The sequence below is a fragment of the Ammospiza nelsoni genome, chromosome 3 (genome assembly GCF_027579445.1).
Source record: "Ammospiza nelsoni isolate bAmmNel1 chromosome 3, bAmmNel1.pri, whole genome shotgun sequence".
NCBI classification, from domain to species: domain Eukaryota; kingdom Metazoa; phylum Chordata; class Aves; order Passeriformes; family Passerellidae; genus Ammospiza; species Ammospiza nelsoni.
The window spans coordinates 52,201,913-52,346,091 of record NC_080635.1 but is presented as its reverse complement, the minus strand read 5'-3'; positions in this window follow the sequence as shown (position 1 = coordinate 52,346,091).

The window sequence follows — 144,179 nt, the reverse complement described above, 5'->3', positions numbered from 1 at the left end:
TCTCAAAAATGGCTTAGTTGTTGCTTTCATTAGTCTAATTTTTTCTGGTCATAGTGAACACTGCCTATGTAATTTCCCAATTAATATTACAATTCTGTGACTGTAATTGAAGCTTTATCTACTGATCCATCAATTCAGTACAGAAAATGATCTGAATATAACAACTTGATTACATTTTCCTAAATAGCCATCAAGGTTATACATTCTAGTCTAAATATATTTGCACAAATCTATGTAAAAGGGATTTCTTTATTACTTAAAGAAAACGTAAACCGATTACTCAACAGCACAATACTTCTCAAAAGCTAAACTCATTTCCATCATTAAAATCAGCCCCTCAAAGAGAGGACATTCCATGTAAATTTTTTTTCTCAGTTGGCAATACATTGATAAAAAGGATAAAAATGCTTAGTTTTACAAACCCATAAATTTTAATATTAAATACAGCTAGTTCCACTTTTTACTATTTTCCATATTATTTTCTTTCTCCAATTTGCTAAAACTTGGAAGAATTCAAGAATTCAGGTTTTTTTGCAAAAAAAAAAGCAAACCTAGGGCTCAAGTTGTTGAGCACTTGATGCCTTTATCATTTGCACTTATGCCTTTATCATTTGATGCACTATGTAACAGAGAAGCCAGAGTGTAAATAGATCATCAGAGCATGCCTGGTGTCATAAAGCTAAAATAGTCTTTGGATAGCAGTTCCCAGTCCAAAATAACTTATTTATTTGTTTGTTTATTTATTATTTTACACACAAATGTCCAAAACCAGGAAAGCATCTTTCCCTCAAACTGTGTTTTGGGGGTTTTCACCAGAAATAACACCATAAGTGATCTTAGGAACTTCCTGGGAAAGAAGATAGATTGTCTTATTAGTAGAACTAGTGTTTTGATATGATCACCTCTCAGCATTCAAAATCTTCTGTTAGACACTATAAATAGATTTTTTTAAAAAGACTATGAGAAATATGATAGCAATTGTCTGTAAGGAAGCAAAGGTGATAGACTGAGGGAAATATGGATTAATGTAAGGAGTTTTTGAAAAGGATAAGTTAGCACACAAAAAAAAATAGTTCCATAATCATGAAGAACAATGTTTTGTAAAAGTCCATTAGCAAAACAAAACAAGACAGGAGACAGAAATAGGATATAGCTATATCTACCTATCTATCTATCTATCTATCTATCTATCTATCTATCTATCTATCTATCTAATATTTCATAGATCTAAGATAGTAGGTGTACATAAATATGATTTTATCTATACATATATTTATTATATAGATGAGAAATATAGATGAGAACAGAAAATAGCCAGCAAAATAATAATTAGAAAGGATGAAATTTTGAAAACTGGTAAGGAAATGTAAGGATACCAGAATAATTCTGAGATAACCATCTTAAAGCAATATCCATTGCAAACTAGGTATGACAAAATCCTTACTAGGAGTTGTTCAATAAATGAAAAAGAGAGCATATTTGTTATAAATATTCCTGCTTGGTATAGCAACCAAGAAAATAAAACACAAAAAATGAAGGATAAACTAGCTCTGCAATGATAGCAAAATGTCAGGGACTGTCTATTATCAATTCACAAAGAACTAAATGAGGAAAGGGGTGAGGTTATGATTCCAAACTCAGGAAAATGGTAATACTGAACAAGATACTGCTAAAAACCTGAGACTTGTTGTTTCCAGAGATCCTTTCAGAGTAACTTAAAACTGCTGTCCTACTCCAGTCAAGTTAAATTCTCATCTTTGTGGCAGCAACAGAGCCTGGTTCCTGCTGTGAGGACCTGATGCCTTTATCTTGTCTCCCTGTGAGGTAGTGACTTCATTTCTCAGAAAAAAAAAAAAATGAGAGCATATTTTACATTTTAGGATATAAAAATGATGGAAAATCACAGCACTTCACGCTGCTAAACTTCAAGCATCATCTACCATGAATAAATATATTCAATTAAGATAATATTCAAGAGTCCTTAAAAATTGGCTGAGGAAATGTCTGCTTCTCTGATGTTCATTTTAATAAATCTCCAAACAAGAAAATTCCAGCAGCTTGAAGAATTTTTAATCTGCCATAGTGTCAGTAGCTGGTAAGCCTTATATCAGTCCTAAGCAATAGTGGAAATGCTGGTATAAAATTCACTGATAAGAAATTCAGCGATAGGAATGTAGTTAATGCTAGCCAAAAAAAATTTATATAACTTAGATCTCGTCAAGTAAACCTGATTCTAGTGTTTGATGAATAAAAAAATTGTCTAGGATAAGTAAAAGTACAGATATTTTATATTTTAACCATGATAGGCATAGGACACAGTGTGACCCAGAACTCTGATTAACACTACACAATATCAACAGATCTCATTGGAAAATCCAATGGATGCATCTCAAAAGAGTATGTGTCAATGGGGAACAGGCACTACATTTTCCAGTGGAACTCCACAAATATTAGGTTATTTAACATCCAAGACTTATGCAGCATACCTAGAAATGTTCAGAAAAAAACCCAGAAATCATGGATAAAACTGATGGATGTTGAACAGATTGGAGCAATTAGTAATAAAGATGAAGATGCAGAAATAGAGTCTATGAATGATTTCTGAGTAAAAAGGGACCATTTACGCACAGCCAGATCCAACAAAATCAAATAAGAAGTCAAATGTCTTGTAGTAAGTGGTGCAGGAAATTTATACAGAAAACAGAGCTGTTAGTAAAAATCAAGATTCCAGAGAGGAAATAAGAGCCATAGTGGACAAACGAGTTAATGTCTCTTGTCAGTGAGATGCTGTGGCAAAAAGACTAATGGGAAGAGCTGAAGCAAGACACTGAAATTTTTCTTGTAAGATTTAGAGAGGTTTTAATATTGGAATGCCATTCACAATTCCTATGTTCCCACTTGAAATAAAGCTGCAAAACTGAACCATTTGCAAAGAACTCAGCAAAGTGACACAAAAAACCCCCTGCGAATGGTGATACTCTTCATGCTTTTGCAAAGCAAGCTTCAGTGCTTGTAAGAAGATGGAGATGTCAGCTGATTACAGGGTACTTGTATTTCAGTGGGAAAAAATATTGGTGATTATCAGGTTCCTTAACAGGTCAAGGCATTTGCTTTTCTTATATCCAGAGTCAGTACCTAGAAGCTGAAACCATCCATTCAAATAAGAAAAAAGCAAAATATTTGATAGCTGTTGTTGGAATCAGAGCTATTATAAGTAGGAATTGTCTTACTATGGATAACTGGGCTCAGTTCCATCTATTTTCTCTGTCTGAGCAGATATGAATGTTGTTCCTTATTGAAGTAAAAGAAACAAAAGTTACCTAAAAAGCCAAATACAAATAATCTTTAAGGAAAACTTCTGTTACTCATGTAAATGCTGGAGTTGATGGTGACAAACTTAAAATCACCAAGCAGTTTTAAATATATTTGAAGACATCAACATATGGTGTCTTCAACAGATTCTCAACAGAATTAATTGAGTAAATGAATACTTGCTGGAGGTTGAGGTATAGTAAGTATGTGAAAATATCAATTTTTTATTAATTTCTGTTGAAAAGGTAGGAAAAAAACTGCATTTCTATACTACTGTTAATTGCTTTAAAACTCCTTGAGGAAATTCCCAAAATTTCATTTCTAAGAAATAGCAATTCCACAGATGGATCATTCTCATATCCTGTGAATATTTAATTTCAGGTTACAAATCCATACTGGAATATTGACTTTAACTTCATACAGAACAATAGATCACCGGAAATGACTCTTCAAAAAGCAGCATCATATACCTTAACGTAGCAATTTTTGTCAACCATATTGGCAGTCCTTATTCATGTGTTTGCTAGTAAAAATACAGAAATCTGTCCCAGTTTTGGAGACATTATCATAGCGTTTGCTGAGTTGAAAGGGACACATTAGGATCCTTGCGTCCGACTCCTGGCCCTGCACAGGACATCCAACAGTCACACCACGTGCCCAAGAGCATTGTCTAAACACTCCTTGAACTCTCAGAGGCTTGGCGCCTGACCACTTCCCTGGGGAGCCTGTTCCAGTGCCCAACCACCTGCTCCATGAAGAATCTTTTCCTAATATCCAACCTAAACCACCTCTGACTCAGCTTCATGCTGTTGCCTTGGGTCCTATCACTGGTCACAAGAATGAAGAGATCAGCATCTGCCCCAACTTTTTCCCTCACAAGGAAGCTGTAGACTGCCATGAGGTTTCCCCTAAGCCTCCTCTTCTCCAAGCTGGACAAATCAAGTGACCTTAGCTACTCCTCATATGGCTTCCTCTCAGGGCCATTCACCATCTTCTTGGGCCTCCTTTGGACGCCCTTTAATAGTTTAATGGTTTTTTTATATTGTGGTGCCCCAAATTGCCCCTAGCACTTGAGGTGAGCCTGCCCCAGCTCAGAGCAGTGGGACAATGCCCTCCCTTGCCTGGCTGGCCCCAGGACAGGGCTGGCCCTCCTGGCTGCCAGGGCACAACGATTCAGATTCAACACAATATGCCCACGCCGAATCTTTGTATCAGTCTTCCAGTTTCAGTCTTTAGTGGGAGACATTATCTTACATTCCATATATTATTTCCACTCATATTGAGTCTCTCATCTCAAAAATTTTGTGATGAGAGGAATTAGACTTCTGGGAAACTGAAGCTGTAGAACTCAGATTCTCATTTAATTTATGAATAGAAGCCACTTGTGTTTCTTTCCTATGTATTATTAAACAATAGAAACCATTCTCTGATCCAGTATGCCTTATCTGTGTGGCTTTGATTTAGGCTTTTTTAATGACTGTAACATGTATGATTTTGGAGAACTTCAGAATAGGACTCACCTTGAAACCATCAGAATTAACATATCTTCCTGTGTTATTTTCATTAAAAATTCCATTTGAAAAACATTCTCAAAAATTTGCAGAACAAAAAATTATCACTATAAGCCTATAACAAATTATTTGTCTGCAAGGATGGTGTTTTATGCCTTTTTTTTTCACTGTGCATGCTGCTGAATCCATTCTTCCTAGAAAATATATGCTGGCTCTTTCCCATTTGCTGCCTTATCCGTCATTTTTTGGCCTGTGTTTGACATGACAAGCAGGAATTGAATGAGGCATAACTATAAAGGATTCTATGCCTGTTGTTTAAAATTGAATTATTTGCATGACAATATATCCTGGAGAAGTAGAAACCAAGAATTAGGGCAAGCCTGAGTTTAAACAGGCTGCTGCTTGGTGTCTGCTTTAGGATGACCTGAATCACTCTTCGTGTTCTGACACAACTAAAGACCAGAGGCACCATTCAATTGACAACAACATTTGATGTGGGGACGAGAGTAATAACACAGGATTTAAGAAAGTTTCATAGCTCTCTGGCTGTGGGATTTGGATGCTTATTGGGAAAACGGGAACTGCTTCTATTGCACTAAATGACAAGGCCTAAGCAACTGAGCTGAGCCCTAGATTGTTGTTAATTGTATTAACTGAAGGTCAACCACTTACTGCACATGTGTATCCTCACTAAAAGATGCCTACATTTAGGATTATTAATTTGGAAATTAATACCAATTCAAATCATTATTGCCCTACCAGTCTGTTTAGATTACATGTGCAAAGGTGAAATGTTTTTGATACATAATAATTTTTTCATTGAGTCCCAAAATATTTTCTATATGCAGTCAGGTTTTGGGAAGTAAACAGAAGATTGACTATCTGAGCTTTATCTGTAGGTAAAGTCTTATCCAGGTCTTGCAGCTCTGAGACTGAGCTCCTGATGAAAAAAGAAATGTCCTGGAGTAAGGCTGTCTACTTGTGTCAAGCCCTAGTGAGCATTCACATGTGAATATTTGGAAAGAAAATCCCTCTCTGTTTGGAGACAGTCAGACCTCATGCAGAATGCTTGGTTTCAGCATTCCCCCCAGCCAAATAGTAAGTCTTTACTTCTCTATCTGTACCAGACTATTTTAGTGAAATTCTTGCACAAAAGAAACCAAAACAAAACCAAAAACCCAGAAGCCCCTAACCCACCCCAAAAAATCCCAAAAATCATTCACTCTGATTTGTTCTGAGAAATAACATTCCTTTTTTTTTTATATCTGGAAGAAATCAATGCAACCCAAGTTTACGGGAAAACTTCTTCTGGTCCAAAATTAATATTTTAGTTTGGCAAAACAGCAAGCAAAATCAGTTTTATAGTGACAGGCTTTACAGAAAAATGACTATATAGTCCTCAGCACAATACATGTACTTCACAAAAAGAGTGAAATCAATCAAAAACTATTGGAAATTTGGATGGAAAAGGGAATTTTATTTTTATAAATCTGTTTCAGTTGAAAGGTACTATGGAAAGAGAAACAGAATCAATTGTGTCTCACAATGCTTTATTTCATGTTTCATCCTGAAATACCAACTCCTGGAGTTGTGAATTTATGAAAATTGCTACTAACTTTAACTCACCATCACCCCCATTACAAAAACAGAAGAGTGGTCAGAACTGCCCACTAACTAAACTGTTTTTATTGAAGAGAATGGTTTGGAAAGTCTTCTGGCAGTTGTAATGCTGCAATTGCTAAAAAATAAGACTATAAAACATACTGTGATTGCTCAAGACTCAGACTTAAAATGAGAGACACGTGAGACACCCAGATATTGCAGAAATTGTGCTTGAGACTTGCAACATTGTGTTTCTAATAGTGTCTTCTGTAGACATAATAATTCTAAATGAATTAAGTAGGTGTACAACAGAGCAATTAGCAGAAATCTAGTTGAAAATCATGGGTATTCTTTATAGCACTGCACTGGGAAACTGTACACACACATTTTAAAGTAATTTTTTAATATATTCCAGTTACTTTTGTTAATGCAAATTTCAGAATAATTAGACATTGTTAATGGACACTTTTGTGAATACTTTATGTATTAAACACTTCAGAGTGTTTAAAACCTCCTTTTTTGAAATTCGTCCTTCTAGAAGAGAGCCAAGTCTCACAGTATGAAACAGATTTTAAAGTGAGATATAAGAATGTGACACAATAAGTTTAAATAGTAGTGAAGACAGCACAACAATTTAGATAACTCTTCTCTGCTCAATATTCATTGGAAATAAATGTAAACTTTGCATTATTTGTCTCTTTTTTTAGCAAGGTCATAATGAACACAATCAAACGTTTTACAGCATTAAAAATAGAAAAGGCAGAAGAAGCTTTGAGCGCTATGTTCAGAGTAGAGAGAAGCAAAGGATGCAGCATATTAATTTTTCAGAAAACATATTTCTGCTGTAACTACCTAGCACAATATGCACACAAAATGACTTGGGATGTCAGATCTGTGAAAATAGCACTTCTGAGGAATCATTAGTCAGGACAGCTGTATTTTTATTAAAATAATAGCTTGAATGTATCTGTGAAAACTATAATATAAAGTTAATATTCTGGAAGCTCTGAAAAACCCCTCACCTAATGTCTAGTTTCTAGTAATTTAAGAATACCAGCATAAGAAACAGATGGCAAAATAACTCAATATCCTTTGGAAAATCCTCTGTTACCATTAAAAGTTGCACCTGCTGAAATGTGTGATCTTACTTTAAATGTAGAAAAGCATTAATAGGAATGTACAGCAGTGTGGTTATATCTCTTAATTGGTATACCCTAGTGGAAACAAACATGCTAATTAAGCGATCATCCTGATTATAAGGGCCTTATAGAAATACACAGTGCTGGGAGATACTCATTTCTATTTCAGCAATGGCTTTAAAAATAATCATAGTTAAATGATTGAAATGTTTATATTATGTAAGTGACTCACTATAGGACTCAGAATGAGCATGAAGGAAAAAGGATTGAAGTAGAGATTGTGATTGTGACACAAAACAAAGTTACAACTTCAATCTCATCCATAGAATATTGTGGACTATACCAAATAGTCACTTTGATTTGACTAGATTTGTCATTTTTCTACTCATTAGAAATTGAAATTCATTGCATTCAATAATTGCATTCTGAACTCATTTCATTTAAGGCTTTAGTTTAATCCATGTGCCAATCTAGAAACTGATTTTAAAGGTCTTGTTCAAAGCTCCTACTGCAACATTAATCTGGAATGCTTGATTCAAATTCTTCTACTTCTCCTTTAGAGGTTTTCAATAGCATTCAATTAAATTTGCCTCCATGCTCAAATAGACTCCAGTTCCACATTCACTTTTAGCTGACTGATCCCAGACTCAAAGCAGCTGCTGGATACAGCCCAATGAGAGAGCGTCAGAGCTTCCAGAGCCCTGGTCACCAAACACAGCAGATTCAGGTAACAAAACAGATGTTTGGATCCTTGGAACTTTCTGGTCTATTTTTGACTCCAAAGAAAGAGAGGTAAAAAGAAATAAAATTCAGTTGGAAGTAGGCAATAGGGATAGAAACTGAAATGTTGTCTTCTGAAAGAAAGCATTTTCTTGTGGAAATACATGCTATTTCCTCAAATCCAACAAGGACTAAAAAGAACAAATGATTCCCTTGACTGGAATGCATGCTTTTATTTGAACCATATGGTTGAGGAGAAACAAGATCAGCATTTATTTGATACTTACAATGGCATGTACTAAATAGATGACAAAAGACTACAAGAAATTAAAAATGTTGTCAAAGTATGTCTTATGGAATAAGGTCTGCAATAGAGCATTACTTTACATGTTGGGTTAGGAACTGTATTTGGAGGCATGCTTTTTCCTAGAAGAAGAAGAAGAAGGAAAAAGAGCCAAACAAAGCATAAAATTACAGCTAAATTCTAAATCTAATCTATTAAATCCAGTATTTTGTAGGAAGTTGAACATTTTACCACAAATTCACTCTTAAATTTAAATAGAACCTAGAGAAAGAGGAAGATTCCGTAATTTTATTAACAATAGTTATCGTCTGCTATTAAAAAAATCCCAGCATCTAGCACAACATAAAATTTCTGATAACAGTTTTATTTCTTATTTTATGTAGAAGAAAATAAGAACATGGCCTTTCCTCTGTTATGGGTCAACAAATAATACAGTAATTGTATTTATATTGAAAATTTCACAAAACACTTAGCATTGTGGTCATGAGCAATATAATTGCTCATTAGCTGGCAAAAAAATATATTTGTTCCTTTCTTTTCAAATAGAATTAATAGAATAAAGCTCTAGGAATCCTATCACTTTTCTTTGGCAGGTCCTTTCTCATCTCACTCCAGCTGATTCCTGGGCTTTAAAACTATGTGCCTGAACCCTCACCCCAGTGCATTCCTGAGCGGTAGGAAATCTGCTCAGTGCAGCCTGAGCTTTTGAAGATCTGCTGGAATCTGTTTCTTCAAGATTTCAGGAATAGTTTACTATAAAATCAGATCTGAGTCTTTATATTTCTATCTAATTCATCAGGTATCTCCATATAAGTTAAGGGTTGTGGAAGTAGGTCAAAATAAAATAATTTTACTGTTTGCATATTAGGATTGGTATAAAATTGTTGCTGAATTGCCAGAATTAAAGACACACAAGGAAGAAAAATGCAGAGCCAAACAATCCTCCTTGCTACCCTTTTTTCACAATTGTATATAAAACCTGAAGAAGTCCATAGTAGCTCTAAGGTTCTTTTTCTGAACTTTAGGTGTGGCTCTCCCTGTCAATTTTTTGCATGTTTTACTTAAAAAGTATTCAGAGCACCAAGTGATCAAATTCCCTTAGTCCTTATTAATGTGATTTGTGAATCCTTGACCTGACAGCATATATGGATATTAATGCACATGTGCATTTGTCTCTCTCTGAAGTAAACATATACTTTATATACACACATGTATGTATGTGTGTGTATATTCATATCTAGTAAGTTGAAGCTCTCAGAAGTTAACGAATCACACCTACAATTTAGGAATACTGAACCAGAAGGTGCTGGAAAGAAAAAGTCCTGCAAGTGCATCTGTGCTAATGACTTGTGCATTTCATTGCTGTCTGTTGTAGTGTAAAATGTCTGACTCATTCAGCATAGCTAAAAGGCAGCACCACAATGAGAGCACCGCAGACTTTTGATACATGTGTGGGTAGTAGGCCAAGAGGACACTTGCTGTAATAAGGAAACCAATTGAAGGGACTCCTTGTATAACTGAGTACAGTGCTGGAATTCTCAGTGTTCAGAAGTAATTAGAAAACAGCTGTGAGGGAAAATCGATTGCTCCTGGTCATCAGTGGCTTGTTTTCCAGAACTAGAATAAAGAATGCAATATGATATCTTTGAAAAGAGAAAGCAAACGTTACTCTTTTTTTTACTGTTTTAACATTTCTCTGCTTATTTGTGCAGCTATCTTTTAGTTGCTTCTGGACCACTTCAAATATTTTTTGATTCTCCTGCTTCTATTGCAATACTATCTAGAAAAAAAAATATTTTACAGTTCTTTATGGTGATAACTTGTGATTTAGGAGGAGTTGAACAAATGCTTATAAATTACTCTTTGATGCTTTCATAACAGAAGATTTCTTAAATGAAAAAAGATGAAGCCCATCAATGAAATTGCAGACTTATTAATATTAATAAGTATTTGACCCATGAGAGGCCTGAAGTCTTCAGATTCTTTGTGCTGATCTTTGAAGTGCTTTTGAGATACACCTGTATTCTAATAGAATAATTTTCTTTTTGTTTATATTACCGTGAAAAGAGTAGGAGTTGAAGAGTATTGTGTCTGTCACATAGTGCAACTAAGAGACTCTAGGAAGAACCTTGGCAATCCAAGTCATGAGATCAAATTTTAATTCTGGCAGGAAAATATGAGTTTTAAGCTATTATAATTTGTATTATGTCAGCATTGTTAATATTGATTTAGTCTTACATAGTGACAGAAATTGAAATGCCAGGAGTGATAGCTGTGCTGAACTGCTTTGAGCATGTAAAATGGTGCAGGATTTGATTAAATCACCCTTGATTCATTTGTTTATCTTGTGCTGCACTGTAAATTTAATCTCTCATTACATGATTTGGATCCTAATTTACACAGGACTTGAAGCAGGAAAGCAAAGCATACGTATTTGCAGCAACATTCCCTGTGACCTCTTGTTAGTGTGAGGGAATGTTCCCTCAGAGTGAGAAATGCTCATGTGAGTGTGTGTTGCAGGAACCTCTACAGCCATTCAGGGGGAAAACAGCCCTGCTCTCATTGTGTGCTTGCACAGTGCTTAGCCCAGAGAGGCCCTGATCAATAATTTGAATGCTGAGGAATTACTGCCATGCAGCTGACTATTGAGACAGCCATGCTAACAGCTCTTGGGAGCTGTTCAGGAGCAATTCTGTGCCTGCTGCACGGTGCCACTGCCGGAGAGGCTCCTGCTCTGGCAGGGCTGGCACCGGCTTTGGATGCTGACATCCAGCTGCACGCTGTAAAACTGTGCTCGCCTCTGGAGGCTAAGCCAAGGCACAGACTCCTGCAGCAAGTGGGTGTTAATCACACTCTTAACCTTTCCTCCTCAGTCCTCAGGGCTGGTGTGCCTTCAGCCCCCAAGTCGGACGCCAGGGGTGCAGACCTGGCCCTACATTCTGCTGCCATTCTTAAATAAGCTTGTTCATCAAATGGTTGCAAAGAAAATTCTGCTAAACACAGACACTCTGAAGAAGATATTTAACTGCAAAGGTGTTAAAAACACCTTGCAGAATAATCATAAGGAGCTTCAGCTCCCATATTTCTTTTTCAAAAAGGCAACCTTCACAACTTCCAAATGAGTATGCTAGAAAATTTCCTATTCACAGCCTTGGGCTTGATATAGGAAATAATACGGCAACAGCATTCATTTAACTGGAGTATATTCCTTCAGAATTTGGGGATAAAAAAATCTAGAGTTTAGGATCCAGACAAAACCATGAAGTATTTATGGAGTATTAGTGAGGACAGATATACTGCCATCTGTAAGTTTTGTCCTAGGAGTTTTAAGAGACTATCTTTCCTTGGCAGGATTCACAGAAATCAATGAAATAAATCTGGAGCACAATCTATTAATTTACTCAGTATACTGGTACCAACTTTAGAGAGCACAATAAACAGTGGATTTACTTTTTGGATAAAACTCTAAGCATCAACTCTTCTACTTACAACAATTTTATATTGCTGGCCATTCTGTAACTGTGATGAAGTTCCTCCTAATTTACACCAACATAGATGAAATGAAAATAAAGGTCTAATGCTTTCGCAGATTGAGTAACTTATTTCCTTGTGGCAGCTTTATCTGGCTAAGAAGAGAGAGACCAAAGGTTGCATCATCTGGCAGATCAGCAACATCTCTGTAAGCTATCTCTTCTCCTGCTTCTGTTTCCTGAAAATAAGCAAGCAAATAAACAAGAATGAATAAAGTAATGTCATCCCAACTGGCAGTCTTCATGAGGAGATCTCTATAATAAAGAGGTGAAACAGTAAGGCTGAGGGCTGAAGAAACACACAGAAAAAATTATTCTACCTTCTAGTCAGCTTCTGAAGTTGAGACAGCAGTGTGGCAGGGAAGGTGATGGAGCTGCCCACAGTTCTGCCTCTATGACTAACAAACTTTTATAAACATTGAATTTGAAAGGAATTATTTTCAAACTGGAAACTGAGCAGAAAAAATTGTAAATTATTGAAAACAGCTATTTGAAATGCTTGTATAACATTAATGAATTGTTTCGCTGATTGGAAAACTATGGACTAGTGTGAAGTTTAAAAACCCAGAAACAGCATAGTTTGTGAGGATGATGGATTTGGAAGTGTGAACAGGTGATGAGCAGTTACAAAAAGAGTATGTCATCTGCAGAATTTGAAAGAGAATTTATTAAGACAGTGTTTTGCAAAGAAAAGAAATCCTGTAGAATAAATTTACAAGAGAAGCTAATAAAGACTAAACACTGCCCTAGTGGCTTGTAGTGAGAGGTGCAAAGAAGGTAAAGAGATTAAGCAGGTATGATATGGGATTAAGAATTTAGAATTGCAAGAGCAGAAAAGGGAGGATCTAGGAAACAACAGAAAAAAAAATTACTTGGATACATCGAGGCTGGGATGGGTTAAATAAGAGGATGGCTATTAACCAAACAAAGATTTTAAATGAAACACAGGATTTTTCTTGATCAGTACATTCCACAGCACTGCTTTATTTTTAACACTAGCACAGATAATGTACCTATCTAAAAAGATATGCTGCTGTTTGTTTGTCACACAATTAGTGTTGCAGGGGGAGGGATGTTAATGGCTGAGCAACAAAGTTTGAAAAATAATGAAATTCCAGGACAAAGATCCAGTGCCAGACTTCTCCAGATTCACCCATGCTAACTTTTCCTTCTTGCTGTGTGTTTTTGACCTCTGAGGCTTTTGCAGGTGACAGCATTAAGATTCCAGAAGGCACAAGGGGGGCATTGAAATTCCCTGCAAGCTTTGAATCTCTCTCCATTGATCGGTGTGTCAGTCCATGATGCACTCATGCACAGATGTTACACAACAGCAGCAGCAGGTTGCAGAGCTCTAAAAATATTTGGATTTAATTGAAAAAAAAAAAAAAAAAAAGGTAAATGTTTTAAACTCTCTGTTTAATGCCCTAACTTCCTCTCTGGCATGAAACAGTGGCTGTTGCAGCTAGAAGGTGGCTTATTCTTTTTGGAGACTATGATTGATACACACAGAATTTGAAAGGGGAAAAAAAAGGAACAGAAAACATGGCATCTGAAAAATAGTGCAGACAGAAGAAGAAAGGGAAAAGCAGACACTTGAGAAATTTTTCAAGCATGATTCTTTGTCTTCTTGAACTCTGATTTAAAGGTTGCTTAGCAACAGTGGCAGTAACAGCTGGGACACCCTTGATCTTGTTGTGTAAACTATTAAAAATAGGTGATGGAAAGTAGCACCATGGAAACAATGACAATTCTGAAGCAGGTGTCTGCAGTGCTGCTTTTCAGCTTAATGTCAGAGGTGTAAATTACAAAATTTATTTCTCCCTTTAACCTGAATTTTTAGAAAGAAAGAAATCTTTATATTCCTAAAATTAAGCAAGACTGAAGATTACATTATCCCATTCTGTGGCACTGATGCCCAATTATTACTTTGTATGCTTTCTTGCCAGAACCTTTAGAGAATCTTCATTTCCAGAGACTGAGGTAATTTCACTCCAGTGAATTACTGAAGCGGTCCTTCAGCAAGGGTCATAACTGGTATTTACAGCATTAACCTCAGCTATGAAAGGATCATAACCCTGATTTCAGTTGGACAGTTTAGCTAAAGCCTCACCCAGAATTACTGTTATTAAAATCATAATCTGAAAATGCTTACCTTATATGGGGCTAATAATCATAGCTGGGATTAATAAACGTAGACATTGGAATCAGCAACCCTCATTCTGAAAACATTTAGAGACCCAGGGTCAAGTTTTTCTTAATATGACTAGTAAATCTGTGGCATGCAAAAGAGGACCAATTCTCAGAAAGAGTAATTGTCTGCCCTTTGAAACAGCCTCCTTTTAGGGCTCTTTAATTCAATATCCATGTTAAAGCAGACAAACTTCCTTTAAAAACATGGGACAATATATTTTATTAGGCTAAGGATATTGAGTGTGAATAAAACATTCTGCATAATTAGTGAGATTTTTATGCACTGTTAAGCTGAAATATTCCTAACCCATGGGATAGTTGTATTTTACATTTTCTTTATTTTTATGCATTTGGAATGAGAGCTAAATAGAGCCTAATACTCAAAAAGGCTTAGGGGTCTATGTCATTTTGACATCTTTGTCCTTATTCCATCATGGGTGCTCCTGCATTCTGATTTACTAATGATCCCCAATTGCACAATTGAAACAAAGACCTATATGGAAAAAAAGCATAAAGAATTGTTCAATAAAACCAGCTATGAATCTAAATAACAACTACTTAGGGTTATTCTGACTGACCAAAGCATCTCCATCTCATTGCTGCAATATCTTAAAAGAATTCAGCTTAATTTTTTAATGCTTCTTATGAAATCAAAAATTATTCTTTCCTTTGAGCATCTTTCCTGCTGCTGATATTGGTACTTGGCAAAAGCAGCATTTTCTATCAGTCTTGCTTTGCTTATCTCAGAAGAGAGAAATGTACTAGAATGCATAATTTTGATATTATGTTCTAGTGCACTGTGCTATTTTTAGAAGATATCCTACACTGAGGCGGGACAGAGATGACATGCAATGCTATTGCTTCCTGAGGAATTAACTTCTTTTGCAACCTGGATGTAAAGGAAATAGTGAGTAAAAACTTTGAACTTTTTGGTTTACAGCAAATTTCACAGAAACCTTTACTACTATTTTCCTTGGATTGGCATTTCTACAGTACCAGAGAATATGTTGGTTTGGAGGGGAATTTAAAGATCATTCAGTTCCAATTCTCCTGTCATGGGCAGGGATGCCACACAACTGGATCAGGTTGCTCAGGGTATAGGGTAGCATGAAAGTTACAGACTGCTTCTTCTAATCTACTTTAGTCTTACATACTTTCATACATTGCGAGGCAGAACAATTACAGGCACAGCACATTCAAATAGTCAAACTGACACTGGGCTGTATTTGAAAGAACATAGGAGTATTAAACCTTTGTGCTCAGCACCCATTTCTTCAAAGGCTCTTCTGTAGTGCACAAGAATGATGTACTATCCAAGCAGATAGACTTGTCTTCCTGACCTCCATGAATTAAACTAAGTGCCAGAACTGACTTCACGGAAGTCTGTTCTTCCCAATAGTTTCATAGGAGCTATTCTAGAATAATCTGGTAATATTGAATTATTTCTTTTGCTCAAATTATTTCATGAAATAGTGTATTTGATTTCATTTGTCCTGCCCTGTATGAGAAACAGCCTGTCCTCCTCTGCAATTTAGATGTATGGGAAGTTGTACAAAAATGTAGGATTTATTTTCAGTGTTCTGTCATTTAGATCTAATTGGTAGTGTCCAATTCACAAAGTTACTCGAAAATTTTTGATTGAGAAATTTAAGTAATAGGACTTATTTTAATTTGTGGCATATCCAAAGGTTGGGATGACATTCAAAGTATGGGGTAGTAAAAAATAGAATTTTAATTTTTAACCTGAGTTTTACTCTAATCTATAAAATCATCTGAAGTCAGTGAAATCACCTAAGGAATAAAACAGCAACATTTTCTATAATACTGTTACACATTAGGAAAACTTTTCAAGACCTTTATCTGATACTGGAAAGCATGATGGAAATTGTTAAATATTCCTTTAAGTATTTTGGGGAGTATAAAACTTATGACATGTGACTAATCTATATCTTCAAGCATCTATTACACCAAATTATAACTTAAATTGTGCCAAAATATATGCCAGTTTAAAGGCTTTAGAATATCAGGGTGTTACAAGTTGCCTTTACTACTTGTTAATGTCCTTAGCTTTTTGAGGTTACTAAACTTCTATATGCACAGAAACATTTTACTCTAACAACAGACAGAGCCATTAGGGTATCACAGGCAATGAACTCCATTTTACAGGATGATTATTAGTAAAATATTTCAGTACTTCACCACTAGCATACCAAGCACTAGAAATTTCTAAATATGAAGGAGTAAGTCTCCAGGTTATGTGTTTTACTAAAGGAAAGTTTTCAACTGAAATTTTCTCACCAATATGTCCTCTTCTTTGGAGGAATTTGATGAACAAATCCAAGGGAGAGATAATCTCAACTAAATGTCTCCTTAGATTCTTTTGCACTATTTACTAATGCTATGTTTTTCTGGGAATTTGTACTTTAGACAGATGATTTTCCACAGCTTTTTAGATGCTTCTAAAAACCTGGTTTCTTCCTTTTTCCTGATTTGCCACTTGCATAAAAAGCCCATGTGTTTAGGAGTCAAAAATTTTCTGGCTTCAGTACAAGATTACTAATGAAACCTTCTGGGAATTTAGAGCCATCATGGATTTACTGTAGTCTCTACCAATCCCTTCTAAGCACAAGGTATACCTGACTTCTGGAAACATATTTAAAAGTCCCACCACTACAACAGATTTCATTGAACGAGGTTTTCTTTATTTGAAGGAGCTCAGGAGAACAACTAAAGCTACAGAGGTCCATCATGTTGCTCAATGTACTGCTGCAATGGTCTATGGCATTGAGTATGGGAAAAATAAGTGAAATCCAAGGCTACCTGTTGGGGCTGAAAGAGCCTCTAATTGATCACTTTGTCTGGCAGAAGAGCTGCCTGGAGGCTTTTCATGTGGATTCTTAGACTAGAAACTTTAGTTCAGTTATTCTTTTCTGTGTTTGTATAACATGAAGGATTATGTCCTTGATTCAACAAGGGGAACTCCCTAAAGCTGCCCTCTGGAAAATGAAATAAAACAAAAATAGTCACAGTATACCTGGTATCAAAAAGCTTCCCATATGATTCCTTCACTTTGGCAGCGCTCATCATCTTTTTGCCTCTCTTGTAATGATGAAATTGATCACTGAGGTGGAACTGAATGGGAATGAGAAGTCTTAGAAAGGACACCAGTCATCTTGCCATCCAGAAAATCCCACATCTCTGCCGTATCCCACTGAGCAGTGTGGGAAGCAGGGGGGCAGGGGCTGTTCTGGATCTGGAGCATTAGAGAAGGCTGCAGGGCTGATTTGTCTTTGACCTGTTGCTGCAGGTTTCTGCGGGTTTTGGAGGTCGGCCTACAGCTGTGGGGCAGCCTGAGGGCCAAACCCCAGCCAAGTTTGAAAAGGTTGAAGTGGCATCTCTGTGCCACAAGGAGAGGGTAGCTTAAGGGCACTCAGGTAGGGCTGGTCCCATAACATACCAGGGCTGCTACCCACATCCCTGGGGGTACACTCTGGGCCCTGATGTCTTTCTCCTCTGTCAGGTGGGAAATTTCCCATCTACATTTCAGTCCCCATCCTCCACTCCCTCTCTTCCAGCCTCTCTGTCTGTATTTGCTGGATTCAGCATTTTCAGGATCTTTGTGTGAGACTGTTTTCTGTACATGCTAGCAAATAAACATATGGAGCAGCCCAACAAGCCCAGGCTCTTGCTGATTTCACTGCCTGCTGGGCAGTATAATGAACTACCAAATAAACTCTTTGCCAGCAATATTTTGAGATTAGTGCTTAAAAAAATTAAGCTTAAGAACAGTAATGAAAGAGTTGAAAACTGGACTAACCATATTCCATACTTCTCAGACAAGATGTATTTTATTCCTGCTATGTCTTGACAAGTATCTTCCCACCAGGACTGCAGTTTGCAATGTAGAAATTAATCAGATGTTCAAGATAATTAAAAACACATTTCTAAGTGCTGTTGGGAAAGAGAGATGTGGAATGAAGGGACAAGTTCTTAAATGGACTTACAGACAATGATTTTACAGTTCAGTTCCCCTGAGAATCCCCATTAAAATGAATCTTAAAAGTTACTTTCAATCTCTTTGCAGATTTACAGTATCAGCAAAACAATTATGGACACTTTTCTCAAATGGAATGCACAAAAGACTGGGGATCTGGGGTTTTTTCTTTTTTTCTTTTATTTTTTTCTTCTTTCAGTAGCAGAATTTAAGACAGGGGTTGGCAAAAAAAAAATATTCACAAGGAAAAGTAAAGCATAGAGGAAAAGAAAAGATTTTCATGAGGATGTACTGAACATCTAGAGGCAAATATGCACAGTGGAAAGTAATTTTCAAGAGGGATATTAGGACTACTAACCTAACAGCAAGCCTAAGTCACAAGGTCTCCAGAAATACATCTATGACCTGAAACCTGTGAGCCTGTGAAGAGTCCAAGAGATGGCTACCCCTTCACATTTGCACAGGTTATGGAGATGGTGAATCTGCTATGGGATCAGCCTGAGAACTTCACCCCATCCTCCCAAAAGGTGAGAGGCATTTCTGTTGCTCTCTCCCTCTCTTATGTGTTCCCAGTGGAATGAGCTGTTGGAAATGTTAAAATGTGTTTCCAAAAACCTTCCAAAGATTAATGTGACTATTTTAGGAAAATATTCATCCCCTGATATTTTTTCACTGTGAAGATTATGCCTTTTTAGTGCTCTGAAATCAAAATATATGCCTTTGTGTTTAGCCCAAGAAAGGAAAAAGAAGTGTGATCTTTCAAACCCAGAGAAGAAAATTATGTTTTCAGTAGCATTATAGAATTTTTTGCCACATGTTATATAATTATTAAAAAGATTAGATTACTTATTTGTCTGCTTGGGGTTTTTTTTGTTGTTGTTTTTTTTTGTTGTTTTGGTTTTTTTTTTTTTAGAATGTCTTGCTCTTTTCAAGGCCCATTGTCCCTTCTGGCACTGTAACAACATAACACTGAATATGTGTGACACCACATTAATTTCCATATTGGAGGATTAGGCTATTACAAACATGGGATTAGGCCCACTTGAAGGATCAAAGCAAAAAGAGAAGTGAAATGTGAAGAATTTTTTTCTTTTTTGCCAAGAAAATAAATATCCAGGATAATAGAGCAAAAAATAAAGCAACTGCCCAAGTGAATTTTTATAATTTAACTTGAACTCCTGATCCTGAACTAAGAATATTGGATTTTATCTGATATACTTTTTACCAGCAGAAAAACTCAGAGTTGTTTGTTTTCTTTTGTTTTCCACTGCAGCAGTGTTATTCATACAGAAACCAATACAGAATCTGAAACAATATCCTGAGGCCATTTTCATACAATTTAGCATCTTGTATTCATGTGCATCATCGAACAGCTACACTTCCCATTCACGTTGCTAAGTTATTGCAGTATATTTGTGGTTGATTTTTCTATTGATGCTAGAGCAGTGTATACTTAGCAGTGAATAATGTATTCCATGAATTCACCCTCATTTTCCTGTTTTTGAAATGTCCACAAATAGATAAAAACATACCCCTTATTCCATTTCACTGTGGAATAAAGAAAAGCTTTCTGTTTTGAACTCTAGGTTTGTATCATGCTGCTATTATTCCATAATTTAATTTGGATATTAAACAAGTGTTTGATAATATGATTTTTAACCTAATTTCCATAATTTTTAAATCATTTATTTCAAAAAGTGTTACAATTTCAGAATGGAAGATTCATCTGATATAAAACTAGTATAAATTTCTTGAATATAGAACTATTTTTGGGGGACTGAAAAAAAACCCAAAAAACCTGAAGCAACTTGATACATGTAGAGACATTCTGAAAAAAGCAGAAGACTATATAAGACATATGCTCTGAGCCTAAAAACCCCCTACATTATTTCTCTTAAGGAAAATGTTTATATTTACCCCCCCCATTTTCCTTAAAAGGGGTTATGATTTCCTTCTTAATGGAAATGCTAGTTGAGTAATCTCTGGCTCTTGACTAAGCCAAAGAGCTCTAACTGATTCATAAAAGATAGGAAGAGAAACATGATTTTCACATTCCTTTTTCACATTACTTTCCTTTGTTAGGCTGCGCCAAATGCTGTCTTCTTTGTTGTCCAAGCAATCATCCATTTTGCTTCCACATTTGAACGTGATAAGTTAATTTACATGCAACAATGTCTTATTTCATAGAAAATTTCCATAACAGGTCTGAAAATTTATGTATTTAAATTTAAATGTATTCTTTATAATCTACCTCCATACATAAGCACTGCATCCCTTGAAGATTATTAAAAAATGCCTGTCACACACTCAGAAAAGCAAACATAATGATTAATCCCTCTTAACTATCTTTTAATTTTTTGTCCATCTGGAGGTGTTACCAAGAATACTTGTGTACTCTGTTTAGCTGGTGGATATTAGGATGAGGGAGGCTTCTCTCATGCACAGTGGGGTGAACAACAGAAATGTTTACCCTGATTTGTATGTATGTGTCATTCTGTGATCCTCTGATTCTGTTTGCATTAGTTCCTTATATCTGACCATGCACGTGTGGGAAATTATATTTGAAAATAGTGATGATGTTATATGTAACAGACAGCATCCGTTTTAGAGTTTAGAGCACATCTTACAGTCAACAATTAGCTCAGATAAAAACAAAGTCAATGAATAGCAACTTGCTATTTGCCTTGACTGAGCACCACTCCCTAAAATGACCAAAATATTTCCCCATTTACCTGAAAATTTGGTAAATAAAAGTTGCCCTTGAATTAACTTTGCAAATCAGACTTCCATACCATGAGTAAATTAAAGTATATGGTGCCAATGCATGACTGACAGAACTGCCAGCAAATCTAATTGCATATGGAACCTGAAGATCTCACTGGAGAGTCCTTCACTGAAAATAATTACGTGCACTTTAGTCTGTGCACTCTAGGCAGCAGAGTCTGGAGAGCTTAAAATTTAAAAAAAAATAAAAGAAGAAATGAAAACAAGAAAGAGTGAGAGCATTTTCTTGCCAGGCATATTTATCCAAGCTCACAGCTTAGGATTAATCCACAAGGGCATAGAGGCAGAAGATTAACGAACTAAAGACAGTCTTCATTCCTTGCTGAGTTTTATTTTTGCTTTGAAGCTATTTGAAGGAATACGTCCATAATATTGCATTCTGTCAAGCACAAGACATTGTTCATGAAACAGATGTCCAATACATTTGTATCATCTGTGTAGTAGCACACACATTCAATTGCACAACGGAAGTTATATTCTCACAGAAGCTGCAGAGGAATTTATCATATGTGAATAAGACATCAAAAAAAAAATCCTATTTGCCTTGTTTTCAAGCAGCACTAGAATTAAGGCTATATTTACTCTGAGGAGAGTATGGAAATTTTTATGGAACATAGCATTCACAAGGGGTTATGAGGCAGCAGGATAAATTCCTCACTTAAATTTGAAAGATTCAGGAATTATACAAATAATGGGCACTCTAAGTATGCACTACAGAGTAAGAACAGAAAATTTAAAATGCAGCAATTATTAAAGTTTGGTCTTAATACATAGAATCACAGAATAGTGTTAGTTGAAGGGACCCATGAGGATCATTAAATGAAAGGCCAATACAGGAATTGAACCCAAAATCTGCAGTATTTAGCTTCAGGCTTTAACAAGCTGAGCTAATCTTTAAGAGGCACTCATTCAGGTAGTAAGAATGTTCTCCAAAGACACCCATGCAGCCTTACACTGCATACCAAAAGTTTTTCTGAATAAAATTAAATATAGGTGTACACATATAGACAATTAAAGGGCTCAAAGTAGAACACAATGCATCAAAAATTTGCTACAAATAAAAAATTATTTCCTTATTCTAATAACGCACTAGTGGTTTATCAGTTCCTCTTGGTTTTGTGTTACTGTTCTATGGCTAAAAGCACAAAAAAAAAACCCAAACCAAAAAACCCACCCATATTTATTTGAAATAAAAGTAAAATTATAGTATACAGAAAGCATCCCATGTGCATTACCAAAAAAAGTATGAAATGGGCTCTGAAATGAACTGAGTCTTAAGAAAAGTGATTGGAAAGGAAAATTGCCATAAATAATGCAATAACTTCGACTTGTCGGAGACAGAATAATTTTCTACTCATTCATGAAATCAAAAATACCAAAAGGAAAGCATTGATTCTGGTAATGGAAAATGCATGAGAAAGATAAGACCCAGATGACTTAAAGGACTGTATAGATTAAGGTAACTTGCACATGTTTGATCACAGAAAAAGATTTCTGGAAAATGAACGTATACAGGAACATCAGAATGTAGGTCTTCAGTCCCTGCTGGACCAGACGTCTCCCCTGCATTGCTGTTCAAAATTCTTCACAGCAAGACTACTGCTATGTGCAATGTATTATTATTCTTCTCACATAGTTGTTCTGGGGCAGTTTATATTTAGTTCAACGATGTCCTAGAAAATCAAGACATTTTGGAAGTGTAACAACTTAGTACAGACCTTCTCAGCATGACATATAACTGGTCTCTTCCTTGAGTACTTACTCATTTAAAATATGTCATGCAAAAGCAAGGAGAATTTGTGGTTTTAATCTGGAAAGGAGATTCAGGGGTGACTGAAACATCTAGATATTGTGTATGTAAGCTTCCTCAATGAAACTGCAAAATTTATCTGAGGTGCAAGACACATAGGTGAAGTTTGGATCTACTTCAAGAATTGATAAAAGTTTTTGTTAAGTCAGTGGAAAAAGAATTTCACACTATACAGTGCCAGTCCCTCTCTGACATAACAGTGATAAGCAGTCGCTTATGAGCACCAAATGTCCAAGTATTAACTGTTGTGCAAGTAAACTGCACATAAAAAATACACAAATTGGGTATTAGAAGAAGCGTGGCATTTCTTTTTTAAATACTTATGAATAATCCTTTGGGAAATGCAATACTGTATTCAAGACATTTATTGCTTTTGAAGGAGTAAACATACAAGAAGGTTATGTTTTCTTTCTGCCTCAGATGTTGTAGAAGAGAACTAAGGAAGTCTTTGTGCTGGTTGGGCTGGGATAGAGTTAATTTTCTTCAGAGCGGCTGGTATGGGGCTGCATTTTGGAATTGTGCTGAAAATTGTTGATATTTCAGGGATGTTTTCGTTACTGCTGAGCAGTGCTTGCACAATGCCAAGGCCTTTTCTGCTACTCACACCACTCCATCAGCAGGGTGCTGCAGGTGCACAAGAAATTGGGAAGAGACGCAGTCAGGTTAGCTGATCTCATACTGTATGATGTCATGCTCAGCATATAAAGCTAGAGGAAGAAGAAGGAAGGGGTGATGGTGCTCTGTCTCCCCAAGCAATTTACTTGCTTCATTTTGCTCTTTGCTTTCATGCATGGCTTTTGCTTCCCCTATCTCAGTTCATGACTTTTCTTTCTTTTACTCTTCTGGTTCTCTTCATCCCACCCAGGGAGAGTGAGGAGTGGATGTGCAGGGCTGAGTAGCAGTTAAGGTTAAACCACAGCAGCACCTTAGACAAAAAGCATTTATTACTATAGTCTGGAACAAAACCCATGAAAACTCTGACATTATTCCCAATCTAAGCACAGCAAACCTTTCTAAGTCAGTGGAAAACAGAAGCCAAATGATGGTGATGTATTTGTACAGATAAGTGTTGGTTTCCACATCAAATATTCTTCCCAGTCCTTGGAAGTACACTCTCAGAGAATGTTCTATATATGATTGTCCCTGAATGAGAAGCAGGAGGACAAAAAATGATTGCCTTTGCCCTGAGGAGAATTTTAGTATCTTAAGTAAAAGTGAGAGCAGAAAATTATTTCGTTGTCTCACATGAACTGTGTATGTAATACTATAAAATTACCAGTATTTTTGTTTTGTCAATATCTTTTCTTTGAGCCATATACACATATAAATGACCTTTGCCATACAGAAGATTGGTATTTAGGACTTGGAATGTCTCTACAAATACATCTGTCTTCTAGAGAACCATTCCATTTCAATTTTTAAAAATTCTGCATCCCATGCAATGTATCCTAAAAGTCGTAATAAAGTGGCTCCATGCAGGAAAGTGACAAAAGCACATTCTGCCAGGAAATAGAAAAAAACCTTTGCTTGTGTTGTTCTTGACATAATCTGTACACTGACCACCTGATAATTTTCTTGGCTATGGGCTTTACAGTCTTGTGACAATTCCTGATTTTCCTGTCAGACCAGAGCAAAAAATCTATTATGGTGGCTTAGACCCAGCATAGGAAGTACTGTAGCAAGAAAATGTTCTGAAGAACAAAGAAAGTGGAAACAAAACATAGTTTTGTTAGTTAAGACATGACAGACAGATTCAATAGAAGTCAAAATTGTTCTTTCCTAAACATGTAAGATGTAAGTTCTGCATTAAGCAGTAGATATTTTTGTCTCTTATTTCAGGCTTTGCATAACCTTTAATATGGATATGATTTTCTTTTTTTTGTTATTTTATTTTTCTTTTAATGTCCTCTTTTTTTTGAAAGTAAATGTGTGCACTGGCATTTAGTTCTAAGGTTGTGCAAATTCTACCCAGTTAACTATAAGTAAATACTTTGGTGTTTTTATAGAAGCGTGAATATATGCAAATCCCTTGGGCACTGCAAAGACAGGAAAGGTTCTAACCCACTTCTTAAAAAATTCTGCATATATGATGGGCACGCACACAAACCGGGCAAACTTTGACGTCAAACTCCCGTAGAGAGCATTGCCTGCAGATCTCAGACACCTGTTCTCCAAGTTACTTCCTCAATTAGAGAGCTTAGAGTTTTTAGAAGGTTGCTCTACATGGCCCAAATCTTAGACACATTTTAGGTATCATCACCCAGGCAAGATGTTATGTCTGTGAATTCAGTTCAAGAGCATCTTCAAAATATTCTTCTAACCTGCTCTGTGTATTGTTCTTAGGTTTCTTAAATAATTTTTAGCCTCTTCCTGCCACTCTGTCAATTCATTCACAATTTTTTATAAGACTGTTAAACAAACTCACCTGTCAGTAATCATATTTTCACTTAACAACAGCAGCAAAAACAACTCAAGTGGGAGAGAAATAGTTCACTGTCAGACAAAAAGTATCATGGTCATAGCCAGCAGCTGCCCATGTTACCTTACACAGAAGAAAAACTTGTGCATAACAGAAGGTTCCTACTGATTCCAGCAACTAGAAACTCAAACTTTTCCCCGCAAGCTAACACTACAAAAAGAAAAGAAGTTCCAGGTTTTTTTACAGTGGCAATGGCAACAAAATCACTGACATTAGGCAAATGAATTCTTAATGAAATTACTGAGGTGAACAGAGACAGGTTTCCTGGAAATTGGATTAATTCTGGGACTTCGGGACAAAATTTTAAAATTTGTCCATTTCTCCTTTGTGTTGGGGCCTTCCTAGATGTCTGATCATCTCTATGCCCAAAGGGAAACTGAACTTCACTGCTTGTACATATGCTGATTGATATGTTTTCTCTTTTGAGGTAGCAACTCTTTTGAGATTTCCCAAGTTGCATTCTGTCTGGAAACAAATGACCTTAGTTCAGAAACTGGGTAGCCACATGGTCTTTAACTTTACAAGGTTTTAGGAGGACAAGGTGGCATTTATCTCAGGGATGCTAGCCTAGATGTGGGAAAAGGCTTGAAGGAAGCTGGACATTGTCCTACTGTCCACCAATGATAAAATTAATGTATTCTTACTATCTTCTTGGTATTGCACACAAAGACAACCTAAAGATATCTAAGGAGTTCCTGAGAAGCAAAAGCACTCTTCCTGTCAGAACCCCTGGACCTAACTATAGGCCCTGATTCAGCTCAAGCTCTTGATTCCTGTCATTTCTTGAGTTGAAAAATCACATTGGGGCTCCACAAAGAGAAACCTTAAGAAAGCAAATCTGAAAAGATACAAATATATTTGGTTAGTGTACGATATAACATCAATAGCATAGCCAGTGTATACCAAGATCAATAACAGTGCCAAATGTGTTTCATCTCCTCAAGAACTTCACAGACAGACTACTGTAACCCCCCCAAACTGTGTGGGTCATTAGAGTGATGATTTGGACTGGTTACCTATAACAGAGGCAAGACAGAGTTAAAGTGAGCATTTATAAAAGGCCTTTAACAAACACTCCTTGGGCAGTTCAGGAGCCCCACAGAGGCTATACCCAAGATGGATGACTGTCATGAGTTTTTTGGGAGTACATTTAGATACAAATGTAGATTTTTGGGGGTACATTTAGATACAAATGTAGTCTATTTGCATATCAGGGGTTAATTGTCCAATTACAGCTTCAGGTAATGAAGTCACATTCCCCCAGTTTGCTCGCCCCAATTCACTTTTGTTTATACTTTTTGGGCCTGAGGCTGTGGTGATCAACTTGGTTCTCAGCCTAGAAGGATTGTTTTCTCTTGTCAAACTGTGATGAGAGCTTACTAACACTCTATATGGAGTTCAGTTATACACTAATGCAGTACAGGATAGAAAAAATGTAAAAGTTAAACTTAAGGCATCCGGAGAATACCTGGAAAAAATAGGAGATGCTTTTCATTGCAGCAGCAGTCATGAAGAACTTCCCAATACGAATTACTGTGTCAAGTTTTCTAGATCTCTGGCTTGTCAAAGACCAATATTTGGGTTGGCATGTCCAGGTATTGAGTTCTATGGAAAAAGTGTGGATGAAGAGTGAGCTTACCACTCTGATAACCCATCAGGCTCTTGATAAATTCCGATAAAATGGGTGATTCAACATAAAGGAAGCATACAGAAAGAGTATGGAGAGAGAATTTTAAGACCCAGTAAATTTTTGCTGCAGACCTAGGTATCAGAGGTAGTATTCAGTCAAATGATTACCCTAGATCAGCCTTTATCTTTCTAAAAAAGGAAAAGTATTCGAGAAACAAAGACTTTATCACTTATATAAGAGTAAGATTTCTCTTACAATGGCAGTGATAAATGGCAGTGTTGTTCTTCCCAAAACGCACGTGAGTTAGATGCAGGATAACAGGAAAAAACAGCAGTAAAATTAATTAAACAAACAAAAAGATAATGTACCCAGTGATGGAAAGAGGAAATTGAAAAACCAGAAGAAAACCCAAAAATACAGCTCTGCTAAGTAAAGAACGTGGACAAAAAGTACTTTATTTTCTAATTCTGTATTGCATGCAGTATTGGTTCAGAAGAAAAACTTTCCAAAGCAAGGTACTAGAAAAAAGTAGCGCATTACAGAATTTAGCAATTTTTTTTTCAGGGTATTTCCTTGTGTAGGTGATGACACCATGTACATTACAAAATAGTGACAGATTTGAATTATTGCAGATACTATGTCTTGAAATCTCACTAAGATTTTCACGAAGGTTGAATTTCAGGAAAATATGCAATTTATAATTGCATTTTCATACATAATTATCATTACAAAAAATAATTGTCAACAAACAATTATTAAAAAATCTTTGGAAATGAGACTATCATGTATGTTTAAAATAAAAGGTAGGTATCAGAGTTTCAGAGGGGTTTATGGATTTAATACAGCTAAGATAATGTTTTATAAAAAAATTTTCAAGAAGAGTCAAATAAGAGATGTTATTAATTAAAGTTGTTTAAAACAAGACAATTCAGAGAACATATATGTGAAAGCTAATGTCAACTAAGCCTATCATTCTTTTAAAAGCTACAGAACCCACATAATACTGCAAATATTAAACATAATGTTTAACCTGAAAAATTAACCAGATGAATCAGCACTGATGCTTTGGAAACTCATCTGTTGAATCTTCTGCAAGTACCAGAGAATTAATTGCTGCTATTGAGTGGATTGTCACCAGAAGTAGGAGGTATCCCTTAATTTGAAGAGATTAAACCTCAGAAACCTCATGCCTGAGCTCCCTATTCAAATGATTTGATCTTTATTATTAACAAGTATTTTTAATTAGGACTTTTACTTTATAAATTAGGTGACAATTCAGGGTTCTTAGAATCAGTAGTGTTCAGAATCTTCTGAACACTCCTGATTCTAAGAACCCTGAATTTTTAATGCAATTGAAGAAAAACATCAACTTTCAGTATCTCTTTCGAAACCAAAAATGCATTTTAAGCATTTAGATTTCTGTACTCATGGTCAGAAACTGGTATACATAGTTTATACAGTGTGCTTGTGCTCACTCAGCTTAGAGGAAAGCCACAGCTGAGTGGCATGATTTCCTTCATTTAACAACAACTACTAAAGACAACTAGAGCGTAGCATGCTGCAATATCAACTTGCACCTACCCGAATAGGCACAGCATTTTCATTCACTCTCAGTCCTGTATCTGGCAACCTTTTGAATGTTCAATGTACATTCCAGTCCAGGCAATACAATAAAATCATCAGATTAAATCTGACAATTGAGCAATTTTTTTCAAGGAAAAAATATCTGCAGAGAAAAATTGTGTTCAAAATATTACCATGAAGACTTGCAGCTGCAAGTATCTTCTCCAAAAACAGTAAGAGAAGCACCCTGAATAGCTGTGAATTTTTTAATAGTTACAGAAAAATGTCTATATTTTTATATATTAGGTGTTTGTACTCTTTATAGCACTATATAGAAAATTGCATCTGTCAGTCTCAAAGACTACCAAAACAGTATGCAGTATTTCTTCCTCAAATTCTTTATACTGTTTTTGTATCGAAACTCTTTTAATGATTTTCTAAGCACTATAAGAGAAAAAAGCATATGTGACTGTTACTATGACAGTTTCATGACTCTAAATAAAAAAATACATTAAGTACCTGTTGAAAGATAGAAACATTAAAAAATCCAACCTGAAATTGATCTGTACAAACCTATTGTTTTAAATTTTTAAATTTTGAATTAATATGGTAGAACTTTTTTCATAAGCCATAAACATCTTTATGTATCACTTGTGTTATGTTGTATACAGCAATTATTTTCAATGTTTGACTAATATGTTTTATTGGCATAAGGCTTCAATATTAATCTGTATAAGTAATATTGACTAGAAAATTTTCAGGAAAGTAATGAAAGCAATGGAGCATAAGCAATGGATAGCAGATATTTGTTTCCCAGGAAGAAAGTAGTAATAACTGTCTATTGAGCTTAGGTATAGGAAAGTTGATTATCACCTAGTAATTAATGAATTCTTTTTTATAAAAGTGCACTCATATACAAAAATGGCTTCTATAACAAGACAGTTGCAGAATTTAAAAAGACAATAAAAATGTATAATTTTTGGAACAATCAATACAGCAGAACAATGATTTTTGGGTAATATTAAACTTCTGAATTAATTCCTTAAATTGAATTATGATGGATTAGGGATTAGAAGAAAAAGATTCATAATCAATTTGAAATTAATCCATGCACAGAGAAAAAGTGACATCTCTGATACCATCAGTTTTTGATAGTGCTCTGCTCAGGGATATAATTTGATGCACTAACTTGAAACACCCATCCTATGCCCAAGACATTATTAGTCCTTTAAAAGATTAAATATTTGAACTGAATTTGAAAGGAGTATAAAGCTAAATGAAAAATTGTTTCAGGGTCTTTGATGCACATTCTATAGATTTAAATTTTTAAAAATTCTGTCATCTGGAGAGATACTTTCTACCAACGCCTGTAGTAACATGTCAAGGGACAATTGTTTAAAGCATAGAGGGTAGATTTAGATTAGACATAAGGGAAACATTTTTTATGATAAGCATGGTGAGGGATTAGAGCAAGTTGCCCAGAGAAATTCTGGATGCCTCATTCCAGGAAGTGTTCAAGGTCATGTTGGATGAGGCTTTGAGCAACCTGGTCCAGTAAAAGATCTTCCTGCCCAAGACAGGGTTTGGAATAGGTGATCTTTAAATGTTCTTTTGGACCCAAACTATTATGTGGTTCTAAGACTCTACAAATTTTTTTTGCTCTCACTTGTTATTTCTATGATTTCTTCTCTAACACGCATCTGAAATTCTTGATAACAGCATTTAACTAAGATACACATTGTAGATCTGAACACATTAAAGGTCATGGAGAACTTTACTTTGAGGAGAGTGGGGTTGTATCTATACATTATGCAGTATTTCTATTGAAATGACACTTTTTGTAAACTTTTATAGAAAGAGATCAAAGGATGGAAGCTATGTAAACAGAATAAAATTTTCTGCTTTTGGATATATGATTGGTTTAGCAAGACTATGGTACAGCCTGACCCTCTATTTGAAAAGGGCTTGGAATAAATTTGATTTAAATTAAAAACAAACAAACAAAACCAAACCAGAAAGGACTAAAGTTCATGGGCAAGGCATAGCTATGTTTCTATCTGGAATGATTTAACAATCACTACCAGGCTTGCTGCAATAGATTTTTCCAACTTTAGTCTAGGCCTTTCAACACTTGCCCATCTCCTACATTCAATTGTTTTCTATGAGATGAGGGAGGATGTCTCTGACAGCACTTCTTGATTTAATTTTGTACTGTTGGGCAATAACAGATCAGCCGTGGTGCACCCCTGGTGGATTTCTATGAGCTGGGGGATACAGCAATATCCTATTGGATTTTTTGCTATCATAGGCAGCATGCCAGACACAACAGGGAGAATTAATTATTAACAGCACTGATATCTTTCCAACTTAGCTTCAAGGCACTATTTTGTTTGCTCTCACTGATGGTGATCATTTCTCAACTGTTCCATGTATAATGAACTGCATGTGCCTCTCAGATTTCAGGCCTTAATCTAGCAGGTTTTCTGCTGCAGCCAGAAATCCTGTCATTCCTGCAGTATCCAGGTATTGGAATCTGATTTAAACTACAGACCTCTCCAGTGTGGCAGTAATAATCACAGGATTTCAGTAAAGAGCACGTTCAGGCAGATCCATGGGACACTGGACAAATATATGAAGGATGCCCACTGGGGGACTTTATGTTCATATATTCCAAAACAACCAGCTAAATTCTACGCACTAACTAAAGGAGAGAAGTATAAATGCATTGCATGAACTCATTTGCAGGTGACAGCTGCCATTGCTTCAAGATGACAATTCTCTTTCAAGCCTAAAAAGTGCCTCAAAACTTAAGCTATTTTGAAGTCCAAGGGCATATCAGAAAGACTTTTATTTTAAATCTGAAAATTTCTATTTCCAGTGTCTTCAAACCTAGTACTGTAGCATTTTTTTTTTTTTTTGTGTACTAAGCAGCATCTGCTTAGTATAACATATAAACAATTAAAAACTCACAAATATGTATGACAGTCTTTGCATGTTTAGGAATGAATAACAGCGTTAATATTGCCCTCCTAAATCACATTACAAGTAGGCTGAAGAAAATTAATTGTGAAAATGAAGAAAAAGATAAGAAACATAATTTAGAAAATGACCATAAAATCAGCAAACAAGGGTACATTTTACTAAACAAAAAAACCCCCGAACCAATGAAAAATTGGGTTAAAGCTATTTGTTATCTTGTACTTATATAACATCAAAATTATTAAGGTGACCAAATAGGTAAAAAAGCAGCAAGCAATTTTTAAGTGTCCAAGGTAGGGTTTTCACTGTTTCTGTTATGAGGAGTTTCTAGTTTAAGCATATGTTCAAGAACAAACTGAAAGCTGTGTAAGTAACTTCTTCTCAGAAACAATTAAAATTTCAAAATATGAACATTTCAAAAGGTGTTCCCTTATAAAAAAATTACATTAGAAAATACATTTTCATTTTAGAAATATTTTCACTTTAGGAAAAATATTGCCTAGTATAAAATAACTTTCTATTTGAGAATCTAAATAAGCTAAGTTTTCATTTTACTCTTAAAATGATTTATTGGTTTATTTATTTTATCTATCTCTTAAATATATTTAATCAAATAATACAAAAATTTTTAAAACAAAACAATGCTAACACATGAGTTGGAACACTGTAAAAGAAAATTCAACCAAAATTTCATTAAAAACTCCCACAGATAGTGAGACAATGTGACATCAATCAATTGGTATTTTTTACATGGAAATCATTTTATGTCAAAAATGCTTCTCATCTTCTCTTGAGACTCTTATGAGACTGTCTCAAAAATGAACCTGTTTCATTAGATTAATAGTAACATTCAAATGTTTTCAAAGGAAGTCTGGGAGCACATCTTCACAGGAGAAACACAAAGAGGATACTTTTTTCATGTGCCATTTCTCAATTCTTTCTTGAGTATAATAGGGTAATGAGACACATATTTGGATTTTAGATTCAAAGCTTCTGTTTGAAATGTGCTCTTATGGACTCTGTATTCTTATTTAAAGTTAATAACAGAGAAGTTCAAATGTGGCACTTAGTGTGAACTACATTAAATTTTTAGTAATATTAAATTAAATTCTTGCCCTTGTTTATCAGGAATTTTAGTCACCACTTTTGCTTACTTATTTAGAATGTAACCAAAAATGGTTCTGGACTTTTATTTATAAATTATAAAGTAAGCTTTTATGCATTTTGGTACATAGAATGAGGGAAGTAGGTAACCAAATTAGGGATTAAAGCCATTTTGAAAGATGTTATGAATTTAATGTGATGCCACAATGGACTATATAGCCTTCTGTAATCAGAAGATGATAAGGTGTAAGGCTTTGGCTATTTTCGGCAAATGATAATACTTAAAGTTAAAAGATTAAAAGAAATAACAAGAGAAAAGTTACAACAGAGATATTTGTTTGTTAAGTCACTATGCTCCTTTCATTCAAGGTATGATTTGAATTCTTGATACCTGGTCCTTTGCATAGTTCCTGCTTCATAAAACAGAATGCTGTGGCTTGGGAAAATGTAACTTCAACTCTCAAAAATTCAGGCTGAATGCATTGCATATATTCATCAGACAATTAAGGATGCAGCTTACACCTGAGACAAGGAAAACAAAAAGTCTAAAATTTATTTAGTTTAGGAGACTTTTCACAAGTATTTAGCTACTCTTTTGGAGGTTGCTTTATGTAAACAGCACCTGAAATCATTCTTATATATTCAGGAGGATGGAGATTCTTTTAAACTCTTTTAAATTTTTTCATTCTGCCAATAGCAATATTGAAGCAATCCATGCAACGTTAGCTTGAGTGTTGGTAGAAATGTAGAATTCAACTCTAGCTTGATGACAAAGTAGTTCCTGCCTCATAAAAAGTTTGACAAAAATGAACTATCCAGAGAAATGAATTATCCAGAGCACCTAAACTGAATTTCTGGAAAGGATTCCCAACATCTATTGCAATATCTGCTTTTCACCAAATGCAACACATAATGTATATGACATCTATGTAAATTAATTTTTCATCTTGTAATTCTTTCCTTTCATCCTTGCTTTGTAACCTATTTTGAATTGCTGAGGACAAATGTTGCTATTCAGCAACATACAAACTTCTGGGAGATGTCAGATTAATTTTTTTTAATATAATTGGTATTTCTGCAAAAATGTTCTCTTTTTTCAAACAGGAACAATACATACCAAAGATATTTTGCAGCAGTACTCCAAAGACTGATGGTATTTTTAGAGCACAGTGGAGCTTTTTAAGAAAAGTGCTATCAAAAGCCCTGGTGTTTGCTGAGTAAAAGCAATGGAGTGCCTTATTTTCACTTACATGTTTGTTGAACAAGCTTTGAGCATTATCGTGTGGTTTTATACTTGACTCATTTGTCTATTCATTTCTTTTCATGGAACAAGCCCCAGAGAGCAATAGAGAAAAAAAGATAAATGCATGAGCAATACTATGCGTTCTCAAATGTCCATAGAAAAAGAAATGGGAATCATAATTATTCATTGTTTTAAATAATATCCTTTTAATGTTTAACATTTATTTTCCATGTTAGAACCCAATTAAATGTAATAATAAAGTCCTTCACAGTACAATATCTTTCAGCGCAGGGGGCCTATGTAGCTAGTTTCCATCCATTATTTGTACATTTCAAATCTGTTTTGTACTAGAGTATAATTACGGAGAAATATAGGAGAATAGAAAACAGTTCGGTTTTGTCAAAAATACATGCAAATACAGCATGATAAAGGAGAGCAAAAAAGACAGTATTAAAAAAGAAAGGCCAAAGCATTTAACCAGAAAAACCCAAACCTTTATCTGCAAGAGGATGCAATTGAAACAGGAGTAAACAGCTGAGTAACTGAGTTATTTATGACCTTGTTAAAGATGATCAGAATGAGCACCTGAAATAAACATCAATATGATCCAAAATACCCCCAAGGGATGCCAGGACTAAAACAAGTGACAAGCTAGCATGTGTCTGTACTACAAAAACTGATGTTGCAGTAGCTACTAGTAGCTAGAGATAATATCATCCAGAACATACAAGTCCTTCTCAAGCAATAAATAGACATGTGCTTGCACAGAAAATAAAAAAATAATATAATCACATTGCTTTTTAAGCTTTAAAATGGGAAGCCAATCATACACGTAAGGTCACAGACAAAAGAACGAACTTATTTTATACCTATCAGAAGGAAAGAAGGCCAAACGGGTAAAGAAGTTAAACACTGACGGAAACAAGAATCTCCATTCTATAACTGAGGGTACAAAGCAAGAAGAATAACATATGGTATGGATACAAGTAGATAGAAAGTTCTAGAAGCTGCAAGAAAATAGATTAATAATTATGAACAAGAAGAAACTTCATTAGCTACAGACTAAGCAACAAAGAATTACAGACTTATCTCCATTTTACCCTCTATGTGCCAAATTATAAAGCATTTTGGTTATCAAAAGAAGAACTGTTAGCTTTCTGACTTTTTTTTATGTGTTCCAAGAATAATATAGTTTTGTGGTTGAGTGTTGCAGTGATATCTCAAACACAAACAAGAAAAATAGTATTATCAACCCACAGATTAATATCTGATCAGTATCTTAGTTTATTATGACCAACTATGCAATAAAGTATTTCAGCCCTTATTTATTTTTATATCTACACTTCAGAACAACTACTAGACTGTCTATATTATGTGATTACCGAATATAAAATCCTCTGTTTTTAAACCTAGATTATTTTGACAAAATCCTTTTACTTGTAAAATGTCACCTGGGAAAAGGGCTTAAATCAAACACTGCTAACCAATTAAGGGCAACCCTCACGGAGAAAAGGGTTCAAAATTTTTTATTGTGTAAAATACACACACATATATGCACGCACAGACATATATATATATATATATATATATATATATATGTGACCCATGCCATACATATATATGTATGTGTGTATATATATATATACACACACCTATATAAATACAATATTATCTGCCTATATTATCAGAATTGATGTTTGGAAGCTCAAAATATGATAAATTAATGTTTAGATGCTGGTTACCCGCAACTTAGATTTTCTGATATTCTAGTGTTTGTGCATAGCCCCAAAATATCAGAAAATAGGTCTTTTTTCTACCGACAAATACAATACCTGCAAATCTCCAAAGGGAAATCCATTCATCTTTAATGTTTTCCCTTTAAAAAAAACGTTCACACAGTTTGTTGGGATTATAAAGACTGCAAACTAGACACACTGCTTTTTATATTTTCCAACACAAAATGCTCAAGTGAGTGCTATGTGATACAAAATGTTTTATGTTCTCCTAGACCCCTTGTGCTTGAAGCAGCTAAGTATGTTCTAAGCAATAGAAGTTTAAGAAGGAAATAGATTATTAAATAGCAGCTAAGTAATAAATATCTTTTGAATATTTCTTCTCATAATCTAGTTGCCATTAATGCTCTGTTAGCAGAGTGCTTCTAAAGAAGAAAATTATCAATTTTAGTGAATTTATAACCCTACACTCACCCACTGTTCCCCACCATCACTTCATCATCTTATCTCTTTATACCAATTAGCAACGTTCTCCTGAAAACAATCAAACAAAAATATTAATGCAGAAAAAATAGAAAATATGAAAGATATAGTGATCTTTGTCCCTACAACTATGAGTCTACAAATGTGCACAATTACACCCGCAAGGCTTTCTCCAACTTGGCTTTTCATGGTGGTTGCTTGCTTTCTAGGCCCACTTCAGTCCCAGGAAGAATTTCTTAATTTTTTATTGGATATTTCCACGTGTTGTTTCCCTTCTCTGAACTCTTGCAGAAATTCTGATGAGGCAAGAAATTATTTATATTTAAATTATACAAAATATTTCATCTGTAAACAATTGAGAAGCCTCAAACATAGCCCTGTAAACCTTAGGTACTTGTAAGAACAATTTTGCCTTGTGTTCTGCTTTGTATTTACAAGTCATAAAAAAGTTGAGTTAATGCATGATGCAGAAAGCAGAGGACCACATGGATATCTTAAAAAAATAATACAGGAGTAGAAGTACACAATCTCAGTCTAGTCCTAATGTGACACAGGTTATTAAAAGTAGACTTTAACTTCCCTGGCTAGTGAAAGCAGTGTGAGACAAAAAATGTGTGATGCATAATGGTCCTGCTTATAGTGGACTTGAAAGCTTTGGGAAGAACTTTCACCCACGATCACATGTTCAATGTGATTTTCACTACTCAATATATTTAATAAATACTACTACACAACGTTAAATGTAAATTTTTTGTGCCCTTTAATTTAAAAAATTATTCCAGCATTCAGGGGGAGGGTGCAAGGATATATAGACATATGGCATGCATATTCTTAATAACTGTTTTCACTTATTCACAACATAAATTTTCCTGGTTTATACATTGTCAAACTTGGGCAAAACAGTTTTGAATAGTGGAAGAAATAAATACAACTTTTTTGGAAGCCTATCTGAATAACAACAATGAATTTTTTTCTTTCATGTGTCTCAAACCTTTCTAGATGTAAAGGAATTGAAGATTGAAACAAAGACTATAATAGTAAGTGTTAAGGAGGGCACAATTATTTACAGTATTCATTTTTATCCTGCATGACTTCCATACCTTTTCCCTTTCACCACTGGATTTTGAATTAAGCTTGCTTAAATCTCTAAGGAACTGTCTGAGCCCTTCAGAAAACCTACTATCATAGTTCTCCTTAAATTCTCCAAATTATTCTCTTTTAACATAACATGATCTAAAGTATACAAATGAAATAATCTAAGTATTCCTCCTCACAGTCTACAGAGTCTTGCAAACATTGCAAACCATTCTGCAGTTGTTGATGCTTTTCAATATTCAGCTCTGGTAATTGCAGTCTAAAGAACACCTCCAAAATGTTTAGATGAAAATGTGACTCTTACAGACCTTGCCCAGAACAGCAAATCTCCTAAACCAGCCAGATTGAAAGGCAATCTTAATTCAATAGCATGATATGTTAGTGACAGATTTTTTTTTTCTTTCTGCAGTTCCAGGTTTTTGCCATCAGTTAGTTTGGTGCTCTTATTGCAAAAAAATTAGTTACAAAAGTGATTTTAATAGTGACTATATATCCCTGCCTTTGGTAACAAGCCCAAGAAACTGCTTTTTCATATAATTTTTAATATAGTTTCTTGGAGGACAGAGACAAAGGTTGGCAATTTTAAGATAGAAGAAAAAGATCAGAATTGGGTTTAGAATCGGAGCCTGTTTTCAGACTACAAAGGCTTGGAAGTACAAATTTAGAGTTGTATCAAGCATCCCAGCTACAATTTCTATTTTATTTGGAAACAAAAATGCGCTCTTGTTTATAGTATGCACACATAAATTTCTATGCTACAAATATTTGAATCAAATAGCATGTGAGTTACAGGAATATGAGCCATTTAACACATAGGATAATTCTGGAGTTTAGGATCAATTATTTGGGAAGACAAAATAGAGTCAAGCACTGTAAAGCCAGCAGTTAGTAGATTATTCTGAAGTACACACCATCATACTGGTATTTTGAGATTAATAATAAATAATCACATGGAGAGATATATTAAGTAGTTTTGGAAATAATAGATATATGTAAACTAGCAGGCCGATGCTGATAGAGAGAGAGATTGCATTGAAGAAAAGCACCTTCAATGAAACACAGTGCAAGCTGTTGAATTTAAAAGCAGCATGGGAGCAGAAATTTCTATTCTATTCTATTCTAGTCTAGTTTAGTAGTCTATTCTGTTCTAAATATATGTTACACAAAAAAAAAACTTAGAGGTTTAATAAACCCTGCACAGTAAAAGACTTTAAAGAGTAAGCAGATTTTTTGTTTCTTTTTTTGCTCTGATTAAATTTGGAAGGAGATACCAGAATTATAACACCTCCTATTTGAAAGATAATGTCTTTCTAACCATAGGCATTTCCCAGTTTGCACAGGATATAAGTAACAGGTGTTTTGAGTCAAGAAAATGACTGTGGCTCAATTTACTATGGTATCTTGACAAAGCATAATGTGACTTTATTCAATTCACTAAGTATTATTTACTGTAGGAGGAACTACAGCTGAAAAGAAGGAATCAAAGACTTTAAGACAGTGATCATCTTAATCTTTCTTTAGTGAAAAGAGAATACTAATCTTGTATTAGAATGTGTGGGGGAAATATGCATTAAGAAGTCATTCTGTAGAGAGGTTAAAGCAGTTACAAAATATCAGTTCCAGGAATTGCTCAGAATATTGTGCAAGAAATCCTCTACTCTGTGCTGGTAAATCCAGTAGTGGGAGGATGACAGCTTGGGGATTATTTTTTTAATATTTTTTAAGTAGTTTTTTTTGCTAGAAACTGCTCTAACCACAAAGAGAAATATTCACTGTGAAAATATGAACTTGGTTCTGTTATATGACTAGTTTGATGATGGAGACATTTTCTCTTAAAACCCTGGTTGCTGAAAAAAAGAGATTAGAGAAACACCTCAGCTTTAATTCTAAAAATTATTATATATTGAGCTTTCCTACCTACCAGGGAAGCTCAAACAATATTCAAGTTCAAAATTAAGTATGGAGGCTTACCATTTACTCTTTCAAACCTCATTAATTTTTAAACTCCTGGCTTCAAGAGGTCCAAACTCAGGGCTGGGCAGTGTTAGGAACTGGTATGTAAGCTGTATGCTTACACTCATGATAAACTCACAGGCAGTCAGGAAGATGTTTCAGCATGTTAAAATGTAGGTCAGACTGGAACAGTGATACAGGGACACCTTAATTGGGAAAGGAAATAATGCTATCAACAGTGAAGAAGCTGGTAACTTCTCACACACAATCTGGGAAATTACTTCTGTGTCCCATCTAATAACTCTCTTTCAAAGGGGAAGGAGCATCAGATTTCAAACACCAGGCAAGGGAAGAAATGGACAATTAAACATCACGGCAGAATTATGAAGCCAGGGTTTTATTACACCAAGAAATCCTAGAAGGACCTACCTTAGGACATGTCAACGTAAACATGCAGACACAAACTCATTGCAATGCAGCTTATTGACACAAGTGAAGTGGAGCACAAATTTATACAGCCTCCAGCTCTGATCTACCTCTGCTACAGCAGTTTCAAGCAGTGTTATGTTAAACAATCAAAGTTCCTCTGTGTGCTAAAGGGAACAGTTGATATGTGGAGAAAGAATAATATTCTGTATTTTAGCTTTACTACAGCCTGCTTTTTAATAGAGAATGAAAGCGTGGCTGATGAACCATGTTTCATCAAAGAGAAGTCAGAATCATTAGCAAAGTGTGGGGTTGTGTTGAATGTGATTCCGCAGAGGTCTTGCCTTAGTCTTGACCTATGCAACGTTCCATAAATAATTTATATGATAATATAAATGCTTCTTTATATTAAGTCAGCATGAAAATTGAAGGGATTTGATTACATACATGTATACATGTATTCATGGCAAATAAGACAAACATCCTGGAAAAGCAAAAGAAAGAAAAAAGAACAGAAAGAAAAACCAGAAAAATGGGGACAAGTTGCAAAGCATTTGAGAATAAAAGAAAGAAAGGCTGTTTAATCATAGAATGATAACATCTAGTCTGATAGTAAAAGAAGAGTCAATAAATGTGCCAATCTTATAAAAGTATTTGTGGCATGAATTAGGCCTGCATGACATGTGACATAGTCCATTGTTCTCTGCAGCACAGACAGTACCCCAGCAATACACCCCAAGTGTATTGCAAACAGATTAGAACATCACACCTCTGGAGAAAGTAAGATCCCTTGAAGAGCTTCCAGAGGAGAGCAGGGAGAACGACTTGAGGTCTCTAATAAATTTGTTCTAGAATGAGAGAAGACTGAACAGTGTAGTCTGAACAGTGGAACAGAGGACAGGAAGACACAAAATCCAGTTTTAAAAAGTAAAAGACTGATACAACAAGACTGATACAACTCACCCATCTGATTTGCATGTCTCCACCTGAATGACATTGAGATAATTGGTCTTGCCACTGTTTATATAGCCCAAACCACTGGAGTTATGTTTCTTCAAGACAATTTTTTTCTATCTTCCAAGGTACGCTCCTAGTATTGAGTTGATTAGAGAGGAAAGTGATTAAATTGGCAAGCGTGCATTCAGATGTTATTTTGAAAAAAAGGAAATGAGAAAACTTTCAACATGCTAAAGATGAAAACCATAAAACTCTTCTCAAATTAGTTGAGAATGATTAATAGGTTTGATGTCCCAAAAACTCAGCTTTATAATTTTTCCCCTAAAAACTGCCTTAGTAATGTTTTATAGTATATGATTCAATAATGACTGATATACATAATCTAATATATAATGAATAAAAATCTACATATAGATCTTTGCACAATTTTATCTCATGCCTTCTGTATCCTAAAGTGAAATAGTGGTAAGATGATTCATTTCTATTCTACTGCTCTCTATCTCAGTAATTTGAAGGAGAAATGGCATAGCACTCATAGATATCTAAAAGTCCAGAATATTTACAATCAAGTATTTTTCATCATTATATGATAAATAATTTATCAGACTATTCTGTGAGGTAGTTTTTAAATGTTCAGATATTCTAAAATTTGAATCATATGCATTGCATAATTAAAGTAATTCATTCTTATCCAGTAAAAAATATTCAGAAAATGTGTTTCTTTCTACTTTATCCCCCTAGCAAATATGAAAAGTGGTCTTTGGCTCAATGGTTTCTTTTTGTATTGATTTTAATTAAGGGCATTTAATGATTGAAAACTAGAAGGAGATTAAAAACTTAGCAGAAAGACATTTTATTTGTTCTGCCACTGTTGTGGTTTAGGAGAGGCTAGTGCTCTCACCAAAAACGTGATGGCACCCTTCCCTTCCCTTCCCTTCCCTTCCCTTCCCTTCCCTTCCCTTCCCTTCCCTTCCCTTCCCTTCCCTTCCCTTCCCTTCCCTTCCCTTCCCTTCCCTTCCCTTCCCTTCCCTTCCCTTCCCTTCCCTTCCCTTCCCTTCCCTTCCCTTCCCTTCCCTTCCCTTCCCTTCCCTTCCCTTCCCTTCCCTTCCCTTCCCTGCCACTTTTCCTTGAGGTGGATGGTGAGGAGAGTTGGAGGCACAAAAGGCAAAGATCATGGGTTGAGATAAGAACAATTTACTGGAACCAGTAATGAGATAAGAAAATGAAAAGTTTCAGTGACAATACTAATGACAAAAATTGTTCAAAGAGAGGGTGATTTTCATGCAGAATGCTCACCAAGCCCAGGATGACGAAACAATGATGGTGGATGAATCTTCCACCTGCCGTGCTTTCCCACCACTGGAAAAGAATGTCCTCGTAAGCGAGTCTCTTTCCCCCATTACTGGCAATGAGTAAGATGGCATCAAATAACATTAGGATTTTGAATGACTTAAAGCTCCACCCCCTCATAATAATTTATAACTCCAGAGACATGGCAAAATGGAAAAAATGCTTAGTGAAGAAGAAATTATTGAGTTATACCAAATACTGAGAGTTTCTCTTTTTTTTCCACCCTAAATGTTAAGTATACTCCATAAAAACTTTAGTGAGCTTTTTGAATGAGCTAGACAGAGATTAGGAACTTTATGAATCCCACTGGACTTTTAGTATGGACTGTCATGCTGGCAGGTGATATCAAAAACTAGACAGCGATGGAAGAGAAATGCAGGGCCTTCCTTATCCATTTCTGGCTCATAGTTAATCAGGTGGCTGAGAATTCCAAGTGCTCTGGCAGGCAAGGACCGAGTCCTCCAAATACTGCAGTGTAACCCTCTGAGTCTGACCAGCGACTCTAACATAGCTAACAAGAATGTGGCAAGCATCCCATGAGTGAACACGGAAAAGCAACTGGGTTTCTCTAAGCCAGCTTAAATATTTTATTGAACCTCCTTACTTGAGTTTAAAGCTAAAGTGCCAGAGAGGGGAGTCAAGTGGCTAATGCAAAGGTTTTGTCGTTTCTTGTATTACCAACTTGCCAGCTCAAGGTAGCTGAGATGCTTAGCTGACACTCACAGAATGGTATAATTTCAATGCCAGGGCAAGACTTCTCAGTTAATAAAATAAATCTCTGCCTTTGAAATTTGAAGGAAGTTGTCTATTTTCAACTAGAGATATGAAAGGACTTTAATTTTAGCATATTATCATTTCAGTAATTCATATCAATTTATGGTCAGTATATGGTGCAAATACGTGAAAAATAAGGTAGTGATAGTACAAGTTAGAAGAGCATGGTTTGTGACTTATTTAATGAATGTAATTGGTTGTTTTGAATTTGTGTTGGGTTTTTGTGGGTTTTTGGTTGTATTTTGTTGTTGTTGTAGTTGTTTGGGGTTTTGTTTGTTTTTGTGGGGTTTTGTTGTTGTTGCTATTGTTTGTTTGTTTTTTTTTTCTGCATTTAAACACCTGTCCATAAGCAGAATTTAAAAGAAGCAAATGCAGCTACTAGTATCTTCATGTGTCCATTGGCAAATTGGCTAAATATACACTCGGATTAATTTTCTTTACCTTGTATTCATACTGGGATATGTCTGTGGTCTTCTTAATAGCTACAACTGAAAATGTGTCCTCTCATTTGCAGGTTTTATTTTATGCAGTTTATTTATTCAATTGCATATTTAAAATTCATACTACTCGTCTAGGATTGATTCTTAAGATTTTAATTATAGTATGTTAGTGCAATTAGGGTAATTGATTCATTGAATGTTCAGATAAGCAAAGTGCCTTAAAAAAAGATGATCCCTTTTAAAGGAAACAGAGTTTGAGACAGTGAATATAAAAGAATATAACTCTATTATCAGGATGCTATGAAATATATTTTTATATGATTACATTTTGGACCTCGATAAGGAATTTTCCAAATCTATTTCCTCTTAATGAAATGTCCATTAAACACTGCTTGCATTTGTCTCACTTATATATGTGAATATATACAAAAGAATGGATAGAAATAAGGAAAGCATATATATACCAAAATATTATAAGGGAAACAAGTTCTCTCTCACAGGAACTCCAGACAGCCACTGTGGTGCTTCCTGACAGAGTAAAGCAGCAGGAGACAGCTAATGAGGCAAGTCATCCGTTATCATTGCAGTGCTTAGCCTGATTTAGTTATCTGAATCAAAATGACAGATTCAGGAGGAAGGCTCCTGGGAACCTGACTGAAAATGTTGTGTTGATGTTACCATGCATTGATCAATCTAGTGGAGTGCCTCTTCGTCTCCATGCCAACAATGAATAGAAACAAAAAGCAAGGGTTAAGGGCCATGCTTTTGGAAAACTGATATCAGGGGAGATGTTTTCTTTATAAACAAGTTTTGTTAAACACTGAAATAAGCTTCATGCCTGGGACAAGTCATGGCTTTTCAAAATATGGGAGGCTTTATAATGTAATTTCAGCTTGTCAGGAACAATTTTCCTCCTTCCTTTTAAGATTACTTAGAAGTTTGGCTTTAGAAGCTACACACTATGTCACTGGTTGCTTATTAACTTTACTTTAACATTTAAAGAAGCAAAGAGACTTTAAGCATTTCAATACCAGCAAAATGCCAGTTATTAGTTTTTTCTAAAGGGAGATTATACTTCTATAGAATATTAATTTTATTACATGGGGAAAGTTAATCTTCATAGCATTAAATATTTTTAGAAAATATGCAATTTAGAAGACAAAAAGTAATTAGTATTTGCAAAATGAAGAAGAAAGTGGTGACTAATTTTAATGGGTAGTTAAAGGTAGAACTAAAGCTTTTTGAATGAGAGCTGTGGACTACACTTTTTTGCAAAATGAGTAAAAGATATTTTAAAAAGAAAACAAAGGAAAAAACAGTCTTTGAAAAGAAAATCAAGTCCATAGAATCAGAGAATCACAAGATATACTGACTTGTAAGGGGCTGAACAGAATCACCATTGCTGCTGGTACATACAGTGACTGACTTTCTGCTTTCTCTTCAGCTGACCCTGGCCTAATTACCTGGCAGGGCTCTGGGTCCACCTGCTCTTCAGCTGCAGCTAATGTTTGAAACTCCAGAGGGTCTTGAGACTGTAGCATCTCTGAAAAGAAGCAGTCTTGCTCATTCCCCCAAATACCACACAGCCTATTCACTTCCTCCTGTGGTTCCCTCACCTGGAGACACAGGTCTTCAGCCACAGGACACTTTCTGCAAAAGAACTGTTTGTTTGCACCACCTTGGAGAGAGGCATGAGGCAAACCTGGCAACCTGTGTCCTGGAGCATTGCTGAGTGGGAAACTGAAGTTTTAATTTGGGTGGGGCAAAGGCACTGTCTTTTGTAGATTCAAAGGGATTGCTGATCTCCAGAGGAATCCTCATTCCCTTTTTCCAGCCATTCAACAGGCAGATTGTGCTGAAATCTGGTATCACAAACAATAAGTTACAAACCTGGAAGACAGTATGGTAATTTTCCTATTTATATTTGAAATTAGAATTTATAATAATGCCAACAATGACTATGAAACTTAAGTAACTACAGCCAAAAGGCACAGACTGTGGACTTTAAGGGACAGTAATTAATACAGTGTTGAACACTTCTAAATAAGGATACAGAGAGAAAGGAGTTTGGAGATGATAAGAGTAAGACTCTTGACCCAAATTTAGAATCATAAAATTTTTCACATGGAAAAGACTCCTAAAATCATCAAGTTCAACCATTGACCCAGCACTGGCAAATCTAGCATGAAACCATGTCCCTAAGTGCTACAACTAACCATCTTTTGAATAACTCCAGGGACAGTGACTCACACACTTCCCACTTCATGAGAACTTTTCTGGTGAAGACATTTTTCCTAATAATAATTCTAAACCACTCCTAGCACAGCCTGAAGACTTTCCCTGTCACTGGTTCCCTGGAAGACCTCTGCCTGGCCAGAGCCTCCTTTCAGGCAGTTGTAGAGAGCAATGAGGACTCCCCTGAAGCTCCATTTCTCCAGATTATACACCCCCAGCTCCCTCAGCTGCTCCTCACAGGGCCTGTGCTCCAGACCTTTGTCAGCTTTGTCGCCCTTCTCTGGACTCATGCCAGTACCTCAATGTCCTTCTTGTAGTGGGGGTCCCAGAACTGGACACAGGGCTCAAGGTGTGGCCGCATCAGTGCTGAATGCAAGGGGGACAATCCCTGTCCTGGTCCTGCTGGCCACAATATTTGTGATGCAGGCCAGAATGCTATAGACTTGTGTAATGTTTTTGCATATCTCTTCCTCATCTCCTTCATTGTCATAGTCCTATTCGTCATCCTGTCTGAAATCTAGGCTTTAAGCTGCCTCAGCTTTCCATAGCAATGTAGCAGCATCAAACTATCTAAAATACTTAATGTATCTCATAGCAGAGACATGCACTGCTTTGTATGGAAGCTCGTAACTATTCCCATGGGACAGCAAACTAATATAGATTAATCTTGTACCTGGATTAAAAAAAAAAATAAAAGAAAGAAGGATCAAAGAAGGATCAACTGAAAAATATGGAATTATGTGCAGAAAGAGAGAAAGAGGTTATGCTTTCCTGTTATGTCATACTCAGTTTTTTGTTCTGCTCATAACCCAACTGCAGATCCAGTGCAGAACTTTCAGCAAGCTAACCTCGGTGCATTTTCAGATATTTCTTAACATTTTTTAAGATCCTGCTTCTTTTATTGTGAAAGGTTGTAAAGATATTATAATGCTTGAAAAATACCGAACTTTTACAAATATGTAACAATTAGACTATATACATTTATTTAGAGAACTACATTTTTTAATATTCACTAGGTATCCTCATCTTTCCTAGGAGCACAAGGCGTATTTCCATCAGTTCTGCTGTTTGAGTGCCCTGTCACAAATATGGAAAAGCACTCTTTACTGGAGCACCTGTATGACAGACAAAGAGCTGGATCTCTGTGGATCTGCATGCTCCTGCCAGAATGCATTATCCATAGTGCTCCAAGGGAACTCCTCGTACAAGTAGTGTTTGCATAAATAGAAAAAACAAAGGCTAAATCTTCACAGAAATACAACAATTTGGATTTTAAGGTCATAACCATGCTACAAATGTTCAAACTTGTGATCAAGGCTTATAGATTGGAAGATACTTTTTTTGATGTAAGAAGGATTTTATCTTGCTTGAATCTACTTGTGCCGAAGAGATGGGAGTGCTGGGTTGTTTTGGGGTGCTTTTAGGCAAAATCCCTTATTGGAGAAAATAAATACATAATAGTGGAGTGCTATTTCTGGAGTGGATTTCTCTGCTTTTCTAGCACTACTTGGGTTATTGCTGGCATTAGTAATGCAGTATGCAGACACTGACACAGCTCAGTCTTGTGTGACCTGAATAAAACTAGTGTTTTAATAGTCTAACCACTGTAAATGTCATGGATGGGATGGAGACCTGTCAAACGAGCAATTTATTACCAGAAGGAATATGAGTGAAAATATATTCCATGATCTTATAGGGCTGTAGAAATTGTTATATTTTAGTTTTTTGAATTGAACAGCAAATGAGATACAGAAAGCAAATTATATTTGTCTGTCACTATTAGACTACCATACACTGGGTGTAGTGAATGTGAAAATGAAGCTTTACTTCCTGTCTTAATAAAATATTTTACAATATTTCCCACCAATGTTGTAGTAGATGGGAGGAATGATTGACTGGCTCAAAGCAACCAGCTGGAAAGTGTGTGTAGGGGGGCAGAGAGAGTTCTATGTAGGTGGGACAGTGTTAAACAAATACTGATGATGGTCTATCTATTTCTTATATACTGTGATGGAACAGCACCTATGAATATGGCTAAGGTATTCTAAAAATGTCATTGAATATGCTCAGTAATAATGAGAGTTTTACAATAAAGAGGCTGAGTACATAAAAAGCAGAGTAGAAGCATATTGCATAAAGAAAGCAAGTTAATGTTACAGAAATTTTTATAAAATGCAACATTCAGGATTGCTCATGTCAAAAATATGTGTCGCCTAGTTTTTACACACTTCATTTTTTTTTTCATTAGTTTTCTTGTATACTAATATTTTTTCATCTGAGGCATCACTTAAGTTGCTCAAATGGAGTGACCTCCTAAAGTTTTTTATCTGAAACTTAGCTGAATCTAAAATTAATTGAATCAGAACCAACGCTTTATTTTATAAATTCTGAAAATACATAACTACTTAGTTCTTATCTCCTTATTTGGGAAAACTAAATACCTCATTTAAAGGAATTTCCAGATTGTCTGTTCAATTGTTATTGCATTCAATCTATCTTTGTTGCTGAATGGGGTGTTTATTGGGTATTTCAGCCACCTGCAATGTGAAGAGTTGGATTCATGTCCCATGTTCTGTTGACCTTCTTATCTCTGGAAGAAGACTCAAAATATTTTAGCTGACTTCAGCTGGTTTCAGTACATACTAGTCAAATTTGGCTTAGGAAATGTTGTTTTCATATTTGTCAGCACTGTATAATAAAAATGGCCTGAAATCAATCAGATGCTTTCCTTCCAGGAATTTCCATGTAGTATGGATTGAATTTAAATATCTATACAGAGAGGCACACTGAATTAACAACAGATGAAAAGTGGAAGGCATTTCTTCTTCTAAGAGACATACAAGTTTTGTAGGATGGGAAATTGCAGGCAGTGTTGTGTATGCATCACATACTCTCCTTGAAACCCGTGAGGAGCCCACAGGATCCAGAAACACTCTGTAATGTCCTTTCAAATCACAAGCACATTTTTTCTCTGTGTTTCTTTGTGATTTGGTATAGTTTAGATATGTCTATGGCAGTGGAAGGGAGGACAGATTTTCAATTTGCACTTACTGTTAACTAGTACAAAACAGGACAGAGAATCAGATTCCAGACGTAAAAAGCTTTCAGGGCCTTGTGCTAAACACTGTAAACAGCAAAAGTGTCAGACCACTGCCCTTCTCTTTTTTGTGGTAAAAAATGTGCAGAACACTTTTAACTTTGGTAGCATTTTCATTCTTATCTCCAAATAGTGCATCCAACCTGCTCTAGTGCAATTTGGCTCTTTGGGACTATATGAATTGTTTTCCTTCCTGGTTTTCTTCATAATCTTACATTCAGTTTACAGAACTCACTCATTCCCTTAATGAATGATATATGAAATCCTGGAAACAGAATGCTACATCAGGCCTTGGAATGATCAAGCAGAAGCAGTCTAGAGAATTAGTTTTTTCATTATAGAGCTCTCAAAAGGGAAGTGTCCCATATACAAGAATCACAAATTTACTTCAAGATGTGTCAGGTGAAAGCTTGATGTGTTTTCAAATGCACAGATCATTATTTATATAACTCTTCATAATTTTCTTTGAGTTCAGCCTCTTGGTGTTGCTTCAGTGCGGGTCCAGGTCCTTGGTTAAAAGTAGAATTGGATATCTGACAAGTCGATAGTGGAGAAAACTTAGAGATTCTTTGGATTATTTTATTTATTTCATTTCTATAAAAAAATCTGCTATGGGTTTATTAATACCAAAGTGTGTCTCTCAATTTAATGCAACTTTAGCCATAGGTTTAAGAAAGGCTGAAAAAAACTTTTAAAATGTTATAATTTGATGCTGTATACTTTCTGTGCAACTAATGTTTTTCCTTTCTTTCTCAGAACTGTCAGCATTTGTTCTGTGAGAATTCTATCCCCTAAAATTCTAATTTTCTTTTGTTTAAAAATGAACATAACAATCAAAACAATGAAGATTTTTGTCTTCTGAGGATAATTTCTTTTTATTTTTTCTTGTTTTTTTTTTTTTTTTTCTGGTTCCATCAGCAAGCTGAGAAATCCATCCACTGTTTGCACAGTTAAGGCTTCATGTTCACCTGTCATACTTGAAATCAGGTTGTTTCTTTTGTCTATGTTAATACAGTGACAAAGATTCACCAGTGCAAAAATATTCACTGATTGCAATTTGTGTGACCTCCTAGTTTTCAAATTAAGTTGTCATTTATGCACATCTATAATTGAGGGTAATGTTTGTCCTGCAAATATTTATTACCATAATGTGAGAGAAGGCAAGAATGTGACTTGTCGCAGAATGCAGTCCACACAAGCATAAAAAGCAATTAAAAAAATAAAACTTTTTGCTTGTAAACTAAAAAATTAAGGGCTGAAATAATGAAAACTTAAACTATTTTATAGTCATTTTACACACTGTCTTTTCTATACATCTTCACTTCTTCCATTTAGCCAAAGGCAAAGAAGGGAAAGGGAATGAGTAAACAGCCTGAATCTGTTTTGTAAGAGACCATGTCAGTTGTTATTAACTGTTATATTATGTTTCATTGGACTGGTTGAAGGCAAACAGAAGGTCAAAATATTTGTTTTTCTTATTTGGCTTTCTTATCTTTGAAAGAAGATTTACTTAAAATATTTCAGCTGACTTCAGTATTTTTTAATGTATTTTATTAGAGTCACCATTTTCAGCAATAGTTTTAGAACGTGGAAAGCTTTTGAGAGAAACATATGGATGCAATACCTTTGGGGGATGGGGGGAAGTGCTTATGTGGTGGTATAAAAATGTCATGACTATGAGGACTAATATGAAGAACATGAGTTCATTCTAACTTAACCCTGTAAATAAGAGGACTATTAATTGTATCAATAATCATTAGGAGTATCCCTCATTCCTAAATATTATTGTAAATTAGTGGACCTAAAAGAACTCAGCACTTTTCTTTTCTTCTTTTTTTTTGCTGTATTTTTTTTCCAAAACTAATGGAGCACAAGTTATCCAGGGTGAAGTGTAGATAATGTCAAACCCAGTAAAAAAAACTGATTTGCCTGAAAACCAGCTGTTTCCATCAGGCAATATCTTAAGTTTTTCTGCAATCTTATTTTAACCATACTGACAAATGCAGCTTATCCCCTGGAATATTTTTCAGTTGCAATCACAGTCTTTTACACTTTTTTTCCTGTGCTGAAGACCAATCTGAGATTTATATACGTTACTGCACATAATAATTCTGTAAACTCTTTCCAGTAGTTTCAGGAGTTCAGTGTATTCAACCCTGTACTATCAAGTTCCTCACATAGATGGACATTTCGTCCCACAGTATTCCTGCACCCAATAATGCTACTGCATTAAGTAAATGCTTCTCTTCGTCCACTCAGTGATGTATGATGTTATAGGCTCTGGCAAGAGAGATGATTTCCTACAGCATTGATGGCACAAGCACAAAAGCTCAGCACTACATAGATTTGGAGCAACCTTCAAGCCCTTCCCCACTGTCAAATGGCAAGATGCATGATAGCAACTTGATGCTCTAGAGTATTCAATAAAGTAGAAGCTTTCACATGTTGGCATAATAGACAAGCAAGAGCCCCTGATCAAAGTATGGGCTCTGAAATTGCATGTTCCAACAAAAATATTGAATTTGATGACATATGGGTGAGACCCTTTCATCCCACCTTGCTTTGAGGAAGGAAATATCAGTGCTCTACTCATACCCATGTATGTGAAGGCTCTTCACTGATGATTTAGTGAAGTAGTTGACTGGGTGAATTCATTATTTGAAGTAATTTTTTAAAGAACCCAGAACTTGTTTGTGGACATTTTTCTCAATTGCAGTAAAAACAAAAATCATAGCAATATTATTAAGAGTATTCCTGTCAAATAAATAAAATGAAATAGATACTTCCAATAAATTAAATATTACATCCAGAAAGCCATGCTCACTTAAAGATGCTCTACAGTGGTCTCCAAATCATCACTTTCCAATTGCTCCTAATATTTAATCTGTAAAAAGAAACTTCTCAGGTAACTGCTTTCAGAAAATCATCAATTGCTTGCCATTTCCCACACAGCATTATTTCAGATTATTATTGTGATAGATGAATAAATTGGGGCAGTCCATTATTAAATAGTGCATGAGTCATATTTTATATACAGTAGATCAGGTACTGAGAAGTGAGTTATTTTTATAAGCTATTTAACACAGGAAAATCTGTGCCACATTTACACACATTGTAGAACTCCCCTTGGGATTCCAAATTTCTTTCTGGAGTTTTAAAAACAGATCTTTAATATGTCATTAATTACTCTCCCAGATCTGGGAACAAAGGAACAGAAGGTCTCTAATTTTTTAAGTCCCTCTATATTTTTCAGGTATTGCCTGCCATAACTATGTGCTAGAGATTTTCACCCAGTATAAACACCCAGTTATTGGAAGGCAGAGGGGGATACACGGCTTAATAAATTACTCACAATTATGTAAGTTTTTCTTGAATTATTCATAAAATTCTTATATGAATGGCCCTTCAAAAAGTTTGGGAGCTGAACAGGTTTCCAGTGAGTTGAAGTGACAGCAAAGAGGTACAACACACTAGTAGTGACAACCAGATAGCAAAGACTCTAGAAAACACCAGTTGAGTTGTAAGACATTTTTAATATGGTGGTAATGACACAAATCAACGAAAAAAGAAATATATATATATATATGAACAGATTCTCAGGAAGATAAGGAACATAAATGTGCAAAATACAAAAGCTGGTTGTGAGTATTGATTCTCTGACCATGCGAGGCCTGTTCAGTAAAGCCTGGTTTGGGTCGGGATGAATCTGGAAGCTTTAATTCTGCAGGGATTTTTAAAATATTCAGACCTGTTTTCTTCCAGCTTAGAGAAAAAGACAGACATTTTAACTGAAGATAACATGCAAAACTAGTTATTTGGAATCATGGAAGTGTATGCATATTTGTGTATGTTTAAGATACTTTGCACTGGATGCAAAGTTTATTCATCATGCACGATAAATCAGATTGTAAAAGAGAAAGGCTCTTTTAGTATTTATTTGCTTTGGAAGATGATATTGGGATGGAGGATCAGTCATGAAAAGGGAAAAGAAAAAGGGATGGCTCCATTTTTAAGCTGCATATTACCCTACAAAATTATCCTTATCTGATAAAGAATTTCTGCATGAATTTAAGCACCCTCTTGTGAATAGTTAGTAACTGTGCATTTATCATATTCTGGGCTTGACCTGAGATCATAGGGTCTGGTCTGTAGAAGTGTTCAACTTTCATGGATCTCACACAAAAGTGCTTCCAACCTTTAAAATGCTCTGTAATGCATGCTGGAAAATCAGATTCTATGCCCTCAACTTGGACTCTAAAAATCCATGAGTGCACTTGACCTCTTTGTCTCCTTCTAGTACCTATAAAATAGGGAATTACACCATCTCCTCATATCACTAGAGTGCTATGAAGATTAAATAATTTTTGTGAAGCACTCTGATATTGCTATTTGGACATCATAGAGAAACCCATGAGAAAATTAATCATCCTGTCTTCAGAATGACTGTGCACTACATAAATCCTAAAGCTACACATTTGACAGTGAATATAAAATTTACTGAACAGCTAATTTTCTAGCTTCTTTGTTCTTGTTCTTTCTTGTCTTTCTGCTTCTTTTTTTCACACAATCCCCAAAGTTTTTTCTCCTACACTTGCCAGAGATTCCTGATGATAACAGTCTTTCTCTAGCCCTCCAAAATTTATCCCTCTATTCCCTCCCTGATATGCTATTGGATTCTCGTCCTCCTTTACTGCTTGCCTAAGGCATATTCTAAAGTAAATTTAAAAACTTCTGAATATTTATTAATTGATGTCTTATTATGCCTTTTGTGGAGAAGAAATAATAATTTTTAATGTGTGTGTAACCTGGTACAATAAGTTCTGATCCTGATCACAGCATTTTCATGATGCTATAAAATTAAAATAAAATGCTATTACTGTCATGGCTGTCTCATAATTTAGTGTGGAAATCTTGCACCACATGCAGCTTGGTTTGAGTGTGACCTCATCAATTTCCTGGCATATGAGAATTAAGAGAGACAAAAAAGAGTGATAACTGAGAATATTGTTGTATATTTTCTTGTTTTCCAGTAAATTTAATAAATTCAATTTTTAGCAAAAGTCTAGAAGACCAATCTGTATATTCACTTTTTGATTTAATTTTTTTTCCCCAAATATATGGCACAAAAAAAAATTCAGGAATCATTTGCCTGTACTGTTCTTCTTTATAAATTTTATACAACTTCTTTCCTTCTCATTTTATTGAGAAACAGTTCTTCAGCCCAAAATGCATCCTGAAATATCAATCTGACACACTAGCTTTGGTTAATGACCTCTCTTAGATAGAAAACATTAGATATGTCACACTAAAATGGATTTTTAAGCTTGTAGGGTCAAAAATACAATTTATGTAGCTCCCAGAATTTAACAGAATTGGCAAAGTACATGAAAAGAGAATTGGGTTCATAAAAGCAGGTTTAGAATAGCTTTGGTGAGTTGTTTTTATGCTTCCAAAGGAAATAATTATTTTAGAACACAGCTACAACTGTCTACCTTTCAACAACATGGATTTTAGTGTTTCAGAAATCTTCAGGAAAAAATATTAATGGGAAGATAAGACAGGGAAGAAAGGGCACTAGACGTTGAATTGATGATTTATGCACTTTTAACCTTGGGCAATTCAATTTCCCCTGATTTTAAAAGTGAAACAACATTTTAAGGAAAACACACTATTAGATTAGATAATTTATAAAAAATTTTTATAGAAATTTCCACACAAATGTAAAAAGCAAAAAAGCTATTTAATTGTGTCACAACTAGGTATAAGAAAATCTGTATGTATCAGTTAGGGAATTGGATTTTACTATGATAGGAATATTTAAGACACCAGCAAATCAGACCAGTTTAAAATTTTAGGATAACACTGGTCCGGATTGACGCTTGCTAACAATGAACATTGTGTTGTCAATGGCTACATCTTAAACACACAAAAAAAGAATCATTACCACTGCAAATGCAAAATACTGGGACCTTAACAGTCTTAACCTAAACCAGCTATGAGCGTGCAGTGCCCTGGAACTGATGTGGTTTTAGTTGGCACTGAGGCCTGTCCTTCACTTGACCAAGATCAGTCAGTCAAGGTTTTTCCCAGGGGAAGAGAGTTGAAGGGTAGACTCTCTTCTTTCCTCCCCATCTTTCTTTTCTCATTGCTCTTCCAATTCCCTAAAAGAAATGAGATTATCGCATCTAGCTTTTACAACCTATTTCTTGGGATCCAAACTCAAGCTGACATAGCTTATTCTGCAAAATTCTTGTTTTAGCAGACACCATTTCTGCCTGTTCCCCATCCTTTGCTCTGTTCTGGCATATTTTACTGCTTGTACCTGTTTTTCTTCTCCCTGCTTGTGCATTTGTACTAGAGACCTCTCTTTGCTATGGCTATTGTTTTAATATTTAAGCTTAGCTGTCTTACACAATGTTATTAGTAGTGTTACACTGGTGTAAAATCCTTGGCTGTTTTAACAGTCTCATTATTTTATGTTTTTTTTTTCTGTGGATTCAAAGCACACAAATGTTAATAATGTCTTCCTTAATGTCTACCTACTACAGGTCCAATTGACCTCTGCTTTGTCTTGAGGACTGGTGAATCTGTCTTTCACCAAACCAGCTAGTAATTTTTAATGTTTTGTCCACTAACTTTATTCTTCCTTCACAATTTAATTGCCAAAATATAATATTTAGGAAAATATCTTCACATGATTTCTGGACCTTACTCATAGCTGGATTCCCATCCATTTGGTTTCTGACCATAATACTGCCACTGAAAACATGCAACCCAGGGCCTACAGGAAACTCTTGGGCCAGAGCTCATTCCTTCGCTGTGATAATGAACCAGTTGTGTTCACAAATCCACAGTATTGATCTTAAACAAAGTTAGGTTTTTGGAAGGTCCTGCAAGAAGATTGTTTGAACACCTCAGTCCTCTGAAAGCTTCTAATATTCAGACCAAACATAACCATTGATGATCTACATAACTACGTGTTTAAGCAGTAATAACTTTGCACAGCTTTTCTACCTTTGAGTAATTTATTTTAATTTCCCAGCTCTTTTTAACTCCCTGTGGTAGATGTTTTCTCTTTCCTGACTGCACCCCTTCTGTAGGTTGGGAAACATATCCTGCAGTGGTTCTCAGGAGAGCCACGTAGTTGTCCTGCTGTGCATGACCTGGCATCAGCAGCTGTGCTTGGGAGGCTCTGGACACGGCAGAGCAACCTCAGACCTGTTCTGCTGCTGCTGGGTCATCTCTGAACAGTGCCCCTGAAAGCCTCCAGTCCTTGTTTGAATGTCTCACCCAATGCATCTGTGAGGTAGAGCTGTGACAGGAAATTGCCATTGGAGCAGTTTCTGATGGAAAATGTCTTCATATCGACATCAATTTTTTTCCCCCAGAAAAATTATATTATTTACTGTGAAGGTTACAAAAAACATTCAGCTGTTCGTTTCTCAATCTGTCTTGCACAGTAATCAGGAAGCACATCTAAGGATGCCAAGAGGATTGTTCTGCCAATCCCTACATTGCATTTGTTCAGATACAAATTTCTTTTCTAGTAGGTGACTACTGAAATCTCTCTTAATCCTGACACATCTAGAAGGACTTCTAACAATAAGTGACATTCTCCTGACTATACACATTCATTGAATTCAAACCCTTTTAAGCCAAGAGGTTTGGAATGAAATTGCTACTCATCCTGCTCCACCCTATTGTGACACAACCCCCCCACCTGGAGTGAAAATATTAAAAATGAAATAATTATCAGTGAATTCAGTGAGTGAGTTATGAGAATATGTGAGTTTAGTTAAGATGTGAATATGCATCCAAATATGTGTGCAGCTTCATAATATGACAAGTGATTGAGTCTGCCAGCTGAGTCAGAATTTCTATGAAAAAAATAATTTAGGATGGTTCTTCTTTCTTTCACATGCATTAAAAATAATACTTTTAAGAAAAAACCTGTCATTACATTATATTTCCTCCATTTTGATACATGCCAGAATCTACACAGCATTCCTATTAATGAAGAAAGAAAAGGAAAAAAAAGTAGAAATTCTTGCAAGGAGAATAGCTTAAATAGCTTAGTTAGGAGACAGTGATTTTAGAACAAATAAATAGGATTTTTTGTTAATTGGTTTAGTCAGTCACAGGAGCAGATTTGAAGACTGGTGGATTTTTTTATATGTATTTTAACCTGTTGATTAAACCCTTCAGTGCTTATATGAATCCAAATGGAATATAAGTATTTAAAAAAATCTGAAGGTACGTTTTTTCAATTCATGACTGAAATGGAGTTCCATTCCAACAGCTAGGAAAAGTTCTATTTATTTGAATTCAATCAAATAATACAATCTTCATAGCATTTTGCTATAAATTAGCTTAATTTCCAAAAATCATTTTCCAAACAGTATATCAAATCATAGGATATTAACTTCTGAAAAATGTCAAATGTGCACTTCAATAACTGTAAAACATAATTATTTATTTATGCAAAATACATTTTTTTGGAAATGATAATTTCTCAGTTGCAGTCTCAGTTTCAACAAATCCTTCTTTCCCAATAGGAGAGGTTATATTTTGATAGAAATCCCTTGGTCTTCTATATGCTATAGTGATATTTGGAAGATAACCACTGCTCCTGCTTCTGTGATGCTGGGTAACTGGCAACAATAAGCAGCTCATATAAAACCATCTTTTATGCACTGTTTCAATGTATTCCTGTTACTGTATCATGACCTTGGTGAGACTGTGCAAATTAATGCAAATTATCCTCTGTTATTTGGTTCCTCTATGGCAAAACTGGAGCAATTATAGCTCCTTGATGCTGTATTTTTCTGTCCACCCAGGTAGGTGGTTACTTGGGGCAACATCTGGTGTTTCCTTCGTGTTTCTGCTTCTTCATATCACAGCTAACTCACTACTACTGAATAATATAAATTTTGGCTATCATTCCAAGGAAATAAAAAACTGAAAAAAATATAAAATTTACCCTGATATCACAAATAAATCTTTATCAAAATAAACAGGCAGGAGTTCAACTTCACTGTCATTACTCTTTTTTATTGAAAAACATGTTAGGTATAGGGAAATGTTCTTCCTCCATGGAGATATCATTACTTTTCTTGGCCATAAACAGGCTGCCACAGCAAACACTGCACATTTGTCTAACATTCTAAAGGATAATTTTGTCTATGGTGAAATACATCATTTTGCTCAGCAGCCTTGAGTGAAATGCATGCTTCAATTGATTGAAAATATTTTATTCTCTGGCTCTCTGAACAACATAAACAAAAAGCAGGGACATAAAGGACACTGTTCTCCATTTTAAAGATTTTTTCTTTTTTTATCTTATATAATAGACAAGGAAGTCTTAGATATGCTTATCTACACTTAGATATGCTTAATTTCCAGTGCCCTAAAAAGCAGAATTGTAACTAAAGAACAGTGTCAATGACAATTTTCTTTCATATTATCTGAGTTGCAGTATGAAATTAACACAGCAGCTTTCCAGTAGAGTATTTTTTAGCTTTCTGTAGTGTGTAGCATGTCAAGCTGGAACATCAATATTTCTTCAAAAGCACTTAAGTGCTTGTCATCAAATTAAGGATTAATTCATTCACAGTAAACTTGTACACTATGCACGGGCTCCAATTCTCTGAAAAGCATACTGGTCCTAGAGCTCTGAAAAATGCCAAGCCTGACATTTCTGGAGACTGAAAAACTTAGCCATACTTAGCCATAAAAGATAGAAATCATAGAGGGAACCAGCTCCAGCATGGTTCTTTCCTTCTATTAGATCTCCTCTCCTCCACATGGCAAATACCATTTTCAAAGGCTTGCCTTGGACGTGGCCTCTTTACCCCTGTCTGCAGAAAACTCTGGTAGCTAATGCCTGACATGGTGATAGGGTTCTGGAAAAAGATGTCTGATAAATAGTATGAATAGCTAGGATTTCCTAGCAATGTGCATTGGTTGGTTGGTTGGTTGTTTTTTAATTACCTTGATAAAGCTGTTCGAAAGATGGGTGATGAAAATAACTTTACCTACTTTTCCATATATCTCCAGTCAAATTTCATGTTTTTCTCCTTGGTATATTGATGACTTCTTTTTCCCAGATGCTTTCCTCTCATGGTCCTGTTCTGCCATATTGTAAATTTAACTGTCCATTGCAATTTTGCTGTGGATCTTCTTTTGCTCAATTTCCATTTTAGAGGAAATAAATATGATGAACTGATAACAAATCTGTTAGTGTAAGCAACACAGAAAAAGGAGTGGGATAACTATTCTTGTTTACACCAGAGGAGAACAAGCTGTTGCTTTTGCTCGTCATCTCCTTTTTCAGACACAGGCCCAACCTCAGTGATCAATCTCAACCACTTACTGAAGTGATATGCATGCTTTTACTAGTCTAAAATATGGCCATCAATTATCTAGCCCTTTAGCTTTTATCTGTTTTATTTTCTTTCTTTTTTTTTCTGCTCTTTGAATTCACTGAAATGACAAGTTAAATGAAATTAGGAACATGTTTATACTGTAAAGGATCATCAGAAACCCCTTACCATTCCCTGTAAATTTTGTGATATCCAGGGTTCCTTTGAAATTTCCTGTGTGTAACAAATGTGGGCTGATGACAAACATCTTTTTTGAGTAAATTCATTGTGTCTTTACCACCTGCATGTAAATGGTGTAAAATACCTTTTATAAATTGGGAAAAAAAAAAAAAAAACCAAACTTGAAAAGGATTCCTTCTCAAGATTGGAACACAACAACAAATACTTCAGATTCCACAGTCATGTCTTGTCCTGTATGAGTGGTAAATGTAATGACTTCTTTCAGCTTGTCTAGATTTAGCAGTATGATACTTTAAATATGTGTAAAATCTGCACACGATCTCTCAGGTGAAAAATCCCCCTCTAACTCATTTTAGCAAGTATTTCTAACCTTTAAATATGTGTTTCTCCCCAGTCCTGAAGAACTGCTTGCACTGAACTTCCAACTGCCTCGTCACCATGCCAGACCACTGAGCCCTGCGTGTGGCTGATGAAGTATTTCAATCTGCTTTAGGATTAACCTGTTTTCTCTATGACGCAACACCTACTGTATGTTGACTGGAAAGGGTGATTAACTAATTTTCAATTTGTTTGTGGACAGACGCCCATTTATAAAATAAACAGGCAAATCACTTCAAACAGAGAGAACACTCAAAGCTAAGTGGTATATTTCTTCAGCTGATACCCAATGACCTTTCAAGATGAAAGGATAATAGTCAACACAGAAAAGGAAGAAAAAAAGCCCTGTGTGCTGTTTGCAAGGTTTAGAGGTCACTTGGCTACAGAGAGAGAAGGATACAATGGAGGCTGCAGAAAACACTGCAGAGGCAAACATGGACTAGGGTTTACATTTTTTCTTCTGAGCCTGACCATTCACCAGTGGCCATCTCCATTAAACAAGAGCCTCTGTTTCCCTGACTAAGGGTATGTTCTGTTTATTGTGTGGCAGAGGCTCCACTTATGTATTAGCTGTCTATCTGAACTCCTCTTTGGAGAGCAAATAATTGGCCAAACCCAAAAGCAAAATGGCATGCTTATCCCCATTCAACCATCTGGTGATCATATGACAGGGCTGAGAGAAGATGGTGGGGGTCTTATAAGACAAAGTAAGATATTATTCCCAATGAAATCCTGTGGCTAGATGCACCTCTGTCTTCAACTACAATCAGGGTCTTTGTTCTGTCACAGATCCTGGGAGTCAGCTTGCTACTCCCATTGAGAAAACTTAAAGCAATTTCCCACACTTTTCCCACACTTGTAGCAAGGCATCACTAGGCCACAAAGATTGTTCTGTCCTCTGAGCACACAATGTTGAGACAGAAATAGAAAATTAAAAACAAATTCCTTTTTATTTTACTGACCTTCAGAAGCTATATTCTTAGAAGCAGATACAGCATTTGCACCAACAAAACCTGAGTCTCGACTACACAGAATATGCTTTCAGAAAACCTTTTTGCTGTGTCCGCTTTTGAATAAAATTTCTTTACTGCTGCTCTTGAAAGAAATCAGTGTTTGTCACCTTAAAGGTTGGAGATACCAGTCACTTCCTACATATTTCACCTCGTTACACTTTCACTCTTGCCCATACACTCTTGTCCATCCTCACACAGCTAAATTAATGACTCTTCTCCCACATTTAGGTTTGAGAAACAATCCTGATCACTGCTTAGATATGTTAAACCTTTTTAATTGTACTCTCTGTAAAGATAAATGCTAAACTATCACCATCTTCAAGGCAGGAATCAGCATTCCAAAGTCCTCTTGAACACTACCATCAGAAATTATTGTTTATCCTTGGGTTATTCTCTTGGAATAATAATAGTAGTAGTAATAATAATAATAGTAATAATAATACTAATTAGTAAAAGCAAAAAGCTCATTAAATATAGTTTAGTCTTAACATTAGTTTCTACATGGGACCCATATCTTTCCACCTTTATCATACCATTCATCTGAAATTTTAATTTTACTGTAACTTCTTTTTTTACCTTTTATTGCAGCACTTCTGAAAAAAATTACAAATTACTTATACTTCTCCTCTCTGAAAGTTGTGTCCAGATATGTTTTTTTTTTTTTGGTTTTTTTTGGTTTTTTTTTTTCTATGAGGCTAAAGGTTTTATGTAGAGAAGAAATGTTTGTATGCTAGGAAGGCTAGGTTGCATGTTTAGCAGGAGGATAGAAGAGCTCTGTTTAGTTTTGTGAAACAAAGGCTGAGAAGGAAGTCTATAAATACATCAGCAGGATAAACACCAGGAGAGAAGAGAAGCATTTAAGTGAAACGCCAGTGTTGTCACAGGAACAAATGGATGTGAACAGCTGGAAATAAACTTAGTGGGAAATTAAAAGAAATGTCCCAACTCTTAGAGCAGTCAGGTTCTGGAACATAGCCTTGCAATGAGAAAACCTAGGACACAAAACCCCCCAAAACTGTTTTGAATGTAGAGGTTGTTAGTAAATGAGTTTTCTGAAAGGTGAGTAAATAAATCAAAGAATTTCAAGGACTTTCTCCAGCCTTAGGTTCTAGGGAATTTTACAACGGCTTTATTTATTTATTTTGATTTGCTGTATCTGAAAAACCTGAATGGAATTTCAAAAGCACGCTAAAGGAACTAGATGTTGAAAACAAGTTAATTAGGTCTCTAATTTCCGCCTGGTCTCCTTTGAAAATCCCAGTGCTGAAATGGATCTCTTTAGATACGAGTAAGGATTACATTACCTTGCTCTTGAAATATTCAGTGCTCCTCTGGGAAACTGAAGCCCTCAAATGATTCAGTGAGATAGAGTCATAGTGACTAAAATGTGAGTAAAGTGTTTTTAAGCAACAGTCCCTCCCCATGATCCGCTCTCAAACTCCCAGATTTAGGAATATCTACCTGCTGTAACCCACACTCCATGGATCCAGCTATTTGCAGACCAAGGTCCTGTTCCGTGAAACACAACTGCATGACCTTGGCTTTGTTTTACTCTAAAAGTTACTGCTGAGCTGTGGTAGAGTTCTTACACTGAAGATGTGCATGATGAGAAAGGGGGAAAAAAAGATGGAGGCGAAAGTTTTTTAGGAGATTATTTGAGGAGATGCTCAAGGAACAAAGAGAAAAATATCAGTGTGAAACAATATGAAATACTAAGAAAAGAAGGCAGATAACTGAAAGGTAGAAGTCAGAAAGAACCTTGTAGCTGAAATTCCTTTCCCTGCCCAAAAGGTGCCTGGGCAGCACAGACTCATCAAGTTAGTGATTGGTCTAGTAACACATTAGTCTCAGGTATAAGCTGACATACCTATCTAATAAGCACATTAAAATACAAATAATCATTGTACACTTGTAATGTCTGCATGAGTTGGTACAAACCTCACATTTTACCAAAAAGTTCTTGAAATCTGATTCAGTAGAGGAAGGGCTGCCTGATACGAATAGGAATTCAGAATAATATTTCAGGATTCAGAGGTTCAAGAGAACAACTGGCAAACTCAGTTTGATCTTTTCAGGCATATTAACTTTTTAAAATGTTACCCTCCTGACCATTTTGGCCAAAATTCTTGCTGCCTCAAAGGAGCTGACAAGCCATATGTGTCCACTGCCACCTTGACTGAGCTAGAAATATTTTGTGGATTGTGCCAGAAGAGAGGATTTAAAGGATTTCTGCTTCGACCACAGGCCATGTCACGGCCTTCCACCATATCTATACATGTCAAAACTGTTTCCTGTCAGATTGAATCAGCTCCTTACTCCTTAATATCATCTACATTGATGAGACAGATGAGCACATTTATATCTAACTGGTGTTAGAGCTGCACTGCAAACTTTATCTTTTTAATGGTAATGCTGTAAGGAAGCATCTGTAATAAGTAACAAGATGGTACAACACAGAGCAAATTGCTTGGAGACAGTAACTCACACAGTTGCTAAGAGAAGCAGCTAATAAATATGGTTTGAATAGAAATGCTAATGAAATAGAGCTGGATGCTTGTTATGTCGTTTAACACTACTGCATATACAGCAGTTAATCTTTTTCAGGATTCTCTTCATTGTCACAGAGGTCTATGCCTGTTTTTACTGCTTTTATTGCAAATCAGATAAATACTGTCACATGGCAGGAAGCAGTGAACAAATGTAGTGATGTAAGGTTACATTCAGCTGGACACCATCTATCTGAATGATTAATTAAGGTGTATGCAAAAAGCTACTGAAACTCAGCACTTCTGTCAAACAGCAAGAAAAATCAATAAGAACACCACTGTCTTGGTCTGTTGTACTTTTTGTGAAAAACACAAAGACAAATCAAGGATATACTTGCAAACCTGTCAGGAAGTTGCTGCAAGATGAAAGTCTTTTATTTTTTCCCTACTGAATTTTAGCTTCTATTAATACAATGGCATCTGCAGTAAGAACAGAATCTAATATGCAACACTCTTCCCAGGCATTTCATCATCCCTGAGGTTTAAAATGTATTCTTTTTCAACCTTTAGTTAAAAATCATTGCTACTATGAAATCAATTTTTTTTGTTTTCCTGGGTAAATGTTTAAGAAATATTTAAGTATGGTTATGTCAGAAAAGGGGCATTTTGGCACAAGATATTTACATATGTCATGTTCAGTCAGTGTGGTCCGTTGGGATATCCTGATGAAGAAATACTAATTTCTACAGACAGTTGACCACATGCAAGTCCAGCTCCTTTACAGTTCGTATCCATCCATGTGGGACTTCTTCACTGGGGTGCTATTGGGGAAATATCTTTTGTCTTGAGTCTCTGAACCAAAACCAATTTACACTTCAGAACATATAGAGGAGTGTCTAAATTACCTAGCCACTATGCCAAATCTATTTTCAGCAAGCACACAAAGAGACTGAGTGTTTCAAGCCAAGGAGCTCAAACAACGTTGGGGAGTAGCAAATATAGCTAGTTTCTAATCCTGAGAGTAAATTTCAACAGCTCCAGTACTGGCTTTATCAGAGAATGAAGAAACAGTATCTGTAATTTTTTTTTTCTCCCAAATAAAAACTCCCAGTCCAATATGTTGTGAGATTTGTAAGATCAAATGAGTGTTCTCTGAGAACACTTGAAAATATTCAAAATGCAAGAAGCTTTCTGAGTGCCATATGAACTCATTCTGAGGCCAATGCATTTACCAGAAAAACATAATGGCTTTGATCTTTAATCCTCTATCTGAAATACTGCATTCATAGACTATATGGAAACACTATGATGTCTCTTTGCTGACTAGAAGTAGATGAATAAGCAAGCTTACAATCTGGGTTCCTGTTCAGCAGTTTTAATGTTGTTCAGAAATAAAAAAGGGTCCAATCCAGAATGACTCACTAATTCAAAGACATCATGAATGCCTGAATAGTTCAATGAACTCTAATGAATGCAGTTTCCAAAGACATACCTTAGTAAGATATGCTAAACATCAAATAAATAATATTGAGAGTAGTATGTTGGTGTAAATACCAGAAGATTTTGCCTCCATGATCTGTAGTTGCTTTTGAAATACATGTTTCCACTTGCGAACACATTCAGACATACACTGAAGGTCCTGGAAACTGCAGAGCACAAAAGCTTTATGAAGAATATTGTGCGAATGCTTCTGAACTAGAAGCAAACAATAGACAAGGAAAAAAGAAGCTTCTGCAGTGTCATGGTTTGATTCAAGAAGTAGAAATGGGATGTAAATGGTGCTTAGTGTACTTGAACAGACTATACCTGCACTGGTCTGTTGCCAGTGTCAACTGGCTGCTAATGACTTTTCCAGAAGCCATCACACAGCTGGCTTGTCAGAGACTGAAAGAGTTCATGCCTCAAATATTGATATAAAGTTTTGCTCATTACAACAAAAATAGTATAAAGAAGCTACAACCAGGGAAGCTTCCCTGAAGATGCCTGACTGAGACTTTGGACTGAAAGTCAAACTACTGAGATTAGATAAAGGGAAAACCTATTCAATTACCTGTAACAAACAAGTAAACAAGAAAAAGTGTGTGAGCCAGACCCAGCAGCCATACTAAGAATTATCTTGGGCTTGCTTCAGTGTGGAGGAGGCCATAGCCCACAGATCCACTTGCTGGGAGCAGGTTTGCACAGATTTCCCCCCCCACCCCCAGCCAAGAAGCAGGGGGGAAGTTTCGAGATATTGTAACCTCTGCTCAGGGCAGTGAGCCCATCCTCCCTTGCATAAACTGGCTATGGAGCCCCCAGCCCTGGGAAAGCCACATCCATGGGACATCCATGCGAGGGGCAGCTGAGGGGGTGCCTCAGTCCCTCAAAGTGCCCCCCAGAGTCACTCCTGAAGCCTTGCACCACAGGACTGCAAGCAATGCAACAAACCCAGAGTGTGCTGTAAGTGACAATGGAAAATGTCTCCTCTCCCAGTGTGGTACCTGGAATTTCCTACCTGGCCTGTGCATGTATTAACCCATGACACTCTGCTCTGTATGGGGGACTTGTACCATCAAGAAGACCAGAACACCATCAGGATCCACAGTCACGATACTTTCTACCTAGCCTGTCTCTGCCTCACTGTCTCCCTCTCCAGATTCCCCAAGCTTCTCTTTCCCTATTTCTTTCTCTCCCCTTTTCTTTGTCTCATATTTGCTATTAAATAAAATCCCTACTATTGTTACTGGCATATGGTCTTGTTTGCACCTTAATTTGAGCTGAGGAATTCCTCAATAAGTTTAATAACTGGACCTTAACATAACCACAAGGAAGAATTAAAAAGTAATAAGAGGTATCAGTGACTTCTCTGTATTAAATTCTCGATGTCCTTGTCAGATTGTTGACATTTTGGACTAATATGAAGTTCACGTAAGTTCATAGGATTTGTCTAATAAGATTAGATAACTTTTCTAAGCTGATATACTCAGTAACAAGAAAATAGCCTTAATTGCAAATGGAAAGAGATGGAAATCTCCAAGGGGTGATAAATCATCTCCTAAAATGGAGATGATGGTGGAATAAATCGCTATCTGGAGATATCCACTTCTCTCTATCACTCAAGCTCAGCTAAGGTAATGATTCTGGGAGATCTCTTCCACATCTCCTATGTTTAATTATGTGCATAAGACTTCTAAGGTGGAGACAGCAGAGTATTGTATTACAATGATGCCATTGCTATATATCACTGTAGATTTATAAACCCTATTTTGCTTTCATTTTTGGAGAACACTGAAGATGACTGGCAGATAAGGTTGAAATACTGGGTCACTGGTAAATAATCAAGTAATTAATAACTTTAATGACCTTTATGATAATTCGGGAAAATTGCTATGGTTTTTGATTGAAGATAAGAAGATAACAACCTACATTAAGGCCTATCATTGCTGACAATAAAGCAAGAGGAAACTTAAGAAAAAACACAGAATTTTTGTATTTTTTTTTATTATGGAAACTTGCATTTTTGCCTAAAGATGAAAAGAATGGAAAAGACTTTTTGTTAGTGAAATTCTTGATCAAAGAAGAACACTGTATTCTTCACTAAGAAGGACCTTTTTTTAAAACACCTATGTTAGCAGAATATTCACCTTCCAAGTCATAGTGATCAGATCACAGGATCTCAGAGTTGCTGAGTTTGAAATGGCCCATCAGCTATTTTTACACACCGATAAAATCCCTCTGAAAGTTTTCCTCTCCAGGCTGAACAATCACAACTCTCTCAGCCTCTCCTTGTATGAGAGGTGCTCCAAGCCCTTGATAATCTTTTTGGGTCTTCAGAGGACTTGCTCCAATATGTCCAACTTACTCTGATACTGGGAAGCCTAGGCTCAGAACTCCAGGTGTGTCATACGCAGGCTGAGCAGAGGAAAAAGCATCGCCTTTCTTGTCATTATTTATCCTGACAATGAAAATGATATGTGTATATGAATGAAAATACATATATATATTTTACAGGAAATTACTGCTTTCAACAGTATTTTGGATAGTGTGAAAAAATGGATGCTCTGAAGCTTTCAGGTGTGCTATTTGAAGAGCAAAAAAATGTTCGTAGCTAATTTGAAAAATATACAAAAGTTATTTACAAGAAAAAATAGTAAATAAAAAGAGATTTTTTTTAATGTATTGTTTTACCTTGACAGTATATACTGAATAATTTATTTTATATTCTTCTTTAATCATGAGATTTATTTGGAATTCTGTGAATTATAATAGGACAAGAAAAAATTCCTGAGAGTAAATATACAATACGTATTTACCATATATAAAAAAGATACTTAGTAAATATTCTCTGCCAGCTTTGATTATATAACAGAAACCAGCTGGCTATTCAGAAACCATTCATTGCATGTTTACAATCATCAGACCAAATGCTAGTATCAGTAGGAGCCCTATGCAGGGGACCTCCCCTACTCTTGCAAAGGCACAAAAGTTCATGATTTTTCTGTAGCTAAAGGAAATGAACTAAGTACACTTATTTTGAACTTAACTTTCCACCCAGCTTCATTTATGATCAAGTTGTTTGCTGGAGATTGTTTATTCAATTGACATAATACTGAAGGCTTAAAGGTTAAAAGGTTATAATGAAAAAAAAACCCCAATAAGTAATGATTCTTTGCTGCTATGGTAAGGCATAAACATGTTGCTGCAAAGTTCTGGCATTGTGATATAGTAAAGAGAGAAGATTTTGTCTTTTAGTACATCCACTGTATTGCCTTGCATTGGATAACAATTGAACTGATTTACTCTTTTACAGATTGTTCATTAGTTCTGAAGTCAACACATTGAAAATGTTGTCAGCAATATGATTTACTTATACAACGTGCATTGACGCTAGGGCTCTCTCAAGTGGTCTGTATTCCAGAAAGCCATCAGATGTTCACAAAAATGTCACAATTATGTTCCCCTTTACTCATTCCCTTTGAACTTCATCAAAACTGATATTATTATGACATGCTTTAGGGTGGTCAGGTCTTTCATGGCAAAGCTGTCCTTTTTTTACCCTCCTAGAGTGTTTACAGCAATGACTGAACAGAAACTGTCATTTTAGAGGGTACTTTTTTCAACTTTCCTTTGACTGTTTTGGTTTTGTCTAGTAAAAGCTTGCTTATAAACATTTCTGGTATAAACTGAAATCAGTGAGAGACCTTTTCTTACCAGAGTAGATTATGGGGCAGTCATGGATGAAACACAAGCGACCTCACTGTTGGGAAGGATATAAGGTTTTGTACAAATAATCTTGTATTGAAAACTAAAGTCTTTTTGAAAAAGTCAGTTGGTAGTCTTAAGAGTAAAACTAATTTATTTTTCCTGTTATTACATCTCTAACTGCCCACTCATTTTTAAATAAGAATACTTAATAGATGTCAGTGCTGATTTAAAATTCATTCCAAGATTTATAAATCTCACCTTCAGTGTGAAGGATGGTCACAAAAGCCAAAATAACAGACACCCCCATTCAGAGAAGAAACAATATCTGACAGAGAGCATGTTAACTTCCTTTTAAGCCAAGTACCACAGTAAAGTTACAGATCTTAATAGAATACATACATCTCATGTTTCATTTGCCTGTGCTGTTGAAATCACAGTTTAAGTTTGGTGGCTTTTTTTTTGTAGTTTGATTAACATTGCAAATACATTAATTTTACTCACTGTATTGGTTTTGAACTCTAAATATCACAACCAATCTTTTTTATTTTTTCCCCTGGTGCATTAATATAATGTAAATCTTAAGAATAGGATAATGAAATATGAAGTTTTGGAATTTTTTTTTTGTTCATATAACGAGCATTATATTTGGGATAGGAAAAACATCTCCTATAATTTATTTCAACACGATTAAATGGGTACAACAATCACTTAAACAGCACTCAAGGAGATTTGAAAATGTTCACTCCCTTAAGAAAAGGAGAATTTTCTTCATATGACTGGTTCTTCATATGACTCAGACATCTGCTGAAGTGTGTGTTATTGCAAAGTAAGATGCAAACAATGAAAAAGGAAACAAAAGTGAAGCCATCACCTGTGACCTCATTGAAACAGAACTCTTAAAGAAAAATGCTCTTTCTGCCACTGGTCACAGGACTCTGATTTAAATTAAGGCAAACATATTGAGCAAGCAGCAGATTTTTTTCCTTTTCAATTGTTTTAAATTGAAAAAGAATTGAAAAGTTTTATGCGCATAACAGGCAAATGCCTTTCCTATGTTGGAATAGGTGTTCCCAAACTTACTTTGATTTTATGAGTATTTGAGGAACGAATGGAGAAGGCTCCTTAGGGGGCCACAAGGCAGGGATCTGATGGCCAAAACCTGTCCCATCACCTCTGGACACCAGGTCCCATCCAGAGTGCAGGACAGGCTGGGGGGCAGCTGATAAACACCTAAATCTTACATACCATTGATAAAGAACCAACTTTATTTGGGGAGCACTTGAACTGAACTACCTTAAGGAATGCCTTACCCAAGGATTTGACCATTGTTTCTCCTCTTGTGTACTTAGTTGATATCTAGGGGGATTTTATAGTTGTTGCCTTTTATCAAATAGATAATAGCATATTTAAAATAGAATATAAATTAACAACGGCAATTGTTACATACTATAGATGAAGAAAAGACGAAGGTGAAAGGAAAAAATATAGAATGCTTTGTTCTTACATGGTTCAATAAATTGAAAATAATTTTGATTGATATGGAGCTAAAAGGTGTCTCTGTATAGAATATATGGCTAGAAAAATGACAGTAACTTATTTTTAATAACTGACTTTCACTCCAGTTGTAGCCAGTAGTTCATCTTAACTCAGGATTTTTCATTTATCTCCAGGGCCCAAGGCTACCTCTATTCAAAGGTAATGTATTGGTAAAGACCCTACTTTCTCTTCCTCTTTCCATGAGTTCTGTCTTTGGCTATGATCATCATATTGAACTCACCATCAGTATCAGTCTACTGTCATTGGGAAAGACAGCCTTCCACAGGAAATTCTGAGACCAAAAAGTGGCTGGGAGCAGATGGACTAGAGACAGAGAAGAAAGATGAACTGGCAAGACATATTCTGAGGAGGTAAAAATCCTGTAGCAACTCAACTCCCAGGGCACCTAAGATGGAACATTTTTACTCATTTATTTTGATTCCTGACAGGAACAGAGACAGTCATACATGTTCAAAACTAATGAGTAAAAATTGAAGTACCCAAGTTGTTGGACTAAGGCTGACAAAGACAAGCAAGACTGATTTCACATTTACTAACTGGAGCCTTGAGCCAGTGATCATTCCTAACTAGCAGAATGTCTTGCTCATCTCTTAAATCTGAAGAGAAGCAGCAAGCTGACTGGAACAGGGCTTTATACAGCTCACACAGCAAACCTTTGCCAACAAAAATCCCAAATCAGGCTGCCTAATCAGCATGAACTGGGCCCTACTCCAGTCTATTAGGCCTGAGGCTCTGCAGTCCTACTAAATCTGAATGAGACTCAGTTCCTTAAATGTGGCTTCCAGGAGAAGGTCATGTAAAGCAGAAAGCCTTTTCAGCAGTCCTCTCATCTAGGCTTTTCACTTCCACATGACTCCAACCAGCTTGCTGCTTATACAAAGAAATTCTAAGTCATCAAGTCCCAAACTTTTCTGGAAATTCTCTTGAAACCCTTTACATTTATAGCAGTAAACAACAACAAAAAAGCCAACAAAACCAAAACCAAAGCAGAACAAAACAAAACAAAAACCCCAAACCTCCCTAAATCAAATGTTTCAGGCTGTAATTATACCAAGAACTCAATAAAAATAACACTGACTGTGCCACTGAACGAATCACCTCTGAATAGGTGTGGAGACCTTTGACCAGTACCTGATGCTGGAGCAATGCCTGATTCATTCCTCCTTTTTTACAAGGTTGAAATTTTAATTGATAATTTCCTGAGACGACGATACCTTTTTCCAATTTCAGAGAAGTCAAAAGTAGGGTTGTTAATGCTAATTTATTTGAAAAAATAGGAAAAAATATTAAAACTACTATTACATGCTTAGGGTTTTACATTCTGGCTAAGACACCTGCCTAACATTTTATATCACCTCAGCTGTGTACAGGAGGCACATAAGTTTAACATCTCATGGGAATGGAATCACAGCAATTTTCTTTAAGAGTTGTCTATCAATGATACAATTATTAACTATGTAAATATATTTTTTTATATTATTCTTATCCACACAGTCTCACATCTAGCTTTTTTTTTTTCCTTATTTGGTTATCTTTATTTTATAAGGAATATTAATCATTATTTTAAAGTGCATTTTCCATTAATGGATTTCACTCACTTTTTCCCAAATAGATCCTAATGTGACATGGAGGGAAATAATTTTAAAAGAATTTCACCCACACATTATTCTGTTTCACTATAAAGATTAACATATTGTCATTACAGTTTACTAGAATACAGCCTTTCCCATCTATGGATGTTTTCAGGTTAAGAAAAAAATCTCCCTCAAACTTAATAAAACCCAAGACTTTGCCCTAATTAGCACAAAACCTTGTCTATTGCACAAAAGCACAATGATCTGTGAGAGTTAGATTCACTAAGGATCCCACTATAATTATTACTTATCCATACAAATACTTCAAATGAAAAATATTCATAATGGCTTGCTTCTCCACAGACAAACCAGGACCAAGTGTTCAGGACTACAGTGTGGATTTCCAGACACAATTAGAGACTTGAATTTTGCCTTTCCTTAACCTAAACAAGCACACAGACCCATAGACTTTAATCAAATCTGTGCTTAGTTTCTCCTTCCGTTAAGTGAGAAATTTAATTAATTCTGAAGTTACTTTATCTCCTAAAAGTTTTCAGTTTAAGTAGAATTTTGGGACAAAAAAAAGTTAAAATAAAATACATTGAAGACACTTCAGCTTTAAGCTTTCATTTTCATGACAATTTGCAAATGTACATGTATCAAATATGTCAAAAAGTAGTTAAAATACCTAAGCTTAAAGATTTCTGAATCAGACTTTCTGCAAAGAGGAAATATCCACAGATTTCCTCCAAGATGTTTCAAATTAGTGTTCCAAATATAACCAGCTGAAGAAGGGTAGTTTGCATAAACTTATCCAAACAATTTATTGAATCAGAAATCTGGGCTTTAAATTTTGCTTTTTATTTCCTAGAAGCAAAGTATATTTTAGGATTAAAGAGGGAAAAGGAAACAAAGTTTACATTGAACATATATACACATTCAAATAAATTATTTACAAACAATCTGGATAAAGTAAAGAATTCCAAGATTTCTAGCAGACTTAATTAATAAGACTATTGCAAAAATGAGTCAATTTACCCCCTCATGCATAGCATAATGCTCCCAAGTAACTTAATCAGAGCCATAAAAAGCTTCTGAAGAAGATCAGACAATTTTAATGATCTTCTTCATTACCTCTGAACAGCTAATCTAAATAAGACAGATATCTGTATAGATCAAATTATACCACCAGCACCCAAATTTACTCTGTTCTGGTGACTGAGATCCTGGAATGGTTCTTTTCATTGCACTAAAAATATTGAATTTTAAAGCATAAAATAATTTTTGATTTGAATTCTAGAGCAAGCTCAATTATCTCACAAATAGAAAGTGGGAATAAAAAAAAAAGGTCACAAGGCTTCCACAATAAATTAACTCTGTATAGCATTCAGAATCATGGTCATAACTTTTTATGCTACTTACAAGTATACGCTCAATTATTTTTTAATGTTGTTTACACTTTAAAGAGAATATAGCTGAGACCAATAGAGTGGATTAAACCCTTTTATTTCTTTCTTGTGTACTGTTTAGGAAACTGAGCTAAATTATAGAACAAAGTAACTAATGATTAAGTATCTCCACTTTGGGTGACTAACTTGAAACGTCTTTTATAGCCATAATTTCCAAAGTCAGAAAAATAACATTTTTATCAAGGACATTTGCCTTCAAGAAAAATATGATGACCAAAATATTGAAATACTGAATAATTCTTGATCATAAGTTTTTATTTTCCTGTTTTGCAGAAGACAATTTGTTTGCTAGATTTTGGCAAATAATAACTGAACGAGAATATCTAAAGCAATGATTTTTAAAAGGCGACCTGAGATCAAGATCTGGAGTGGCAGAGATTTTCAAACATAAGTGAGGATCTAATGTATCGATACGCATGTCAAATAAACTCATGAAATAGTTAAGCTCGGTGAGGCACTGGTGATAAATAACCAATATGACTGCATACTTAGAGATCAATTGAGGCACTGTTGCCTGAAACAAAATAGAAAAAGCATGAGAAAGAGAGCAGTCCAGATTACAGTATATTAAAGGCCAGACAGGATGTTTATGACAGAGCTGTGAAGTAAATCACCTAATTTTGCTCTTTGGGAGAGAAGGTATCTTTCCACGCTCCCAGGCCCAGAATGGGTACCAGCATGGTACCAGGGTGATTGATCCCCTGCTTCATTGATTTCCTTCTAGCCAGGGAAACCAGCACCACGGAAAGAGGTTCTAAAGAAGGTTTGACCCCTGTGGTATTGTCAGAATAGAGGGGTTTAGGGTCATGATTAGATTGCAATAATCAAGCTGGAGGCCACTCTTATGTACTCTTCAAGCACTGATCACATTATTCATTAATTACCCCTCCTCCTGTTTCTTGACCTATCTCTTAACTGTCTTTTCTTCGCCTAAGCCTTCTCTCAAATAAACAAACCTTTTTTTCTTCCAACTGATCCCACTTTTGCTGCATCTATTGTTGTTTCTGGTACCTAGGTGTTCCTCTACCTAAGTGATCTCAGCCTTATATGGCGCTGTCACCCTCACAAGACTCTTTTCCCAAAGGCCTGTTCTTCAAATAACTTTGAAGTTTCTCTGTCATTTTTTATGTGCCCTGTCTACTGGTTTCACATGTCACATCCACATCCTGCTCAGTTAGCTTTACTGTGAGCCAGGGCTTTGTCAGGGATCCAGTCATTCACCTACAGCTGTAATATCAGCTCAGTTTCCCTCTTCCATTTATTTGTACTCATGATGATGGACAGAAAAGGAGAGACCTCCATTCAATTCTGAGTCCTGCCTGATCTCTGTCAGCTGATTACACCTCCTCTAACCTCACAGAGATAGAGTGAGCACAGAAACTTACCCTTTAAGTTTTGTGTTTCCTTTTTAGAGTTCAACGACCAAGGCAAAAACCTGCCTTTAAAATTAGCTTTTTGCCTGTCATTGTTATTAAATAAGGCAAAAATATCTAAAAGTGAATAAAACTTAAGATGAACCGCCTAAACCAATCATTTGTCAGGACTTTACAATCCAGAAATTTTTAATTACCTCACAAGGTTGGTTAGAATAGAATAGGATTGGAAGGGAAGGAAGAAGAGGCAGTAAAATAGCAAAAACAGATTCCAAAACCTTTACTGTAATGGAGGAAAAGAAAGCAATATAAAACAATGGAAGGAGGTGCTTATTATACTAAGAGGCTTATAGGGAACATGTAAAACAGCTATCAGAGATAAAGACAAGAGCTAAATAGCATAAAATGGATTGCTGAGATTTCTTGCTTACCAACTGGATGTCTGGACTTACCAACTAAGAGAGTCCCTTTTGCTTTTGTGTTCCTAAGCTGCATAAGCAGAAAGTTATAATAAACAAATCAAAAATGTGTGATAAAAAGATTTCAGCAGCATTTTGTTCTCAACTGTACTGGAAGAAATATTTCTTGAGAATATTCTCATAGGACAGCAACTATGAACTGACCTTGCACTTCCCCAAAAGGATGAAGAGAGGAAGTGTCGGAAGGAAGTGTCGGAAGGAAGTGTGGGAAGGAAGTGTCGGAAGGAAGGAAGGAAGTGTCGGAAGGAAGTGTCGGAAGGAAGGAAGGAAGTGTCGGAAGGAAGTGTCGGAAGGAAGTGTCGGAAGGAAGTGTCGGAAGGAAGTGTCGGAAGGAAGTGTCGGAAGGAAGGAAGGAAGGAAGGAAGGAAGGAAGGAAGGAAGGAAGGAAGGAAGGAAGGAAGGAAGGAAGGAAGGAAGTGTCGGAAGGAAGGAAGGAAGGAAGGAAGGAAGGAAGGAAGGAAGGAAGGAAGGAAGGAAGGAAGGAAGGAAGGAAGGAAGGAAGGAAGGAAGGAAGGAAGGAAAACAAATCTTCAGAGGAAAATAGTAAAAAAACTTTACAAATATTGTCAGCTGGAGAGAAAATTTGTTTTTTTTCAAAATGATACTTCCTTGTGTCTGCCATATAATCCCTGGATTTCTCTGGTTTTGCAGGCCTGCAGACTAAGAGTCGAGAAAATTATATAAATCTTTACATTTTGTCTGATCACTTCCTCTGGAAGACGAATATGCAAAAGAATAAAATTGAATGACATTTGCTGGCATGCTGGATGGAACTGAGCAACTAGCATGATGATATGGTATTTACATGTCCAAAGCAGAGAGATAATTTTTGCCATTAATAATGCACTTGCATATGCAATTACAGACTTGAAAGGCTGTGTAGGTGCAAGACATAGCAATCATAGGGCTGAAGCTATTGTCTATGACAAAGCTGGTATTCAATGGAATAACATTACAACATAAATTTAATATGCAGTAGGTTAAACATCATAGAGCAAATCTTCAATATGCTTAGGCATTACAACAGCACCTAGGTATTATGGTGATTTGCATTTTGTGTGTCCAAAACAGATTAAATACTCTGTTCAATGTGTCAAGTCAGTTTGCAATGCAAAACAGATGTATATTTGCTTTGGCTTCTGCAACCAATATTTAAAATAGAAACTGGGAAGCTGTTGCAGAGAAATACAATTTTAACATTCAATTTCACTTTACTGCTTTGTCCCTACTTAAGCCTTCATTTCAGCAGTAATGAACGCACACAGTTTTTGGTTTTTAGTATCTCTTTTCTTTAGCATAAAATTAAAATGTGTTCCTGTTGGAGCAGAACAAATATAAATTAAAAAATTAGGAAAAAAAGATTCCTTTTGCATCTCACATCTCTAAATCCATAACACTCTATTAAAAGCCTCATTTACTTTAATACAAGGTGTTCTGTAGAATTTAGATATTTCCCTGTGTAGAAATCACATGAATCTTGAGAAAAGCAGTTATAATACATAATGACAAAATGCTAGATCACAGTTCTGTGTCAAGATTTGTAAAAGAAATTAAGATGAACAAGTGTTTTAGATTAATTCTCAAATCATTTCAAATTGATCACTACTGTCCCTTGGTGTTTCAAATCCAATTTTACCATATGCAAATGTTGTTGAGTTAAAAAAATGGGCAAATTTAAAAAAAACCCAACTCCACAAAACTTTTCATCATCAAGGCATATTTTTGATCTTCTGTGTTCTCCAGCTTTATTTTGATGCCAGTCCTGTATCTATTAAATTCAACATAAATTATTTTTCTTCATTTCAGGTGATTTTAGTTTTCTAACATGTAATATTTGTAAATGCTGCCGAGAAATTTTCTGTGAAAGACAAAAAATTCCAGTAGTTGTAGTTCCTTCCAATCATACTATATTAAGAATCCCAGGAAGTTATTTCCTTGAGGGATTTTTCCCCTATTTGTACTGAAGCCAATATCTGCAGGGTCGCTTCTGACTACAGTATTAAACAAGAACACAAAGATATTAAACCCACAAATTTTGGTCAAGAACATATATTTACAGATGCTCTGAAGTCTCTGAGATTTTTTTCAAACATTCCATGTTAAACATTTAGACATCAAATATTTTTGGTGTTCATTCAGTCGGTTCTTTCCAAGAAGGATTCTGGCAGAAAATTGGTATCTTCCCTATCATTCAAGAAAACTTGTTCTTTACACCTAATCAAAAGTAAAAAATTCCTCATGTTCCTTCCTCCCATCAAACCAAACTGGATATAAATTAGAAGAAAAAAATACACTAGTCTATCTTGATAGAATATAGTAATAACTTACTAAACTAGCAAACACTGCAAGATTTTTGGAGTACAAGAAGCTGAAAATTTGCTGATTGAATATAGTCATTCCAATGGGTTTTTTTTCCTATGTAACTAGCATATAGTTATATAATTCTATATGCAAGGACATCATCTGTGTTTTGAATATTATTTTGAATAGTATGTTGTTCTAGTGACGGTTCTTCCTGCCTCTAGACAGTACAGTTTAGAATCTGTCAAAAATAAAGATATACTTTTTCAAATTAATTTCTGACTATTCAGCCTGATATCTCAAAGTTACATGTTTCCATGTGATTTATAATTATCACGAATGATAATGGTATTTAATACCAAATTTTATCTTCTGGTGTTGTGCTGATTGCAAGATGCAAGCCTAAGATTTTATCATGAGGTTTTAGGAATGTCAGCATGAACTTTAATAGCCACTCTACCCAGGTGTCTTGGCCAGCATTTTCTGTATCTTATACCTGTAGCAGTCACATACAATTGACTGTGGAACAGAAATTCTCCACAGGATTTTTTAGTTATCAGAAGGAGCAAGGTACTCTTCAGGTGAAAGTTTGTTTGTTTGTTTGTTTGTTTGTTTCTTTCTTTGGGGTTTGTTTTGAGTGGTTTTGAGTGTTTGTTTCACTTTATCATTTGTTTGTTTTGCTTTACTGTTTGTTAGATTTTTAAAGAATTTTTCCTTTTTTTTTTTTTTTGTTTTATCCTAAACTGTAAAAGGAAGTGTATAAACTACCTTCTACTGCTGTACATCCTTCTTCAATACAGACTTACAATGTAAAGCAACACAGTTCAAGTTGTTTGGCTACTTTAGAAAAGATGGTGCACATAAGTGAAATCCAGCAGCTATCAGTAAGCTTTGAAAAAGCCACAGGGCAATAGGAACTGCAGGTTTCCAGAAACTGCAGGTCCCTGGAAACCTCAGGAATGAAGGTAAAGCAGCATTGAATCCAAGGCAAGCATTGTGAATCAACAGGCTGGAGCTGCTCTGGTACCTGCAGGTAATGTTGGCACCCTATGGTAACAACCAAGCAGGGAAAACCAGGCTGCAAAAGACAGAGGAAAGTTCTTGAAAGACAAGGAAGAGGAATATGCAAAAGATTACAAATTTAATGACATTTGCAGGTATGCTAAACAAAACTGAGCAATGGGCAAGAAATTGAAGACTTTAAATCAATGGCTGGTTGAGGATATGGCCAAACTGACACAGTTATTATTATTTTATAATTTATGTAAAAAGGAATTAATGATTTCTGCATTAAGCTTCATTTCTAGTGTAGCCAAAGTGATGCTGTATTAGAAAGGAAGGTGTTATGCTAAAATATGGATTCATATCACTGTGTGATTAGGATGAAAGAGCATTCACTGAGGAGCACTTATGACTGAAAATTAAGAGCTTTTCAAAGCTCTGGGAGTACAATGGACATTTTTCACTAAATGTTAATGGGATTTTGGAACCTAACTACATTAGTGACCTCTGAAAATCCCTATCAAAGTGACTGAATCACAAACAAAAAATAGCTTTTCATTAATCTCCACTATTGTGCAAATAGACTGGAGGGTAGCCAGTACTGTAGCCATCTTAAATGATGTGTTAGGGGTGAATCTAAAAATTATAGATCAGTGAACATGACTTTAGTATTAGGTAAATTAGCTGAAAACACATTGAAAGAGACTTGTAAAACACACAAATGAGCATAATACAATAGAAATCAGCAAAGCTTCTGTAAATGGGATTCTTAAGCCTCATTTTAGTCAAAAGAATTAAAACAGTAATGGAAAAGAAATTCTTAAATGTAATTTAGCTGAATTTCTGAAATGCCTTCTGGGAAAGATCTGGCCCAAAGATGTTAGTAGGAGGAGCAAGTGGTCTTAGGAAACCGTGTAATGTTAGTGTAATGTGTAGTAAGTGTGCTGACATGAAAGGAAATTTTTGAAAAACACATTGTCTATTAAAATTAAATATTTTCAAATCTAACGAGAGTAATAGAAATCAATAATGGAAACAATATTATTCTCCTACAAAGGGAGGTAATGAGTCCCTATCTTATGGTTGGCTTTGGTCAACCAGCTTTAAAATTGCATAAAGGTCTAAAATACAGAAAAATGCAAAGAGAATAACAGGCCTCATGATTTTCACTATTTTTATCATGCTGTAACATAACTTTTAAAAGGCAATTACTTTAAAACCGAAAAGAAAATAAATAGTTATTGGTAGTAAAAGAGTAATTACACTGCATTTTTGGCTGATTTTGCCAATTTTCATGCTAGTAAATTTCTTGAGAATATTCATTGTCACTGAGGCCAGTATCTCCCAAGCACCTGATAAACTTTCAGACTTTAAAAAAAAAACCTCAAAAACTTTTCTATTGAATATTCTCTTGTTAAAAAAAAAATAAAATTGTTTCAGAGTTCTGGTTTTATAGACCACAAAACTTTCAAGGACTTTTCTAAAATCTGATAGTGTAGATAGCCAAGTTTCAGTTCCTTGAAATGTCCTTTAACACTCCTTAGCTGACTAATATAGAAATCGCCATTATGGCTAGGTTCCAGGTTCATTATTTAAAAAAAAAGATCAAAATTCATAGATAAATATATAAGTAAAATCAGCCAGAATTAATTATTTGATTTTTCTACTTCCCTTTGTAATTTTTAATACTTCAAGCAAAAACCAGATTGTTAAAATATTGCTACCAAGTCAAAACAAAATACCAAGCTTGTATTTTCCTAGAACTGCTGTAAATTAATACAAAATACCTTCATTCATGACAATGCAAGATTTACACATACAGTAAAAATTTTATTTACCTCTATGCTGGTCAGAAAACAACTGCAAATCTACCAGCCACCTCTCATCAAATACAGTGGCTCATTCCTTACATGTATTTAGAAACAAGCTTGCCCTTTACAAATAACCCCCAAACTGCAGCTCTTTCTAGCTGTGCTGATTCAGAAATGGCACATTCACTTGAAAATTCAATTTACCTAGGCCTAATTCTGAGTCCAGGCTGGTTCCTTTGAAGTACAATGTCAACATCCTTTTGGAAATCTGTGTTTAGCTGAAGTGCATGGAGTTTACTAGTTTTGTAATGAAGCACAGTTCTGAAACAGAAATTCCAGTTAAAAGAAACCATAATTCTTTTCCTTTAGGGAGACAGAATAACTGTTATGCAACTTGAGTACACCCACATCTGGATCTGACAGTCTGCAGCTAAATCTCTAGGATTATTATAGTTGTCATTAGACAGGACTAATTCTCAGTCCCTGGAATAGCTGTAGAGACACATAACTCCATTTAGTTGCCTAAAGATTGATTACCAAAGACCTTATTGTGACTAAGACATGTCACAGGGGAAGCAGGTAGGACAGTGAAGTGAGCAGAGACCTGTGGTCTTCAGAAACAAGGAACATACCCAATTAAATTTCATGTGGCACTAGATGGAATAAGCAGGGCTGTGTCTACTCTTTTGAATGGAGTCCTAGAGAGCAACACATAAGCAGCAGGACTGTGACTACAATCACTTTCAGTACACTTTCTCAGCAGATTAAATGCACTTACACAAATGATATTAAAGGCTTTTGTGAATTGGACCCTGCGTTTTCAAAACTAAGCACTTTTTTCCATTTACAGAACCCATTCATTTAATGTCAAGAGATAATGATATACATGACATTTCATGATTTAGCATCTTTATTTTCTTGAGTGAATTATTGAAAAAAAAAATAATTTCACATTTTATTTTGCCCACAAATTTTCTGAACACAGTATGCCATACAAAGCTAAGTTCCTTTTGTCATTGAAAAAATGTTATCATATTGAATGCCAAATTCTTTCTAATCATATCTTCCTTCCAACAGAATAACTTTTAATTGACTTAGATATAATGATACATCACCTTACAGATGTAAAAATCCCATCTGTCAGCTTCTTTCTTTTCTTCCCCTAATATTGAAACCTGTGAGGTCAGAAACCCCCACAAGCCTGGCTAGCAAATTGTTTAAGTACCAACAGAGTTATTTGCGTGAAGGTGCTATTCTATCCTTGTACTTCAAGGATAGAATACACATCTGTAACCTTTTATTCTTCCTCTCTCTTAATTTCTGATTTTCAGTGCATTTGATGAGTACATCTTGTAATTAGACCAGAAAAAATAGGGCCCATTATTTTTAGATTGTATGTCAACACACTCTGCAGTCCTACATCATTTCTGTTCTTCAAAACAGAAAACATTCCCACTGGTTGTCATGAGAATATCTTCAGCTCCCTGATCCTTTTGTGCAGAGAAACTTGTAATTTGTGTTAGCCACATGACCACTAGTACATGTGGAGATATCAGCATATGAAAGAAATAGTATTAGCACCCCTATTAATTTATGATTTATCAGTAAACATTCAGATATTCCCATACCTTTCATAAAAAACCTCTTATTGTGTGTGCATACTTTCATGACACTTGTACTTGCAATGTTTGTTGGCATGCTTTTATAAGAAAATTCTTCTTAAGTACTGTAGACCACTTGGATAGTGCTTCACGGGGATTTTGAAATGGTTTTTAAGTTGGATGTATAAGGAATTTGGGCTCTTTCAGCATAGAATTCAGGTTTGCATTTCAGCAGTATAAAGTTTAGGCGAGCTGGACTCAAAGGGGAAATTTATACATTTTAACTTCCAGTCAGTAACATTTGAATTGTTTGTAAGGAAGACAGAGATACTTGTTCAGTCTAACATAACTAGAAATTACATTGCAATACAATAACTAAATTTTGAGGGCTGATGATTCTCTTGAACTTTAAGACCTTATCTGTGTTAACTGCTTGACAGCTCACTGTTGCTTATTTGTTCTCAGGTACACAGCAGCCTCATAAATTAGAGACCCACTTCCTAGTAAGTCTGGAACTTTTCTGCACAAGCTTAGTATTTTGTTTAGTAAAAGATTTAAATCAGATTTAGTCCTTCCTGATGCCCAATTCCATTTTTCTTTGTGCTTCATAGCTTCTTAATTATGAAGTTTTCCCTGGTCATTCACTAGTTCTACTTTGCTATTTTTCTAAGCTTTCCCAAATAGTTATTTTTGTTCTTGGAAGCTGGAGGACAGATGAAGTTACTGTAAGTTATAGCACTAGTAGAACCAGGTAAGATTCAGCTGGGGTTTGTGTGATTGATTGAATGATTTGGTTTAGACATGTGCTAGTGAGACACATTATTGCAGTGGGCCCCTCAAATAGATTTACTGTGTCTCCATGAAGACATTGAAGTCAGATTAATCCCAGGCAAAGTGTATGCATTGTGCCACATCAGCATATTTCTCATATATGGGCAGCAGTACCTTACATTATATCAAATACTGGTTTGTGTGTGGCATTTTGTACTGAGTTTATAATCCTTTATAAAATATATTCTTTGTGCTTGTTAAAAATACTATGGGCTTTTTCACAGGAGAAGGTAGTTTATTCCTAATTTGCTTTCTATATAAAGTAAGTATAATTCACATTTTTCCTCCTCGGCCATTGGAAGTTCTGTGCAGGAAGATTCTTCCTTTCCTTTATAACAAAACCACAGTAAAATAAAGTAAAAAATAAATGCACATTCCATTACATTTCTGAACTTTCACTTAAAGTGTCCATCCAAATCTAATGTCATTCATGGAGATAATCCAGCATAAATTTCATGCCATTGTTGTACCAGTATCGTTTCTCTTCTAGGGAGTTACTGACATCTGGAAGTTGCAATGGGATTTTCTTCTCAAACTGGATAAGTATATATGATGGAGAAAATATTAAAAGGCTAGCATGCTTAACTTCTAGTAGAGGCCATCTCCTCAGAATGATAAAGTAAATTATTTAAGTCCACAGTGTCAAATGATTGGGAGCAAAATATGCTCAGAACTTTCTGTTTGCATTTGGTCTGACATTTTGGGAATTAAAGGCATCCCTAAAGCATCATCAGAATGGATATATACAAGCTTAATGATTGCTAAAAGGATGATATTCAGGACATGAAAAAATATAAAAGATTTATCTGTGGTAATAGTTTTGGCAGACCTTGTAAGAACAAGCCCATATGAAAAAGGTTACTTGGTACCTAGAAGACAAACTCAATTTTTAAAGAGTGTGGAAAGAGTCTATGAAATTTCTACAGTTGTTTTGTGAAGGTGACAACAATAGATGCACCAGTAAAAAATCAAATTAGCAAAATTAATAAGACTACAAGGGAATAAGAAAAAAGGCTATTTTTACTTTTCCATAGATATAATTTTATCAGCAGCTGTTAGTGTGCTATAGTTCAACAGAAAATGCATACTCAAAATAAATTAATGAAACCAAAATTCATTGTTTGAGGAGATGTTATGCTTTATCTCAGTTATCAATAGAACTATATAGAGAAAAGCGAAAAAATATTCTTCAATAGCAGCATAAAAATGTGTCTATTTAGTTCATCAATACGTCTAATGAGAGGAAAAAATCATACATTTTGTGGAAGATCCAACATGCATTTCCTAGAAAACAACAACCCGGATAATATATCTGCATGAAATAGAAATTTACTTTGTTTGAGTTTGGAGTTGAAAATTCTTGAACATAATCTGCTCAAGTTTATGGCTGCCATATGGTTTTTCTATGATAAATTGCTACAATATGTAAATAAATAAGAATACACAAATCATAGAAATTAAGTCATGCACTTCCTAGTAGAATGTTTCAGAGCTAAACTACTGTTGGCGGATCAATGGTCAAGCATATTTAATTTTCAAACTAGTGGAGGATATTTATGTGGATCATTCTGACAGTTAATCAATTTACAATATGTTTACTAAGCAACCTTCTAGCATTAGAATGAGTTACTCTGAGACAATCCTTTTCCACATCTATTCAGTACTTCTCTTTTGTGCAAATTGGATGATTTGAAAGCTACTAGAGATGGAATATAATTTTTTCACCAACAGGCAAAGGGCTCAAGTGGTTAGAAATCTTGCTGAATTTTTTAAGTGGGTGGGGGGAAGAGGAAACACATCAACTCTTCTGGAAATCCCTCTGTCCGTGATCCACAGCAAGGATTTAAAATTCCTTATCTATGCCTACGTCCTCCAATTCCTTTGCTGTGAAAGACGTAAATGAGGATAAAAGTGAGATTGAGACCAGGGCTGGCATTGAGTAAGACTGAGGAAACATGGACAGATCCTCAAAAACATCATACAGCTCCTACAAGCACAGGCATGACCAGGAGTTAATCACAGCAATCTCTAGGTGCAGTGATGAATGATAAATAATCAGACTCATCCTGTGCTAGTCATTTGATATTGTAGTTTGGAGAATAGTGCCTAGAAAGATTATAACTGCAGTATGTAGAGGAGGAACACAGCAGTGAGAATGACACATTTTTTCCCCCTAAATATACTTGATTGATCCACAATGTATGGCTCTTGTGGGAAACAGCAGAAAGGGAAAACAGCAAATAATATTGTTCACTTTGTATAATTATGCAGCTTTTCTGGTAACTCAGAAATAGTTGGATCCCTGTTTCTGGTACACTTTTTAAATAGTTCCTGTTAAGATGACTCAGATGTTACTGAAAATAACATTAGGGTAAGAATCATGTTGTCAATATAAAAGAAATTACATTTTTAAGTGAAACCGTGTGCCTGTTCTTTGAAGAATGAACATGAAAATTGGAGAGTATGTCAGATGAGAATCAGAAGTTCCTTTATTTCTGTAAATGCTGACTTTAATTTCCACCTAATAATTTGATTTATGACATTCTTTTTCTGGCTATTTACTACACTCCAAAATTCATGTAAAATGAAATATTCCTATTTAACAAGAAGATTATAACTGCAATAACAAAGTGTTAAAGATTTAAAGAAGTCTCCAGGTTTACTGACCTGCATAGGTTTAACTGAGTGTATTTAACTTACAAAATTGTTTTTAATAGCATGAAAATGTGTTAATTTGTTCCTGTGAAAGACTTGCAACACAGTAGTGAAATCTCAAAGTGATATGAAAAGTGTTGTTATTTTCCTGTCCTTTTCATTTGGCAATTTATTTAATGTTCAATAGGAAAACAAAAGTCTTCTTCCAAATGAAAATTAGAACATTTCAAAGTGTCTATTTATTTTCAACTACAATTAAGTCCACAGATTTAACATTAGAATAAAAGGAAGAGTTAGCATTCTTAAACAGAAGCAATTATCTATGTATCTGCAGAACTTATTTAATAGTGGTCAGTCTAGCACACATCAATACAGATAAGTCTTCACTCAATAATGAACATAAATCATGATTTATATTAGACTAGGCAAAATCAATATAATTTGAAGAAAAAATCAAAGTCAAAATGAAAAGTTTCAATAGGATCAAAACCAAGAACACCAGCAAAGGTGTCCAGATAGGCACCTGTTTAATAGGAAATAAACCCTCTCTCCGGTACCTTTACTGCTTCTGCTGCCACCATCCAAATATCCATCAAATCTATAATTATTCACTTTCTCAATGAATTTTCACTGGTATCTCAAAGTGAATTACCACTGCATGCCTATGCTTATCTATGCATTTTTTTGTGTTCAGTTATTTCAAGTGCCTATTCATTACTTGGGGCACAATACAGCAATATCTTCCACTGCCTCTCTTGTGTTTGTATTTTACTTTTATCACAACATAGTAATTGGTTATGTGAAGCTGAAGGCTTTTAAAACACCAATATTAAACTTTTATGAATGAAAGTCACATTATAAACATTGGTGTAAATATAATAAAAAGGAAAGTATAAAACCCAGGATAAAATAAAAATGTAGGTCACTGTTTCTGACATAACAGCTTGAAAGTGCTTGAAATGTGCAGAGACACAACCTAGAATACATCTGATTAGAAAAAGAGCAATAGATCAACAACTGTGTTTCCCTGTCTAAACTCTCACATGGTATGTCCTCCCAGTGGGCTAGAGACAATCAAAGAATATTTAAAAACTATTAATTTCTGTTAGTCCATAGTATCCCTGTACTCTAAAGACAGCAGAAATGCTACCCTGGTTAAAGGCACCGTCCTTTAACAGTGGCAGTAATTAACCTGAGGAGCAGTTAAGGATGAGAATAACTCAATTTTCACATTTTCTTCTTCAGGAGATGCCTTGGATATGCAAAGGTGTCCATCAATGTTGCATTTTCTATAGAAAAAACATTTTTCATCTCACTTTTGGTATTCCTTTTCATTTGTGAACAGCTTTTCGTCATTCCTGTGCTGCTGTTTGCTGTCACCTCCTATATAAACAACTGCTGGATCACTAAAGAATCTGTAAAATTATGCAGGTTTGAAAAATGAGGACAAATAATACCAATGTCCCTATTTCCTGCCTGGTCCCTGTGTGGGCCCTACAGAGGCAGAATGATCTTCAGCATGAGAATGGGAGAGATTGGCCAAGGTCAACAAGAAATGGCTAGTGGGAGTCTATCTTTTCTCAACATGCATACTGGAGACAAACACAAGTTATTGGCAACTGCATCAGCTGTGAGAGGAGAAGAAAAGATGTAGTACACAGATTTTAAGGCCTATCAATCCATGAGAGAACAGAAAGTTTGACTGGCAGTGAAAGCAGAGAAGGAGTTTGTCACCCACTTGGCAAATCTCAAATAATTAAATATTATTAACTGCATTGCAGCATGCTCCATTAGAATTAAAACTAATATTTTATCCTTGACAAAGAAAACTTATTGACCCGATATTGAATATTCAGGTCACTGATGTTATATATTTCTCTTTCCAGTAAAACATCCATCACCAGTATCATTTAGCCTCAAAAGAGAAATCTGAGTTCATTTTCTCATGAATATTGTACTCCCCAAGCAGATATGAAATATACAGTCTTTCAGAGTTAAACACGTAAAACCAAAGCATTTTCTTTGTTAATTTTTAAAACTGGCAGTTACCCAAGGGAGGTGAGTCAAATAAACACAGAGATATTGCATTGCATCTTTCTGCTTTCAAATGCTGTATAGGTCCTCCTCTCTTCACTGAGGGCTGTATACAAACTGGATGTTATCTATTTATAGCATTCAGCACATACTGAATCAGTACCTCCTGTGAGTTTCCACTGGAAGAATTACGCATCTGTGTAGGTGCAGTTTGACACCACTAAAGCTGATGTAATTCCAGTGTACTTAAATCAGTTGTATCAGTCTAAGCATTTTTATAGTAATACCTCTGTGATTATGTAAGGAGAGATTAGGGAGTTTTTTAATTTTACCAGCCCACTCTAAATACAGCAGGATAAGTTTGATTGGAATGCAACAAACTGCTGATATCTTGTGCCATAAAATCCAAATTTTGCTAAAGAAACTATTCAAAGATGAAAAAAAATCAAAATGAAAAATAATATGTATTGTAAAAGGCCAAGCAAAATGTGGTAGATTTTCAAGATAATTTTTAAACAATAACATTCTTAAAGATGCTTGCTAATGGAGAAATTTAAGTAGCTGATGAAGCCTTAGACCCCAGGTCCGAAGAGGCAATAAGATGATAAAACCTCATCTTCTCTCAGATAAGAAAAATCCATGCTCAGAGATGCCTTCTTTCTGTTTTAGGCATTTGCCACAGGCAAAGCAGATGTCCATCCCACAGCAGCCTTGGCTCTTGACAGAGCAGGGTCTCTCAGAGAGACAGCCACCTCCTGTTTAGGGGCCAGGACATACAAGTTCTGCCACCTAAGCTGTCAGGAGACATCATCATAGGGCCAGTCAGCTCACCTGAACCTGTAGTTTTCATCTAATTTAAAAATAGTGGGTTTCACTGGCGAAGAAGTAAAGGACAGGGTTTTTTACAGAGTGATAGAACAAGGGACAATGGTTTTAAGCTGAAAGACAGTAGATTTAGAGATTGGAGAGGCAGCAGAAGAGGTTGACCAAAGATGCTGTAAGAAGCTGCAAATGCCTCATCCCTGAAATTCTTGAAGCCAGGTGGGATGGAGCTCTGAGCAACCTGATCTAGAAGATGGCATCCCTGCTCATTGCAAGCGGTTTGAGCAAAATGATCCCCTTAAAGGTATCTTTAACACCCAAACCATTCTATGGTTCTATGAATTAACTTCTACAGCCATCAAACAAGCACAAACAAGTGCACATACATCCAAACTACAGGTAGGTCACACCAAGGTGAGAGTGAACCCACGTCACAGCTGCAGTGATGGGAGGTGAGGAAGGCACTCAAACTTTTGTGTCTGTACTACTGGTATCATCTCACCCTCAGCAGGTGATGGCCCACCATCAGCACCTTCATTCAGGGACAGAGAGCCATCCAATTTCCTTAGGGAGAGAACTTGCTTTTCCAGCTCAAATTTCACCTTCACCTCAAAAGCATAGTGCGTTCCTGTAACATGGGGGAAATTGGTTTGTGCTCTCCATGGCTGAGCAAGTTTTATAAAATAAGTCTTCTGCATCATGGGAGATTGTTGTAATGTTTTAACAATTGCCTGATAGCAATGTTGCCCCTAATCCCTAAAGGAAGTGCCAAGGGTGCTGCTCTGGGTGGATTTTTAACAAGTGTCTGTCCTGTGGATCTCTAGGCTAGGTCTGAAATCAGATTTGCAGCTCCTTTCATTTCACCCTGAGGCACCTGACTCTTCCTATAGAGCTGAAAAATCTTACAGACTGTTTTGCAGTCCTCAGATGAGGGCAGGTCTGTCTGCAGATTTTAGGATTATAAGACCTTAACTGACTCAGCCCTACCTAATTCTAGACAACAGAATTATCTGCAAATATGGCAGCCATAAAATATACTGCAATGAGAAATGCTCCATTTATGATTTTGTTCACATCTTTTAAATTCATGCCTTTGAGCAGGACTTCCAGCTTTCTGAGATAATAACGAGGTAATGAAAAATTGCTGGTTTTGATGTCTGTTTGGCTAGCAGCCACTAGCAGTGGTTAGGATCAAGAGAACGACAGATGTCCTTTATAATATATCAGTTGCTGATGGGAAGATCCCAGATCTGAAGCACAATAAGTCCCTTCAAGAGAAGGACATAAGGTTGGAAAATATCATAGAGGTAGAATTAGATTATACAAAATATATATTTCACATGAGTACCTTAGGCATCTCTTTGATTTCTTGGGTCAATCAGTGCTAAGTTTAGTTATAAAGGGTGAAATCAAGCAGTCAGACTGCTGGAAAAGATTGATATAGAATAAGTAGTCTGTTCGGGACAATAAGAAAAGGATGTTTATCAGTTTATGGCACACGTCTAGATGCAGAAATAATTTGCTGGAAACAGTGTTGGTATGCTTCCCAGAGATAGTGTTTCTCTCTTTTGCCTTTTCTGTGTGATAGAGACACTTTCAGATGTCAGATATTAAACTAGAAACAGCTGTGTCCTCTCCACAAAATATTTTGTTGCTGACAACCCATATGTCTGTTGCCTGTCCTTCTTAAACAGAAAACGGCATGCCACACAGCATGCAGAGAATTGGGGTGTATAATCAAGGCCAAAAAAAAAGAGGAAAATCTCTCTGTCAAGACTGGTGTGGATTATGTTGTTGTTGTTTCACCCTGTACCATAACTGGTTGTTTACATAGACAGACACAGAAATAGAAGAGAGATATAATTTAATTTTGTAAAGATAGGGCATTTCCCATATAATGTATGTTTGTGCCCTGCCCACACTGCAGCTTGGACCTCCAGAAGAGACTGTACCTTTTCCTTCCTGTCCATTGTCATAGACCAGGGTTTTCCTCTCTTCACAGGCATTTTCCATAAACCATTGCTTTCTAACACTCAAGTGTTTAAATTTGCAACCAATTTCATATTGCTTTTCCAAAGGTCAATTAAGGCTGTTCTCTTTTGGCAGCCAGAGAATGTGTGCGCCTCAGAATTACTCAAGAAGATGAAAAATGCAGAGTTTTTTTTCCAACAGAAGACTGGCTGTAGAAATTATTCAAATGACAAAATTGGCAAGAAATAAAGGCAACTTCTGATTTACCAAAACAGACACACTCACAATTTTAATTTGTACTTAAACTGAAGTGACATTCAACAAGTTGATGACAATTTGTCTTTTGAAACATCTTAACCTCACTACAGAGAACATCAAAGCCCACTTAAAACTGTAAGAGATACCTGTAGGAACTGGCCTACCTCTCGACATGGAACAAGAGTCTGGAGTATCATTTGAAATTCCTAGCTGGGGTCCTGAACATCATACAGATACATTTGCCTCTTTTCAATGGTATGCTATTCTTTCAGCAAGACTAACACTCTGAACTTAAATGGCAAATTTTATCTTTAGTATAATGTCCACCTTCAGTGTAATGGCCATCAGCAATTTACCCACTGTAAAGTTGCACAATAATCTTGGAATATTGTCCAAAATTCAGAGACAATACAGTTTATACATGCATATGTACAGATTTTATATGTATACACATGCAAAATCTGACCAATCAGTGGGTTCAAATCTGAGTAGAAAAGTACAGCACACGTCCACTATATTGGAAATACTTCTCTGGAACACCCTCAGATGTAATTTCCTGGCTTATGAAGCATATGACTGAGCATGGAGAATTTCTTTCATGCAGATTTCTGTTGCTGCAAACAGCAGTGATTGGAAGACACACTCGATTCAAATCCTTTTTAACAGTTCAGAGAAGTCAGTGGCTCAATCCTACAGTTTCCTTTTTGTCATTTCTGTAAAGACTAAATTTAGCATTCTTTATCAGTCTGATCAATTTACTGGAGGGAGAGATTTTGCCATTCTACCCCACAGTGGCCCATAGGGAGACTGAAAATTGAACACATTTTACCTCCTAAGTTCCAAACAATTCCCACTCCAACCAATTATAGATGCAGTTCATCATGCCTAATTTTCAGTTGTCCAAAAGTTAGATGTCTTAGTATTAGCCATCTGACACAGCTTTTATATTCTGTGTGCAGAAATGTGTGAATTTCAGGAGAATGATTAATCTCATCCTAAAATAGGTATAAAAAATTGAAAGAGTGATTCAGTTGAAAAGGTTCCTGTTCCTTTCCATTAACTCTGATGATTAGCTAGGATTCAAACATTTAAGAACTTTTGAACATTTGATTCACCCTCATGAATTCCAGCTATGTTGGTTATTGTGTTTTGTTATTTTTTCCCCTATGTCCAGTCCTGAAACATAAGCATGAGGTTTTCAGCATGAGAAATTACATCAGAATTTAGATATATCACTTGGACTACTCAGAAATAGAAATACTGAAAAATAAGGAATATCATGTGTGATTTCACAGAAAAAAAAAATTGAGAACACTGAAAACTGTCAATAGACATGTGAATTGGCATTTCAAAGGTGTTTTCTTTACTGTTCAAAAGAGGTGCAAGATTGTCCTATTTTTCACATAAATATCTGCCTTTCATTAATCTGCAAAAGTGTGGTTTTGTCTTCTTCATTATTCATAAGTAAAAGTTCAGGTCTTACTGAGAAAAATACTTTAGACATATGGTTTAACTACAAGTGCATTTGTACAAAATACTGAATTATTTTTCTCACAACTGAAAAAGTTGAAAATTGAGAATGACTTTTGTCAAATATGCTTATTACAGAAATGCTGATGAAGAAATCTATGGACTTTGGTAGCACTACACTTGAGAATTTAGATAGGCACAAAAGAAATATAAGTTGCTCACATTCCTACTAAATTGTAAAAACAAAGCGTTAGTAACACTCATCAAGAAGTTTTTTTCCATTATATTATAGTTTTTAATAAAAACACATTTGCCAAAATTATCAAAACTCAAATGCAAATATGCATGGAACGTCCTAATGCATAATTCTTCAGTTTGCCAACCCTTTCAGCACTTTTGCAAAAATAATGACCTCCATATTTTTTCCTGTCCTTCTCACTAAACCAATTTTTTTGACAGAATTCTGGACTGACTGACAGAGCCCAAAGAAAAAGCTCTCCTTCACAATCTCTCTTTAACCTCCTGTTATTTACCACAGGATAAGGTGAATACCTTACTTAAGAACAAAATTATAAAAGGTCTTTATGTAATTATAATGTGAGAAATAAAGTTAAACCTACAATGTCCCTACATGAGGAAATGGGACGTTGATGAATTCCCATGCTCCAGTGATGGGGTTGAAGCAATAAAGATATCTCTTTTCTCCTGTCTTTACACTTTGTCTACTAAGTCACAGAAGGGAAAAGGAAATCAGTCGTGGCAAATAAAAATGACAACTTTGCAAAAATAAAAATTTATTGCTTGCTGAGAATACTAAGGAGCTCAGTTTGGTTTTAATTATTTTTTCTACTACCTCCACATATTTGCAATAATAGAGGGTATCAAGATCAGAATACTGATTTAGAAATCTGCTTCCCATTCTCATGATCTAAGTCTTCCTGTCATAGCTAGCTTGAGGCACTGCTGCAGTCAGGGAATTTCATTTATACAAGTTCAATTAACTCCTTTTCAAAATATAGCAAGAACCAAGACAGTAGTTTAAATGATTGAAAATTGACTGAAAATGGAAAGCAAAAGCACTTAGAGCTCTTTCTCTTGGAAATGCTGGAAATACATTTTTCCTTCTTTTTCTTTTTTCCTTTTCTTTTCTTTTTTTTTTTTTTTTTTTGGTTCTTTTTGTTTTGTTTTGGTTTTTGTTTTTTGGTGGTTTTTTTTTTGTTCCTGGATGGGAATTGGAGCTAAACGTCATGGATGGATTCCCAGTAACACTGGGAGCTAATTCTTCTTGGAACTGATTTTCAGTATTGTTTTTGTTTCATACTCTACCTGACTTACCTTAACAGAAATTTTAAAAAATTGCATTAAAACAGAAAAGAGGTCCCAGTCATAGGCAGAAACAAAGGCAAAACAATGCAAAACAAATTCCTGTTCCCTGTCCATATCCCAATAATTTGTTTGTATATCATTTCATCTTGCAGGTTTTAGTTCATTCTCCTGTTGTTACTGTGAATATGACAGCTACACCATTATTTCATTATCATATTTTAAAACTACTCTCTATAGTTATTATTTTCATGGAAAACTTTTTGAACCATGACACCAGAAAGGAATAGTTGTCTCTGTGAATTTGCATAAATTTATCAAATATAAATATTAATGTATCTATACCCAGGAATCATATTTTAAGGACCTGCATGAAAAAATTCCCTTGATCTGTTTTATAGTAATTAGTTTTAAGTAAATACTTAGGTTTGCCTTAAAGTAAAAAAGAGCTATTTACTCTGAACCAAATGAAGGGTATCCTTACTATGCTTTATATCTAAATGAAAAAAACTCCATCATTTATAAATGGTTATACTTGATATGTTTCTGTTGGACTAAAATCCACTTGTTTTGTACACAAGAACCAGGATCCCTTGCTTTAGAACAAGAGTCTTCTCACTAGGTACCAGATTTCGCATACACAACTGTAATGAAAATAGAGACTAATTGGTTAAAAACTGTAAGGCCCATCCTAAACTTTAGTAAATGTGGAAAATAGGGAGGGCAGTTACTGTAAATGACTAACAAAAAGATATTCTGAATGGACCTCTAATCTTTAAAAGTATGTGAAGGTTAGCAGGCACTGGAAATAAATGGACAAGTTGTGTCACTCAGTGAATTTTATCTTTAATTTCTATTTTTGTATAGTCCTCCTGGAGAAATGCTTGCTCTTTTGAAAGTTTCATGATTTTCAAGGGACAATTAGTAAAGTTGTTATGCAGCCCTCACCCTTCTCTGGAGGACAAAACAGCTCGTCCAGTTTCACAGATGTGCCACCCTATTCCTGGACTGAATTGTCAGATCTTTAGAGACAGTGCGTCCTGTGGTTTGAGGCACACACTAATTTAAATTTAGACCAAGTCAACAGGAAAAGCTTCCTGCCACAGCACACTTAGTAGAAGGGAAATGATAGAAAACCCATTGTTGGATAAAAATCTTAGTTTTAAAACCTTTGAGTAGTGTAAATGGATCAAGAGAAAAAAAACAAAAACAAAAACACTTGTAGTTGATAAATGTCCTCTTTCCATCTCTCTGTTTTCTGAAAACCTTTTCTGAAGATTTTGGTTCAAGAATTGATTCAAGACAGATTACAGGAAGCGTTCAAAACCAGATCTTTTGGCAACCAATGGTTAAGACACTACAGTCCTTCAGATGGAAATCCCAAGGGAAATTTATTTTAACCCAATCTTGTTTTTTTAAAATATTTGGTTTGCACAATACTAGAATTTAGTTAATATATTTTTTTTTGAGATTGCAATAAGGCAAAGATAAATTATTATACTACTCTTCCACTATGATGTCAAGCAACCAAAATTACAAAAGATAATATTCATATAGGGTGAAAAGAAGCACTGAAGGATCATTCATTCTGTTTTACAAATTTTTACTTTTACTCCAACTCTTTCAGTATGAGGGTAGTGAGGCACTGCAACATGCTGCCCACAGCTGTAAATGCCACACCCATGGAATGTTCAAGTCCAGGCTGGATTGGGCTCTCAGCAATCTGGTCTAGCAGGATTTGTCCCTGCCCATGGCAGAAGGAGTTGGAAATCGAAGATATTTAAAGTTCCTTTCAACCCAAACTCTTCCATTATTCTAACATTTAAGAAAATAAGTATACAAATACCAAGTTTTATTAAGGACTAGAAATGTTTCTATCTTTTTACCAGAAAGGTCTCTGTGAGGAGAGATCTTTGAATGTGAGCCTCCCTGTTTTATCCATTTCTATTAAATGACACATAAGTGAAGAGGAGAGGACTATTCCTTCCCCTAAATGATTAGGTTATGGTCCATTTAAAGAAATCCAACCATGAAAATCACACTAGATAGTAAGCAAAATTGTAAAGAAGCTGACTTTTAAGAAGAAGTAGTGTGCAAACTAAATTGTTTTCCAGTAGGATGCAATATTTTTAGTGCTCCCTCACCCTTATTTAGTGCCCCAAATAAGTCTTCACTCAGGTCCTGGGAAAAGAAGGGGATTTCTATTAATGTGAATATAACTGCATTTTTGCTCATGTGGAATATTACTGTCATAGCAAAACTTTAGATAATGTTTGTAGCTTTCCATAACCTTTTATTCCCTAGCAACTAAAGTCATGCTTTAAAATTGACTTTATTTTAAAACAGAGAAAAATAACAAGCAAGAAGTTGAAACATAAAGTTGATAACAGAAAGTTGAAACAAGAAAATTCCTTATTTGAACTACCAGGATCTTGAATTAGTATGTCTTTTTATGACAGAAAAAATTACTCCTGTTACACAATATTTTTAAATCAAGTAGAAAAGAGAATCCTAAAATGAAATTTTTTAGGTAGGGTATTATGCAGGAAATCTCTACTAAAAATAACAAAAAATAAAAAGAGGCCATCAGAGGTAGCTTAACTTTATATCGTAGGACCCACGGACTGTCACAGCCGGATTATGGCTTTTCTCCACGCAGATCCATTCCTCAGCACTTTTGGCGCCCCCCTCACCAGCATTCCAATCTGCAGGCCTGTGGCAGCAGCCACACCCACAGGCACACGCTCTGGAGTGGAGGAGCTGATTGTATAGCCCCAAGTGCATGAATAAAGGCTTATTACAAAGCAAATGCATAAGGGTCTCCTGCCACGGCACTCCCCTCAAGCAAGCAAGGCGGGAAATTGGTCATGATTCTGAAAAGTAATTAAGTTTGAAAAGAAAAGTAAATCCTATTTATCTAAAGCAAGCTCTGGTTTAACTAAAGGGAGCATCTCAAGCCCTAAAAATGCCTTCCTGAAGAAAAATTACAAAATAAAGCAGTTATGAAGAGTGAGACAAAATAGACATGAATAGGAGGCATGTAAATTCACGTTATGCAAACAAGGCTTTAAGCTAAATACACCAGACATCCTCACATTCATACAATCAGAACATGTAAAGTCTACAGCACTGACAGAAATATTTTATGACGCGTATTTGATGACTGTGAAAGATCAGTAGCTCACTTACCATAGTGAAATCTGGGAACACGGCCAGTAATCTTTAAAAAACACAATCAAAATACATTAGTTAGTTGGTTTATAACTTAAAAGGATAGCATGCTCTGAATATTGGACTTGTCAATTGTAAATGCTCTGGTGATAGAAACTCAGAACATTTAACTTCTGTTCTTGTGAATATTCCTGTTTTGCCTTTTTTTCTCTTCTTAAAAAGTATTGCATAAAAAGTATAAAATAGGGTAAATATTTTCCAGGGGAAGGATTAATTCCACTTATCCTGGAATGTCTAAAACTTTGCATTAATTTAATATAATATAGCTGGGATTTGATCTCCGCCAAATTCAATGGCTGCAATTCCTTACAGGCTGGTTTTTATTTGTAGTCTGGCTCAGTTTGAGTCATCTCACAACTAGGTCTTGCAAAACCTTTTGTACAGCTCGCAGTTTTCAAATATTAACATCTAAGCTTATCAAGTTGTGAGATACAAAGCTCCAAGATGCTTTTAGAAGTCACTTGGAAGAGAAATCAAGAAACCTACACCTATGGGCAGTAATCTCTTTATGACCTCATACGGTTTGTGAAAGGACGAGAAAAAGAGACCATTTTGCCATATTGACATCCATACAGTAGGTTTGGTGCTCTGTCTAGAGGACAGCAACACCTGAAGTAGCCAATACCAAGTGCTGGAGGAAGGAGAAGTGGGAGCAGCCCTGAAGAGGGCATCCAGCCAATGTCATGGTGTGCAGCTCTCCCACCTTGCAGTGATTGTCTTGCCGTGTGACTCACCCAGCTCCAAAGTAATCTAATAAAGACATGATTCAGGGCAGTGTGATAGGAATCTTGATTGATTTTGCATGCACAGGTTTCTGACAAGTACAAACGGAGAGGACTATTTTGTAGATAATGATTTGATGCCTATAGAAAGCCAAAGACATCATTCATAACAAAAGCCACTTATCTTTGTATGAGACAATATTTCATGTTATGTAAAAGCTGTTTGGAAAACAATATTTAGTTTGTAATAAACTTTAATTAAATAAAATCTTAATTCTGGACTAGAGAAATAATGAATGTATAAATGTTGCCTGTAAGTTGTTCTCAAAACTATGGGATGAATTATTTTCAGCTGTAATTTTTATGACTATTCAGTTGCTTGGATTTAATTAGCAGTTGTACCAAGAAAAACATTTTCCCCTTATGACTTGAAATATTCCAGTATTGAATTATCAGGTAGTTTTTCTGAGTTCCAGCAACCTATTTGTAAATGTTCATCAAATCACAGCAAAAAAATTATATCAGTTTATGGAATGCATGAAAATAAAGTAACACAATTCTACTGCCATGAAAACATCCAAAACAAAAATAAAGTTTTTAAATTTTTTGTTTGTTTATTCTTTAAAAACCCCTTTTGTTTAGAAATTACCAATGTGCTTAAGGAAGTCATGAACTTTGGATGGGTACTTCACAATGATAAAAATCAATGGTTAAATTTGACAGACATTACAATGCATGTTCATCACTACCACAGAACAAAGCAAAATACAACTTTATTTTATTCTATGTTTATGGATGAACATTCTAATTAGCAGTCAATACCACAAATCAGGAAGATTTTTCATATGGAATCTCTTCCCTTCTTCCCAGTCTTCCAATACTCTGTCTTCCCTAGACAATCTTAACAAATCACTAGGAAACTTCAGAAGAAAAGTTTTCAAAAATGTTGTTGAACTATTGTCAACTTTATTAAACCATTTCAAGAACAATTGACATAACTGAACACTTAAAATTTTTTGTCATACACTTTATTATATAGTATTTTGAAAACCAGTTAAATTTTAATTAGGTTTTTTATCATAGGAGTTTTTTATGCAACCTAAAATTCAATTTCATTGTGTTTTATTAATCAGTAAGTACCACATTATTTTATAGATACCATAGCATTCCATGTAATTTTTATATACATTTATGTATGTATGTGCATGAAGGATAAAAACATAAATATTTCACTGCTTGTTTTCATCTTTTTTTCTAAAGTAGAGTAGAATAAACAAAGGATCCCCAAACAGAGTTTTTTCTTTTCTCTCAGTACTATACTCAGTCTGACAGTCTCCACCCAAATCCTGTGGCCCTCTGGGCATGTGTACATCTCTAACTACAACAATCAGTGGTGGAAACTGTTCCAAATTATTGCTGAAGAATTTCTGGTTCCCTCTTCTTTCACCCAGTAGCTTCATTTTTGTCTGAATAGCTAATGTCAGTCAATCAGCATAAGGAGAATAGCATGATTAAATTCAGTGAAGGGGAGAAAAATGGTGAGGTAAGGATAAATTTTACAGATCTCAGAAGTCACACAAACCCTGGCATAAAGTCTGCAGAATGTGAAATCATGGCTTAGTTACTGCACACAGCCACTTTTCTAGCTTTTATTCCAAACTGTCAGTATCCATTACAGCTTCAATTCATTTATTACCATACCTCTCTTTCTTTCTGCCTGTAATCATTTATAAAGAAAAGCAAACTTCTATTGCATTTACTGCTGCTGCTGGGACTTGAATCAAACTGTTTTTCATAGATATTAGGAAAGCTTATTCCCTTTCCATGTAGAGTTATAGTGTAGACCACATCTGCATTTAGGCCACTGCCCATCATGTATGCTCAATATATCTTGATCTAAATTAATTAAATTGTTGTAAAACTACATAGACTAGCTATGTTCTCATAAACTTTAACCCAGTTCCATATTTATTCCTCTCTGGAAGTGTAATGTCAGATTAAGTTAAATCACCTTACATTTTAAGTAAAGGTTTTGTAACCTACAGGGTAGTTTAAGAAATTGTGTTCCATGCTATTCATTTCAATTAATCTGTTCAACTACCCTACCTAAGTGATTTTATTTCAAAGATTTCTCTTTAAATCTAATTTCATTTAGTGATTTCCAGAGGTACTTTCTCGCTTGCCATCTCTCTCCCCCTCTCTCTCTCCCCTCAGAAAATCCAGTGGTTTTTTGTTGGTTTGCCACTTGACTAAATTGCAGGCCCTATTCACATCTGTCTTTATCACTAACATCCCTGTCTATAATATTGGCAGCTGTACACGTGCAGAATTTTGCAATGCCCAACAGGAGGAAATTGTCCCCTCCAATAACTTGAGGTTTCTTGATGAGAGAGTGGAGACATTCAGGAATGCATTGCTGTCTGTGCCTGCAATTGCCCGTGTCAATGGCTCTTAACTATACCAAGGAAAGAATTGCCTTCAACCAGACTTGATGAAGTGAAACCCACAGACTGCACCAACTTCTGCATCTGAAACACTCTACAGTGAAAGGAGTCTAAGGACTGTTATATATCATATCCATCATTTTATCTGTCAGCTTTCTCAGAAGGCTTGGGAAAACAGAAGGGCTGATATTACCTCTCAAGTGTGTCAGATTGTAGTCAAGTTACTGACATAGCTACCAGCTCAAAGGAAGGCAACACAAATTCTGAAGAGAGGAAGAGTTATGCAATACAGTGAAAACATACCAGATTCTTCTCTGTCTGTAACCATTGATTCTTCACTTTCTGACCACTGATTTTTTTTTTATTATCCTGTTCCTTGAATAACCATGTATTTTAAAGGAGCTTTGGGAATGAAGACAGGTCCCCAGGGGAATTTGCACAAGCCAGGATAATCCACAGTTTTGAATTTCTTGATGCACATTGTGTTAGTGAGGATTTTAATTAAACTCAGTGGCAGAGAGTCTGAAGCAGCTGAGGCCCATAGCTATTGTATATGAAGGAAAAGCATTGAAGGAGTAGATGGATAATTATATTGAAATTAGGACTTATTTCAGGCTCCCATGTAATTATCTAGGTCATCAATACAGTTCTTCAAAAACAGGAAATCTTTGTAATTCAGACACATTTATATGGTTTTTTTTAAGCTATAATATCGAGTTGGGACGATATTATATGCCCATAGTATAATTTTAAACCACATATTTATCCCACAAACCAATTCTTAAAATACAAAATGGCCTCATCCTTCTCTAAATCCAGAAGTATCTCAAAGCCTAACCTACCTCATATCTGTATAAGATGTCCTGTTTTTCTAAAGTCAATACTCCAGTTTCTGGAGAATGAAGCAGAGAGGAACGGTGAGAAGCCAAATAATTCAAATAAGTGCACAAATAAGTTCTCACTGCTGTCAAAAAAAAAAGGAAGTAATAGTAGAAGGTCATTTGTCATCATTTTGTCATGATTTTATAAAAATCTAAGACAAGTGTAAAGGACCAACTGTGACACTGGATAGGTGTCATTGAAATCTGTAAATATATACGTTGAAGAAACTGGCATGATCTTCAATAATTGCAAATACTCTTTGCCTTGGGAGTATTCTGCTTAGGCTGGGTGCAGTGCAGCAGCTTCAGAACGTCAATCAGTACTGAATCCTAAAAAGAAAACCTTTCTCTCATGTTCAGATTAGAATTTCTGTCAAGTATAATAATTACTATGTCATCACCTATAACTCCTTGCTTAAAAATAATTAAAAATCAATGAAAGGCTTTAAAAATATTTGACTTTTCCCCTTTACAACACAGAAGAACCTTTCAGCTAACAAAAATACTTGCTTGTAGTTTCTAGATCACTTTAAAGTGAGGCTGAAGTAAACATGTATAATAGACATTTTACACCAGTCATCATTTGAGGGGTGACCATGGTGGTGATAGCCACAATGGACAAGACTCATCTGTGGTGCCTGGTTATATTCCTGTTCGTCCCTCTGCAAAGCACCTATGCACTATTGCCACCCTGTGAACCTACCACTAGTACATTCAGACTGTACTCCTGAAGCTGGTGCCTAAGGCTGTAGCTTTTTTACAGTGCAGGGTCATTAGCTTTTCCTCTAGAAAGCTGAATCCTAGTGCCCTGAATACGTACAGCACTTTCACAAAACATCTTCCTGAAAAGAGGCTGGAGAAGGCAGTGTTGCATACATCCAGCCTCACTACTCTACTCTGTTAGGCAATGTCTGCTGCTCCTGGCATGCCATCAGGAAACAGTGAAATTGCTTGTTCAGCGCCTGCACTCACACTTCCCTCTGTTTTTACATTTTTTGACCCTTTGAATCTCACACTCCCTTCTCTTTTCCATTCCTTGGCACATGCAGTCATGTGATTCCTCCCTGCTCCTTTCCCCCATCTCTTCTTGGAAAGGACCTGAAGATTTTGTTGGACTGTTGTCTGAGTTACATCCAATAAAGACTGTAGCTGATAGCTGTAAGAGAAACTGTTTAAAGAAAGTGCATAAACCTGGCTACTCCGTGCCATACATTCTGTTCCTACTCCCCCACTCTCCATAATCCTTGCAACAGGCATGCTAGAGGGTACCGCCCTACATCTCATTTTAATTGTATTTTCATTGACCTGCTGTCCAAAAATTTATCTACTTCCTCTTTGTAAGCGTCTATATCATTTACAATCACAACTGCTTCTGGCAAAGGATTCCAGAAACTTCCTATCAGCATGAAAAAATATGCTCCTTTATCTGTTTTAAATTAAACTCCTACAGTTTTCTTGAACTGCCATCCAGTTTTATTACTGCAGGCTCATGTGCCATGGTGTAAGTCTGCCAGCTTTATTTTGTAAACTTTTTTCATACCTCATTCCTAGGCGGAACATCACTGTTATTTTATTCTCGTATCATATGCCAATTGTTCCATCTCCTCCATAATTTTAATTATTCTTAGCCTTCTCCACTTTGTTCTTCTTGAGATGCAGAGACAAGAATGGCCTACCCTGCTGAAGATGCAGGCTCGTCAAAATCTTGTGTGGCAAAAAACTGTCTCTGTCCTGTTCCCAGTTGCCTTCACAGTGATGCTAAGCTTTACATTTTTCTTCAATTTTTTTTTTTCTGGCTGCAACCACATGCCAAGAAAGTTATTTCAGACAAATGTCAGTCCAAAATCTGTTACTTAAGTGCCATTTCCAAGTTCAGTACTGGAAAAAGTAACATATAATGGAGAGTTAAATGACTTCTCTCTGTCACACTAGTTGGACCAGAAGCATATTTCAAAGTGTTTCTCTTCTTGATTGCAATCCTTAAGCAACTCTAGCTTCTCGTGTGTTAAAGATCAGCTCTTCCTTTTATCTCCAAGGTTCCCTGTAATATGTTTAGTGACTTATCTCTCTTGATATATTGTAAGTTATGCCTTCATGTCTTCATCGGAAACTTGGTCTACCAAGGCACAGTTGAGGCTCTGGCTTAGAATCAGCTGTGGTAGTGGTTTGTAGCTGCAAAGGCAAACCAAATAGATAACATAGTATCTATGTAGATATCATAGTATCTAACACACAGTGTACACAAATGTGTATTTGGAGAAAGACATATGACATTTAAAATATCCCTTGAAATCCCACTGCTAATATAGCAAACTCTGGAACACTGTTTACACACATGCTTTCAGAAACTTTGCTAAGTATGCTGTAAATTAAAGTTTTTTTAAGCTCTCATCCACATCTAAAGCTGAGAAAAACATTTAAATGCCTGAGTTTTCTCTTTGCCTCACAAAATCGCCCCCTCTGACTAAGCTCTTCTGGCATCACAATGAAGCCTTTCCTCACTGGTCCTATTCTGTAGCATTTTTATAGTTTCTTTCTATGCACATTATGTTGGCTAGGTAACTCCCTAGCTGGTGTTTGTGTTCTCATTCAAAGCGACAGCCTACCAGTAAATAAAAATGTTCAATTACCAAATGAGAGCTGAAACTGCAGTCCTATCACTTCACTTCAGACACCATTTAAAAAAGAAAAAAAAATAAAACCCAAACCCAAGCAACCCCAAAGATTAATGGTAAAACAGGAAATAGCACTGATTTGGGATTGGTTTTTGAGTGGCATTCACTCATTAACTATTCCAAATACATTAGCAGCCTGAGGGGATCTTCCATGTATCAGTGGGGGAGAGGCAGTTAGTAAAAACTTTTTATTTATAACAGTCACAAGAGCATTCAAACCAGGAGCTCCATGCCTACAAGCAAGGGAATTATGTAGTACCTGAAGTCACACTTCTCTATCATGTTTTACAATAGTATTCTTCATGACATAAACATTTAAATAAGTTCTTGAGAAAGGAAAAAAAAAACAAGCTGAAAAATTTAATTAATTTTCTTGTATAACGGACCAAGCTCCCTATAGGTTTTCATATATACATAAACAAAGTTCCAAAGATTTGATTTTTTAGTTTCTCTCAAGTGTTCAAATTAAGGTGTTCTTTATTAAATGTAGCATAAAAATCTCAAAGTTAAAAAAGGGAAGTACAGATGTCTAACATATATGCTCTCATATTTTCAATGCTTTGCTGAATGTTCTTCCTTCTGCATTTCCGTTCTGCTGCAATTGCACTTAAGAGGTGCTTCTCTTATATTTCATTATCTTCTTCTATTCCCATCCCACTAGCCTGCATATGAATGCAATGGTCCAAACACTTCCTGCCTGTTCAACTAAAATTTGTTCCTTCTAATTCTTGCATAATTGAGCACCTAGACTTTATCCTCTGTATTACTCTTCCAGAACCTTTTCATTTTTCTATTTCGTATTCTCAATATTGCCCTAAGTTTTCCTCTATTGTCTCTAGAATCTGAGTTCTGAACACCTGTAAGTTAGTAAACTATGAAGGGCTAGGAAAGTTATTTCAAATAATTGAAACTCCAAGTTTGGCATCTTTTTATGTTTTGTTTCAAATGCTTTTGAAATTATAAAAAATGATATAGCTAGAAAATATGTTGTGATTTTCCTTCTAGAGTAGCTGAAGCTGAAGTTACTTTGATGTGCAAGTTGTATTTGGAGACTGCCATCAGACATTCAATTTTAATTCATCCTTTCTAAAACTGTCAGTCACACAGTTAAGATCATGTCTGCTAAATACACTCAACAGTTTTAATACTTGAGTAATTTTACCCACTAATTTTGGAATAAATTTTTATTCAAAAGTAGGTGAGGAAACTTGGGCTGTACTCTGCCTCAGCTAATTGGCGCTCAGCTCAGTTAGGCACTAGCACACCTGCTAGCCAAAACAAAAGCATAAGTATTGACACGCAACAGTCTGAAAACAAAATACAAGGAAAATCTATACAAAATGTAGTGGTCAAACTCTTTGTCTGCCTTCTTTTTAAACAAATAAAGATATAAGAATTCTTTTTTAGCTAGAAAAGTGTCAGCTCACATGCTGCTTCTCTCGTATATGACTAAATGTTCAAAGCTATCTGAGTGTTCTTTGTGGCAGTTAACCCAAAGTTTGGACTTCCATGTTCAAAGTTAGGTTATTACATACTTCAGCAAGGCAGGAAAGAAAACAAAAATTGTTCATCTTCCAGCTCACTAATTTAGTCAGGACTTTTTCAGGCTCGTTTTCTTTGGTTTTGGTTTAGGATTATTTTTTAGATTTTTATTAAGTACTTCAACTTCCATAATTTTTTCAAGTACTCCAGCTTCTATACAAAAAATGGTATGAATTTTAAGCAGCAAATATGTAGCTACAGCTTTATACCACCATGGTTATTAAATCTCATTTTGGTAAAGGAATAATTCAGAACCAAGTTTGGTGAAACACTTGCCTTCATGGTACTTGCTGTGTTCTGAGGCAAACATCCCTTCGTTTTTGTTCCAGGCTCTGTGGACTCTCCTCTGCATTCCTTTCCCCTATATTTCCCAGATCTGAGAATAATTAACAACGCTCACTGGTGATAGCATGCTGCAACAACCCAACAGTGATATCTTGCCAACACCAGCTGTGCTTCAGTATTTATTTATTAAAATCACACTATTTACACAGGACAAAGTTGCTGAGACTGCAAAGAGATGAATACAGTTACAGCAGCTGAATTTCAGCTTGACTTTTCAAAGGAAATAACACCCATACTGGGTAACATTTATCTCTAAGAAGAGGGGATACAAGCCTCTAATTCCACTTTCAAATTTTATGTTTTGCTGGCTCTTGAGTTTAGTCTGCAGGGGATGGAAGGGAACATTGTACTGCAGGGTGTAGTGGATGATTCTCCTTTTTGCACTGCGTTAAAACAGCTGAGTGCAGAGACATTGGCTATGCAGGAAAAGGATGCATCTGTGAGGCAGGCATCCCCTTTGCATTGCTAAAGCCAAGTCAGAGGCTGGCTTTGTAAATCATGATATACTTGAATTTTCACATCTGCTTGTCAGAGCTGTTGAGCAACATGAAAACTGATGTCAGCAAGTCTGCTGCTTTCTAGTTCATCTAGGTAGGAAAAAAACACATTAGGCAGCCTTATGATCTTATGATTTAATGTGTGTGTTCTTTACAGTAGAGTGAATGCCAGAAATTTAAAAGGCTAGACTCTTCTAAATGAAAGATTTAATTTAAAATTTGCAAAAAGGGCTGCTGAAGTGCTAAAGAATTTCACACTAGAAGACAATGTACATTTGGAAGATTACTGGCTGCTTTCACCTTTTTATTTAGAAAACTGTGTACATTTTCTGTTCCTCTACCCCCATTTGATCATTACTGCATATGAAGAAGTAGTGATTTCCAACCTCCTGGAAATAAAAAAATGTCACTGAAATGTGAGCCTAGAATGACTGTTTAAGTACTCAGAAAGCACTTTGCTAAACCCTTCATGATATACATGGGCCTAGGTCCTTTAGTGATTTCAAAAGTAATATCTTACAAGGAAAAAGGTGAAGCCAGGAAAAAATGTTATTGTCTGCTTGCCAAGGGAGGGGGAGCTGAGGGTGACCCTAACGTAGATTGTGACCTGAGCAGTGGGGCACCAACCCGCAGGATGTGAGCATGGCAGGCAGAGCCAGGTGCTGGGAACAGAGTCCATCAACTGTAGGGCATGAACCAGGGCCAGGGAACCTGGTGAGGAGAAGCAGGAGACAGGGTTGGAGACATCACCACAGTGTACATTCCAGACCCACCCAGGAGATGGAGCAAGAGCTGGAGGCCCTTTCAACACAGCTCAGGCAGGAATTGGAGGTACTGGGCTTCAGAAACTTGGTGGGGCTGATCAGGGCCATTGAGATCTATTGGTTCTCTCAGGGCTCCAACATAGAGCCATCCTGAAATATGTCATTCAGTTGAAAAACAGCCATGGAAATAAGGATTTGACAAGTTGATGATGATGATTATGATGGGCATTTACAAAAGGATGATGAGCATTTACAGAACAATGTCCCACACCAGAACTGATTGTCTTCTCCTCAGCTCACTGAAATAAAGTGTATGAAGGCAAAATTTACTTAAAAAAAAAAGGTTTTTTTTTGCATTAAGAGATAATAAATGCCTAAATGAAAGCATTATTTGAATCTTTTGCTTTGACCTTTTCTGATTTTTTGGTGCTGAGTCATACAACCTGAAAGGTTGTTTTTTAAATCTATTTTTAAAAAGTGTAAGATTTGTATGACAGACCTGGCAAGAAGTCAAAACCGTGTGGACAGTGGTTTTTTGTGTCACTTCCAGTTATCAATGGTTCATCTTTGTGCAAGTATATGGCATGCATATTTAAAGCTTCTCAGGATATATAATTTTTCCAAAGTGGGCAGCTTCTCTGATTTTAATCAGAGTTGAGTGATTAGCATTCTTGAAGATATGTATGAGAAACATTCTTAACTATGGTTCACCTGACCTCTCCAGCTATGTTAAGGATGATGTTATTTTTTATGAGCCGTGAATACAGAATCATTGACTGCTTGTAGGTAGCTATAAAATCTGGAGTACATGATCAAAAGTAGTTATCTTTAGTAGCTGTTTTCTGGTCCGCATAAAATAAATTGACCTTGTAGCCCTTTTTCATTAGAGAGCATCAATACCACAATAAACATTGCTAGGGAATGTCAGGCACTATTCAGTCAGATGGCAGCCTCAATATTGAGGCCAAATGATGGCATGAAATGCTGCCCCATCTCCTGCCCCACAGGCAGCAAATATTCTGTTTCAAGGGTCAGATGGAATGCAAATGCTTTCTGTTGTGAGAGTGTTCACAGACCCTTTTTTTGACTGAGCTTTTTTATGAACAGTTATAAAAATGCTAATTTTAAAAGAAAACCTGGAGCCTCTTCAGCCTCTCAATTCACCCGTCACTGACTGGCTACCTATGCAAGGCAACACTCCCAACTTTTGTCAATTAAAATTGTCTTGATTTGAAGCTGGTTTACTGAGGTTGCTCCCTATCTTGTGATTAAAAAATTTTGAGTAATCTATTTCTTAATGTGTATATAGGCATAATGTAGTTAACAATTCTAAAATATAAAATAAAAAATTATATATATTTGGTGTTTTCCACATAATAATATTTAGTTGCTGTATGGACATCTAATCCAGTGTCCTAACCAAGGCCAGGTTATTAAAAGAAATTTACCATGCAGCAGTACTTTGAGGTTTACATAAAAGAATTTATGACATTTATCTAATGCTTTTCCTTACTGGGCCTTGGTTTTATAAATGTCTTATTTGCAGATCTCAGAAATAAAGGACTTGTTCAAACCACCAAACTGGTCATTTCCCAGTTTGGGAAAAATGCAGGGCCTCCTTATTCCTGCTCAGGATCCAGCACCATTTGAAGCTCTCCTGGAGTGCCTATGCAGAACTAGAGGGCACAACAAGGTCTGTGGGTAGATCCCCACCTCCTGAAGCAGCAGGTGGAGGCTTCATGGCCTAGCCTAGGTCTTCTAAAGACCCTGGACCCTATTCTTAGGTAGCTGAAGTAAGACTTAGCTCAAGATCAGCACATCTCAGTGTAGCTGTCTCCACAAAAGGGAGGCAGTCCTGGCTGTTCATGTAGTTTGCGATCGACTGGCTCACTGTGGGATCTGAGCCGATCAGCTCTCCCTTGACCCTAAGAAAAACTAAAACAGGCTTGCACAGACAGACTTCTACCTTGCATGCATTTATAGAAGACAGGCAGTCATTTACCTTTAGTGTGAACCCCTTTGACCAGATCTGAATCTCAATTTAGGTATCATAATATCTGTGATTTCCCCTTCACATAGACAGGAGCAAACCATCTTGATGCAATCACTGCCTAAAGAATCGGGAAGAAAAAATGATTTAAAAGAAAAATAAGTTACCAAATGTTTATTACAGTAGATTATAAAACTTTAAAGTAACTAATACACCTTATTTTGTCTGTTTCCATATGTATATTATTCAGTGTTGAATGAACAATGTGCATCTCTTTGAATTATCATAAAGCAGCTTTTAAACTATTTATAACAAATATATAAATTTAAAAAAAATAATGCTGTCTCTGAATGTATATATTATCCTCTTGTATACATAAATATTGCTGGTTTTTACCAGCAATATAGAAATAATTTCATTTAAATTATACATTTTTTTCTGGCATAAGCATAAAAGCACACTCTTTTACAAAATCATCTTGCGAAAATGTTGTGTGAGGAATAATGCATAAGTACGTGACTGAGAAAAAATTCTTAACTTTAATTGCAAAGGAACATATATACACGTCCACAAATTAATTTCAGGAAAATAAAAGAATTCTCTGGTTATTATGAGTTAATAAAATATGGAGTGAAAGTCATTATGTGACCCTATCTTTAGTGTATCTTTGTGCCTTCCATGATTGTGTACACATTACCTTAGTAGAGAATGATACATGAGATTTTTAAATTTAATAAAAATAAGTGAATATAAACCTAAACATGAAATTGTTCCTACTTTTAGTAAGAATCCAGTGATGAATAGCTGCAATGTCATAAAGGCTGCAGGATGTTAATTAACCCTCAGGCAAAATTTTCTTTTTTGACATTGAGGAGGTCATAAAATCACTCAAATATTTCCTTAATTAAAAGTCATATGCAAAACATCTGTCTTGGTACATGTTTACTTCTGCAATATTGTGCTTATGTTGGATGATGCTCTTGAAGACCTTGTAAAGCTTAATAAGGACAAAACAGAGGGACAGAGCTGTTAAAGAAACAAAAAGACTTATTTAGAAACAGCATTGGAAGCTGACATAATTTAAAGATAGCAGACATTTACAGAACACCCTACAGAAAATCTAAAAAAAATAATTCCCAGAATGCTGGATAATTTTTTAATTAATTAAATATTTTTAGTGCAGTTATTCAAACTGTTATTTGATAATATTTGCACTGTCTTTCTGAGGACTTTGGCATTGGAGACATCAGATGCAGATTTTTTTAAAGAGCAGAAAAGTAGCATAACTAAAGCTACAATGACAGCTACAAACACACAGTGACAAAATTTCCAAGAGATTATATTTTTGTTCTGCTGTCACATATTGAGGCAATATGTCATTGTTACCAGAATAGGACTAAACCTACTGGCAAATCAATTTTCATAGCATTTTAACCAATGGGGTTTCAAATGAACAGCAATTAATAGTGAAATAAATGAATGCTGGCTGAAAGAAGATTTCCTGTTTCATTGAAAGCTATATATATGGAATTGACTTGAAAGTCAGAAGTGAAGATTTAGGGACTAAATCATATAAACTGTAGGGTTTTTCCCTTTTTTCTTCCCTACTTCTTATGAATGATAAATAGTTATTGTTCCGCCCGTGCTTGTATTCATGCAAAAGCGAAAATAAAAGACAGTCTTTGGCATTTTTAATAACCCAACAGGAAGTATTATTCTTTAAACAATCAATAGAGATGATCTCTTGTCAGTGCTGAAAATTACATTAGATGAAGGGGAAAAAAGAAAAATAAAACAGGATGAGAAATAAGAGCAAAGATGACTCTATGTAATAGAGCAAATATTTTCAGTCATATAAAACGTAAGCCTCAAACCTTGTGAGCATAGCAGATTTTCCCTTTGACTCAGCAAGCGTGGAACCACTTTGACATCATAGTACTTTTGTTGTACTTTGACTATGTTAAATTAATGTACTTTGTTTATGTTCTTCACATACAAAAACTGTGATTACAGGAAAGGCAAACACAATTTCACTTAACCATTAAATAAAATGTATTTCAGAAGAATATACTAATTAGATAACATGGAAAAAAATAGGATAACTTTTAATCTAATCATACATTTCAATTCTGCAGGTGATTTAAGCTTATTAAAACAACAGTATGATATGTGTTAATTGACAAATCACTTTGTGTGTTTCTGTAAGTGTATATAAAATTAGAAAAGTTGATAAAATAGGCATTAAAATTAAACAACTAACTAACATACCTTTATGAGAGTGAAAAAGAAAATCCAACGAGCACTTAGCAGACATTAGGTGGAATACTGACTGAAAATTAATTCAGGATTTTTTGTGGTCTCTAGGGTGGTCAGGGCAAATCATTGTTCAGCAAACTGTATTAATATTCATATTTTAAAATATGGCTAACAATAAGCTGAAATGCCATTATTTCCAGCAGTATATATTAACAAACTCTGAAATAATAAACATTATAATAGCTTTAAAAGCTTCTTTTATATAAGATAATAAGTAATTTTATAGATGCAAAACCAAGCAAATAAAACTTACTTTGCTATCAAAATTCCCACAGTGTGCCATCTACAAATTTTTACACACTTCTACAGTACTGTGCGATTAAGAATCATCTGTATTAGGAAACAATCACTCTCCACACTATGTCTCAATATCAAATGCCCTCATTTATCTATTTGCTCGTATATACAGTGTATTTAAAGATTGAAATCAGCAGTAGGGAATTCTCCTATAAAGAGCTATTTTTCATTATTGCTCTAGGGCTGAATGCAGGCAATTCTTTCAACAGCAACTAAGAATAAATATGAAAAGTAAAAATAAATATGCTTTTTAACTGTAGGATCTCTATCTTTTTACAGGTAAAAATCAATCTTGGTACACCAAATCTTTGATCTATTTTATGCGTGTCTGACACATATCCATACTTTATGTTTGCTCAACAAGTCAAATATAAAAATCTACTAGAACCAATCAAGTCTGAGGCTAAATAACTAGGCCTAAATGACCTTAAATAAGGTAGAGTAACTTAAGGGCTGCATCAGCACTTAAATGTTGCCTTAGCTACTGATGGACTCAAGCGTGGAGTGGGCTGTGGGTTTCAGTCCGTTTAGATTTTGGCGAGTGCTCCAGCCACACACCATTGCTGTTACTGTCAGCTCTTCCACCCCCAAGTTATCCTTTTGATGGCAGCCCTCTGAAAAGAGCAGCTGCCACAAGATACAAGCGTTCTGCCCACTGGAGCTATTGCTATATTCTGCGTGGTTTTGGAAAAAAATAGTTTCTCCCTCTAGCCACTGACCTTCTGTCAAAGAGCAATCTGCCACCTGTGCATCTGACACCCTTGTTTCTCGTGTTTTAAAGGATTTTTTTTATCTATCAGAACTTAAAGTTGAGAAAGGCATTTCCATAGAATGTACATGGAAGCAGATCCAAATATCCCATCAACAGACGAATAATTGTCAACAGACACTGAGAGAAAGAGGAGAAGGAAGTGGGAAGTCTCAAATGAAAACTGAGAGGGGTTACTTTTAGTGGTTACTGAATAAAATCTGCAGTTTTACTGATTGATTACAGCTCAAAATAATTACAGATGCATAAAAGTTTGCCTAGTGTTGAGCAGAAGTGAGAGAAAACATGAGCAGTTTTAACTCAGTGCACATACTTCATAAATTAAGTGCTGAAAACATTCCAACTTTGACAACACAAATGTCTTATATATGTGCTGGTATTTGTTACCCAATTACATAAGTCACAACATATTCCCTTTAGAGTTTGGATAAAGGAACAGAAATGTTTTGTGTCTTAAATACCTTAAATTACTATACAAATGTGTTTACATCTGTCTTATACTCTTCTAATATTCAGTGTAGCTTTTCATTCATTAAATTTTGACACCTTCTATCACCTTAACAATATTTTTCGCCTCTTGAAGTTAATGCTCCTCAGAGCATAATAAATTATTCTTTAAATATCTGATAATGGGAAAATATGGGCAACATACAAACAGAAACATAAACTTCCATAGTAAGGTTCAAAGAAATCTCCACTAACAGCAAGGTATTAAAGACTTAAATATTTAGTATTTATTTTTTTACAAATGTTGTCTGTAACATTTTACTTTTTTTGTTATGTGAAAAATTCATTGGCTAAAAGGCAATAGATGTTCACAGCAAAAAAGTATAATTTTCTATTAACCATAGTTCTTCATCTTATTCTACCATCTCCAAGACAAAAAAGAAATCTAATTTACAGAAATCTTAAAGCTAGACAGGGTAAGATAAAATAAAAGAAAAATGCAGAAATCAGTGCTTTTCAAGTCATAAGTGTAAAAGACATTGCAAGTATTATTTAATGGTTTCTCAAGTGGTAATAGATAAAAATATAATAGTTCATGGAACACACAAAGAGAAAGTTGGGATTGAGTTCTACTGAGCTGAAAGGTTAGATTCAGTTAACATAAACCAAATTTATTCCATTTAAAACAACCTATTGAGATTCATCAGTTCTTTGCTTCCTAGGAGCTGCCTCTTAGGCAGGGGTTGATCAGCCCCCAGATACCTCTTCATGGCTAATAGCTGCTTCAGAGTTGTGAGGTGGAAGTAAAATCTTCTTGTGAATTTCACTGTAAATCCAGGTATTGAGCAAAACAGGGACAGCCCATGGCATGGGTCAAGCAGTGTGGAGTCTAATCTGCCTGTGGGGGTCCACAGGATGAGAGAGAAAACCTTTGTTTAAGCACAGAAAAATCAAATCTGTTTTATGAAATAAAAATGAACTAGACAAAACTGACACAAGGTTTTATTTGGTAACTAAACAGAAGGAATTGAAGACAGAGGAAGGATGGGTTTGTGAGGGATGAGAAAGCCCTGAAAAGCTGATTCTTTTATCTCCTTTAGATTTCCCCCGTGGTGGCAAATAAACAATGAACACTGTTTTTTTGTTCCCAAGTGTACTCTAGTACACTTCTTGCTTTGCCAAGTTCCAGTTTGAAAAATAATGTCTGCCAATAGATAGTCTATCTCCTGATAGACTATATAGATATTGCCTTTAGATTTGGCTATCTACATTTCCTTTGAAATCAATTAAAAGAAAAATTCTCACGGATTTGTCTGAACAAGAGATATATCTCTAAAATGAAATGGAAGAACTGGCTGAACCAACTCCCTTTTCATTAAATAAGAAAAACACTACCCCCATTCAGAGGAGTGCTGCAAAGACATTAGGTGAGTCATAAAGTGTATAAGTGCATTAAATATTTCACCAGGGTTTTTTTTTTCAAACGTTCAGAAAACAAACCCCCACATTTTCACCCTCTGTTTTATCTGGGAAAACTTGGCCTTTGATAAGAGTAAACACATACCCAGGACAGCTGCAAGGTCAGGGACCCAGCCAGGCCTGCAGCAGCTTGGACCATCTTTACCACCAGGCAACACTGGAAGTTTTTAGAGAAGATGCCAGATCAGAGTTTGCAGAGAAACTAATTCAAGCAAGTGCATTCCTAGTTTTACTTTGAACATTTTGAACATTTACTTTGAACATCTACGGTAAAAATGTCCTCCAAACTCTTTAAACCATCCTTCTCCAAACTCTCCAAACCTGAGAGTGCTATTTTAAAAAATTTTTAAAGTTAACTCATCCCCTCTCTCATCTTCAGACTTCACAGAGATAAGATGCACTACAAAGAATTTTGCAAATTCTTTTTGCAGTAATTACTTCTACAAAACATAGTATAAATAAATGCAGCTTGAAGGGCAGCTTAATTTATATATGAAGCCAGATTTCAAATTTTTATTCACTCCTGAAGTCTTCTCTGCCTCAGCTTTTGATCTTCCTATAATCTCAATAGTCTCTGTCAGAGCAGCATGAACTTTAGCTGTTGCTAAAAATAAAGTGCATAAAAAACTGTTTCAGCTGACAATACTCAAGATTCCCTGTATTCCTAGAACAAAGTGTATGAGTGCACTGGGGACCACTTAAAGGTCATTTTTTCAGTATCAGATAATGTTACAACTAAGAAAATAAACTGAATGTTCTTGGCTGAAACAAGTCAGACCATTTCAAGACAACAGTATAAGGCATTAAAATTTAGTTCTGGCACATGATCATTCAAAAGAGTAATGACTTTCACCAAAAGTTAGATGATTTAATTGCCTAAGCTACATAATAACGTTGTAAGCCTCAGTGCACTTTTCTCTTTAAAGTACTTTATCCTTTGTGTTGAATTCCACTATATTTTCAGCTGTATTACAATGGTTTAGGCAACAGGGCTTCACTAACCTGACTAAGAGTGAAATCTAACCTAATTTTGTGCTCTGATATAATAGGCTTAGAGGCTGATCCTGAAAAGACTAATGCCTGTCTTAACTTTCCATGCTGCACCCAGCTCCATTGGCATCAATGAAACACCTTGGAGAGTACAATGAGTGTACATATCCATTAATCTTTGCAGAACTAGAGGTTTGGACTCTGTGTGAATGAAACAGGATAATGCTGTGGGCTATAAAGCAATGGGCAATAAAGGAGAACACTATGAAGTGGCAAGTACAGGTGTATAATTCTTCTGAATATTTATCAGATTTTTTTGAAGTTGAGTTTTAATTTTTTTGAGCTGCAGAATGCATCTGCACGAGCTGTATTTTTCCTCACATGAGGTCACAAAGAAATATGTGATTGTGAATAATTTTGCTCTAAAGCCCAATCCCCTTTCTTTTAAGAATGTAATGCAAGATTGCAGTAAATTAAAATATTCTTCCAGGATTATTTGCATTTTTCGCTGAAGTGTGAACACTTAATACACAAATAAAATATATTCTGGAACAAAGCAACCTTTCTCTAGCTAGATATTTGTTTGGATAGTTTTTAATTGTCTGTTATTTTCAACTCAGGCTATATGCAATTCAAGATGAAGTAGTCATCCCGAGAAGTTCCTATATTTCTCTTTAGGTTGGAAATCAACAAATATGTTTGCACCTTTTCTTGACCCTAAATTCTAAGGAACTGGAGATCAAACAAGCTTTAATGATTTTTTCCATTGAGAAATCTTGTCATTTATGAGGATTTGGGAGTGGTGAATTTGTCACTTATATGAAATGCATTTTTCACTGGGTAACAACGTCACAGAATTTCATTTCAGAAAGTGACAAACACAGTTGGTTACACTTGGTTTCAGACTGAGACTAGGAAATGTCATCTGCCTTCAAATCGTGTTCCAAGACCTATTCTTTGTGCACAACTATCTGACACAACCCCTTTTCTTGTAGATTCCATTCAAGCAACTTTTCCAGTGATGACTTTATTATTATCTGAGAGGTTGTCTTTCTAGTTCTTGTAACAATAGAGCATGTATGGATTATCACAGAAAGTAAACTTAATTATATCAGATTAGTACAAAGCAAAGGCTATTTTGAAGACATTCAGTTACTGGGGACATGACAAGTGGGTCATCTTGATCTTTGGCTAATATATATAAACTTAGAACATGTGATTTCAAACTACCAAAGCTTTAAATAAGGAAGAACAATTGAAGGGTGAAATGATGAATTTAACATAATTGACAAACATTTACTGCTAAACCCAGCTATGCTTGTATTTGACTTTTTGCTTTGAGCTTCCATGAGGATGATGAAGTTTGTAGAGCTCAGCACAGTTCATATTTATCTTATGGACACAGTACAACAGAACATATTACCTCCAACCTGGCTGAAAATACACATCAAAGAAGCAAAATTGCACATCAGTTTCTAAAACTAATAAGAGGAGAGCATGAGGTATATGAACTGTACTGAAAGAAAGAAGCTTACAAGGCAGAAAATTGCATTTATGTGTTATTTTCCTAAAGAACTGCTTTTATTAGACTAAGTTCAACAGAAGAAGTCTGAGAAAGAAAACTGTTATGAACAGCTCTGACTTAATAGGAGAATTGAGTTCTTATGCTCTAACCAAGTGGTCATTTCAGAAGTCTCTTCTGTCTTTGTTCTTCCCATGGAAAGGACACACCAGCACAGCAACATTCAGTTACTGAAGAAAAGTCCTAATGCAGGATTCTCAATAGCATCCTTTGCTTTGAATAGTCTGCACTGTAAGGAAAAGAAGAACTGTCATTATTAATGTGTGATTTGGAGTGCTGGTGCATATTTTCATCTTGTTTCAGTACATTCTTGCCTGCATCAAATGGAATTCTAACACTAAAGTTCATAACACCACGCACATAGAAAGCAAATTAGAGGAATAATATAACTGCACTTAAATATTTATTTAAAAAGCTTATCCTTGCCTTTCACACTATAGAATGCTAGGGCTGAGCTGAAAAGGGATTTTAGTAGGAACTAAGGAGTCCAGCTGAATATGCTGCACTCAGATTATGTTAAATGTTAGATTTCTGACATTAAATACATAATATGGGATAAATGCTGTTGGTATTCTTGTTTTTTTTTTACTTTCCTCAGCTGTCATTGTTCACACTGTATTTACATTTTGTTTATATTAAAAAGTAAGTGAAATTCTTTCTTTCCCTCTCAAAATGTTATTAGCCTTAATTTTTATGAAGACATTAAAAAGTATCTTGCATGAATATTTCTTATGAGAGGGTAAATGATATCTCATTCAATTGCCTATGTAATAAAACAGTTCTATTCTAAAAACTCTGAAATCCTAGGAAAGGGTGCCTGGACAGTCTGGATGCTCAAACTTTTCAGACTGCTGTTCAAATACCAAATATTTTTTTAGTTGTCCTCCTTTAAAGAAATCTTGTACCCACTCCACAAATGCCACTTTTAATGACACTGCTAAAATTTCAAGTAAGCCCTCCATCATGGCCAAGGTTCCTGTAATACACAACCTTTCTGATAACCATGACATATAAATTGCCTGCAGAAGGAAATCAGAAGAGTATATCTTGAATTCAGCTCATCTGTCAAAAGCTTAAAGATGATTTCTGACCACAGTGTTATATGAATGGGTTTGGACTGTTGGTAAATGACAGCTATTGAAGAGATAAAAGCACCAGCTTGGAAAATGAGAACTTTAAATTTCATCTAATGGAGCCTGTTTCTAAGTAGTTACACACCATGAAGTTTTGATTTTGCTATTTAAAAACCTTAAGATGAAAAGGACAGAAGGAGAAGGGTTAGGATTGAAACAGCAAGATTATCTTTTGAGGTAATACAGAAATATGACAGAAACAGGAACCCTGTAGATTATTTGCAAAGGATTTCCATGAAGTGGTGAACATGGTGGTACCCTCAATAAAATATTCTGAAGGCAGACTACAGAACACTGAACATTTAAATACATTTGTAAATATTTAAAATACTGAATTGCCTACCAGAAATGGAAAGCAGCGCTATGGAGCCCTACACAACAGGTTGCACAAGCTACCATACACATACTCACTAATAATATTGCAAATGGAAGAGGAAAAACCATAAAGCAATGACTTTGAAGACAATCAAAATTCCTTTAAAAGCTGAAAAAAGACTGTTGAAGTTATATATTACAACTTTCTAATTTCTTCCTCATGAAGATACTTCCTGAATTAATTTCTCTTTTAAATTGATCTACAGCCTATATATTTTTTTTTGAAAAGTTAATATTCTTCTCAGCTTTCATATAAATATTTTCAGTGATGAGAATAATCTGTCTCAGACGATGAAAAGTTTTTTTAGTGGTTAACTATTTTTACTTCAAAAAATATTTTCCTTGCTTTTTGTTACTGAACACACATAGTTTCTGCTTCCAGTACCCAGGATCTTGTTATACCATTGTTTTTCCTTATAGGTATATCTAAACTACTATCACTATTTTTTATTTTGCTAAAATTATTCATTGGCATTTTTTCTTCATAAAATAAATAGCTTTTTTTCACCAAAAGATTTTCTGGCCTTCCGCATAAGTATATTTCATGGTGCTTTCCTAAATATTATCCAATATTTCAATATATTTCCCTTATAAATATAAGGCAGAAACACAGAAATCCAGGAGTATTTTTGCCATTATCAAGGTCAGAAGGAATATAGTCTCTCTTGTCCTACTATCATCTTTATATACATCAGGAATTTATTTGTCTTTTTGGCTGCATTACAATACCATCAAATTTTCAGATATAATTTCCCAGAATAAAGTTCTTTTTCTTGAAGAAGTATTATTACATCTTTTTACAAATATAATTTCTTAGACATTAATAAAATTTGTGGTTTAACAGAGTAACAAATTGACCTAGAGCACAACTATTGCTAACTTCTCCCATGATTCTATTGGTCGCACCTGCATTGAAATTAACTCAATATCCTTTTCCTACCTTCTCTAAATAAAAGTTGGAGCACAGTTTCATGTATCACTTGATTATAGCCCTCTGCTTATAATTATACTTTATTTCTAATAAATTTTATCTCTATGGCAAATTTTTTTAAATTTTAAATTTTAATTAGTGATTCATGCTGTATTGAAAAAAGAAACATTAAAATATAAGGAAGATAAAACCAAAATTGTATGTAGAAAGACACTAGAATGTATTAGCTTCTCTAAGCATCCTTTAATTTTTACACCAAAGTCCTTCTAGAAATGTGGCAGCCAATCTAACTTTCAGTTCAACAACAATGGTATCTTTGCACTATTTGTCCAGTAAATAGAAATAAATTGTATATTTTTATATTTTAAATGAAGATGCTAGGGTTGTTGCAAAAGTGGAAATATTACATTACCCACAGTTTAGGGTCCTACAACTTCTTCATTTATTTTTTTTTTAAGATTTCTAAAATAGATTTTAAAAAATAGTTCAGAAATTATTTCCAGAAATTCTGAAAAAAATCTTTGACAATTGGAAAACAGAGGTATTCCCCATTAGACCTATCTTTTTTTTGGTTTTGTGTTGGTTTGTTTGTTTTTTTAACAGAGAGAAATAATACAGAGAAATCATTAAAACATTTAAATAGTTCGAACTTACAGCATAATGAGTAAGCTGATATGTTATTTTGCATGCATTCAGTCATATGCATGCAAATCAGTTAATGCTGATTTACCACCATACTACTTTTAATATTAGCCTCCAGCTTTTTCAGATATCTGGAAGTCCAGGCCAAAAAATCAAAAAATCCTTGAGAAATGCCAATTACACTTCCACAAATCAACTCTATACTGCAGGAATTAATGCAACTGGCAAATATAGATCAATGGATTTAATGAATCATGGATATGAATGCTTGGGTCATTAAATGCAGGCATATACATCAAATACATATTGTATATACTGTCTATATGGTGGAAATACATATTTGAAGTTTTCAGGTAATTCTAAGTAGAAAAAAAAACATTTTAAGAAAATGTGCATCTTGGTGCTAAATATCAAGTCAGTAGATGACTTCTGATATTGGTAGAGAATACATTTCCGAATAGAAGCATCATGGATCAAGCCAACTTTTCTAACTAGTCACAGAGAACTTGTGCTACTGCTCCTTATGAAATGCTGTAGCACTACCATCCCCCAAGTTACAACCACAACAATAGAATTCACTGTTGCCATAGAAACCACAGAATTTCAAATGAGGGGGGAAAGTAGGCTGCAGTGTAACTCTGCCCCTTCTTACATGCAGCAAAAATAATAAGCACACATGCAGGATGAAGAAAATATTTGATTCTGTCCTCCCATTTTTGGAAGTCATAGAGTGCATGAATGTCTGCCAAAAGAGCATCCCAAACAAAGAGCAAATACAAGCTGATGATTCCATGCTTTGTCATGTGCATCTTATATATGGATTTTCAGCAGGCATCTATAATTTCATATTTGAATAAATACCACAGAATTCACAGACCAATTCCAGCATAGCAACCCTAAAAATGAAAATGAATAGGCTAATTTGCAGGAATAACATTTTTTGTTACTGTGAAGAACCTAAAGTAATAAGTAACTAAATATTGCATTCTGTTGCAGTTTTAAAAACCATATTTCTGACCTTCTTCTGCTAATTAGGAAACCAAACCAGTGCCAATCTGCAATTACCTTTTCTGAAGTTCCAGAGCTGAGTTTTTAGCAATGTGTGCAGCATTGCACATTCTTATAGATAATAGGACCTCTTCAGTAAGAAGCCTCAGGCATTTTTTTGTGTGTCTTTAAATTAGTTCAATTGACAATTTCAGTGTTTTATACCAATAAATACATAATTTTAATTCAACAACTGAGTATATACTCCCAGCTATTTGGACCTTTAAAACATGCAGATCAGGAGTTAGAGGAAAAAAATGTTGTGTGCTTTTTGCCTCTTTGGAACTTCTAATTCTTGTCAGCATCATCCTCCACAATAAATTAATATTAATCTGCAAAAGCACAAAGTTGTAGTGTTTAAATAATTTCATGAAACTATTCACATGCTTTAAAATCTTAGCAGCATCTCAAGCCACCTACAGACTGGTCTATCAGACCACGGAACTGTTCAATTACTGTGATTACTGGTATTACTTGACTTAGTATCAGTGTTTTCTGCCAACAGCAGAGAAGGAATATATATACAAAACAGGAAGGTATATACAAAACAGGAAGGTATATACAAATATTCTGTAGTTCATCTTAGTTCAGAGTAAAAACCTCAGAAACAGTGTCACCTGTGTGGTGTATGAAAAAAATCACTGATGATTTTCCTTGATGATTATGTTTTGAACTGTTTCATTTCAGTAGAGAGTTTCTTAATGTCCTTAATTGTCCAAGCAAGTAAAAACTTTGGGGTAAATTCCTAGGGACGAGTGATTTGTAGCTTGTTATCCTAAGGATATGAGGATTCTATCCACATAATATACATGTGTTTATGCATATGAAGGTGTTCAAGAACTTTACTCAGGAGGAAAAAAAATCTGACAGCCATGTAGGGTTCTTCTCAAAGTTATTCTGTTCCTAGGCTGCCAAGGAAGATAAAGACTTGATTAATGCACCAGCAGAGAGGGGAAAGCACAGGCTCTCAGACTCCACAAAGGAAAGAGAAGCTATGGAAATCCCAACTGCTCAGAAACTTCAGATGGAGATTGCACCTCAGATACAGCCGGATGCAACCACAGTATTTATTGTTACAGCGGCTGTGATTTATCTGTTCATACAAGATTAGTGGGTGCCTTGAGGACAATTTGGGTCAAAGTTTTGTTCTAGATATTGCTGTCCCACTAAAAGAGCCTGTTAGCTGTGAGACAACAAATCTTGTTGTATCTTGTCTCCAAACATATAAAATCTCTCAAAACAAGTAACTAGCCACTTATAGACAACACTTTTAGGAACTGGAGAGTATTTCTGTCATTTATACTGAACTCAGGGTTTGAGGGGAAAAGCCAACCAAAGGGACAAGACATCTCTTAGCATAAATATATAATGATGCTACCAAATAGCATTCTGAACTAGAGACATGAATAGTTTTTACTGTAAGTATAAAAAACCCCCCAACAAAATGAACTACCAACTATCTAATCAATCAGCAAAAGAAAGACTGTATTCAGTTTGGGGAAATATTTTTTTTTTTATTTATAGTGCAATTTTTCCCATAATATAAGATAAATAAAACCAAAAAATTGCTAGAGTGTGTTGAGGAAAGCAGGAGGGATGGAATGTTTTAAAAACAGAAAGAATTGCTAGGTGTTGAGTATACTTAAAAGTTGAATTGTGTAGACAACTGAGTTGAGAGTGTGAGCCAAAGATTCAGAAACTTCACATGTGAATAAGCAGTTATTGCTGAAAATACCGCTTTTTATCTGTTGCACATCTTTGAGCATGGTTCAATTGCAATTTAAGCATCAGGAGGATATGTTAGATATAAGAACAGAGAAAACAGAGGAGAGTAAGATATAAAATATTGATATCCTTTTATCAGCAGAGCAATGGTCAGGATATTTTTGCTAATTTCTCAATTCAAAGTCATCAAAGAAGCAAGCACCCTATCAGTTCAAAAGGTGTGGGTAACCTCTATTTATCTGCCATTCCAAGCCAGCTCGTTCTGGTCATTCACCTTCCCTTTCAATGCTTATGAGACCGTTCTCCTGTATTTTTCATATTTTGTGCTTGTTTGTTGGCTTCCTTAGTGATAGTTGTCCTGATCATAATTTTTCTGAGAGAACTTCAGACAGAATTCCTCTGGAAGCTTGTGATAGGAAGCAAGCAAAGGTTATGACCATGGAGATAGCATTTTTGGGGGTATGTCAGCACAGTGAAATGGACAATTGTCCAGGCATTGTACTGCAAGGGAAGAGTTGTACTGTTCCCTTCCACAGATTTGGGCCAGAATAAGGAAGAGAGGACATGGCATGGGGCACCCATGACAGGATACTTTGTCCGAAGACAGGATAGTCCTGACTTTTTGGCACATAAGTCTAATGAGTGCATATATCACATTAATGTGCTCCTGCTGCTTCCAGGTCCAGTATTGGTGACAATCAGCTGTTCTCTTGAGGTAAACATTTATTGTCTTAACCAATTTCCTTACTCTTTCAGTTCTACCCCAATATAACTTTATATTCTGTTAAATTGCCTGAGGTGAATACTGATTCTGAAATTATTGTTACCACAGTGAGAAAAAAATTATTTATATTAATAAATATAATTAATAAAAATTGTTTGTATAAAGCAATAAACAAATAATGATGCTGAAATGTCTTACTCTGGCTGCATCAAAGTAGCCAGAAAAACTACAGTGGATGGGATGGGATCTGTAGATCCCAGTCAGGTAGACAGGTAAAAAAAATAAATAGTGCAGCTCAATGCTATGTATTTCTAAAATTACTAGCAGTCATGGTTAAGAGAAGTGGTTTCATTCTGTGGATTCTATGAAAGTATCTTCTGATCTGGAGTTCTTTAGGAAATGTTAAGCTTTCACATAGTGAGAACCAAGATCCTGCAATGACATGTGTGAAACCACTAGTCACTTTAAATCTTAGCCAATCTTTTATTCTGTTCTGTACATATTAGCGCATATGTTATTCACCGCTGTCAAAATATTTGAGCATAAATATTCACTGAATTTAGAAGCAGACGTGTGCTTTACGCAGAGCAATGTAATGGACAAGCAGAGTAGCCTCCTGCTATGTTGTGTGTAATTTGCAAATGCCATACAGTACAATGCTTGAAATTTCTTTGATACATACATGCATTGTGTAATTTGTTGTATACACAACAAAACAACCAATACATAAAATAGATAGATAGCATTATGGGGCAGGTATATTAAAGCCAAAAACTCAGCCCAGAAGGGGAAATTATAAACATCTAAGTTTTGTTGTCTTTTACTGATCCTTAGGGCAAGTGCCTCAAATAATCCTTTTTGAACTGGCTCACATTCATCACTTCAGAGTCGCAGAACACAGAGGACATTTTATGTATGGAGAGATTCCATTTGGGGATAAATAAGTGGTTTGCACTCCATAATGTCACCCAGATTTCATGAAACAATCTGCAATGTGGGGCAGCCAAAATTAAAAGCTTAGCCTGAAGATTCCTTTTTATTCCTGCCTGAAAGGTAGGGACAATGATTGATCCATCTGGTAAGATTTTTTTTAATGGAGTAATTAGTATATGAAAGGACTGCTGAATATGAAAAAAGACAATGTAAAATGGTACATGTTATTATTAAAAGAAAATTAGTTACAGCTGAAAGATTTAGTAGTAATTGTTGAACTCAAGTACATATCCACAGCCAGTCATTATCTTTAAGAGAATGCCAGGAAAAGCAAAAAATACAGGTTCAAATACCATTTTACACATTAGTGTTTCAATAAAAGTTAAGAGTCCTCACTACATAATAAATCCTGGACACAAGAAACAGTAACAATTCTATTAATAAAACTACTAATGATCAGTGATGACAAATGGTACTCAGGGTTATTATTTCAAGTAATTGTCCATGACTACTTAACCAAATTTTTAGACAAATGTTTTTGGCTCTGCTTGTGTCCCTTTCCACTCCTGCTGATCTGGAATAAACATTACTGGAGAGTAAATGTTAAACTCTTTTTAAAGTGTCACAGAAACTGAATTTAGAGGGCCTAATTCTCTGGTGGTGCAACCATGGAACTTTGCCAGCACAGAAATTTGGCTCTACACATGTACATACAAGCAGTTGTATGCCAGGTTTTGTGTGTACAGCTAAACGCTGAATAGAAGCAATAACATGTAACTTAGCCAGGCTCTCACAAGTAACCCACATGTCCTGATTACAAATAGCAAATTGTCATATAGGTGCATGATTAATATAGAGAAAAATTCAGCCACGTTCCAAAAATACTTCTATGAAACAAAGGCATTAATGGAAATCTTTTTGAAGAGGCTAAATTTGTCATATTAATTATTCATTGTGCACTAGTCCTTTACATGTACTGCTGGGGTTAGCAATAAAGTAAGGAAGAATTACAGCATAAAACAAAAATGCAGAGTTCTTCAACAAAACAAGAAAATCTAAGAGTAAAATAAACAAAGGAAACAATGAAAAAGCAGGGTGCCACTGAAGATGTAAGCAGTATCTAGTCCAAATTCAACAGGAAAGCAAGGGCATCTTCTGTAACCAAAATTTAGCAGAGAATATGGTTCAGTTGTGGAACTCCGAATTCATAAAGAAATTTAGTATATTTTCTAAGGTAAAAGTAAAAGGTATTTCAAGCATATTCTGTACCTCTGCAAGATTCAGTTAGTCACTGTCACAGCTGAAGAACTATTGGGAAACAAACCATTAAAAATCCCACAGTGCATTTTGCGAGACATCCATATAAATTTTTGTTATGTTACTCACAATGAAAGAGTGAAAGAGCTGTAGAACAGACACTTGGACATTGCTCTTGTGTCACAGCTGGAAAGCCAAGGATACATTGGGCTGCCTTCCTGGGAGGATTAATGTGCCTTTTCAGGACTACTTTTCGGCCTGGGTCTTCTGCCTTTTCTGATCCCATGAGTGGCCTGGTGTTGAATGCGCCACTGAGACGACACCGATGGTATTGATACATCAGAGATATCAAGCTGTCTGCAGCAATTTGGGGCTCAGATGTGGCTTTATTTCTATTCTGCCACCTAAATCTGTCTCCTTCTGGTGACCTCCCCTGATTACTGGGGGAAATTCAGAAGCAAACATCTCACACAATAACATCAACAAAGAGAATTAACATATCTGTTTGGAATTTATATGCACAGAGTTTCCTTCTTTAAAAGCCACAGAGAAAGGAATCTTTTGCAATTATTTCCCTTGTAGAAGACCATGGTTTTGACCCTTATTTTCCATGAACACTTGTCTTTCACATTGCAGAACTTAAGAGTCACAACAGATTCAGGAAGGATTTCCTGGCTGAGGTCTCAAGATTGTAGAATAGCATATCTTGGATACTTCTCATCTCCTCTTCTTTCTCACTCCCTTGTATTTTTTGGAACAGGATGGTCTCCTGTTTTTCAACATGCACTATTTCTTCAATATAAGAGCAGAATGCCACAGCTGAGATTAGAATGTTTTACTGTATATAACAGTTTAGTCAATTCTGAACAGAAAAGCTAATAAATTAGCAAGGTTACACTGCACTAGCTAGAGCTGTCTGAGGCTGAGACACAGAAACATTTTTTAAAGCATCTCATCATACAGGGACGAGCAGCCTTTGTTCACTGACAATTATTCTGTTTTTCCCAAAGACATTTAATAATACATAAAGCAAGAGAGCCTAGGCTCACTGTGTTCTTTGCTTCCCACATGATTCTTCTGTTCCTTCTGGAGCAAAGAGAACAATCCCATATGACCTTCTTGCATTGTACACATTTAATAAGAAATATAATCCATCTTTCTCTATTTAATCTATGCTTTCTGATTATCTGCTCATCTGATCATCTACCAAAGATATTTAATTCTAAGAGATCAGTGCAAAGGTTTTGGAAATACCACTTCCTGAAAGTGACTTTTCAGCTGTCCTTCTCTTGTCAAATTGCACATTACTCTCCAGTGATGAATAATAGGCTGTATTGTTACTCAACATATATGACAGGAGAAAAGAGTGATAAGTAATGAAGAATTTGGATCATTTTGATAGGCCAAACTGAATTCCTCAGGCTTTGTGAACAATAGACTCTTTTGCAGCCATGGGTATAAATCTGAACAGAAAAGGAAACACTGCTTTAAAGGGTTCATTGCCTATAGGCAAGATACTTTCAAACCAAAGGTTTTGCTACAAAGCAAATGAAACCTTCCACAGTTAGACAGCGAAATTCTTTCATTTACTTCTGTAAATGAACTCTGTGAGACTATTATTGGAAACATTCAAGTCATTATTGTCGGCTTGAAAATTCATTTCAGAAGAGAAAAACCAGAACAGAAAGAAGAAATTATTTATATACTCAGAGCAGATATGACATAAATATAAAAAAACTTGACAAAATATATAACTCAAATAAAACATGACTTAAAGTGTAAAAAATTTTTAAAAATCAATATATTCTGTTTACCCCAAAAAATAACGTTTACCTCAAAAGAAACATTAAGGTAAGAGAGATTTCTCGAAATATTCTTGAAATATTCTTGAAGGGCACAATAAGACCAGACTTTCATACTGCACACAATCAGACTGAGTGGAAAGAGCTGTATTTTTCCCCCTAGAAGATAATTAAATACTGGCATAACCTATCACAAGACGTGAGGAAGTCTCTATCATTTAAAATCAAGACTGCACAACTTGGTAAAAATATTCCATTCTCAAATGAAAAATGTATTAGGTAAAGTTCTCCACCTCATATTGTACTAAAAATGAGATTCATTTCTTTAATGGACTTTTCAGACCTATGAAATCCACATAGCAAATTATTCGTTGATTTAGTAAGATTAGTCTATATTTAGAAACATACAAGCAATCCCATAAGCTATTTCATATGGGGTAACACAATCTTTGCTATGTAAGCTAGAGGTCATATGCCTTACTGTTTTAAAGATCAGCTATTTGATTTACCTTCCATAGACTCATATCTCTAACGTTACTTATATGTGTCCCTCTCATATTTTTAAACATGTTTGCTAAAGTCTTCAGTGAACATGACTAGGAACTCTACTGATTCAAGACTATTTAGGTAATAGAAAGGAATATTTTTGCAGCCATAATGTCTCTTTTAGTCCTGTATTTCCAAAATTTCTCTCTCTAGCTTCATATTCTTCATAATGTGTTGAAATGATCAACAGATCTTCAAATTGCATGATTAATATAGTGGAGCTGTTACAGCTATGGAGGTCTAATGATCCAGGTAAGAAGGAGTTCTTCCAGAGTGAATGTATCCATTAGGTCACTGACATTTCTAAAAAATAACAAAAAAAATTTGAGGACAAATATTATCACTTGGAATTTTCAACACTCACAGTTTTCACCTCTTTGTTTTATATGTCACTTGAAATAGTTCAGATTCATTTAAAGCTGTGTCTTGAGAATATGGTTTTGCTAGGTCAATCCACTCCCATCTACTATATTTTCCTCTTTCATGTCTTTTGTGTTTTGTGGTTTTAACAGTTTTATTTCTCATTCTTTTTTAGATATGTATCATCTCCAGGAAAAAATTCTATAAAAGTCTGAGATAATTTTAAGTCTTCCACAAAGGCTTTGTTGACTTCTTGCTGTCAGGCAATGAAGAGCATGAGTTATATTTAAGAAAAAAAAAGAATATCTAATAATGTCTGTTAAACATATAATAAAATAATGTCTACTAAACATATAATAAATCACAACCAGACAGGTAATAAAGATTTCATTTGGACATTCATGATGGAAAAATAAATATACAAAATATACAAGGATTTAACCTGATGTCTCAAATTATAGAATATATATATATATATATATATATATATATATATATATATATTTAACCTATAATTCCATACCAAGTCTTCAAGAATTATATTAGGCCAAGTACAAGTCAGCAGGTTCCCCAAGGGATTCATGATCCTACTCATGGATTTCTTATGATAAATGGAGTCTATCTACAGTGTGTCCAACTAGTTTTTTTCTTTCTTATCTAGTCTTACAATTGAAAATGTCACCTTTAATATAAAATAAACCCAAAATCAACCAAACAAAAGCATCAGTCAAACAAATAAAAATGCACACAGCCAAAAGGAGGGAATAAAAAACCAAACTCAAACACCCTCAAAAAGCCTTCCTCCCCCTTGTCTCTCCTGCCAGATTTTATTTTAAGATTTCTGATGCTAGATTCTTCATTATAACTTACCAGCCCTCCGAGAATTCCCTGTCAGAAGGTTCCCAAATGAGCATCATTAGGAGATCAAAGTTTTCCAGCAGTTGATCTGTTGCTTAGTTACCAACTCCCTGGAGGTATGACTTGACAAACTGCTTTGTCCTGAACAGAAGTCAACATTTTGTCCAAAGGGGCTTCCACCTGAAAAGAGGATCATCATTATTTAACAACCCTCTGATGTCACCTTGGATCACCCTCCTTTGAAACTGCAGCATGGAAAATATTCCAAAAAAAGGAGGTAAAAAGATGACACGACCCAGATACAAAATACATTTTACAGTCTTAACATTGAAACGCATGGAGCATCTCCAGTACCAAACAGAAGTAAGGAGTTCTGCACACACAAATTCACTGTGTCATATCACATTTGGGTATGAAAATTAAACTCAGCCTCCTGGAGCTCCAAATGTGAAGGACATTCAAGTCAAAAGTTCTGGCATGGACTTATCTTAAATTTAATAGAGTACTGTTTAATTTAAGATGTTAACATTAAAAAATATGTGGATGGCAGCCAAGACATTATAAAGCTATGATTTGCTAAGTATTCATCACTTTGTACATTCTCTAAAACCATCTTTCCCATGCAAATAATTAGGCATTTCATTTAAAAAAAATTGTGTCCTGAGAATTAGCAAAATTCTGTTCTATGTTCCCAATTCTGAATGCAAGTATGGAAAAGAAAGGACTTAATACAAAGGAATCATATAATTTTTTTTTCTACAGAAAGATCGGACTGGACAAAAGAATTTTCATGACAATTTCACCCTTTATGTTCTGCTCAATCTTCATCTTCCAAGAGGGATGCATTTTATTAGTTTAAAAAATGAATGCCTATTATTTCTGCAAGTGATTCTTGATCAATAATAAGTTTCCTGCATGGTTTTATTTGAGGTCATTTAATGCTGGGCATTTGTCATACTTTTAAGACTGTATTAAATGAGATTTAAATAAAATCAAAAGCCTCCTTCCAACTTTTTTAAAGGAAAAATCAGTTTAATTCATCAGGAAAACCATCAAGGAAAGAACTATACATTTTATATGTATGAACATGGATAATATCAGAATGCATTATGCATTCATGTTATGCATCAGTATTTGACAATAAAAGAAAAAATCACTGAATATTCTGCATTGACACAAATCTTCACATATGTACATCCCACAGAATCAAAGAATGTCTTGAGCTGGAAGGGACCCAGAAGGATCATTGAGATATACACATAGTCATGCACAAATACATATTTTAATTTATGTATATATACATATATGTGTGTGTGCGTGTGTGCATGTGTGTGTGTGTGTGTGTGTATGTATATGTGTATGTATATAATCTATATAATCTTCTGGATTCTTTGAGAATTGCTCTTTAGGTCCTAAAAGAGCAATTCTCAAAGAATCCAGAACTTTAAACAGTTCCATCAGTTTCCCCCTTTCCTCTTATTTTCACCACCTAATGATGGCTGAATAATTGCATATTGTTATCTTTCTAATCCTTTGCACTCCACCAGAGTATTTTTAAAATATGCTTATTCTGGATAATTTACCACAATTTCTCAAAACTTCAGTAACTTAACAGTTAAAGAGGCAAACAGACAAAAAAAAAAAAAAAAAACAAAAAAAACAAAAAACCAAACTCTCCCCACCAGAAACATTTATCTGTCTTTAAAACTCATAAAGACTTTTTTCTTCTGCAGTCCTGTAGGATGTACAGGCCTTGTGTTTTTCTGTTTTTGGTTTTCAGGGCTAAGTAATTGTGCATGTCTGAACTGTAAATCAGAGGCTTGGTGTGAAACTAGCAGTGAACTGTAATTAAATAGAGAAATAATGCTGAATTTTATTCAAATGAAACCTATGATATGACAAATGTCTACAAAATGGCAGCATTATCTTGAAATCAAACTGTGGTGAAATTGTCTGATTCTTTATGCTCAAGTATGTCAGGAATTCAAGAGGCTGCACTTATAGGGCCTCCAACTTCACTGCAGGAATGAACAATTACTTGACTAAACCCAAAGAGAAGATGATGCATTGCACAGCTCCACGCTCAGCATCTTCTGGCTGTCTGTGGCTCAGTAGTGGCAAAATGTGAGGTTTTGTGACAGAGTCGCCTTTGCAGGGTGACTTCTATCCAGACTGGAACTCTCAAGCAGTTGCTATGGGCAGACAGATGCATTTGTTGGGGATTGCAAACCTTTGGAGCTCAGTAGCATAGGATGACATTTGCAGGGGGAGCTTGACTGGTGAAATTATATTCATGGGCTGTTGTGAAGTCGCAGCTCAACAGGAGGGAGAGATTTTCTAGTCCAGAAGAATGTCCTGGTGGCAGAGCTGAGATGATGCCAGGGAAGGTAGCCCTGACGGGCTGGGGCAAGATGCCAAGGCCGCATTCTCATGCAGATTTGAGCCTGTCACTGTGCAGTGAACCTGAAATTGGTACAAGGAGAGCAAATATGGGCCCCTTTTAGAACGACTGCTCTTGCCCATTCAACTGCTTGCAGAAATTAACTCTGAACCTTGATCATATTTCTTAGGGAAGAAAAACTGATTAACAGCACTTCTTCTGCTGTGACTTCCCCCTGCCTCGTCCACTGAGGTAAAAATCCAAAAAAGTCTAAAACAGACTCAGAGAGCAGCACAGTCCATACAGTCTTGCACATGTTACCTGTGTAAAGGCTTCTTGTGAAAGCACAGCTGCATGTTTCAAAACTATTTTATCTGCTGTGTAGAAAAGGGGAGTTCTAACAAGTGCCTACTGTAGAGACAGAGTACAGCAACAAGGTAATTTCATAGCATTGCAAGAAGAATGCTCAGCAAAAAGCAATCAAGGGATGAGACAGTGGCTCCCACATCCTCACTGTGGTTTTGATAAACTGAAGGTGCCCTTCTTTGGGGAAGAGTGGGAAGCCAGAAAGCAGCGTTTCAGAGAGCGACCTCCACAAGCATAGCAGCGCATGTGTCATGGTGTATCCCCATGCTCAGAGCTGGCAGTCTTCACACAGCTTGCTGGAGTAACTCAAGTTTTGGACTGGTGAGGATTCCAGAGATAAAAAGTAATATTACTGGGAGAAAAATCCCATCTTCAGCATATCTTTGTGGTGGACTGTTCTGCACAGTATTTTCAAAACTTGCACAATTGGATATGGTTCATGGAGGTGGACACGGTTCATTAGGCAAGTGTTTATAATGGCCTCCTGTTACATCTGCTGAAAGTAAAATGCTTTGATCTTGCATCCAGGAGCAGATTTTGAGACTGTCCACAATATCATGCATGCTGGTGGTAATTTACCCTTAATTTTCCCATTCAGTTTGCATTGCAAAGCAGCAGGGAGGATGGCTTAACTCTAAATTCTGTAGTGTCAAAAGAATCAGCAGGATTCAATGCCAGTATTCATACGAACTTCTCCTCTTCATATTTAAAACAGAAAGATCATTTTTGTTTATTAACATGCCAGAACCCAGCAGATAGCCAAAAGCTCTATCACTTTCTTGAATCTTTATAAAACTCCTGATATTGATTAAAATCAATTTATCACTTTTACTTATGTTGCACATTTATCTATATGTGCGTCTATCTGTTAACTCAAATTTCATATGAATTACTATATTAATTCATTATTGCTCCCACTAGTATAAAGCTAATATTTATTGACAAGCCACTTCATTTTCAGCTCTTAGTGGTGCTTCTGATACATGGTCAATGCCCCATTGTTTAGGGGCAGTTTGATTTGTTCTACCTATCTTTTATGGGTATTCATTTTTCTGGAAATAAAACTACCTTTTTTTTTATTATTTGTTTTCAAATCCCAAAATTAATCTGGAAACAGAAAATCCAGCAGGTTTTTTGTTGATTTCATTGTTGTAAAGCAGATTGTTGCATGCACCTGGTGTATTTTATGTTCCAAATCGGAAACAAAACTTGGCATTGGTCTGAAAGGTCTCAAGACACAATTAATCTGATTTTAAAAATCATTTGATAACCTAAAGCAGTTAAAAATTAAAAATTAAAAAAAAAATTAGTTGAGCCAGCAGCTACTCCCAAGGAGTGATTTTTACGCCAAGTAAATGGCAGTCTTGATGTCTTATTCGTCATAAAGAGGACTTTACTCTCTTATCATGGCCTCTTCCCATCATACAGACCCTCAAACCTCATCTCAAGCAATAGGATTCTGTTCTTCAGCAATAGGGTCACTCAGCTGGACACCAGGTGCCCACCAAAACCACTCTACCGCTCCCCTCTTCAGCTGGTCAGAGAAGAGAAAATACAATGAAAGGCTTGTGGGTGATAATAAGGACAGGAAGAGATTGCTCACTAATTATGGACAGAACAGACTTGACTTGAAATTAACTTAATTTTTCACCAAGCAAGTCAGAGCAGGATAAAGAGAAATAAAATCAAATCTTAAAACACCTTCCATTGGCTCCTCCCTCCTTCCCAGGCTTACCTTTACTTCTGATTTTCCCTCCCTCATCATGCCCCAGGGGCACAGGGAGATGGAGAATGGGTGTTGGGGTCAGTTCATCACATGTTGTCTTGTTACTTCTTCCTCCTCAATGGGAGGAGTCCTCACATTCTTGCCCTGCTCCAGTGTGAGCTCCCTTCCACAGGACAGTCTCCCATGAATTTCCAACGTGAGTCCTCCACACAGTCTGCAGTTCTTTGCCCCATGGAATGCAGTCCCTCGGGAACAGACAGCTCCAGTGTGAGTTCCCTGCAGGGTCACAAGTCCTGCCAGCAAACCTGCTCCAGTGGGTTCCTCTCTCCATGGAGCCGTGTGTCCTGCCAGGAGCCTGCTCCAGCAAAGGCTTCCAGCAGAGCCACAGCTGCCTTTGGACATCCACCTCCAGGTGGATATCTTATCCACCATGGATCTTCATGAGCTGCAGGGAGACAGCCAGTCTGACCATGGGCTGCACCACAGGCTGCAGGCACCGCCATCTTTCTCCTCCAGTGACCTTAGTGTCAGCAAGGCTCTTCCTCTCACATATTCTCTGTCCTCTCTTTGCTGTTCTGCAGCAGCTTTTTTCCCTTCTCAAAAGAGAAAGTGCCACCACCACCACTGGTGGGCTCATCCCTGGCCAGTGGCAGATGTCTTTCTGTCTTTAGGCCAGCTGTCAGTGGTTTCATTGGACACAGGGGAAGCTTCTCACAGAAGCCACTGCTGTAGTCCCTTGCTGGAAAAACCCTGCCATCCAAATCCAATACACCTCCTTCTCAGCAGTTTTCAACAGAAACTTGGCTACACTGTTCTTCCACTCTTCTCGCTAGGATGAATTGTGAATGATTTAGATATGCAGAAATATGACAGCCACTTAAAAATACATGCAAACAAAATCCACCCCAACAGTAAATTAGCTAGGATCTGCTTCGCAGTGAAGGGCAGGTGGCAGAGTTAGTTTTAATAAATGAATTAAATATCTATTCAGTAAAATATATCTTTGAAGTGCAAGTACAGAAACATTAAATGTAAACCTAATGTATTCTTTTGAATTTTTTTCATGGTGGTTTGAAGGAAAACAAATTAAAATAAAAAGAACAAAATACAACCAAAAAAAAAATTCCTTCTGGTATTGTTTCACAGGATTACTGTGAGGGTAGTAAGGCACTGGAACAGTTTGCCAGAAAAGTTCTGGATGCCCCATCCCTGGAATAGCTCAAGATGATTGGATTGGATGAGCAACCTAGTCTAATGGAAAGTGTCCCTGCTCATGTCAGAGGGTTTGGAAATAGATGATCTTTAAGGTGCCCTCCAACTCCAACCATTCTATGATTCTCTGATTGTCTTAATTTCCTATGCAATTCATTGGTAAAAATATAAACAGTCTAAGACCTGTATTGCGAGTGTATAACTTCAGAAAGTGATTAATACATTATCAGTCGTACCCCATAATTTTATTTCTGTGTATACTATGCCCTCTTATTCTCATGTGAAAAAAAAAAGACCACCAATATTAATGCATCGAATTTTAATGAAGTAAAAATCTAATTAACGATTAACATCATTACTTCTGAGATTGACTACACCATTGCAAAAGGCGAAACTTTAATAATATTTAAAAACAAAAAATTTGGATCTGGGAAAGATCGTTCAGCACATGACCAATGTGATTCATTTCACAACCACTAAAGGTATTCACAAAGTACAATGGCGACTAGAAGCTATAAACTTGTGGGAGTCAGGAGCCCAAATCTTACTTTTAAATGCCTTTAAATTCCCCCTGAGGTTATAAGCTCTTAGGGTACAAACAGCTATTGCTGAATGCATTTTACTTTGTATAGACATAAAATTGGTAGTCTGCAACTAAGCTAGCTGTCTGAGGATCTTTTTGGCAAATTTTCTTTTCTTGGGGAGAAACTTGGATTTCTCAAAGGACAATTGGTCTCATGCAAATATATATATGAATGGTGATTTGCCTCGTCCTCTCTAAACATCTCTCCATGAAGGGTGATATCTTGAGTACTTATTTTCCAACAAAGTGAGATGAATTCCCTGTGACTGAGCATGCACTACTACTATAAAAGTCCTTAGGCATGAGCTTGGGCAACACCACTGCAATAATTATGGTGGACTTAATGACATTGATTTTAAGAGGATTCTTGCCAAAATATTATTATATTCCAACCCAAAGTGTTTTGCTGAATTATAGTGCATAATGTTTCTACTTCTAACTAATTACAGTTGCTATTATATAAGGTATAAGCATGTAGTTTTTAAACGACCACCTCTCTTTCTGCCTAATCAATGAGGTCTGATGTTTGAGATCTGCTACACACCCCAAAGCTGCAGGTGCGTACGTCCTTAATTTGGTTTTGTGTAATGCTGAACATGAATGGAGTGAGTCCAGCTGAGTGTCCACCTCAGGAATCACCAGGAAAACAAACATAGCTACCAAAATATATAAGATAGTAAGGTGGTTAAATAGGATTTCCATAAACCAGGCCTTTTATAATTTAGGCTATCCCTAAACTGCAGTGCAAGTCATGAAAATTCTGCCACTGCCTTGAATTTTGTTTAAAAAAGCCCACTGCCATTTGTGCTTGCCTGAATTTGTGCTTATGTTATGGTATTCTGCTCCACAGAGGATGTGAATCTATGACAAGTCTCAGTTTAGAACATGACCTCTAACAAAAAATCTTAAGTTGGAGATCAGCAGTGTTAAGTCAGGACAACTACCTAAATGCATGGGATGTGTGACCCTGCAGGTGTGATGTGTTGATATCTTTGCTGATGAGGTCAATGTCAAGTCTATATGCTTGAGAATAACACTGATGGAGTTACAGCCTGTTACCTGTATTTGGCATCTGTGAAAGTCAGATTGCCAGTCTTACAGAGAAATGAGTGGCACTATGTAATAAAAAGAATTTCAGACACACGGAGGTTACAGGAAACGTGATTGTGAAACCATAAAGCAATAAAAAGTTACCACTGCAGGTATAATTCTTGAAAATACATTCAAATAATCCAGTAAAACTAAATATCATTAAATTTAACCTATTAATAAAAACAAACCTCAGTAAAAACTCTTTGCAGAAAGATAATGCAAATCAGAAGCTTCTGTGATTGCTGACAAAAAAAATTAGTCCAATTCTTAAACTTTGTAACCCAAACACTCTATCATTTTGATACAAAGCTCACAGATTAAGTCTGCCCAGTGAATATTACACTATTTGTACAGTATAAAACACAGCACTCATTAAAAGTCCTAATGATTAATTTTTTTGAATAGTTATTTCAATTTTAATAAATAAGTTTCTACCAGTGTCCCAGTTCTTCTCTGCCCCGTTATTTTGGCTGGATCACCAGGTAAGGTTTCATTTTTTTGGAAAGTTATAGTCCTGAACAAGCTACAGCTGATCACATTGCAAGTTAAATTAGATGGAAGAATCTGGTTGCTTCATTGCTATACACCTGTAGAATCTCCTCCTGCAGAAACCTAATGACATTGATATATGTGTTTCTTTATCAAACATTAAAACACACATTTCTTTAAACAAGTACTAACTTTATTTCAAAAGTCTGATGTTCAAATCTTCATTCTTGCCACCACTTTTAACTGGCTGCTATGGCAGTGACCAAAATAGGTACTGGTTTTTAAAAATCTATCTAGAAGAACAGAGCTACACTTATGAGCAGTGTCACATTGGCAAATGTTAGTAATTAGAAAAAGTTCACCAAGTAATTTGCACTCCTGGGTATGTTTGGACTGTGAACACTTAGACCAGATTATCTTGATTTCCCCTTCAGAATTCTTATGCTACTTTATGAGAAAAAAGTGAAGGAGGTAAACATGTCTTTTTGCAGAAAAAAAAAAAAAGGAAAAAGGAAGCTTAGCAGCTTAGCATTCTCTAGTGTCTGGATTTTTTGGAAAAAATATTTTTGAGAGTAATTAATTGGGCCCAGTAAAATCTTTATTTAATAGCAATGACTCTCTGACAGATCAGCCTCAGTTTTTCGACCTGTCATTATTGTAATCCATACTCAAATTACACTGGCATTAACTCAGGGAAATTGCAACATTTTCAGTGCTATAACAAGAATTAATTCAAACCCATAATTCCAAACTGCTGTATATTTAATATTTATTTCCTATTGTTTGTTTTTCAGCAAGGAGGAAGTCCATACTCCAAGCGTATTTCCACATGAGAAACAAACTTTTTGCATTAAAATGCAATATTTGTATGTTCAGTTTCATTTTGCTAGACGGGGCTCATTTAAAAATTATATATTTTACAGTATTATAAAAACAAGAACACAAGTCAATAGAAAACTGGAAGTATGTCTCTTTAAATTTATTTATTTTTATTTTTTTCTTTGTCATTGGTAGGACACTGTCCTACTTTGCCATGTTTCTGAAATGAGCCTTGTCCTGCTGGTTCACTGCATGTTCCCAAATGAATAGAGTTACTAGATAAAAATGGAATTTCTGAATATGCCACAATGCAGAAGAATACATCTCCTTTTTAAGTTCTTGTAATGAATTTTCTAAAAATAAAAGATAATGAACACAATTTTCTGAACAGTGAGAGATTTGTATCGGAACTACAATTTGAGCTATTGTAAGTTTTTGCCACATTTTCCCGAGGTTTTTTACTTTTTAAACTGATTTGCATGTAGCATGAAAGTTCCCAGCTGTTCAGAGGAATACATTACTTTTGGCTTTCCAACACACAAAAAGGAAGGAAGACTTTGTATGTGTGTATGAAGGAAAGGAAAGGGGAAACAGACTGGATTATATATTATGCCTTATATATATAGGAAATATAAATATTCAGGGAAAGCAAAAAAAAAAAAAAAAATCAGGGAAAAATATGCGTGGCACGTAAATGAGTGGTAAAAGCCCTTCTATGTAGCTGGAAGTTTGTTATGTAAAGGTTTCCAAACCCTAGGAAATGGTGAAGGACAATAGAGAAAAAGAAGATAGTCTTCAGCTCCAACAGTTCTGAATGGTGGTACTGTTGGCTTAAAGAAGAGGGAAGATAAAGTTCTCTTAACATGTGATAAAGTTCTAAGACAGTGTCTCACACCAAATTAGGAAGCAGAAAGAACACCACAGACCACTATCTGCTACATTTTTTTTCCTGTGGAATTCCTGCTCAATTTTGCTAATCTAAATCCAGAAATTGGAAACTATTTGTACTGCATTCTAAACATCTCCTGAGAAAATAACTTTTTTTAAAATTAAGACTGAATAAAATTTAGATTTTAACTGTTTTTTCTAGCTGGGATCAAAGCTCGTGTGTGTATGTATGTGCCCATACAAGAACTAACAAGAGTCAGGGTCCTGGTTATTAAGATTGATGTTGTTGTATCAGAAAACAGCTGTGATAGGAAGGAAACTCTGAAGATTATCTAGGCCAATCCCCTTCTCAAATGTTCACCAGGACCAGGTTTAGTTGAGGTTTTAATATCTCTAAGGATGCAGACTTTAAAACCTCTCTGGGAAACCTGAATTTGACCTTGTTTTCGGTAAACATATTCTAATTTGATTTACAGAATACATTTTTTTAATGTTGAAAGGGAAGTAACTTTATTTCCATTAGTGGCTATTGCCTCTTTTCTTGGCACTGGTCATCACTAATCATCTGGCTCTGTCTTCCTTACCTCCTCTGGTCAGGTATTTTTACACATTGACATAATCCCTCTGAGACTTTTCAACTTCATGCTGAACAGAGCCAGCTCTCTGTTTCGTTTTGTGACAGAAGATCCATTATCTAAATTTTTGTGACCCTTTGCTGGTCTCATATCATGGCTTTCCCTGGGAAACTCCAAACTTGGCCTAATTCTCCAGAGCTAAGTGGAGAGGAATGATCTTTTCCTTCATCCTCCTGGAAAGATTTCTCTTCATGAAGCCAGAGGCTGTTGAATTTTGATTCAACAAGAGTACACTGGTGTCTCTTGGTCAGCTTAGTGTCCATTCTGCATTACAAAGCCCTGGGCTACACCTCTAATGAGTGTTCTCCAGCTGGAATTTGTTCTGTTGATTGAAAACCTTTGAGCCTGACAGTTTGGTAATAGTTTCTTTGTCTCAAGGTCTGGATTGCTGTCTTACCTACTTTGGTATCTGGCTTTGTTTTTCCTGTCTGATTCAGTTCATCTCTGTCCATTTTTCTAGTCTGTACTTCATCGTTTTGTTTTTAAGAATGTTATGGGAGACAATGCTGAAAGCCTTGATAAAGTCAAGATAAACAATGTCAGCTTTGTGTCATCTCTTGCCTATAGAGCTGGTCACTATATAATAGAAAGCTGTTGGACTCGTTAAGCATATAACTGAATAAATTCATGCTGACTAATGCCAATTTCCTTTTTGACTTTTATAAGTTTGGAAATGGCTTCCAGGAAGATTTCCCCTCTAAGCCTCCCAGGGCCTAAGATCACAGAGAAAATATTCTGAGTTGGAAGGCGCCCACAAGGACCAAGGCCAACTCCGAAGTAAGTGGCCCACATAGGGATTGAATCCACAGCCTTGATATTATCAGCACCACTCTCTGACCAGCTGAGCTAGTCTCAGCTGATGCTGACCAGTCTGCAGTTCTTCTGACCTTTCAAAGATAGTTGATAGTTGATATAATCTTGCAATGACAGTGGCCAGCTCCCTCAGGTCATGACTGCATTCTGTTAGGTCCTGTGGACTCGTGCTCAGTTTAAGTGTTCCCTGACATGATCCTCCTCAGCTGAAGGTAAATCTTCCTTGTAATGGGATTCTTCACGGGTCTCAAGGGGCTGAAACTGTTGAAGGCAAGTTTTACCTATAAAGAACAGTGAGTGAAGGTATTCACTCTTTTCCATGTTATTTTAGTACAAATGTGAAGTACTTATGCAGAACCTAGACAGGTTCCACTTTTCTACTGCTAATTTCCATCTGGCCCTCCCTTCCTCACCCTCAGGTGAAAGGACTGATTTTCTTCTCTGAAATGATGGGAAAATTAATTCTGAAGTGAATTCATACCTCAGCAGTCCAGATGCGCATTTTGTAAGGATGACTATATTTGTTTTTCTTGGTCAGCAGTCCCCATATGCCCAGGTATAGTACTCACTATAACAGAAGATAGTTATTAGAGATAGAATAAGCAATGAATATGAGCAGCAGTTTGCTCTATGAGTCACTATCATAAGCATCTTTGATATATTAGCTTTAGTTAGCCTAAGCAGAAATTAGAGGAGTCAGGGACTTCCAAGGGCAAAATATTAGAGGAAATGCTTCAAGTAGGCAATATGCTTTCCTCTTATTCAGATATTCAGATGATGACAAAATATTACAATCATAATCAGACATGGATTAAGCTGAAACACAGGTTCCTACAAAAAGATGTCTGAATTTTTTTAAACTTCACTGCTGAACTTCTGTAAAATAGGTAAAGTTCCCAACCTAAAGAAAAATGTCCTTGTAAGTGCTTCTTTGAATTTTACTCTTGCTATTATACATATACATTCTACAGAAATTAGAGGTAATTTATTTCTTTCTATACCTTTGTAATCTACATACAAACATAATGATTTTGTTACACATATATTTTCATACCAAATGCTTTGACATGTATGCACTTTTGTCCTCACTTTTCTTGTTTTAGCTGTTCAAGTATCATTTTTTCAGCTGCTATAATGATGATTTGGGGCTTTTCCTTATGTTTTGGTGGGCTCCTGGATTTTACATGATTAATCACCTGACCTCTGGTGAAGACAAGGTGACAAGTGGATAATACAGATTTGTCAACAAGAATTTTTGCTTTCTGATATTTAGAGTCTAGAGCTTAATTTGGGTCTTCGTGTACTCATTTCAGATTCACATCTCGTAGGTTTAGCAGAAGAGGTAGCTGTGTCAGTGGTTTATTTCAGCTTTTGATCTCAGATCAGTTGACTCCAAAACCTTAAGAGTGGAAGAAATTTATTTAAAAATAGAAATGGGCAAGAAAAGCTTTTCCAAACTGAGATTTCAAAAGTTTCCCTATTTCTCACTGAGAAAAAGCTGACCTTTTGAAGTTTTCAGTGAAGAAATAGCCATAAATCCAAAAATAAACAATACTGCAATAGCAACATACTCGAAAGTAGTGTTATTCCTGGTTGGCAGCTGACAAGTCATGTCCTACAAAACAGTGCAGAAAGCAGGTTATTTTAGAGACCCTAAAAGAGAAGGGGAAAGGCTAGTGGGAATGAGAGAAAAACATTGGACTAAAACAACCATTTTACATAGATGTCCAAAAGTGCAAATAAGGTTAGGAATTCTAGAAAAAGCACACAAAGTAGTAAGTATCATCTTTGTTATGAATAAATTGAATGTGGTTTCTCTGGTTATGCCTAAACATTCTCAGCAACCCCCAGCTTAGGATGCTGTAATTCTCTGTATGTTGAATAAACCTGGGCTGCAGAAGAAATTACATGGGGAGTAGAAAAGAAAAAGGAAAAAAAAAATTCAGGGTGTTACATAACTTGGTCTAGCATTCTTATATATAATCAAGATGTATCTGGGCTCTGAAAACAGATCACAAAAATTGATTTCCAAGTCTTTTCAAATTTTTGAAAGACATTTCCAAGTTCTGGAGTTAGCCTTGAGAAGTACACAGAAATGCAGAATTCCTACAATATGGAAACATACCCTGAAAAACGAAAACCCCTAAAGAAGAGGGTATTGATTCCTTCTTAGAGAGTCTTGAAAATATTGTGGTATTAAGCAATATGGATCTAGAAAAAAACATGTGATAAGTAAAAACAGTCAGAGGAATGTAAAGTCCAGAGATTGATTTGATTTATTTCCTTCCTTCCTTCCTGTAATCCATCTACTTGAAGAGAAGGGAGAAAGGAAGAATTATGACAATCAGTCTTGGACGAAAAACTAAAATGAAGTTCTTAAAATAAGAGGGAGAGAGGGAGAGAGAGACAGATGGCAATAAAAGGTGTGATGAGAAACATGAGGGAAACCAGGAGATATTCCATTTGCACCTTGGTCCAGAAGAAAGAAAACCCCAAGAGGGTGAAGCTTTAATAAAAGCAGATGAACTGTTAGAAGACTCCCCAGGTAAAATGATGTTTTAGTTGTACATAAGAGGGGAACAGAAGGCATAAGAGATAGGGAAAAATATATTAATTATTGACAAAGAAATAGAATTTAAATTAACCCACTAAGGGTTACCTACACTTGAAAAAGATGAGGAGACACAGCTTATAAGACATTCACCCACAGGAATGCTATCCAAGATAGTGGGGTTTATTTTAAGATTAGCTTGGGGTCTTTTTCAAACTAGGTCTAATATTTTGCAATCAAGAACATATTTTATTTTCTTAGAATAACTGCACATCATTTTCATCCTTTCCTTTGCCTGGTAATGAGCGCCTCAGGGGAGATCTGACAGGAATTAAGTATTTTGTTCCTTGCTTAGAAGTAATAGAGTGGAGCTATGTAGTCTTCCCAGTGGCCTCTCCACCCAAAATGTCATATGATTGTCTCAGGATTCAGGACATGTTTTCTTAGCATGTTTCACAGCAAGTGAGTCTGAGGACCAGTAATGCCTCAGGTAGTACCTCTCATCTGTAATGCTACACTGCCAGAGAGAGATTCTCACAAAATTATCTGGTGCCACTATTGAAAACAGCAGCTAGAAACCACATAGCTCTTGCATTCAGGAATGTCAACAAATATCTTTGGAGTAAAAAAGGTAAGAGGAAGGGAAAAAATAGAAATAATAATAATAAGATAAGTAGCAGGGCAGAAAGAATCAAAACTATTGCACAGGACACCAGAAAAAAAAAATATCCATATTCAAACTTTTGGAACCAAATAAGGTACAATGAAGGAAATATTATTGGAAGAGCAAAGAAGCTGAGGGCATCTTCACTTTCTCCATCTATCTTGACTGCCTTTTTAGGATAAAGGAAAGAGCTGAGACAGTCTGTTTTTTTTTTTTAAATCCACATTCAATTTTCCTTTGTTAATTAAGAAAAATCAAGGAAGAGATACACAAGCTCTATTTGATTAGAATTATTTATGCAACTTTATGTCCTAACAGATTGCATTTCAAAGTCATCCACAAAGTTATGAGTGCTTTAAAGTACTTCTGATCTTTTAGATTCAATTATTCAGACTTTTTTTTCTGGAAATGCTAACATCGTGTCACATGCAGAGTCTGTCTCATATTTGTCCAACACAGTTTATAAAACAAGGCTTTAACCTGGGACATTTAAGCAGTTGTTCTTTGCTTTTATGCAGCAGCCAGGAATTCAAACTCTTCTTCATTAGCATCAATTCTCTGGTGTTCCTGAATCCCAAAATCCTTCTCAGCAGTATCTGCACCTCCCAGTGCTCTCCATAGATGAGCAAATTTCGCTAGATAAACAGATTAGTACTTTCAGGACTAGATCCTAAGCATTATCCTCTCTTCAGTCTCCTCTTCATATTTAAATGTAAGTAGATAACTCTGTATACAATGGGTAACCAAAGTATCACATGGAGAGACGTGCATGTCTTATCAGTAAAGTATATAAGCCTGCATAAAAGCTGAAAGATCTGCTTCATACAGACTAAATTTTAAAATCATGCCTAGCAGTTATGCCTGCTCCCATATCATCTTTTCAATCTCCTCCTGTGTAAGTATTATTAATTTTCCCCTTACATTAATTTATCCACAATTTGTTACTGATTTTTAACATATTTTTCAGTGGCATCTATACAATGCTGTGAATTTAGGGTGTCCAGTAGATTATGCTTGGGTAGATACTTTTGCTCCCCTAAGCAGATATAGCAATATGCAATAACCTTCACTGACACACTCACAATAATTTATTTTCTGTTTCTGTGTGATTATATAATAAAAGCAATAGGATCAAACTTTGACTTTGGTATAACAGAAGGTACAATTTATCTTACAGTTATTTGTTTTAACATTCAAGTTCCTCTGTTGTACCTACAGCACATTTTTTTCTGTGCAAAGCATCTATCTCAGATGCCTATAGAATAAATATTGAGTCATTATCTTAGAAATGCAAAAGCCACAGTGTCTTTTTCTTTTTTACTTTTACTCTATGGTACCAGCCATGGATTCACTTGGGAATTATTAACCTTCTTCATTTCATATATAAAATTAAAACAAGAAGTTGCAAAACCTTGGAATACTTTCTTGAGCCTGGCACCAAGCACTATGCTGAGCCTCTTTTATTATAAATCAGCATAAGTCTTTGTTTACTTAAACTTGCTAACATTTGTGCCTCCAGCTTTTTAATGTTCCAGAGGTGACTCTCAGAGCTACAGAATGTTTCAGCTTTTAGAGAGGCACCTGGGTTAAAGTCAATTAGAGAGGAGATATTCAGCAGCTCTTTAAATCAGACCTAGGTATTAGAGCCATTCAAGAAATGTATGCTTTTATCTGAAAGCTGGATTGAAATATAAATATTTCATTTTGGGTCATTTTTTTCATTCTGGTGTGTATAATACTTTTTCCTTTTTGTTGAAAAGAAAACCTAGTCCCTTGGGGTTCATGCAAAATATTTTTTTCAGTCTGAAACAGAATATTTTATTTTGGCTTATTCAAAATAGAAGGCAAAAGAAGCAACACTTTAGATAAGAAAAATGTAACCTAATTTTTCATTTTGTCTAATAACCTGGTGCTCAGGGATTCATATAAAGTTATGAAATGCACAAGGTCAAGACCTTTCTTGATGTAGGGATCTAACAATTCACAGCACATAAAGCAGTCTCAAATATTTTGGTAGAGGTAGCTCTCCCTCAGTCTTTTCTGTCAGAGCCATGATATTCTGCACA